The 121,896-nt window shown below is 33.6% G+C and overlaps 1 protein-coding gene across 5 annotated transcripts; it reads left to right on the top strand.

Moving 5' to 3' along the window:
- Positions 1-4,760: 4,760 nt before the first annotated feature.
- On the top strand, positions 4,761-117,948 carry LOC143253017 (serine/threonine-protein kinase tricornered-like). Of its 5 annotated transcripts, none has more exons than XM_076506056.1 (14): positions 4,761-4,919; positions 16,576-16,969; positions 18,850-19,064; positions 92,588-92,733; positions 98,132-98,183; positions 98,584-98,790; positions 99,906-100,029; positions 101,461-101,615; positions 108,275-108,377; positions 110,194-110,255; positions 110,861-110,978; positions 113,078-113,300; positions 116,017-116,105; positions 116,512-117,948. In XM_076506056.1, exons 1-14 carry the CDS (start codon positions 4,866-4,868, stop codon positions 116,634-116,636), a joined length of 2,067 nt encoding a protein of 688 aa, XP_076362171.1. In that variant the 5' UTR covers positions 4,761-4,865; the 3' UTR covers positions 116,637-117,948. The 5 variants fall into 5 exon arrangements, with proteins under 5 accessions (XP_076362171.1, XP_076362173.1, XP_076362175.1 ...); XM_076506058.1 differs by having other exon boundaries at positions 4,763-4,919; positions 16,761-16,969; XM_076506060.1 differs by lacking the exons at positions 4,761-4,919; positions 16,576-16,969; positions 18,850-19,064 and adding an exon at positions 64,461-64,613.
- Positions 117,949-121,896: the final 3,948 nt, after the last annotated feature.

Raw genomic sequence — 121,896 nt, 5'->3', positions numbered from 1 at the left:
GTGTAAATATTTTGATGATTTAAGCGTATATTAGAGAGAGAGGAATATCTTAAAGGTAAAAAGTATTAAACATATACAGGCTTATATGCAGAATCGTTGAAAATGGGGTTCTAATTTGTTAGGTGAAAAGCTAATACATATTATGCGAAGCACAATTATCATGCTTTGCACGCTACTGGAGCCTGGTGGGGGCATGTCCCTCCAAGAAATTTGTAAAAAGTAGGTGGTATGAGATGAAATCTGGAAGCAATTTTATGTCAAATACGGTTTAAACAATTGCTTGGTTGTTCACTTAAAACCATGAACATCCAATGAAAATTCAACATTCTGTTGCAATACTTCAGAGGGAGCTAGACATAAGTTAGCATAAATATGTTTGTTTTATTATACTAAGGTACTGTGTAATATAAATACAGAGGAGCTATTAATTATTAAGTTTCATTACTAATTTAAACAACTCTGCATATTTGTTTTTTCAATCATTGGCTGCCACATGCGTACATGTATGTGCTGCTGAAATAACATATTAGAATGTTCCATTACTTTTTCATAAATAACTCACATACAGTTTCAATGTTGATAGCAATGTCATAATAATTATGTGTCAAAACTAGAGCTCTCAAGCTTTCTGCTGTTTCTGTACACCTTAGATGTCTGAAACGCATGATTGAAATGCTTTCAGTAACATAAAGCTATTTGGTACACTGAAACACGTTTTTAAACAGACAGTCAGTGTTTAGACCTTGTTTTGTAGAAGTTATCTGTTTTCCATTCATAAATTTTCTTCATCATAAATATCATGATTCGGCAAATTCTCCTTGTGAAAACCTTTCGCTTGTCTGATATCAGAGATAGAAACTTTTATGCGAGTTTTGATGGGATAAGTTTCTGAATTGATGCCGCTTGCTTTACATGTACATCAAATCTGGATAAAAGTTAATTAATAATGTGATCAAGAGAAGGAGCAGTTATTGTTTACTTATAGTAATCCTCTACAGAACTATATTCTGTATTTACACGTTGTGCTTGTAGTTGACTAACTCGTGACATTAATATTAGGTTTGTTTTTTATAGTGCTGTTGTGCTTGAAGATACAATGTCAATAATTATCTACATTCACTCTTAGTAAAGTCAGTTCTTTACACAATTGTTCTATTAGGGAAACACCAGAAACAGTGTCTTGGCTTGGACCTTGTAAACATACGGAAGCTTCTTTGGAATAGTAAATGGAACATTATAAAGCTATTGAGCAAAAATGTATTACAAGTTCTACTATTTTTAGAGAAGCTATAGCATTTTTATAATCTTCAGCAGTCTAATGGACACTAAACATTTTAAAATTATCATCTCCATACATAATAACTTCACACACACGCGAAGTAATAACGGATTACATAAACGGACCCTTTTCCTATCTTCAGCATTCTCAACCCAGTTTGTAATGCACATATTGAGTAGTGGAAGAGGTGATTTAGCTGCTCCGTGCTGGATGGACATTCGATATATCACCTTTAATAGTTTCCTATGTTTAGGTGAGGATTTAATCCATATAGGTTTTCTTTTAATTTGGTCGATATAATTTCATATTGATGGAACTGAACACGAATTTATAATAGCAAGATCCAATGAGAGACCAATGCAATGAATGTACAAGACCTTGATTTGCATATCTCGAATTTGTTTTTGAACACCATATCTTTCACCAGTCACGGTGGATGTTCCATCATATCCTTAACAACGTAATTTAATTATATATAATTATACATCAGTCAATATATTTGTAATTCGACATATAATATCTGTTGAACTAACACTGTGTAGCTAAACAAAGCTAATACATTCTTTCATAATTTCACAGTTGTCATTTACAAATCGGAGACATGTTGATAAATATTCCACATTATAAGAAAGTACTTCATCATCAAAAACAGACTAGAATTCAGTGTGTTATACTTCATCAATAATACTTACTGGTATTATGTTTTATTCTATGACATTAATGGTGTCCTTTTGGGAGTTGAGAAATAAATATATAGCGGTTTTTCCTTTGGAATACAAACAACCTTTCAGTATTTCATCATTTTCAGCACAATGAAAAGACCAGAAAATTGTAAGGATTTTTGATATCGTCGTGAACGTTAAGTCTTGTTTCTCTAGAAATAAAATGGCACAAACAGTTTGATAAAAAATCCGTTTATTCTTAGTTATGCATGATAAAAAGGCACTGTTGGTAATAATATTAATTCTCTTGAATGTAGGATTAAAGCTTTCAAAGCCAGAGCATCAGTAGCTTGCATTGAATTACGACGATAAACAAGCTTAGAATGGTTGCTTAAATAATCACTAATGTTTATCCACTTGTTAAGTGGTTTGTTGACAAACACTACTTCATTACATTGACTATGAACTGGAAGAAGAGTAGCAAAAAGACCACAAAGCTAATAATAACCATGGGTATTTGGTGGTGCCACAAGCTTAGGAACGATACTCAGAGTTTGATAGGTTCTCCAAGTGATTTTGTTGATCTCAATAAATTGCCAATGTCAATGCATGGCTTAGTTATTACAAAAGTAACATGACAAATCTGTGATGAATTCATGATTGTTGTAGTGCAATGCTACAACGATGGCTCAGGAAAAAAGGGAGTGGCCAGTCTTGGGGCAATTTGAAGCTCAAGTTAACCAGTTGAAATACTACCAGAGTCATCACCACAAGAATATAGCTCAATAGTGTCAGCTTCGCAAGTTTCACATTCTCGACACCACAGAAAGACTGGGATGGTGACTGGGTTGTTTAATTAGTAATGTTTGAGAAAAATATTTTATTAACTTTTATAGAGGCGACCAGTATATAGCTTTAACACAGCATTGTATTTTATATAATACATAAAGTTTATTGTAACGATTGTTGTTGTGCTCATCTATAAATAGACAAATTATAATACCATTTATTAAACACAATTTTTTTTATATTATTGGGTAGTCTGCAAATGAATTCCTCACTGCTACTATGACAAAACTGATTTTAATTTTTCATGTGACAGTACTAGATGTCTGTTGTCTGATCATTAGTTTGGTTTGTGTTTTTGTTTAATATTATTCAGTTGTTTTTTTCTCATGTAACTGTGTTTATATATTCAGATTTATGTCCGGCATGGCCAGGGGGTTAAGGTGCTCGATTCATAATTTGAGAGTCGCGGGTTCGAATCTCCGTCACACCAAACGCTCGCCATTTCAGCCGTGGGGGTGTATAATGTGACGGTCAATCCCTCTATTCGTTGGTAAAAGAGAAGCCCAAGAGTTGGCGGTGGGTGGTGATGACTAGCTGTCTTCCCTCTAGTCTTACACTACTAAGTTAGGGACGAGTAGCAAAGATACTCACGTTACTCGAGCCTTCTCTATTTTCGTCGTTGCCTTAAATATACATTATTACATCATAGCATCTAGTAGCTTGTAGAAAATTTTAGGCCTCAGTTGGGCGATATATATATATATATATTTATAGGCGAACAAGTGACTGAAAGACTAGTCATAAATTGATACGATATCACAAGTGAAGTTAAACTGTTTAACAGAGATGAGAAGAATAAATTGTTTCGTCAAAGGATGTTATAAAGTAACGGAACCAGCCTATGTGGATACAACTGTGGTAACTGAACCAGCCTGTGTGGATACAATTGTGGTAACTCACGAGGCAACATAGTTTAATTTAATACCTTGTACATTGTGCAGTAAGAAACAGAGTAGAGAGAAATATGTCGTCTTGTCAACCGAGTTTTAAAGTAACTGGATTAGTCCGTGTGGATTTTCGACAAGAAATTTTTTGTTTGTATTTTTTAGTTTTAAGCAAAGCTACACGAGGGCTATCTGCACTAGCCGTCCCTAATTTAGCAGTGTAAGACTAGAGGGAAGGTAGTTAGTCATCACCACCCACTGCCAACTCTTTCGCTACTCTTCTGCCAACGAATAGTGGGATTGACCGTCACATTAAATTGCCCCCACGGCTGAAAGAGCGAGCAGTGTGACGGGATTCGAACCCGCGACTCTCGGATGACCAGTCGAGTGCTTTAATCACCTGGCCATGCTGGGCCAATCATGAGGAAGGAGGTGGTTATAATGTAACATGAAACTTATTATTAGTTGGTAAAGAGTAGCCCATGGGTTGTCGATGGGTAATGTTGGCTAGTTGCCTTCTCTCTAGTCTATCACTTCAAAATTATAGACGGTCATTACTGGCTTTGAGAAAAATTCAATTAAAGAAAGAGACAAAAATATCCTGCCTATTTTTTAACGATATTGTGGTTAAATGATTTAATAAAACTGAAACATTATACAAGTTTTGTTTGTCGACCTCGAAAAATCGACTCACTTCTATCGTTCCTACTAAGGCTAGATCGTCTCATATTGAAGACTCTTGTAAATTTTATCAAGCTGTCCAGTCATGCATCGCACAATGACTAAGGTATTAGAAAAGTGCTATGTTGTTACGTAATGGATAACGTCCCAGTTAATCAACTTGAAAAAACGAATAACAATTTTGAGAATACCAAACAAAAAGAATAATATTTAACCAATCTTTATTATTATTACGAAATTTAGATAATATGTCGAAACAGTTTTTATCTTTTTTAAATGTCTTTAATAACGTGTAAACGTCGACTTTCCAATCATAGTGTGGCTGTGACTTCTAGCAATATTTTGATTGGTTGAATGCTAGGTTGTTCTCCTCCTTGGAATGTTGCCAAGACCTGCATTTGAGATACGTACCTGTTTTCTCAGCCTCAACACTGGAATCGTTTGTATTCCAGTCGCAGTTGGCAAGTGATGTAAGAGTTGTTAATTGGTTGGAAAACTTATTAAACTAAAATGAAGGAAGAATTAGTTGAAGTTACCGAGTATTGGACAAGTCCCAAGGCTGTGGTAAGTTAGGTCATTTTAATAAATTAAATAAAAATTTTATTTTCAGGACCCAAAGTCTAGGTAATTTAAATGTTTATAATAACTTGAATATATACAATATCGTTTTGGCGCTAATGGCATACTTTAATTAGCTTTTATTTATAAGGCAACTCAATCTGAAGTCAGCGTCTAGCTTTAACTTCATATACTACAGCCTAGCACTTACATATTGGGTATGTGATCCATACACTGATAATGTAGCTCATTTTAACATTACGTTTTAATATCAAATTTTGAGTTTACCTTAAGAGGTCTGCACATCAGCGCTGTGATGCTAGCAGTTTCTAAACCAACTGTAGTGACAATACACAGTTGATGCTCTTGTTTATAAATACGCTTAATGAACGAATTTCTGGGATAACGCGGATAAAGTAGCCAGAAGAGTAACAACTGGTCTTTAGAGTATACTTACTGACGTGATACAGTGGATACGTCACAAAGAATGAGACTAGACATAGATCCACATACAAAACAGTATTCACTCACTAACTGCACAAGTAACAATACATAGTAAACGATACGTTACAAACATTACGATATAATATAATAACATGGGGCCAGGGATCATATGTGTGTGTATGTCTGAAAAAGGCTGAAGAAGACTTTAATACAGAAATAGGAGTTCTAGTTAGTGTGTGTAGTTATTTGTAAGATAAAATAAATAAGACGAGAAATAAGAGTTCTTGTAAGCGCATGTGGCCCCTTCTACGATAAGCTAAGTAAGTCGAGAAATAGGAGTTCTTGTAAGTGCATGTAGCTTTTTGTAAAATAAACTAAGAAGAGAAACAGGAGTTCTTGTAAGTGCATGTCGCCCCTTGTAAGATAAACTAAGTAAGAAGAAAGAAAATGAAATACTAACTGAAAATGTACCAGCTAAGTTCAATACCATGTTACATTAAAGAACTATAATAGCATTAAATAAAAGGTACTCCCCTTACGATTAGCTTAGATTCTTAACTTCACGTAACAGTAAAATTAAAATGATGATGAACAACTGAGAAAACAGAAAAAAGAAATTAAGGGGAATTTAAAACTATGTGAAACTGGTTGGTTGGCCAATGAGAAACTACGTTGAAGGTCAATTATTTTCGCAGCTAGTACGTGATTTTTCAACATCAGTTATGTTATTTCTGCAAGAGAATTAGGTAAGTAGATTTTGTCTGCTCAAGGAAAAACCAGTCGTACTTGACGTGAGACTGGTAAACGAAAAAAAGAAGAAAACTATTTAACAGCATACACAGCCAGTTCTTCGTGGGTTATATTTGTTGCAGTATGAATAAATAGAACTTTGTTTTTGTAAAGGGCCGGGTATAACCATCTAGTGATCCTGTTCTTACACTCTAAATTATAACTCAAAAGTGAAAAGGGGGATTATATAACTTTACTTATGAAGGTAAACATTATAATGGATTCTTATATCTACAAGATATGATCATGATCTTAAGACTGTTTTCAAACTAGATATGTGAATTTTATCTAGTTGGGCCATCTTGAAATATCAGGCTGTTGCACATGAAATGTTGGATTTTTAAAGGAAAATGTAAAACAAGTTCAACTTTTTGGTGTTTAATTTATTTAAATAAAATAAGCTCCTTTAGACTCAACACACTCTGCCAACGAGTTGTAAGTTTATAAATGCCATGTTTGAAGAAATAACATCATTTCGAATGCACTTTCAATTTACCTTTGGTTTACAAACGTTTTTCTTTCTTTAAGAAAGTCCAAATGTATTAAAAAAATGATAATCTGTAGGGGGAAGATCTGGTGAATATGGTGGATGAGATAAGGTGTCGTATTGAAGTTCGTTTAGTTGTTGGATAGTAACGCATGAGACATGAGGTCGAGCATTGTCACGAAGAAGTATGGGTCCACTGTGACTGACTATTGCTGGATGTTTTCATGATAACTTGTAATGCATAATTTTAAGTTCACAACAATATAGTGATAGTTTCTCTTAGGTTGAAGAATGAATAATGAATCACTTCTACTGACAACCACCAAACACTAGCCTTAAGCTTCTTAAGGTGAAGAGCTGGCTTTGATGCTTCTTCATAGTCAAGCCACTGTCTGGATCGTAAATAATTTACTTTTCATCACAGCTAACAATTCTACAGAGAAAAGGGTCGTTTTTTGTTATTTTTGTTTGCAAGTAAAGAGTGAGGAACAAATTTCAACTCGTCTTGTTTGATGGTTTTCTGTCATTTCGTGAAGTACCCATTTATCCGTTGTTTTTTTTACCTTACCAATTGCTTTATGATGTTGAAATACTGTTGAATAATGAACATTAAGTTATTCGGCAAGTCCTCTCACAGTTTGATGGGTATCTGATTCAACAAAGACTTCAGTTCTTCTCATTAATAGATGTCTGAGGGTGGTCCCGAGGTTCATTTTCAAGGCTTGTGTTACCAGAACGAAATCTCCTAAACAAACGCTGTGCTGTGTGCTCATTAGCTATGCCATCACCAAATGCATGCTTGATATTACGAGCTACTGTCGTCGCATTGTGACCAAGCTTGAACTCCTACATGAAAACGACTCAAATATCAATTTTATCCATGGTGAAAAAAATCAATGTAAATATGATTTAGTTTCTGAAATAAAAAAATAAAGTTAGCTTGAAATGAATCAGACAATATACTATATTATTCTGACAAATTTACGATAATGCTTCTCTTTTAGCCACTAAAAATCGAATTTCAATTTGCATATGAAAATTCGACATTTCATATTCAGCAATCAGTCTGTTATAATAGTTTCTTAATCAAACAGTGTTCTCTTTTCCTTTCTTTTTTGTCATATAATTAATTTATAAATTATTTTCCGATTTGTTTGTTTGTTTTGAATTTCGCGCAAAGCTACTCGAGGACTATCTGTGCTAGCCGTCCCTGATTTAGCAGTGTAAGACCAGAGGGAAGGCAGCTAGTCATCATCACCCACCGCCAACTCTTGGGCTAACGAATAGTGGGATTGACCGTAACATTATAACGCCCCCACAGCTGAAAGGACGAGCGTGTTTGGTGAGACCAGGATTCGATTTTGCGATTTGCGTTTACCTTAAATTGAATGTAATATGTGTTATCCGTGAAGGATATGGTAGAGAGGTGCTATAAGAATTTCGGAAACGTGAAAAAAAAAAAAAAAAGACTTCACTTAAACAATTGTAAGATGTTTCAATTTCGCGGCCCGGCATGGCCTAGCGCGTAGGGCGTGCGACTCGTAATCCGAGGGTCGCGGGTTCGCGCCCGCGTCGCGCTAAACATGCTCGCCCTCCCAGTCGTGGGGGCGTATAATGTGACGGTCAATCCCACTATTCGTTGGTAAAAGAGTAGCCCAAGAGTTGGCGGTGGGTGGTGATGACTAGCTGCCTTCCCTCTAGTCTTACACTGCTAAATTAGGGACGGCTAGCACAGATAGCCCTCGAGTAGCTTTGTGCGAAATTCCCAAAACAAACAAACAAACAATTCAATTTCGCGCAAAGCTACAAGAGGATTATTTGTGCAAGCCGTCTCTAATTTAGCAATGAAAGACTAGAAGGAAGGCAGCCAGTTATCACTACCCACCGCCAACTTTTGGGCAACTCTTTTACCAACGAATAGTGAGATTGACCATCACATTATAGAATCCCCACTGCTGAAAGGGCAAGCACATTTGGTGGGACGAGGATTCAAAGCCTCAGAGTGCGAGTCAAACGCCCTATTCACCTAGTCGTGTCTAGCCTATATGAATTAATATCAACATTCTGAAATTTAAGACTGCCTACCTCAAGTTATAATAGTTAAATCAATATAGAGAAACTAAAAAAAAAAAAGGTTTTGGAAGCTGAAATTAAATATACAAAAATGAATGTTCGAAAATTAATTAATTGTGCAGAGATGGGGATTTTTTCTTCTTCATTAATGAACTTATAAGAACTAAGAACAATAAACTGTTGAAAACAACAACAACACAAAATAAGAAAGTCTTAAATATATGTGAGTTCTTCCATCACTCTGTCATTTTCATAGCGACAGAGTCTGGGCCTAATGAGGAAGGAAAAATTAAACTGCAACAAATAGTTTATACCAGTCAGAGCTTTGCGCCCCTGTTCCATTTGATAGCTCATATCAGTCAGAGCTTTGCGTCCCTGTTACATTTGATAGCTCATATCAGTCAGAGCTTTGCGTCCCTGTTACATTTGATGTCTAAAAAAGTAAGAATCGAAAACCATGATCGATATCATTCTGAAATTCCGAAAATTCCTCCTTCTTTGATCTTGAGCTCCGAATTTTATAACACCTAGCGACACCTCTGTCACCAGTACATTTCGTTCACTAACAGCGAGCAAAGTTTTGAAAGTGTAAATGGAATCACCCCCGAATTCATAAATAAGTACAGAATTGTATTTGTTTCGTCTACACAGTTTGTTTTACATTACAGTTAAAAGTAGTTATCATAAAGTTCATGAATTAAGTTTGACTTGTTGAGAAATAACAGTGAGATAAAACATTAAAAAATATCCACAAATGTTTGAAAAGTGCTTGATCACACATGTAAAATATATTTATGAAACAAAACTTCATGTGCACTGTATATTCTTTCATTGAAATAAAGTACTAATCATGATTTTACTTCATAAAATCCGAGTTGCATAATCTGTGAATATTTCAACTGTCTCAACCACAAATACTCCTTTGTGGTATTCTTGAATTCACTAATTTCCTGCCCACCCAGTGGCAGAGCGGTGCATTTGCTGATTTACAACGCCAGAATCTGAGTTTCGATACCAGTGGTGGTTATAGCACAGATACAGATAGCCCATTGTGTAGCTTTGTGCTTAATTATAAAGCAACAACACTGGCTTCCATGAAGATTTACCAAAAAAGTTTTGAGAGTATTTTTATAACATCAAGTAATTTTGAAACAAAGAAAGAGACTGGAAATCATCTGTCATCCAGTTGTATTTATCAGCAACTCACAGAACTTAAAGGAAAGTATATTTTGACACCTTTACTTAAGTTTGTTTCAGATCAAACAATTATCTGCAATAACGAAAGAAATGCTTTTCTCAGTCATCTTGTTCTAGACTGTGAAACATGGTAATATATAGGAAAATCAACATGGATTAGGATTCAGGCATCACTCATGTGACTAACTTTTACTCTCACTACAAAACGCCGGATGTTGTATCCCTGAAGTATCGCATGACTTGCCAATGGAAAATATCAATGCCACTTTCTACAGTATAATATGTGTTACAGCAATCTTTCCCATGAGAAAATATATGTGATACAGTAATTGAATGACATACTTCCTAGAGTAACTAGTATAAGAGGAATTCTGTGATTCTGAAGATTGACTTTTTATATTAAGAACACAAATCCAATGGATAAACAAATTTTGAAAATGCATATATTGTCTTAGGGAGCTGAAAAAATATGGTATACTTACACATTACTCTTTTACCACAGTAATGATAAACAATTGATCCATTATATATTATTATCTGGTGTTATGTAATTTCTTCAACAACTCTTTTTGTTTCTCGAAGTGAGAATTCACTAGTTTATGAATATTCCACACTGTAACCAAACTGTATATATTCTTTAAGTACATTAACAAAAACACAGAACATATAGTACTTCTTAATGCAGTATAAGCTAAGCACCACAATATTTACTAAACATATAACATCTCAATATTTCAAACCAAGTTTGTTATTAGCCTAAAAAACCACAACATTTTTATATCATATACAAATTGGTTTGAATATGTAACGAACTCATGCCAATGCTCATGTATATGTATCCATCATCACAAAACTTACCTGAAATACATGAAATCGGAGTTCAGCAGTTAGTTTCATTACTACATTTCATACTAGCATCACTCTCACTTTCCACGTACGTCAAATATGTGTAAAAAGTTAAACCTAATTCAAGTCAAACAATTATACTGAAATAAGAGTAATAATGGAAAGAAATAGACAAAAAACGGTCTATACTGTTATAAAGGTTCATCCATACCACATTTCTTATTGTTAGGTGCGAAGCACACGTATTTCAACAACATCAACATAGTAAATGTACATGAGATTATAATTAAATCATTCTCACTATCATAATATAATAATCAGCCTGAATCACTATGCTTACATAACTAGTATCGTGATCTTGAAATTGTGAGAAAAATTGCTATAGCAGATAAACACAAGCAGTATCAAAGAAAAAATCGTGCAAAATAATACGTTTCACTTGATTTGTACAGTCTATGTTAATTTATTGTGCTATGTTATAATATGTGTTATAACACATTGCTACGTTTCAGAAAGACTGGTATGAACCAACCACGCTATCATGTGCAATCTTGCTTTGCAGTTAAATACAAAGTTGCAATGACTTATGTGTAAGATCTCGAGTTTGTTCAGAAAGTTTAACTAGCAAGTATCCAGAAATATTTATGACAAAATTTAACCTAAGTGCGCAGAAAGTAAAGATTGCAAAGCGCTTTTCAGTAATTTGAGTTAACAGAATTTACACTCATGATTAATAGTTAATTTTAACTATTAATTTACATAAGAGTTTACCTAACAACCTCGATTATCCTAGCTGTGTGTCTAGCAAATTTCGCAATTGCACAAATTCTCCACAGAAATTCAACTCAACTAAATAAATTGGGCAATTACTGTAAGACTTTGCTCCAATGTTTCACTACGCAATAATAGCTCGTAAATTAAAGGCCTTACCAATTTTTTATTCGTCAACCTTTAGTAAAACCATGTATATTAACTGTAATATAATTAACTAACTATTACTTAATGTACAATATATACATCATATCATGAAACATCACTTGGTAGTGTGGAAAGTACGAGTTATAACTTCGTTTCAGTGGTCAGGTCACTAACTAACCTGTTGTCCAAGCTCAGTGGTCTAGCCATAAAAATGTTCTTTACCTGCTGCAAGCACATATCACAACTATACCCAGTCACCAAGTTCAAACTTCCATTCTATAACTGTTTTGTTGTAACATCCCCTTCGAGGTATGGACGCATTACATATTTGCTGTTGAATTTCTAAACTATTTGTTCGTTGTCAGCTGCTGTTTAAAAGTGTACTGAAAGATAAGTGTGTCTTCTTCATAGATGAGGTACCCTTCCATTGCAGCACCTTAAGAGTAAAATAAGTGGCAGATACTTTAAACATTTCAGTGCTGAACATATATCTGCTGATTCGAGAAAATCTCCGCATTAACTTTGTCTACATGATTGATGTCCAATCTAGCTGGCTGTGTAGTCCCATGAATACATCAGCAAACACAGTGTTTTGATTTAATATTGCTAGAACAGTAAAGATATTACACGCTTTGAAAGTTTCATATTCCTTCTCAAACACGATAAAGTAGGTGAGACACGAGTTATTCAGCGAGTTTATGTAATTTATACATCTGTTATCATACAAATGGCCATTCTAGCTAGACAATGAATAAACAAATAAATAGAAGAACAGTGATACAACACTCGGACTAATGCTTGAACTCAGATCAGTGACAACTACTTGCGTTTGCTATGTAGCAATTGTTAATGTACTTTCTGCTCACGTATAGCTTGTTGCCATTCATAAGAAGGAAGTTTAAAATAACTTGTCAGTGCGTTAGATTTTCATTAAAAACATGACACATGGTAAGACTGTATAGTCTTAAAAGATTCAAACTCATGATCGTGTATTGTTATTGGAACAAACCATAACATTCAGAACAAGGTCTCACTGTGACATATGGGGGATACCTTGTGCTCTCACCCAAGTTAATGGCGAGATCCAATTCAGGACCTGCTATATTGGGCTAGTTGAGAAAGCTACATCAACGATACTTCCGTCTGATGACCCTATCTGGTGAAAGAACATGGACATTCGTGCAACCATTGACTAATTAAGCTACAGTTAAAGTGGTAGTTTTTCACTTTTTACACTACTAGCACATTTCGAAATCCAACTATAGTTACTTTGTGGCATAGCTATGACAACTGTGAAAAAAACATTTCTGCCATGTCAGGAAACCATACGTTATATCATAACGTATTTTAATGTCTGCTTCATAGAGGTTATGGTTAACGAGTTTTCTGTGTCTTAGAGGGAATTACACATCCTTTAAATTATCTTTGTGTTGTCACTACTGCTGGTTTCTTCTTTTGCTTTAGCACACATTTTGACACAAACACTTGAAATGTCAATATCACTAAAACTTCATCTGTGAGTGACGAGATCAGAAGCTTTTGCTGCTGCAGGGATTTGTGATCTGTGGGAGATATGTTTGAGAATGTCCACACGTGCTTTCACCTTAAACAATTTACTAAGCAGCGAAGTTTCAGGGGATCCTTGCCTCGAAGCTGTAAACTCTATCTTCTGGATTACTCTGTTCTCCAGAGATTTGATTTTTCAGCGCAATTCATTGGTAACTGCGAGGTAGTGATTGGACTACTCCTTATCAATTTTTTCTAAGATTGTGAGCAAATGGCCATTTCGGCTTAGTGTCAGACATTGTACCAATTGAGATGTTATTTCGTCCATTCATTCCAAACAAAACTTGCTTAAATGCTCATAAAAAGGAATACATACATATGGTTATTTTAAAACAAGCTTTTAGGAGACAATATTGTTGAATGTAGCTTAAATGTATGCAAGATTAACACAGGGATTAACAATCTTTCAACAGGAATGTCATGATTACTTGCAAAAGTGCATGAACAATATTTTAATATACCCGAAAAGATATGGTATATACTAATTAAGAAAGGGTAAAATTAGTAGTTATTTCAGATATGACAATAAAACATTAACAAAATGGAGAATCTTTACTTTACTCAAGATTAAACTTGTTCTTATAATTAATCATTTAAAAGAAGGCGAATAAAAATATGATTATTTCAAGAGAATATACTAGAGGAATATCTCTCATTAAAGGGAAACTAAATTTAGTATGATTCTATTTACTATGGATTTTATGATGAACACAAAATTGTTGTTTAGAACAAACTAGTTTTATTTATAACTTTGAACAGCTGTGTAGGAACGTCTTAATAACAAGAGGAGTAAGTTTCGACGTCTCCGAAGTTATGAGATATAATCTATACATGGAGGGTATTGTTAGTGAATAAGTACTGAAAGTATACAACGTTATATTTTGTGTTTTTTTTAATTTTGAGAAATGTAAGTATAGAATCTCTTAAAGAAACTTTCATTGTTGTTTAGGTCTAGTTAGGAGTTGTACTTGATGGTGACCACTGCTACTTCTCTCTCCCTCCAGATAAATCATAACATGGAAATATGCCATTTGTATAAAAACCCAGTTTGTAAAACCATACGGCTCATACACCAACAATAAATTTGGAAATTAACTGGTTTCCATGTGTATGAATGCAACATGATAACTCTTTATTTTCCAAACAGTTAACACAAGGTCTTAAGTATGATTGCGAAGTATTGTGCATGATGCAACGATTACGCTGTGGAACAGTTTTAAAATGAAAAAAAAAATAAATTATTTGTCATGATGGGATTTAGTTTAGTCTTAAGGTTAATCCATTTAGGTTATTCCATTTTGTGAAATGTTTTTTTATACTGAAATCTGATTTCTAAAATATTCATCCATTCTCTTCTAAAACATCTTCAATGTGGCAGCTTCTATCATACCTGAAAATAAACTATTTTCTAAACAGACCACCTTATTAGACAAGTAACATTTGAGCAAAGTTGAATTTTCTATATTTTAAAGTTTTGCCCTCTAAATTTTATTACCCGCAGTTTGCTGGATTGGTAAGATATGAATTCGAGCTTAAAAATGTAAAAGGTTAATTTATAGATCTAATATATTGATATATAATAACCAGTATAATATCTGAAGTTTTGATAATTACTAGTGATCATGAAAATATCCTTTTGTGCAGTAAGCACAGGGTATATAATGAAATGGTATTTTATTTACCAAGAAAATATGAATGATTGGGTTCCCTCTGAGATCTATATTGAAACCTGCGTTTTGTATGAGAAAGTTAACTGTTTTGACAAACAAAACATATCATTATAACTATCCAATCTTTCATCTATATTGAGCTTTATTTTATTTTCAGCTTTATGACTGGACATATTGATAAGAGTAGATAGTGCCATGATAGATACAGTAATACATCATCTGTACACTCTAGTTCTCGGGTCTTTCACTACTACACTTTTATTTTTCAGTTAGCTTTTTAACCTTACATAGCACAATGTCCATAACAACGTTGAACATGTAAGGTGGTAGAATAGTTTCAGTATTCACTAAAACTCGGTCCAATATTTTACTCTCCATTTAGTGCTATGGTAAAGACTTCTGATAAATCATAAATTCTAACTTAACTGATATTCCACAATTTATTACAATGAACCATGGCCTTGTTTAATACTAAGTCGCATGTTTGTTTGAAGTCAACAGAGTAGACATTTATAGATCCTTTATCAACTAATATTTATTTTCTATCATTTGACTAATTGTGAATTTTTTGTTACAGTATAAACCTCTACTCTATGTTTTTTGGCTTACTCTCTTAAATGTAAAGATATTATTTTAATAATCATGCCTCTTAGTCACATTGTTATTTTTTCGCTAAAGAGTTCTTATTTTTCTGTCCATATTCTTTCACTCATATTAACTTCGATTTTCTTCTAACACTTTCCTTAATATCTTCTTACTGTTATTTCTTGTTTCTGTTTCATATGCAATATTGAATTCTATTATATCCTGTATATTCTCCTCAGGTGTTCTAAATCCCATTTTAACTACTTTAACGCTTCCTATAATCATACTATCATATATCAGAGCCTCACATCTGTTCTTAACGGCAATTAAGAGGTTTGTCTGAATATTCTTTAAGAGTTCTTAGACTCTCTGGGCTCAAGAGTGTCATAACGTATAGTTATTTCTTTCTAAGTTATGTCAGCAGATCTTGACCCTCACTTCTGTCGTGACCGACAAAATTCAGTGTCAGTTGTCACTACTATGCCATATCTATCAACTGTTTTTTCCTATATTCCACATTCTATTCTATTATTTGCATAAAAGTATTTGATAGGAAAAAAGCATTCAAGAACTGTGCCCATCCACCACTAACAGATTTAGAAAACTGGAAACAAATAATTTAACACGAGTAATAACAAATTAATGTATTAGAAGCCCGGATAAAAAGTTGTTAATTATTTAGCTAAGTTTTAAGTGCTATAGAATAATAAACCTAAAACTTCAAGTATCTCTTCTAATTCAACTTTATTGGATGAGGTGTCATCTAGTAATATCTGTTAATAAATATTTAATTCAGGTATAATGTTGCCTCAAACTTCTCCAAAACAAATACTGCATGCAATTTTAATATAATTTTTATTCACTTACATACTTTGTCATGAAGGTGGCCAATTATGGATTATTACACTAATTGTAGATTAGAAAAACTTGAACAGTTATGTACAATAAAACTGATGAAAATTAAAGACAAATTTATTTTGAGGTATGAAATTTATTTAACTGTTTAATGTCAAAACATAAATTTTATGTTAGAAATTTAAATTAAAAAGTGTGAGAAACCAATTAAAAAGATTTTTTTTCCTTCCAGCTAAAATGTGTAGGTCCAAAACTGGTTCCTTTTTTCAAGACAGCAGCCATCTTTTTTGTTTTAGCCATTCCATATGACAATCCTTCCTGGTTTGCCTGCCTCATCAAGTGCCTTCCTATTTTGTCCCTCTGCATTTTTGTTCTATTGCATGGGATGAGCCTAACAGAGAAACATTCTTATTCCAGAAGGATTCTGGCTGGATTGATTTTCTCTTGCATTGGAGATGCTCTACTAACCTGGCCTTCCTATTTCATTTGGGGTATGACTTTCTTTGCGCTTGCTCATATTATGTACATTTGGGGATTCGGTATGAGGCCTTTCAACCCATTAGCTGGTTTCACTTGTATTGTCATGGCCATGATTGCATACTACGCCCTCTTTCCTGGACTTTATGGTAGGTACTTTAATGTTTTTATCAATTCATAAATACCTTTATGATTTATAACCGTTAGATTCAATCTTGTTATTTACTTTTCTCTTACGTAAGTATATCTCAATCTTCATATATACATTTTTGGAAATAAAGGGTAACAAAAGTTAGTTTTATGTGTTATTTCAAGGAGAGAATGTTTAAAAATATTGCTTGTATATTGCAGGGTATTTTTGCGTGTAAAGTTTTAAAACATATTTACAAATAGTTTTGTAAGGATGTATAATTTTCTGTAAATGTAACTTGATAATTACAAAAAAATATTTGTTGTTTCTTTTAAGGTAATGTTTAATGGTATACTTTTGGGGTAGTTTTTGCATTCCTATACACATAGAAAATATCAGTTCACAAGTTTTACCTATTTATAAATTTTTGACAATTTATGTGTATAGTTGTATGATATTTGAGAAATCTATTAATCGATTTTATAGGAAATTCATTGAGTAAATCATCATAAAAATTAAGTGTGATTTAACTTGTTTCTAGAAGAATAAAAACGTAATAAGCCTTGCCCTGGGATGCAATATATAAAATAAAACTAATTTACGAAATGCAAGAAAAATTGAAAAATAAGTGAAATAAGTTAAAATTAAAAACAACGAACTGGTTGTCTATTTCCAGTCAAAATAAAGCTCAATGTAAACTAAACTGGATTTTATTAGACTGAAGTAAGTTAAAGTAAATGTTAAAATACTGACTACAGAATAAACTTATTTAGAACTTAGATGTTTACTGAAAATAAAATGAATTAAGAAAAATATATAACATGGTCAGCAATATGCAAAGTGAAGGTCCTAGCACAATAAAAAAAGATCTACCCTGTTAAAATAATCTCTGACAAAAAGAATTGAAAAATACTCTCGAATTTAATGCCCGCCCTATATCTAGTTCCTAGTAAATTAGTTATTGCATTTTATAATTACAGTTATACATACAAATCTTGTAATAGTTTAATAATGCAATCTTGTTGATGACGTATACAATTTTATCAAGGGATAACAAATACCAAAATCGATTAATTCCTACTGTAGAGGGTAACATGTACCATATAACTTATAAAGAATATTATTGTCTATATAAAATATAAATAAAATAAGATATTGTTGTTTGATATATTTTTAATAATTTAATTTAGATATTTGTCCTCGAAGGTGATGGGACAGTCGTCTTAACTCTGCACCTTTTTTTTTTTTCTCAAAGTCGCTATCAGGATAGTTAAACACCCAAATATTTAAAGTTATGAAAATTATCCGCTGACCACATAACAGAAAACTGAACTAAGAAAGTGCCCAAATTTAGAATGTAAACTCGTTGTCTTTGTCCATTGAACAGTGTCACTTTGTGACCTCTGTATCCCAACGACATTGATAGCTGACACTTTCAGCCAATTATGCCATAATCGACCAACCGAGGATATTTTGGTGCTAGACCGTTCAACTTGGATTCAATATACAATACTGAAACATTCCTATGGACAGATGAGACGTCATCTGCAAGTAAACAAGAGCAATAAGGTAAAGTTAGCAATCGTCTGGACCAGTGTTGCTACCATGAATGTATGGAAATCAAATAACTAAAATTTTTGAAGATTTCTCTACCACTATAGAAGGTAGAATAAAAAGGTACTCTCACACATCACAACTTTATACCGTACCGCTATCAGTTACTTCCCATATGTGTCTTTCGATGTACTTCTGAGTCACCTGTTATGTACAAATATATATGTACATATTTATGCATTCTTGAATGTTTAAATATAGACATGCAAGGTCCTGTATATTTTTATTGAAAATTATTTTAATTGTGCATTGTTATTATTATTAAGTAATTTGTTTCATATTTAGGAGCTTTCACGTGTTTGGTGCCATTTTACATAATGATAATGACAATCATGGTTTGGAGAGCTATAGCCAGAGTTCAGTTCTTCGAAGATTTGTGGACTTGGACCAAGCTTTGTTCCTGTGCAGGAGGAATCCTTTTTGCTGTCTCTGATTTTCTCGTTGGAATGAAAATTTTCTATCTCCCAGCGACTCAGCCTCTCCAACAGACAAATATAATGGTAACATACTATGCTGCACAACTTGGTATTGCTCTATCTGTAGTTGACAGCACAACGATTGCTACACTTACTACAGCAAACAGCATCTCTTCCACTTCCAAATCTTGTACAACTATTAAGAGCAACAAACCTGGCAATTATCAGAAAGCTACGGATAAACCTAAGAATACCAAACTTGCTGATAATGCACCACAATTAATTCTTTCGAAAGTTGACTGAGTTAAGTTTTCTTTTGTTACTTAATGTTGCAAAGAGGTTCGTATAAGTAATATTCAGGTTTTATAATATTTTTTACAGTGTATACAGATACATGCGTATATACATAGTTTTCTAAAGAGCCAGGTCTTATGATACGGTAAAAAATTGTCATCTGCACTGATGTTACTTCATAGTCAGTTAACTTCAAGATCTTACACTCAAAGTAACTGTAACTCAGCAACTTTCAACAAATTAATAATAACTCACGATTATGTGGCAAATTTTAATCTATTAAAATATTTACATTCCATAAAATTACCAAAACAGAATTAAATACATAACCATATGTGGAGTAATATAAAACATGGTAATGCTCCAATACCCTAGAAACTAGAAGAGGTGTCTGAGGATTTATAAATCTAAAAATTATTTCAATACACATGGTTGGCAGAAAATAGGTGTAAATCGTGTAAATTTATGTTTGTAAGAATAAAGAAAATTATCATAGTAGTTTTAACCTAAGGTAGAAATAAATATATTTGTGTCACCAGGAAAGTAACTGTTGGAATATTAAGGTGGGAACTGAGCAGTTATGTAAGTATCATAAATTAATGAAACCATAAATTAAGTACCAATACAAAAAATATTAATTTGAAAGCAGCTTTCGTAAATGCAATTAGGACAGGCATAAATATTTAATCACTTGTAAATTGTATAAACGAAAACAAAGAAACTTGTACTTTTATAATAACTTGTTTTTGAATCACACTAGAAATTTAATTAAACTCTGTATTTTCCTCAACTTTCAGTGTTGTGACTGAGCAAGAAGAAGCACTACATAAAACAAGGAAGGTACATGCACACTACAATCACACTTAATAATACAAATGTTTGATAATCAAAATGCACCTGCCAAATATACATGTACTAGGTTTGTTTTTTTTTTGGTTGGCAAAATGAAAGTGCTATTTCGTTCATATTTTTATACGTGTACGCAAATACAAATGACTAAACTTACAAAATAATTTTAATATTTAAATTATATAAAATGTGAATTACGTAAGATCTTTCCGAGTTAAAACAATGTACCATAACATACCAGTATGCTTCAGGTAAATATTACGTGTTTGAATTATTTTAATGTTTCTGCAAATTCTAGGAAATCCCTCATTTTATAGATGTTTATATTTAAACTATTTGCCATAATAGAACTGTATAACACTAGCAGAAGCTTAACTGATGAGTAAACCTTAAGAAAAGTAAAAAACTAAACCAGTTTATGTGTTTATAGCACTTGGTAGATCTTACTGAATGTTCTGGAATGTTTCATTATCAGTTATTTTATGAATGATGATAATCTTTTGAATAACTGTATTAAGATTTTTGTCCTTTTTCTGAATACATTAGTTTATTCACAACAATGCTAACCCAAGAAAAAACTTGATTTTGTTCGTTTTTGAATTTCGCGCAAAGCTATGCGTGGGCTATCTGCGCTAGCCGTCCCTAATTGGCAGTGTTAAGACTACATGGAAGGCAGGTTTTCATCTCTTAGGCTACTCTTTTACCAACGAAAAGTGGGATTGACCGTCACATTATGACGCCCCACAGCTGAAAGGGCAAGCATGTTTGGTGTGACGAGTCGAGCGCCCTCACCACCTGGTCATGCTGCGCCGAACAAAACTGAAACAACCAGGAAACTTTTAATTCCTATACAGTAATCAAAAGGATAAGAAATGAGATGGTTGTTACTCTATGTGATTATTCAGGCCCGGCATGGCCAAGCGCGTTAGGCGTGCGACTCGTAATCTGAATGTCGCGGGTTCGCATCCCCGTCGCGCCAAACATGCTCGCCGTGGGGGCGTTATAATGTGACGGTCAATCCCACTATTCGTTGGTAAAAGAGTAGCCCAAGAGTTGGCGGTGGGTGGTGATGACTAGCTGCCTTCCCTCTAGCCTTACACTGCTAAATTAGGGACGGCTAGCACAGATAGCCCTCGAGTCGCTTTGTGCGAAATTCAAAACCAAACAAACATGTGATTATTCAACGTGAGATAATTTTTTACAATAAAGTATAATATTTTACCATATAATAATAACATTTCGATTGTTCGTGTATCTTATCTTCTACAACATTTATATTGGTCATCGAAATTTTCCTCATAATTCTCAAAACATCTCATCACAATTATTTATATAATGAAATCTAATATTACTAAAATAATAGAGATCCTCTTCCTTGTTTTGTTGAGTTTCTCCGGTAAAGTAATATAGTGGCACCGACAACTAATGAGCTAATTTTTACCAACGCAAAGTGGGTTTAACTATCATTTTATAATGTCTCTGCCGCTGAAAGAGTAAGCATGTTCGGTGACGGAATTCGAATTCGCAACCCGCAGATTACGAGTCGACCACCACAGTCTTTGCTGATTTCTTATGCCATAGTACAGCGTATCCCAAACTTTCTCGGTTCACGGCACCCTCAGTGTCTCAGCAATTTTTTCATGGAGCACCTAAGAAAAAAGAAAAACGTAACAGTTCCATTTATTAAGTTTTTAGGTCCAAACAACTTAATACTTAATAAATATTTATGTTCTAACTACTTAGTAGCCGTTTGAAAGAATAATACATGTAAATTGAAAGGAAAAACAATATTTTTGTTTCATTTTTAAATAACTACAATTACTAATGGGATGTGTGCGCCTGTAGGGCACTGCACAGCTTAAACCTTGGAATCAGACTGGACAACACCACCCTCATTTTCTGTTTCACATTGATTTTCGCGCGGTACTAACTTGCTTTTTATCAAAACAACCGCCGAAAACCCAGCTTTACAGAGATATGACGTCACAAATGGACTTAGGATTAGCTGAGCTTTAGCACTTAAGAGATATGACGTCACAAATGGAATTAGGATTAGCTGAGTTTTAGCACTTAAGAGCGGATATCCATCTTTTACTGATATCCAGAACTCAATTAGTTCCATGCTGCTAAATTTTGTTTTTAAAGTCTTGTTACAAGACAACTCAATACAATTTTCTTCTTCTGCAGAGGTTAATTCTGATGGGACCTTAGCCTTGAATTGGCCTTGGATCCATGAAAACTTTTCCATATCTTCTGTAAAGTAAAGTGCATCAAGAGCTTTGCTTCATATGAGTGCCTGCAATCTTCCATAACAGCCGGACATAGAGCGGCCACCATTGGTACAAACACCAACGCACTGAGTTCAGTCTAAGTTTTTTTCACACATAAAACTGTCAAGGATCGCAGACAAGTCTTGAGCCTTTGTACCTGCAGTGATACTTTTACAAAATAGAAGGTCTTTAACCGTGTGTATCCAATCAAATGAACATCCTTGTTTCTATCCGTCGCTTCATCTAGCTGTAACCCGAATTCCTTCCCTTTCATTTTTTTTAATTAGCTGATCGTTGAGGTATTTGTACATGTGTTGGATTCTACGACTGATAATATTCTCGGGTAAAGACACCTTTGAAAGCAGTCTTCACCATATCCACTGCAACCGGTAAATTCAGTTCTTTTGCGATGGTGTGAGACTTTTTACATTTCACAACTCTATATGCGACCTTGTAGAAGGCTATTAAAGCATTGCTTGGTATTGATGCTTGTTTCAAAAATGTACCTTTTTGTTCTTTCAATTCTTTAACTTTCTGGTAAAATAATCATGTGATTTACTAGCCATGCTGAAACGATTAGTTTCTAAATGACGTTTTGGTTTAGTTAGAAGCATGAACTCTGGAGCCAAAACTTTTAGACATAATACACATTGTAGACACTCTTCACAAATGACATCTACCAAATTAAAACCAGAATCTAGTAACTATCATCATATTTCCAATATTTCCGTTTATTCACAGCTTTTCTGCCAGTCTGTAGTTCGCCATCTTTTTCTTCACTCCCACACTTCTTATTAATGTTCAAAAGTCTTTCCATTTTTATGCACAAGGGCTAAAAATCAACAAAATAATTCACTGAACTTTGGTAGACCTTGCACACGCTTGATCACAACACCCTGCAGTTATTTCGATTACTGACGGACCCAGAAAGTCGACAGGCATTTATATACAAAATCTAAGAAACGAGAAATTTCGAGAAGTTACTGGCGTAGCCGAAAGTACAAGTGAAACAAAAACATATATCAAACATTCGAGAACGTCATCTAAAGGAATGTAGCGCGATCTAAATGTTAACACTGTGAACAATCTTGAGCTAGTAGTTCGTGCGGTGTCCGATAGAGGTCGATACTATTGTGCTTCCCTTGAAAATTTGAAATATCCCGCGGTGCCCCTCTGAGATCGTCGCAGCGCCTTGGCGCACACTTTGGGAACCACTACCACAGTATATTGAGACTGAGAGGTTATATAAATGTTGCTTTCTCTATGTAAATTGAAAAATGTGTTATATTTTGAACATACATTAGGTTAGCTACTGTACACCTTTTAACACTAGCTTTGATTGTTTGTTTGTTTGTTTTGGAATTTCGCACAAAACTACTCGAGGGCTATCTGTCCTAGCCGTCCTTACTTTAGCAGTGCAAGACTAGAGGGAAGGCAGCTAGTCATCACCACCCACCGCCAACTCTTGGGCTACTCTTATTACCAACGAATAGTGGGATTGACCGTCACATCATAACGCTTCCACGGCTGAAAGGGCGAGCATGTTTGGCGCGACGGGGATGCGAATCCGCGACCCTCAGATTACAAGTCGCACGCCTTAACACGCTTGGCCATGTCGGGCCCTACTAGCTTTGAATCATATTTAAACGTTGTTTTTTTTCTGTTGTTTTTAATGTAACAGTTTTGAAAGCCAAAGGCCTGGAAAGTAAAAAACCAACAGGTCTAATAACAGTCACTCTATGTCTGTCGAAAAGTTCTGCTAGAGAACGTAATAAGGTACGTAAAACGGTCCCCAGGTGGCAAGTCAATGTCGACCCTACTATGATCAGGTTGTTGGTACATCGTTGATTTGTTTGTTTATTTGTTTAGAATTAAGCACAAAACTATACAATAGGCTATCTGTGTTATGTCCACCACGGGTATCGAAACTCGGTTCCTAGCGATGTGAGTCTGCATACATACCGCTCTGCCCCTGTGTGGCCCAATGTTGCGGAAGTAACGTCGCTCGATGAAATTACAGGTATAATTAAAACAATAATAATAACAATAAAAAGAATAAAATACATTTTATTCACACAACTATTTTCATCTACAGATCTACACCCCTTTACGTGTATTTTCTTATCTAATTTAATTAATATTAGATACGTAGATATACGTAAAATTGTAACTCAATGAATGTAGAGTTTTATGAAAAACTTTATTTTTTCTGTTTTGACTGTTATGATTATTGGCCTGGCATGGCCAAGCGCGTAAGGCGTGCGACTCGTAATCTGAGGGTCGCGAGTTCGCGCCCGAGTCGCGCTAAACATGCTCGCCCTCCCAGCCGTGGGGGTGTATAATGTGACAGTCAATCCCACTATTCGTTGGTATAAGAGTAGCCCAAGAGTTGGCGGTGGGTGGTGATGACTAGCTGCCTTCCCTCTAGTCTTACACTGCTAAATTAGGGACGGCTAGCACAGATAGCCCTCGAGTAGCTTTGTGCGAAATTCCAAAACAAACAAACAAACTGCTATGATTATTATATAAAAATTTCATCTGTCAAAAGACGTGCATGTGCCAGCTTTTAAATTAATGAATTTTTTTTCTACAAATTAATAATGTACGTGTAGGTTTTGTTATGATAAATTAACACGTGGGATTAATAAGTCGCAGCTCGTCTTTAGTTGTAGATAGTGAATGGATTTAATTATAAGAACTTAAGAGTGAAAGTAAAAAAAAATGTCAACCACACTATGTTTGTTATATCCAATGACGAGGAAGCTTTCTTTCACTGCCAGAATTTATCAACCCAGCTGAGATACAACAGTTTAAGATAATGATGACTTGACAGCTAATATTCAGAGAGAGAACGTGAAAGCCTTCTGATTTTGGAGCTGTCGATCGATAGCATAGAGTACTACTAAGGTCCGGGGCCGTGGGTACATTTTTAACGATACGGTCAAATCACATTATTTAATCTTACAAGAACAGCATGGCCAAGTGGTCAGGGCGCTCGACTCGCACTCTGAGGATCGCAAGTTCAAATTCCCATTTCACCAAACATGTTCACCCTTTCCGTCGTGGGAGGGGAGAGGACTGTAACGTAACGGTTAATCCAACTATTCGTTGGTAAAAGAGAAACTCAAGAGTTGGCGCTGGGTGGTAATGACTAACTGTCTTCCCTATAGTATTCCACTACTAAATTAGGGACGGATAGCACAGTTAGCTCTAGTGTGGACTTGCGCGAAGTTCAAAAACACAAAATCCAGCTGATGAGAGAACGCCTTATCACACCAGTAGTAGATTATGCAGCTCCAGCATGGATAACTGTAAACAATAAAATAATTAAAACCAAACTACAAACAATCCAAAGCACACTCCTCACAACTGCATACAGAGTTCCAAGAACTATATCAACTCAATCCACTCACAAATATTCAAACATACCAACCGTACCAGATAGACTTCTACATAGTACAATAATGTACTTCGATAAGAATTGGATGAAAAACGAATTACTATGTGAACTAGATAGGTACCTCATACATGATGAAGCTAGTCCTAAATTTCTCTCCCCAGTTAATCTATATTTTAGACATAAAAATAAATAAATACATTAAAAATAATAATAACAATAATAATAAAAAAGTGCCACCAACAAACTTGATATTCTGCTGATAGAGTGAAATAATAACTATATATGTGCCACAATACGAGGCCTGGCATGGCCTAGCGCGTAAGGCGTGCGACTCGTAATCCGAGGGTCGCGGGTTCGCGCCCGCGTCGCGCCAAACATGCTCGCCCTCCCAGCCGTGGGGGCGTTATAATGTGACAGTCAATCCCACTTTTCGTTGGTAAAAGAGTAACCCAAGAGTTGGCGGTGGGTGGTGATGACTAGCTGCCTTCCCTTTAGTCTTACACTGCTAAATTAGGGACGGCTAGCACAGATAGCCCTCGAGTAGCTTTGTACGAAGTTCCAAAAAAAACCAAAGCCACAATACATGGACATTGCCTGAAAAGGATCAAAATAATATTCAGTTACACAATTACAAATTTCAATCCCGCAAGACCATAAGTACGGGGAGGAGGAAGGAGTCATAGAGAACCTGACCCTGCAAGGTATGGACATTTCTTACCCAAACACCGAGAGAGAGAGAGAACATCTTAAGTAGTTTTGTGCGAAATTCACTACAGACACAACTAAACGCTGGGTAATATTGTATTTAGATTTCATCAAATGATAGCAGCATTTAAATGTTTGCTTATGAAACTATATAATTAACAGTTGGTATATAGTTGTTTAACCAACGTGGAACCAATGATAACAAAGTACACTGGTACATTAAATACCTGCTATCTGTAAAGTAACAACATGTGAGGTCTAGTGTGATTTTTGTCGCTGTTATTACGACTGTTACTTTTAATTATTTGGAGTATGATTTGTTAAACAGTACTTTACCATTAATATCTCTTTGTACGAGAAACTTAGACGTTATTTTTGTGCAGTTTTTATTTACATGGAATTTTCAGTTTCAATATACACGTATATTCTGAATTTTGAAAGGCAATACAAAAAACTGTTTGCATTATTTGTATATGATATCTTTTCTTATTGCTTATATTTGTTAAAGACAAGTGCTAAAACTGTCTCTATTTTATTCAAACTACTTTAACAATTATCATGACACAAAAACTGCCATATGTCGGTGTAGTGTGATCTACTGATCGGTAGTTTGTGTGACATTAATCATCACAGAACGTGATATGTTAAAAAGAAAATATATTTTTGAAGATAAAATTTCATTTTATAGGTTGTAACTTATCAGATCATCTTAGGCCGTATTATAATTGAATCATACGCCAAAGAATAAAATGGAAATGTAAGAATTTTGATGTGGAAAATAAATCTCTTAGTATATTAAAGCAGAGAAGTAATTTTAGTAAAACAACGAAGGAAAGAGAGTGGATAATCGCGTCTTTATTTTAATTGTTTTCATACTTTAATTCAAATATTTTTCTAGCCTAGTACGGCTACGTTTCTAACTGTGGAAAGTAATATCCAAAACCTGTAATCTGTTAAATGGACGCTTAGTTAGGTTCAGAATAATCAGGTTTTGTGCCAACTTGTCTTCCAAGTAAACTTATTTACCTGTAAATAGGAGTGGATGTGTTTTACAGTGTTATTGCTATAGGTTCGAAAAGAAAAGGGAACATAGCTTTAATAACTGATCGTAGAATAACATGTAATGCTTTATTGTGTTTGCCGAAAATATTTATATATGGATTGATTAGGTGAAATGGACGAATAATTTGTTTGTTTTTTATTTCAGTGTAACTGAATGGTTGGTTCATTTCAAGGATTGTGTATTATTAGAAGCTAACCTTTTTGCAAGTTATAGAATTTTTTATTTGATTAACTATTTGATAATTTGATTAAAAGTTGGAGTAACTTGTGTAATATTTATTCAATCGAGTGATTAAACATTAAAACGTTTCTGTTCAATTTTTCATCCATCATAAACTGAGGTGTTCTCCAACAAACTGCAGTAATAAATTTTGATGTTTGTAACGTTAAACTCTATGGCTTCGTTAGATATATAAACAGGGTTACTCATTCAACTTTATCTTTTCAAAAACACCATCACCAAATATGCTCGCCATTTCATCCGTTTTGGTGTTACAATGTGTGGTCCATCCCACTGTATTTTTACAAAGAATAACTCTAACTCTAGTCTATCACTGCTAGATTTAGGATGACAAGTGCAGATATCTTTTGTGTAACTTTGCGTGAAATTAAAACCAAATCAATCCAATCTTTTCGAATATTTATTTTCTAAAGGTATAAAAATGTTACTTATCTAAAACACTTATTTTAAAATATAATTTGAATTCTTAGTGAATTATTAAAATATATGTCTTGTGCTTAGTCAACAGATAATTTTAAAGAAAGAAACTTGGATATAATTAGCTGGAAATATAGCTAAGTGAAGATACGTTGTCAAAAATTATATTAAACCGGTTTTCTAATCAAGCTGGATTTAAGCTAGCAGTTAATATGCTCAGACTGTGAATACAAGGATTCATGTTTCGCAAACATCATTGCTGTAAAAACGTACCCCACAGTATGGTAGAGGAGTTTTGAAACACAGGTCTTATCACATCGTTGATTTGAAGCCGGTCACAGGATTATTTGGGGAAAAATGTCTCTCTTACACTAACTAAAACACAAAATAGAATGAGATATTCTTGAAAGTAGTGAAATGACGAAAACAAACGATTTATCTTTAAACCGTAACTATGGCCAAAGTAACTTTAACAAAATCTGGCAAAGTTTATTCATCTAACTTTCCCTCCATAACTGACCTGCAATGACATTCCCTTAGGTAATATCTCTGTCATAGTTATTGTCGTCACATTATAAAACTCTATTGTTACATCTTGTTATCCACAGTCCCTAAAAACATTTTTGTTTTCTGTGTAAACTTATTTGTTTCAATTTGCATCATATCTAAAAAGGGTAGATCAATGCTCTGTCGAAGCAACTAGTACAAATTGTTGTATCATATTTAAAGGTATCCAGTATCCTTGACCGTAGTACTCCGGCTTGTGACTGTGGTATTTTCGGATACATCGGCTTCCGTTAGAGTAATTGAATTTATTTCGTAGAATAACAAAATGTTCAATAGAAAGTTTTATGCAAAATTGAAGTGTGTTCCATGATTTTGACTTATTTACGCGTAAAGAAGAATATTAGACACAAGTTTTAGTCTCAGACATAAAAATAAATAGAAATAAATGTATTCATGTTGGGTGGCGTCTTTACTGGAACATGTTTGGCCTACTATAAATTAGTTGAAAAATTGTTTTAGACTAAAAAAACATTGTATAACACAAGGTACTATAATGATATTATTATCAGGTCACATGCGCTACCCACATGACAGTTGGTCATTTCCATTGCAAAACAATAGAGGCTGTATCACTGAGGTATCACCTGACTTGCTAGCGGAAAATATTACTGCTAACTTCTACACAGTAGGTTTATCCTACAGATATCTGTCCTATCAAACGTGAATGGTACAGGACAATGCGTTTATTTAAAAAAAAGTTTTGCAACTTTTATGGCTGACGCTATATTTTATGACCACATAAATCTGTGAGTGCGAAAATTTTGGAGAAGAAAGTGGTTACATAATGAGTAGAAAATACAAAGTATGCCTGCATACTTACACAGATTGTGAGACTGACTCTTCTCTTTTTTTTTGAATCCAGATGAAATATTGTCAGTGAACTATGAGTCTTTAATCCGAAACGTTTTACGTGTTCTGCTGAAATTATTTTCACGACTTCCTAATAACTATCCCTATACCTTATAAAATTTCAATTTTCTTAATTTAGTGGCTTAGATTAGTTTTCAGTCAAATAGATATAACTGTTATCGAAAGATGTCATTGTTTAATAGGTAAATCGGGATTTTCGTCCAGATGCTGACAGCATTCACTTGCGTTAAGGAGTGACACTGCAGAGAGAGGAGCCAATAGTTACCAACACATTGCAGACAACACGCGCATAAATATGTTGCCACAACATATTTGTACATGCCGATTAGTGAGCAGTATGACGTCCTTTATATGACACAAATAATTGTTTTTATACAACTTCAGAGGTACAATATGTCCTGCCCGCTCTTTGTTCCTACACTACTGATAATGACTTACAAATGCAGATGACACCTAAAACGTTGCATCTTCCAAAAGAGTTACATTATAGGTTTTTCTAATTCAAAGATCTGTTATTCCGCAACTATGAAAGCATGTATGTCAGTAGTTGTGCTTCTATTAAATCGATATCTGAACTGTTGAATCATGTCAGTAAATCAATGTAAGGTTTAGTTTTTACAAGAGTCAAACGGACCATAGTGTTATTAAACACTGGGTAAATCACCCATATATTTTAGATGTCCTTTTTACTAGCAGTGGCCAGATGATTAAAGCACTCGACTCGTTTCTAATAAAACCTACTGATATTATACTGCATAAAGCAATTGTAAAATTATGTAAACTCGGACATGAATTTTACATAAATTTAAAGAAAACAAGTACGACTACTCCCTTACGCAAATTAATTGCAAAATATGGTCATTTTACAATATTTTCAGCATGGCGGCCGGTGTAGGCTCGCTGGACCCGCTGATTTCCTTTAATAGTCATTTTTCAGAATGCCCATTGTACAGATAGCCCATTGTAGAGCTTTGTGCTTAATTCAAAACAACAACAGAAAGTGTTTACTTTTAATTTTGTGGATGTATCAGCAATATTACTAATACCTCAAAATATTTTACTTAATCTTTCTCCGGGTAGAGGGAGCTAATGTCTTTTATAATATTTTATTGCAGCCGTAGTTACATCTGTTATTTAGAAATTAGTTAAATTGGTAAACAGTTGATAATAGGCCGATTTTATTTCATTTTCACAAAGCCTTTGTTAGCTATTCACGAATTACATGCATTGAAAGTTAGTGGAAATTAAAATCCTATAGTTAGTTATGGAGTGAAATCGTAGCATTTAAATTAGATCGGTAAGTAAATTTTATTTAATTTTAAATATTTTCTACATTATACTTGTAATATTATCATGGCTTATTGGTCCGATTACTCAATGTACTGTCTTACTAGTGACAGTACGAGCTTTGTAAATTGAATATTAGAATAAGTAGAGTATGTTTTAAAATTATAACAGTAAGCGTACAGCAACAGAATAAGTTGAGCAGCAAACTAACAGTAACAGTTATTGCCTTTACTTAAAAATTAGTAAAGAAACTGAGAAAACACAGTGCTAGCAGTAATAACAGTGGTTCTATTTTTTGATGTTGAAAACATCAATCACATTTCAAGTAATTGAAACAAAAATTTTGCTCTTTCAAGTTTCAGTAGTTAGTGAACTTTATAGTATAAATATAATTTATGGTTTCTAATTTATTTCTATTGCTGTTAAACCATGATTTACCTACTTTATACTTACAATAACTTTGATTTACCTTTCAGTAGTTTCATGGGTTCTGTGTATCATATTTTGCACAGTATTATCACATTATCTGTAAAATAATATTTTTATTAAAGTAGACTTAGTAGAATAGTATGTGTGTAACTTGTAATGACTACAGTGCTAGTAATAGAGAAACTATGTAATTTATAACTTTGGTATGGTTAGAATGTGCAAAATAAACTTTATTTAAGGGTATAATAAATTATAGAATATTTAAAAATAGACGTGCAGTTTTCTGGGACTTCCATTTTTTTTGCCCAGCATGGCCAAGCGTGTCAAGGCGTGTGACTTGTAATCTGAGAGTTGTGGGTTTGCAACCCAGTCGTGCCAAACCTGCTCGCCCTTTCAGCCGTGTGGGCGTTATAATGTTACGGTCAATCCCACTATTCGTTGGTAAAAGAGTTGGCAGTGGGTGGTGATGACTAGATGCCTTCCCTCTAGTCTTACACTGCTAAATTAGGGATGGCTAGTGCAGATAGCCCTCGAGTAGCTTTGTGCGAATTTCAAAAGAAACAAACAAATCCATTTTCTTCTGTTTAAAAACAGATCATACAAGCAACCTTCCAAGTATTTGGAACATTGTCATAGTCCACTGAGTTAAAAAAAATTCACCTATCATTATTCAGTGCCTTAAAAAGGAATAATTATTTTATCAGGGTTAGCTCCCATTCTTCTCCAACACAGCTTTGGTATTATAGCTGATACATTAGTGGGATTTGTCAATTGATTAATTGTCTAGCTCATTATTCACTTGCATTCAGCTAATTTATTATTTTTACATGAGACATAGACAGTTGGAATAACTAGAAATGCTAATTTTGAGTTTATTTGTTTTTGTGTTGTAAGAATAATTAAAGTGAACAACCCTTGAATTAATAAAAAAAACTAATGTGCAAAATCATAACAGCGATGTAGTTATTACTTAGATATTTTGTATAATTGAAAGTACTAGTTTTGATTAGTTGGTTATTTTAAAGATCTTAGTTGATTTAATTATAAGTTTGATTATTTTATGTGACACTAAACAATTTAATCAGTTCTTATAGGTAGTTTAATTAATCACCTAGCTATACCAGATATCATTTGAATAGTCCTCCTCTAAAATTTTCAAATGATTTGATGTATAGTTTGGTAGTTATAGGTATCTAGTAATTGAATAATTCATGCCCCATTATTCAGTTATCAGTGTTCTTCAAGCTATAGTATAGTAAAAGCAAGAAAAATCTAAAACGGGAAGGTGGCAGGTGTTACCAGCTAGTTGCTTTTCTTCTGGTTATCAGTTAAACATAACTGACTCATTAGATATAGCTTCAGTAATTTAGTCATAACACAAACAGGGTGAACAAGTTTCATGGCAATATTCTGACTATTTGGATAGTTCAAAGAATGAAAAATAGTGGTGATGAGAAATCCAAAGTTTGATTACTTTCACAACAATTAATTTGATGATAATTTCCAACAACTGGTTGGTGGAATAATAAATGCAATAGTAATCACAAACATAAGTTTTGAGTAATTAATTATTTTTTGACAGTTAGTATAATTATAATTTAGATTAATTGATTTTCAAATAAATTCTTTTGTTAAGTAATGGTATCCTCAATAGAACAAAAAACACCCAAAACCTTAATATTAGGAAATTTAAGGAACTTTAAAATCTTTCTTTCATCTTTGCAATTATGTAAATCAAAAAGCAAAGGTCTAAATGTCAAGTCTTAAAGTACCCTATATTTGACATTAATAACAACCCTCTGTTTTGTTCCATCCAGTCATGTTTTGTAGAATGAGTCAAATTATCTTTATCTATAAAGATCATTTTTAGACAATGCTAAGTATCTATTACACAATGTAACAATATTTTTTTTTAGTTGTTCCCAGGCAGAAAGTGTTATTTCCCAATTGCTTATACCTAAAGTAAATGGAAAAGACATATTTTTCTCTTCAAACTTTGCTTTTGTGATCTAGGAGCATATAATGAAAACATGATGGTAGACTATATTTGGGGCCTGATACGTGAAAGTGATTTACATTACAGTTGCAAATATCAAAAAATTACTCACTTTAAAATGTTTTTGTATAACTAGTATAAATAATGTAAATCTTGATTCATATGTTTTATTCAGACATTATGTAAATGAAAATTTGCCTATTTTTACACAGAAAATAGGTTAATTTCTAAATTTCATTATCTAGGTAACAAAAGCAAAGTTTGAAGGGAATAATGGACATTTTCTATACTTTTACAATATAAGCAATTAAGAAATAACATACTACCCAGGAACAAAATTTGTGTTACATAGTGTTATCAAATGTTTTATGAAAATACAGATAAACAAAATGTACCCTTACTCTCATCTAGATAAGTACTCACATTTTAAGATAATGTAAAAAGATTAAGACAAGATTCTCCTAGCAAAAGCATGTTGACTATTTAAAAATATTTTAAAGTTTATTAAAGGAATTTGAAAAGAATCTTCTATTAGACTTTTCAAAAAGTTTTTTCCCCCTGCTAATATAAGATTGTGTTTTTTTTTTTCCTTCCACATCTGCTATTACATGTTGCAGAGACATAAAGTTCCTGTTACAAAACAAAGTGAGATTTGGTCAATGTAAGGCTGTATTTATTCAGAGTCTAAGTCCTGCCATCAGTCAACTTCTTTCTGGGTCACCCTAATCTAAGACTAATAAATCTGTTATTAGCTGGACAGTTTTATCACCTACTTTGAACATAGCCAAATATAAAATGCGATTTACCCCAAATTATATTCATTTAGAATAGCCAATCAGATGTTATGAAACTTGTTTTTTTTTTTTTTTTGCAAGATGAAAGAAGTCTTATTTTTATAATTTAGAAGAAGTACAGAATAAGTTTATTTTATAATTAATTAATTTTTCATATGGGTAGAAAACTTTGACATTTAGCAAAACTTGTACAACAAGTGACCATTTGATCCTTTAAGGTAGCTCCTGGACATCCATCTTTTGAAAAAACTTAAAACTTAAACCTACCCTATATTTTAAAGAGACTTTTCAATTCCTTTCATTTCTTCTAAAGTTCTGGTTTTCAATACTGCTAGTGACAGTTCATTCAATAAGTTAACCATCCTACTTGAAAAATAAAACTTTCTTGACTGAAACATAGTCTGTTCTTTAAAAATCTTAAGCTGTTATCCTGTTGTTTTCAGACTATAGTACAAAGAAATGAGTTATTTATCCTTTAAATCCTTTGATAATCTTGTAAACTTCAATAACATCATTTTTACCCTTTTTTTTCATTAAAGAAAGAGTTCTTAACCAATTTTCATAATCATTTTAATAGCCTTCCTGTGAACCCTTTCCATAAAGTCAATATTCTTTCAAAGATAAGAAGATAAAACTTGTACACATTATTTCAAGTGATACCTGACTTGTGATTTGTATATAAATAGTTACATCTTGTGACTTGTGATTAATATGTTTATAACAAGACCTTAACATTTTATTAGTTTTACTAATACCAACAGAGCACGCTTCAATGGCATATGTTATTTATTCAGTTGCTAGAAAGAAGAGGGAAACACAATTGACAAACAAGATGATCACATTAATTTTGAGTTTATTAAGAAAATGTTTAGAAGTGTAAAGTATGACAAAGCTTCTGGACCAAATAACATTTTACCAAAGGTTTTGAAAGAGGTTGAGGACTGGATATGCGAGTCACTTCCAAGTATTTTTTGAAAGTCCTTGACTAGTGTACAGGTGCCAGAGAATTGAAATGTGGCTAATGCTACTCTTTTTAAGGGAGGTAAGAAAAATTATCCAGGCAAACTGAGTTTATTACTCTTACATTAGTAGTGGGAAAAGAATTGATTATTTACAAAGTTATTTACCAAATTTTAAAATTTTGTTGGATACTCAACATGATTTTATAATGAGAAAATCTTGCATGTAATAATCTTTTGATATCATTTAAATCTTTCACCATGGGCTCAGTATAATATATATGAGTTTGTCTACACATTTGTACATGTTGAGTATTAGCACTATATAAGTTTTGATACAGCATTTGTATCTTTACAAAATTTGGTAGACTTTTAGTACAGATCACAAGTATTTTGTATACAAAAAGTAAGATTTTTTAATGAAATATGTTTGTTAAAGACTTGTTTGTGAAAATAGTCTGCTTTATTACTAGTCTGAGTACAAAGTGATTTCATGTTATGATTAAAAAACTATTCTTCATTCCAAAAATCTAAAGTATTTTCATAATCTCTAAAATCTCCTAAATACATTTCAAATGTTTATTTTCAGTAAGACTATATTTTGTTGTTTTCTATACTATAACTACGTGGGGTCTGTCACTTAACCAAACTCATAACTGTAATAATAAAAATTAGGAAATAGATACAAATTATATTGTTTTTTGTGCTAGAATGACTACATATTATGACATGATAATACATATGTTTAGTCTAAGTAGCTTAAGTCTCATAACATTATACATTTATTTTTTTATTGTATTGACATTCTAGTCATGCCTAACTAACACTGTGTAACTTACATTGATGTGGTGCATGTGCACTTAGGTCATATATCCAGTAATATAAAACTGACCTTCAGTCCCTGTTTTGGCTGTGTTTTAGTGGACTGGTATTTTGTAATATAGTTACATTTCAATTATTATACATTGTATGTATATAGATTATTAATATTTAGAAATCGATTATTAAATTTATTGTCCTATATTTTAAGAAAAATAAATTAAGAAGTAAATGAAACAATTATCTCTTGTTACACTCTTTAACCTCTGTTACTGGACATGGGTTGCTAAGCATTTCAAAATTTTGCTCATAGAGGTTATCAAACAATTTTTTTTTTAGGTTTTATACATACAATTGAATTACCAAAATAATATAAATAACTACACTGATACCATACATTTCCACTATAACTTATTGAGCTTAGTAATTAAGATGTATTTAGATTTTAAAAAATATGAAACTTTGAGCAGACTAAAGATACATCCTACCTCCTTTAAAACTTGGATTGAAAGAACATGGTAGAATTTTCACAGATTAAAGTGACTGAGAAAACCACTCTGGGGGCATTCTAAGCTGTTGATTAGTTATTCACATGTGATATACTGTAGTAAGAGTATATAAGAGGCTGTTTCAAAAAACTGAAAGAGTTGAACAGGGCCACTGTGTTTGATTCAGTACGTAAATCATATCAGCAAAATAAGATGTGAGGCCCTTATTTTATATTCTAGCTTGCCTGAGAGATCTGCATGCCACTAGCCTTGAGTTAATTCATTCTTAAATTAACATGTTTTAATGTGAACTGCACTATTCATAATAATATCATTATGTGATAACCTTTTACATAGGTGCAGTAACTCCCCTTAAGTGCTCACACTCATTAATTTCATTCCTATCCTTAGCATTCTGTATAACAAACATGATTTAAACATTTTATTCAGTTGCATGAAACTTGCAGTAATTTCTAAAAACTTCATATTAATTCCAATTTTAGTGGTTTCTTTTATTTTTAAATTTCCTCTACTTACTAATTTTAACTTCTGGTAGGGCCCTACAAAACTTGAAATTGATTGTGAGTCAGGATGGAGGATTGATTTGATTCATTACTGGGGCTCCAATTCAGTAATTTTTAATCTATATCACCTTGTATAAATTTTAATCTGTATATATACTGGAACCAATCTCAGCATTCTAACACTTTTGTACCATTCTTCTACAAGATATTTAAGTGCATTATATCTTTTGTTTTTAGAAAAAATTTTCTTTGCCTTTTGTTCTCAAAACAGATTTATATTAATTACCAATTGAGTGTAAAAGCATTCTAGATAAATAATTTTCTATTTGAGTTAAAATTTATTTCAGCATTTATACCCTACAGTCTGTATATATGCACAGCCAATTTTATTTGAGATTCAGTTCGATTCAAATATTGTGATTCTCTAGGCCCTGTTCTCAAACGATGTTAGTTTCTACTCTGTCCTGTAATGGTGTTGGTATTCTTAACTTGGAACCCAAGCTGTAGGTTCTTTTATGCATGCTGGGCCTCCTTGTTCTCTTTGTATGGCTGACTTTCCAATTTTAACTTAATCAGGTTGATAATTATTTGATATGCTACTTCTCCCATTATGTTTATTATAGGCTCAGCTATATGTATAAATGAATATCCTCAATCTTCTTCTCTTATCTTCCTTGACAGGATTTTACAGGTATGTTCTTTTCTTTTTTTCCCCATTGTTTTTCCTTTTTCACCTGATTTTTGGATCTGTGAAAACATGTTTGTTAATCAGCTGCACACTCATGCTATAATCTCTTTTCCTTCTAGTCTACTTGACTGTTTTATCCCAACTTATGACAATTCTTTATCTATTCCAATTTTTGTTTTGCTTTTCCTTGTCAAGGGGGTGGATCACTGAACTTCTTTTCACTTTTATCTTTCTTATCACCCTTGTATATTACCTTTCTTCACTTTAACTCCTGACAGAGGCACATTGTGGTGTACCACAGGAATATTTTCTGGAGTGATTTGTTCTTGTGTTTTCACTAAACTAACCCATAATTGTTTCTATTCTATACCTCCTTACTTGGTTCTTCTGCCATAGGAATGTGTTGTTCTCATACTAAGTGTATGTTTTCCTCACATTGTTCTCTATAATCTTCTTTGTTCAGACGTCTTTGATGGTGTTTCTGATCCACTGAATATTCAGACTGTTGAGGTCTGGCATCAGTTCTCATTGCATATGTTTTTTCATCCTTAATATTCTGTTCTTGTTTTTAGGCCTGCAAAGTTTGCAGCTCAACTTCTCATTTCATCTTCTTGGCCTTCTATTTCCCACCCTCCCACTATCCAATATCTGGGTTGTTGCTTTTTCAATTTTATCCATCAGACAAGTTATTTAGGTTCCAACCTATGGCCTGTCTCTCCACTTCTCTCTCTTTTTCCTTTCTGTTTTCTTTCTTCCTCTTTCCATTCCTATTTGTTTCAAATATATCAAAGATGTGGCCTCAGATTTCTTGACTGAGAGTGCTGTTGAGTGAGTAATACTCCTTGATTTTTCCTCTAAACAATGCTAAAAGTTTCAACAGTGCACCACTTCATTTTTTTGCCACTACAGCAACCTGTGCTGATCATATTAACACCATTTGTCATACTGCAACACCTTTACTAGATCCCTCTATTATTGCAGCACCACATTCACTTTCTCAATTGGCATTCTTGTGAAAAAATGTGTATTTTAATTCCCATTTGATCACAATATTTTGACAGTGCTTGATTACAGATTTATATCAGTTTTAAATTCATGTTTCAACTCTGTGTTTGGTTGCCATTGCTTCTATTCATTTGTGTTAGAAATTTTTCTCTTTTTGAAATCTGTTTTGTTTGTATGAATTCAAGATTTAATGTGGCAGATAAACAGAATACTATTCTCCAGGTCTCAGGATTGATAATGTCTGTTGAGGAAAGTACAGGCTTTAGTTTACAGGAGATTGTCTTACATTCAGCCAACAATTTTTTACTTTCATGTTATGATTTTTGTGAAGAGGGATATAACTACTGTGTGAAAATTGTCTTTTTATGGCACTTTCTACATTTTACCTCACCTCATTATAATATGTTGGGTGTGGTATTATTCTTTTTCTAGGAGATCGGTGGTAAGTTTTTCAGTGTATATTTTTTGCTCCCTGTGAGAAATACCCATGTTCATTACCTTCAAGTGAACTTGTGTGGATAGATCTAATTTTCACACACAGCTGTTTAGGTCATATGTGTCTTCTCTGGTCAATTTTGGGTAAGTTAGATTTTTATACTTTTACCATCTAGATTAATTTAATCTAAACTTGCATTTGGAATTTGACTGTTCCTTTGTTTTTGCTATTGTTATTTTATTTGCAAATTCCTTTTTTTCACTACTAGCAACATCTAAATTGAGATTATATTTGAGTTACACTTTGTTTTTGTTAACTGGATATGTTTTTATTCTCATTTTGTTTAGGGTCAGTCTTATTTTTGTGTCCTTTGTTTTATAGATTCTGTGAGTGGACTTGTATATATCATGTTTAAGGAATGTTTATCTTCTAATTTCCTTCACTACTTTTATACTTTAGGTGTTATGCAACTGTTTTTTTCTGTTTAAGGTATTGTTATTTTTATGTACTTTAGAGACTTTACACGTTTCTACATTTTGTTAGTTTGTTAGTAATGAGTACTTTCAGTATGTTTAGTTTGCCTTTTTGGCTACATTTGCACAACAGTCCCTTGGGTTATCTGTGTTTTGTCTGTGTGTTTCTGCCTTCTGTTTTGCTTCCCTTCTATCTACTTCCCAGATCTCCTTCCCTCTTCCTCAAGATTATACCTTGTCCAGTCATTTTGCTGAGTCTGTGCAAGACCTGTTATACAAAATTATTGAATGGATAGTGCTCACTTAACTGGAATTTTACTCCCATCTGTATGTTGTCTTCAAAGATATGGAAGATTGGAACTCTTTCTCAGCTGTTTTCATATCTGGAGATATTTTACTTCACTCTGGTTCTGTATCATTTCTTCCCATCTACCATCATGCTGATGTCTAGTTCCCAGCTGGTCTAGTTTAGGATTGGTACTGAACTAGTCAAAAAAGCCACTTGGTCCAGAGAATGAATGTTACTTCCCATTCTGCTCCACTGGGCTTAAGGTGTAGATTATAGATGTCCTATTTTTACTGCAAACCAAATGACAAATTCCAGGTACTACCTGGTTTTGGACTAGAGCTTATTTACCATATTTGGTCACACCCATCATAACCACACTATAGAAATAGCAATTCTGTGAGCCTGGTGCAGATTCTGGACTATGCTTGTATTTTCCACCTGTCTAACAACACATCTTTTCTTCATAGGTGACTGAGTGTACCCTGGTACAGGTAAGGTGCAGTCTGCATGGATGTGTCCACATACTATTCCATAACATATGGGGTTGCTCTTTGTGGATTTCCTTTGGGCAAATTTCCCAAAAAGTCTCATCTAGGTAAATTTTGCACAGGTCCCTCCACCACATCAACATAGGATTATGAGTGGAGGTTACATATCATTTTGGAAGTTAACATTTTTGAACATTGAAAGTGTATTCATGGCAGATACTCTCTTCTGGTTTATTTCTTCTTTTCTGATCTCAAAATAGTCAGTATAGAGGACATGTTGCCCCCCTACTGGTAAAGTGTGGTCACATGCTCATTTACATGCAACAGTGTAAAATGTGATTTTTAGGTGAGAGTATAAGGTTAGTGGGGAGCAAAATAGTTTACATATAGAGGGCAGCACTGAATTAGTAAAGCTATATCTAAATGGAGGTGTGTCATTGCCCCTAATTAATACTCCAGGGGGCACTAATTAGAAACTAATTGGGTCATGTTATAATACCTCTATTATAAACAAATATATGTATAATAAGTGGTAGCAAACATAGCCTATTTATTTCTAATTTTGCTATAAATATCAGAGCTCACTATCACAGTAAATATATTAATCTTTGTTTATACATGTCAAAATCCTGTGAAGCAGTCCTATCATGTACTGGGTGACCTCCTTTGATTGACAATGCCAAATTGTCTTTGATATTCACTGCTAAAGCAAAATAAGGCAAGAAAACTGTGGCCTACATAACATTTACCAATATTGATTGTCAATCTCTGCAACTGCAAGGGGTAGCAAGAGAAAGGGCATTAATTAGTTGCAATACAGTATATCAGAAATACATTTTTAGTGCTGGAAAATATTAACTTCTGATCATTACTGTTTCTGATTATTGCAATTACCAAAGTGATTGCCATTATGATTTATATGATTAGTATTATAGATTAATTCAAGGCTATTCAATTTAATGGATTAGTGTTATGACTTGTGGAATAATTATGTAATGAAAATTACTGTTTCTGATGATTAATATTTTAACTGTACAATGCTCATGTATGATTGATTATCAGATTTCACTAATCATCCTGTTTTATTCATGAATAAATTTAACTTTATTTACATTTATCATATTTCCCATTAGTGTTTTCTCAGGATTTGGAATATTTTTCACACCTTTATTGAAAACTGAAGAAAAAAGAAAAATTCAAACATCCAATAATTGTATATTATAACCCTTTCTTCAGCATCCATCAAAGGTTAAATTTCCATTATGTTTATCTTTAATGTATTTAAAAAAAAATTTTACAGTTAGTTTAATATCTTCAATTAACCTTTTTTTAAAATTCACATTTTGAATTTTTAACCTATTCTCTTGATTTTTATCCTTCAAGCTTCTTATCTGAATTGTTAACTTAAACTTTTTAGCTTTGTAACATATATCTGACAGACATCTTTGTTTAATTCATTAGTGAAATTACTAGGAATAAATTTGTCTTATCCCCTCATAATTAGTATTTTTCAGATTTAGAAACAAAATGGTATTATCCTTTATTTCGATATGAAATGTCACCTCAAGCCTAATTATACAACAATCTTTCACTTCAACTCTCTTGGCCATATCCGTATTGGAAGTTAGTAATAAATCCACAATTGCATCCTCATTAGTATATTTCCAAATCATTTGATGAAGAAAATGGTCTTGAGCAGTTTTTGAGAAAGTGTCGCCTTCATACTTGACTCAATAGTCTCTCAGTCAATATGCCTAAGACTAAAATTTCCCTCTATGATTAAAACCTGTATTCTAAGTCTCATTCTAAGGCTATGTTAGTACCACATGTCACTTTCTCACTTGTGATTAGTGTCAGAAATCACTGTTTATTTAGTACATTACTGCTAAGCACAGTAATGTATTTATGAACAATATGTGGAGTCTCAGTTGCAAGCAGGTGCTACCTTAACAACAGTTATCATTGTCAAAAAAAAACTCAATTTTTGTAAAAAAAATTATTATGTACACAGTTCTGAAAACAACACAATGTCCAGTCTTAATATTACAATTAAATAATTTCCTGTACAGGATTAAAATAGGTAAAAACCAAATCAGACTGGAAAACAATTTCATACGATCTACACGTTTTGACATATATCAGTGCATCATCCTCAGGACTGTAATGTCTTTCAACAAATAACCTTTATTTATACAACTATCAGATGACCAGTTTGCTTATTAAAGGATTTTGCACCATCTTCTAACAATACTTCAATCAGGTCCATTATCATCATTTAATAATTCAAATATATGTTTTTTTACATTTAAATATCTCAATAGATTTCCATATAAACATACTAGTTAAATTTACAGGCTGTGCTCAAGTAAAAGTTTTTTTCTATTGAACTGTGTTTTGTTTTCTGATATGTTCTATTAAAGGTGAAATACTAATATTATTTTTAACTTTTTTTTTGTTCATTTTAAAGTTTTCAGTTTCATTATCTGCATATGTCTAATATTCATAGTCTAAATATAGCCATTAAAATGTTCTTAAAATTGGTGTAAATGTGATAAAACTCTAAATGTATGTTAACTATTGTGACTGAGTATGTTTATGCCTATAATAAAATTAAGACAAATTAGTTGTGTAACTAAGATCTTTTTTATGTTAGCAGTATTCCTAATTCTTAGCATTTTATGAAAAGTATTAGTTTACCTGAATTGTGTAGATAGTAACCTGTTGATTGTGAATAAAAAGACTGAGAAGTTAAAAATAAACTGCCATGACCAAATAATATTTCAAGAATTTTAATGCTGGTTAAAGGTACGTGAGCATCTCTAATTTTTTTGTTGATCAATAGACAGTAGGCAAATGCCTGAGGATTTGAGAGTTGTTAATGCTACTCATATTAGTAAAGATAGTGATAAGAGTTGACCTTGTAATTATAGGTCATTTAGTCTTACTTGTGTAGTAGGGACAATCCTGGACATTTAATAAAAGAAACCAAACATGGATTTAATAGAGGAAAATCTTGACTTAAATTTTTGACTTTGTGCACTTAGACTTTCTTTAGGTGTTTTGTTACTGTAATGATGACTGGCTAAAAACAGAAGTTGCATCAGTGCATTTTGGGATAGAACTACTAGATCATATTGTAGGATAGCTGAGTAAAAGAAATCATTTATATGTTCCATTGTTGTCCTAGCATTACATACATTTACTTAAAATGAACTGCACTTAAAAAAAAGTTAAGGATAACAAAGAACTACTTTGTTATTCAGATCTGTACATCTACATCCACTTCTGATGAAAGAGTGAAAATGTAATAAAACAATTTATTTTATAGCATATCAGCAAAAATGTTACTAGTTTTATTAATAGCAATGAATCAAGAATGGAAGACTTCCTCAATGTCTTAAGTGACATATCTACCATTATGCTAAGATCCTTTTCTTCAAGCATACTATTACCTTGATTCCCATGTGCATTTTAATGTTATTCTAGTTATGATAAGTCTGATAATTACCTCGAACTTACTATGATTAAAGGACACTTTTCATTATTTGTCCACCTTATCATTTAATCAAAGTGATTCTGTTGTACTTAATGCATTTAGAAATACCAAAAAGTTTGATAGCTGCAAACTTCCCTAACTATGCCCATATCAATTCCATTAATAATGTAAATAAGAAAAAGCAAAGACCCAGACCCCAATCCCTCAGTTATATTGCTATTATTGAAGCTCCAGATTGACTAACTGTACTCCATTATATAGTAACGTTTTGCTTTCTCTTATCTAACCATCCTATGGTCCAATTAACCAGTCTTTGCCCATCTCCTACAGATATTTGTTATCTAATCTTTTGTCATTTTTTATCAATTTATTTTTTAAATATCTAAGTACTTAAAGTCTACACCCCTTCCATCTTACAAGTAATAGTTAACAACTTCAAAATAAGTTAACAGATTCAGTTGACTTTTTTGTGATAGAATGTTTCAATCAGTAATTTTACAAAGCTTCTACCATACTCTATAGAACATTTCCTTCAGAAAGTAAGAATGTCTTTTCATTTCAAAAGTAACTCTTATTGCTTTTTCTAAAAGTAGGAGTAACATAGACAATTCTCTAGACCACTGTCATCTGCTTAAAAAAGGAAATATTGTAGCTCATATACATGTGATCTTTGATCTCTTTACAACACGGAGAAAAATAGTCTTGTTTAGATGATTTATCTAAGGTTATTCTTTTGGTATTTTTATTTATATGTACCACTAAGAGATTACTATCCACATGATTCAGATCAATACAATATATACCATAGAATGATGAGGTCACAAATATTGCTGACATGATCTTTTGTAGAAACGGAAGAGAAAAGTGTTTAAAAGCTGAACCATATTTCTGTCTTTAAAAGAGAAACCTTGCTATAAGCATCCTTTAAGGACTCAGTTCTGATTTTAATATTCAGTTTACTTTCAATGTATGTTTTAAAAAAATATCCCCTTTTTTTGTTTTTTCAATATAAGCATTATAGCCAACCAATACACTCATAAAGCAGCACTGACAGTACTCAAGCAAGTTAAAATAGGATTTGCTAAATTATTTGTTTTCCTCATTTGTTTTTCAGAAAACAGATTTAAAAGTTTAAGATTTGTCTTGATAGGAAGACAGAAAATGTTTATTTTAGATTAGTTGTTACACTAACTTAATAGTTATGTACATTTGTAGTATTTATTTGTTCATTACTGATACTCTCTTGAGTGAGAGTGAACAAGAGTGTACAATAATAAGCCATCAACACTATCATCTGCTACATTTAGAGCTAACAAGGCCTTTCAATCAATATCAATACTCTTCAAACTGACTGGGATATGACAGACATAGTAGTGGTGAAAACATTATTTATATCAGCAAATTGCTTGACAGACTGTTGTGGGATTAAGAGGTTCACATTTTTATCAACTTTTTTTATGTGACTGCAATTCAGAGTTAGAGTAAAAATTTGTAACAGTATTATTTGTTTATTTATCTAAACACCATTTACTATTAATTTTTTTCTTGAATTAATCTGCTCATTATCCAGAACAACTGGTGAACCAGCAAGGTAGTCTTCTAGGTTCACGATTGTGTTAAACAACCACAGTGTCTAGGGAGAAAACTATATTAGTAATTATTGATGAAAACTCTGTGCAAAAGTAAAGTATATAATAATATGCAAACCATATATCAGCTATATATCTACTGCTTATGAGGCTTCTTTCACAACAGCAGAACTTTAGGCTTGTTGGGATATGACAGACATAATAGTGGTTTATTTATATTAGTAAATTGCTTTGACAACAACTGTTATGGTTCAAAATAGATTAAGTATGTATAGTATATTAGTTATAATTGTTATTACCAAATTAGATTAATTGATATAGTTGATTATCTGTGTGCCAAATAGTGTTATGTAAAATGATTGATTAACCAAAATTATTATTAAATCAATGTAAAAAAAATGTTTTATATTACTTTTTCATTGTTGTTCTTTAATTATTTCAACTGTTGTTACATATTATTTATTTCAGATGTGTGCAATTATGTTATGTATTATTATTTCAAATAACCATAATTTTAAGTTCAGCTTAGTAGTTAATTAAATGCTACTGTGTCAAATTTGTTATTTACTAACAAGATTAATGCACACAATTCCCTTTTTTAACCTAAATATATTTTAATATACAAACATAAAAATAATACAATTTATAATAACAGTTATTGCTAATAGTTATTACAAACCATGATTTATATTCAAGTTTTACAAACTTACAGACAATACTGAGTCTTGTATCCAGTCTAGAACTGAATATTTTATCAATGATCTAAATCCATGCCGAGCAGATTAATTCTCAGTGGATACTGTTATGCTTTGCCTAAGCTAACACTGTCTTTTTCTTGACTGGCCTCGCACTGGATACAAGCTGACTCCTTCCAGCAGAGATATTAATGTCAGAAGTAATTCACTAAAATGTTTAACAGCTTGTAATGTTTCAAATCTATAATGTTTCTGGTCCAATTCTGTAGTTTTCAGATTAATAGATGTTAATCACAATTATAGCTTCCTAGGCCTATAATGTACTGACTGTAGCTGTTAAATAATATTCTTCCTCACTATATTTTAGCTGGCACATTGTTCTCCCAAAATTTGGTCAAAATCCAGATTCTGGATCACTTTAAAGCATATTTTATAGTGGAGAGATAGGGCATTTTTGTGGTTTGGGGTTAATAACTCTTATAAAGTGTGATCACACTTGTACCAAATTTCATGGGTACATTAGGGTTGAGACTCCTCATCTCACTACAAAAAATGATCTGGATCTGAAAAAGATATTGAGTATTCAAATATGAAATTTGGCATTATCCAATATACACATGTGCAATCTTGAAAAGGAGTAGAGGGAAAGGGTATGCAATTTTTCTAATTGCTCTTGTTCATCTGTGGTTTCAATTAATTTAAGATTGTTCAACTTAATTGACTAATGTTGTTACTTACAAAAACAATAACTGATCAAAATTAGTTTCCAGCTATTACTGTTTTTGGTTATTTCAACTATCCAAGATCCATGAGAATGATCAATTACCAAATTTTACTACTGGCCAACTTTAATTTCTAGTATAGTTAGAATATCCCATGGTTGGGTTTTGAGGTATTTTTTATAACAGATTTTTAGTTGTTGTGTTGAGGCCATTTCACCTTGCAGTTATCTTGTGTGTAATAAGTAATTATGTTGGTCATGCAGACCTTTTACTTGCTTAATTTGTGTTTGTTCCAGCTGTTGGCATTAATTGTGAATTTTGTAATTTTTACTGTATTATATATTTATATACCTGGCAGTGAAACTTGACTAGGTAGGCTGTTACTGTACAAAAATGAACTCTTATACTCGTGTAGCATTAACTTAAATACCTTTGTTACTGTGTGTGTAACTGAGGGTTTATAAATTAAAGGGATATGTATTTCTGTTTATTTGTTTGAGGTTTAGTGGTATACATTGTAAATGTTTGTGTGTGTGCTAGAGTTCTGCAATTCAAAAGTTTTATAAACTTGTGTGGTTTCTCGAAAAATTTACCTGAAGTGTTTTTGTAGCAACAGAGTAAGTGATGTGAGAAAAAACAAACAAAAAAACTTGTCCAGCTGGAGAAATACAGTAAAAACTCTTGCTCCAAACACTGGGTAACATGGATTCTACACTCTTATTCATGGTATCATCTAATTTTTTTTTACTATGTCAGTTGAGGATAACAAATTTATATACATCTAAATTGTCAATTAGCAGACCCAGTGGTTATACAATTATCAAATTCCATCAGTTACCCAAATATAACCATCAGTACGGTTCAGTTTTGTACTATTTTTGCAACAAACTTTTTAGTCTCAAATTATAAGTTTTAATTTTCTCAGCTACAGAATGTAAAAATAAACCAGTAGGTAGTGTTTCTGAGTCTTTGCTAAATGTTCAAGATAACATTTAGATGATGTTCTTTTAAGGAGGTTTGTAAAAATGAAGTGTATATGTGTTGTAATTGAAATATCTGAAAATTATTTTCTCAAAACAATAGACCTTGTTTATAATATATGTATATGGTAAGAAATGTTATTTGGAAAAGAAGCAACAGATCACATAAAACTACTATATTTCTTAGTATAGGAAAGCTAACTTTCAAAAACTGTAGGATTCATAAAATAATAAGACTGAAAGTTAAGTAAACTGTGGAATTAAAAAAACCTTAAAACATAAAATTATATTGTTTATTAATTTTGGCTTGCATCACCCGGTGTTGGCCAGCTTAATTAACATATTTTTTTGTATGGTAACTGAAAACGGTTGATTGTGTGCATGGACTGTTTTGTGCTAGGATTTTTCTCTGAGAAGTGGGATAAAAAAATTGAAATATAGTTCATTCTCACTTTTTGATAGAATTTTAGTTTTGGATATAATGACAGAAGTACTAAATCTGTAATTACCTTCCACAGTTCAGGTTAAGCAGTTAGCATCTAATGAGGTTACCAGGAATGTAATAACAAAAGAAAGAAGGGAAACCTGTAACATTAGCCTTTACACAATTTTTTCTTCCTTTGTGGATATTCTCAGTTGCTATCTGTAAAAAAGAAACATTCTTATTCTAAGGTCATTTATTTGAGAAACCTACTGCTAGATGGACAAACACATGAATTGAAGTAGCTGTATGAAAATTACTCATTCAATCAATGTATTCCTTTGCCAGAAAGTTGTGATGATTTTTTCTTGTCTAACCATAATTTTATTTTTCTATAATTTACAATAATATGGTGGAAAGTGTTAACATGAACACTAAAGGCAATATTATCTGCATATTACTGTGTTTACAATAATGTGGTGGAAAGTGTTAATATGAACACTAAAGGCTCTTTTAAGCATGTTAAAAGGAAACATAATTTTAAAATGGAAGTTGGACATATTAAAAATTGAGATGGCAAGTTTTGGTTGATGATTATGGAATGGCTGATCATCTAAATGCTTTTCTTTGTTAGTTTTTACTCAGTAATATGTTAGGAGAATTCCACCTGTAGATCTTCAAGTGGAAGATATCTACAGGGTGTTCGGGAAGTCACTGTGCACTTATATATTTATTAACAGACAAAACTGCACAGTGACTTTCTGAACACCCTGTAGTATCTATAAATAAAATTAGAAATAAGCTATTCCTAGTAAGATATAACATTAGAAAACTAAAGGGGAAAAGATACTTGGGTAATAAAGGAAACTTGTGTGTAAATATTTGGACTTTTAACCTGAATTTTTAATTAATTCCTTTATAATGGCAAGGGTTAATAAGAATAAAGATTAGCTAGTGTTACAGTAATGTTTAAGAGAAGATAGACAGTGTCCAAATAATTATTAGGCAGTCTTATTTTCAGTTGTTGAAAAATCAAGATATTTTACCATATTATATAAACAAGTTTGATATTATCACAGATAGTCAGCATAGAAAAATCATGTCTTAGAAATTTTGCTCTCCCTTAAAATGTTACTTTTTTTTCTAGATGTGAATAATGCAAAAGTTTGCAGAATGATGGGAAGTTAAAGATTGTTATTAATGGGGTAAATTCACAGTGGACTGATGTTAAGGCAGTGTACATCATAGTACTGTACTAGATCTTTTATTTTTTACCATTCTCATTAATAACATTGATAGTGGTTAAATTTGTAGGCGAGATTAAATTAGTGGATATTTCAAGTTGTACAGAAGATGTAATTTTGAAGAGATTTGGGCTGTTTTGTGAGCTTGGCTAAAATCTGGTAGATGCTTTTTAGTCTTGAGAAAAATAACATTATATGCATTTCATTAGCACAATTGTGATTGTTTGTCAAGCCTTATTAGGAAATTCTAGGTAAAGCTTATGAGGAAAATGATCTAGGCAAATCTATAAAATTTCTAAAGCCTTCTAGACATTCTAAGAAAAGATATTAATAAAGGCACATAGAATTTTTGGTCTTATGCAAAGAAATAATTGGTACAGATTAAATTTATTTAGCACTGATAAGACCTGAATTGAAATAGTGTTCAGTTTTGGTCATCTCGTTTAAGAATGAATGCTTAGTTTTTGGAGAGAGTTCACAGAGGAGTTCTTAGGATTATTATAGGTTTGAAGGACTTATTATATAGTAATAGTTTGAAATGACTTGACATCTTACTATATAGGAGAAGAGTTATGGGAGACATTATTGAGATAATTAATGGCTTGAAGTTCCTAAATCCAAATGACATTTTAATAAACAGTATAAGGCCAAGCATGGCCAGGTGGGTAAAGGTGTTTGACTCCTAATCTGAGGGTTATGGGTTCAAATTTCTGTCACACCAAACATGCTTGCCCTTTCAGCCATGGGGACATTACAATGTGACAGTCAATCCCACTATTCATTAGTAAACGAGTAGCCCAAGAGTTGGTGGTGAGTGGTGATGACTAACTGTCTTTACTCTAGTCTTACACTACTAAATTAGGGATGGCTAGCACAGATAGCCCTTCTGTAGCTTTGCATTATGTTTGTAAACAAACATAAACAATATTTAAGCAGTAAGTTTAGAAGGCATTAAGTTTAAAATGTTGAAAACTCAAATAGGACTTACGTTAAGGCAGTGCCACATCTGTAATAGAGTGGTTTCCCTGTAGGACAGTATGCCTTCAGGTGTGGTAGAAGTTGGAACACTGAAGGATTTTTAAGAAACGTTTGGATGAGTATTCTAAAAATCAGTGTGGTTGATATAGAATAAAAGTTTCATGTAGTCTGTGGTAAGTTAGTAGGAAAAAATGGAAATACTATTATAGCATTTTAGAAATTGAACTTTTTTGTAAAATACAATTTGCTTGAGTTACAAAAACAAACAATGAAATATAAGTCAAGATCATAACTAAAATCTGGAAGTTGCAATAAAAGACTTTGCTCAAAAAAATAGCTGTTTACAATAGATAACTAATTCACTATGTATACTTGCAACTTGACCCCTTTCAAAAATGTTTGGGCTATTGTTGATACTTTTAATGCGCGATTTTTAGCATTATCATTGTTATATAAATTTTATTATCGAGAAATTAAATTACTGGATACGAGATGGCGCAGTACAATTATATAATAATGCTCGAGCTATTTTATTTTCCTATCCTGAAAACAAAAACACAACTTTCTATTGTGTTTTTATATTTACTTTTTAATACATCTAATGTATTTATTATATAATTTTCTTCTGACGCACATTTCATAAGAGCTTTAGTTTTTGTTGGATCTACAGTTAAGATACATACTTTATAAAATACAACGTGACACCTCTCAAAATGTTAGTTTGTTTAAACTACAAGTAGAATCTAAACCTAACTAGCCTTTTAAAAGACCGACAACACCTTCACATGCATACTGACTTGAAGATGAAAGGCGGAAGACTTTCTAAACGTCGTTCTCTACACTTGTCTCCACAACAGGCAGTTGCCGTCCATTCTACAAATAATTATTGATGTTTAATAAAGCTTAGTAATAAATAATGGTAAAATGCAGCTAGACATTTTGTGGCATTACTATGTTTTAATTACACGCAGGTTTATGTATGTAAAGATTATTAACTTTTTAGCGATGTCTCTGTCGCAAAATCACCAATTTTCGTCTTTTAAATTGCAATTTCTTAAATCTGAAACGCGGAAGCATCTTTTTGAAATAGTGTATACAAGCTGTGTGTGGCACATTTATATTTCTTATAGTGATTATAAACTGCACAATTGGCACTACAGTATTTTATATTTTTGTTGTCAAGTTGTTTGAAAATGTTTATCCGTTAATATTTAAGTAATATTAAACAAATTTTCTTTTGTTACACTTTGTTTTTATATGTTTGGTTTTTAGCAATGGATTTATAGAAAGCAGTAACTAATGTAAAGTCATGAGATATTTTAAAGCGTTCTATAATCTTTTGACTTTAATGGATGTAGTACGTATCTCAATATCTGTGTGTAACCAAAACTCCCGAATCTGTTATTGAATGACAACACAGATATAAAATCATAAAAAATTCACACTTTGGATATTCAAAATTCAGGGAATTAGAAAAATAACTGGTATGTGCAACAACGATTTTTTTATAATTGAACACAATTTTAAATAAAAGTACTCTCTTTACGACAGGAAAACAGCCTTCACTAGTACCGTATACGATGGTTTGATTACATTTTTATTGATTGTAATTTTGAACTGTACTACTGAGAAACTAGAGCTATTAAACATATTTCAATAAACGATAGCACTTTAAATATATAAAAACATTAAAGTTTATATTATGAAAATTTTAAACTTTGTACATTGAATCATTTGATGCAATTGCGTTATGCATGATTAGAGAAAACAATCCGATGCACTACTTTCCAGAAATATTTTTTAGAAAATGTTAAGTTTTTATTTTTTTCTCAATGAGGTAACAATACTGCGATTAGTAGGTACGAGCACAAAAAGCTGCCCATAGGGCGGCGTTTCTGTTGATAATTAATAGCCTGTTGTGATATGTGTCCATTAATTCTGAGATCTTGGTATTAAACATTGACAAGTGTAAGTGTAATCCAAATTTATAAGTCTGCTTCATTTAGTTACAAATTGTTGTAACATGTTCTTTCATTGGCGAGTTATTTTATGTATCTGGTGAAAATAATTTAGTGTAAGCTATAATGAATGACTATTTCGTTTTTTAACGATTTTAATACCTACACTACTTGTACTGCTCTAAAGTTGCTGTAGGCCTATGTTACAAATAACAATGCCTTGCGTAAAATTAATGGTAATAGGTCAAAATAACCACAACAGCTAGCACACTGACTGATGCACTATCTTGAAATATCACTCGTCTCTTAACCATCTCGTATATACTTTTAAATATGTTTTTGTTATTTCGTTAGAGTTTCTAGATGTTTTAGGCCTGCTTTAACATCCGAAACTTGTTTTCATTACATCATCCAAAATCTGCAGCTAACTAAAGAACGAGTTACAATATTAAAAGTATATGCTTAGGCAATATATTCCTGCAAAGATTCAGAGGTAGGGTGATCGTATGTCGTGGTTTGGTTGAGGAAGCCCCAGTTTTTGGAATGTATTTTTTCTGTAATTCAAGAAATCATTTTGGTAGACGCCTAAATGTTTCGGTTTTTGTTACATATAATTTATTTCGGACGAGTTTCCAATTTGTGTTGCCTATTACATTTTCAAATAACTGGAGGTTTTAATTTTAATTTAGATGTTAATTAAATGTTAATATGTATCAAATATGGTATTCATCAACAAGAGTGATACAAACAATTTTCTTTTTGAACATGAGTATATTTTAATATACAGAAAACATACAGTTTATAAGAACGGCTATTACTAATACTTATTACAAATAATAATTTGTATACAACAATTTTACAAACTTACAATCCCCCGCTTGTACAGCGATAATTCTACAGATTTACAACACTAAAATCAGGGGGTTCGATTCGCCTAGGTGGACACAGCAGATAGCCCGTTGTAGCTTTGCTATAAGTAAACACACACACAAACTTACAGACAATACTGAGTCTTATATCCGGTCTAGAACTGAATATTTTATCGACGATCTAAATCTACATCGAGCAAATTAATTCTGAGTTGATACTGTTATGTCTTGCTTAAGCTAACAGTCTTTTTCTTGACTGGCCTCACACTGGATACGAGCTGACTCCTTCCAGCAGATATTAATGTCTGAAGTAATTCACTGAAGTTTAACAGTTTGTAATATTTGAAATCTATAAACATTCTTGGTCAAATTCTATAGTTTTTACATAATAAGCGTTAATCACAATTATAGCAATTATAGCACACTGACTGTAGCTGACCAATGGTAACAATAATAATTTTGTCTCTTGGCGCGTCGGTTTTTATATACCAATCACGCGAGATTAGAATATTCACCAAAATTCTATTGGCGACAATACTGTCAATCAATGGTATTACATACAGGGTGTCCCAAAAAAACGTATACACTTTGAATGATTATAGATACAATGTTTATTAAGATATATGTAGGTTTTATAATCTAGTTTAGAAGACAAGTGTAGAATCTTTTGAGTTAGCGCAGGTGTTCGAACTGATCCCCTCGGTGTGGATTCCTGTACGTGGTGAGGGGACCTCCCAGGGAAGGTTCTGTTCTATCTGGTTACCTTCTCTGGGATCTAAACATCCACCCACGTGTTTGCCGTGCGTGGCGACCCGTGAAGGGGAGGAGAGGATCCTGGTGGTTGAGGGGTCCAACCCTAACACACCACTTTGGCCTCGAATTCCTGTAGACGGGCGGCCTTTGGGTGGCCCCCTTGGGTCAATCGGCTGGTCCACTTGGGCTAGAGTCAACCAAGTACCAGTGTTGGAAGTTCTCAACGGGTGTTGTGGAAATTGTGCCTGATGCTGGTGTTTGGGTATAGTGCTCACGAAACCCTGGCGTTGCTGCATTGTCCTTGCGTGACTTTGTAGTGCGTCCCCTTGTAGGGCTCCATGGTGGGTGGGGTCAGTGGGTACCGAAATTTTTTCTTTTTCCTATTGATCCTCTAAAAAAATTTAAATAAAATTGTAAAAAAAAACAGCCAATGGGTAAGCGACCACGTCTTGAATACTCAGAACAGCAATCTTCAACATCAGTAACACACGTACCTCATTTTCTTGTATTACATTCTCTTTCGGAAAAACCTTTAGGGCAAATGTCCCCTTTTTTTATTCAAAAGGGACTAGAGGGACTTGCTGGCTCTCCAAAATCAGTAAAGAAACTTCGATCTGGTGACATATTGGTTGAAACATCCACATCCCAACACAGTGAACTCCTCTTGAATTCAAAGGCAATTGGGGATATACCTATTGAGGTTACACCCCATGCTACCTTGAATTCTTCACGAGGAGTTATTGTTGAAAGGGATTTGAAGAACGTTCCCGAGTCAGAGATTCTCGCTGGTCTCTCCACTCAAGGAGTTTCTGCAGTGAGGCGCATCTCCACTCGCAAAGATGGAATTAGACTGCCAACAAATACCCTCGTTTTAACATTTACTTCACCACGTGCACCTGCCACCATCAAGGCAGGTTATCTCATTTGCAGGGTTCGGCCATACATACCAAACCCTCTTCGATGTTTCCAGTGTCAGAGATTCAGCCACTCAAAGACATCCTGTCGTGGTTCCCTGACATGTGCTCGTTGTGGGGGCAAGGACCACGATGCCTATGACTGTGACATGAACCCACATTGCGTAAACTGCAATGGTTCTCACCCCTCTTACTTTCATTCTTGCCCAAAATGGTTGGAGGAAAAAGAGGTGCAGCGTTTGAAAACGACACATAACATTAGTTATCCTGAGGCTCGGAAATTGCTGTCCACAACTCCATCTTGGACATATGCTGCTGCACTTCATTCCACAACTACAGTGGGAGTGCAGACAGATCTCTCTGTGGCTCCAAGAGAATCGTTTTCAAAACAAATGAAAAACCTTTTGACCTCCGTGGTTAAAAAGGTTGATGAATCGACTTCCACACCTATCTCTGTTCCTCCCATACCTTCCAACAAACCTCAAGATCCACATCCTTCAGTTTCAAATACAGGCATTTCTTCTGATACATCTTTTTCTCCCACCACAAGAGACAAAACAATTATTCGTTCGCGTCCTCAGTCACTGGATTTCCCTTCCAATAACAAAAACCTGCCTACCCGACACAGAGCAGGATCCATGGAGGTTGATAGACCTCCTCCGACTAAAGACAGTAAAGAAAAAAGACGTGGTCGTAAACCGAAGGGTTCTCCAGCCACTTCACCTACCCGTTCTTAAAAATGGCCACCTTGATACAATGGAACTGTCGAGGTTTACGTTCTAATCTGGATGATATCAAAACGCTGATTGCTTCCTACCATCCTGTTTGTCTTTCTTTACAAGAAACATTTCTCAAAACTGCTGATACTGTCTCCATTCGGGAGTTTTCTCTGTACAGAAATGACAGGTTGTGTGATGGTCGAGTACATGGAGGGGTGGCACTGTTGGTCGATCAACACGTGCCCACCCTGTCTTTGTCACTCAACACACCCTTGGAGGCTGTAGCCATCCGTGTTTCCTTGGGTCATACCATCACTGTTTGTTCTCTGTACCTGTCCCCTGGAAAGACATATGATCAATCAGATCTTGATGCACTCATTGAACAATTGCCATCTCCATTTCTAATCCTAGGGGATTTTAATGGATATCATCCCCTCTGGGGAAGTGCTATTATTGATGGGAGGGGTCACTTTGTAAAGCGTATGCTCTCTGATCACAAGCTTTCTCTTTTCAATACTGGTTCTTCCACTTATTTTCATGCACCTAGTCAGTCCTTTACCGCTATTGATCTCTCAGTTTGCTCCCCTTCATTATTCTCCCATTTTTCATGGAGGGTTGACAGTAATCCACCAGGCAGTGATCATTTTCCTATACTTTTGAGAGAGAATGGCCATGGTCGATGCCACCCTACCTGCGTGCCCCGGTGGAAGCTGGATCAGACAGACTGGTCCACTTTCACTGCTCTCGCAGAACTTGATCCTGCCATCGTGAATCAGCCATCAATAGACGACTGTGTGGCAGCGGTAACTGGATGTATTATATAAGCAGCTGCTCAGTGTATTTCTAAAACCTCGACACGTTTTCCACGATATCCTTGTCTGTGGTGGAATCCTGCTTGCCACTTAGCACAGAAGGCTCAAAAACGGACCTGGGATACTTTTCATAGATATCCCACACTTTCAAACCACGTCGCATTTCAACGGGCCCGTGCACATGCCGGGTGGGTAAGATGTCAAAGCCAGAAGGAATCTTGGATTAAGTTCACAACCAGCATATCTTCTACCACCAGTTCCAAGGTCATGTGGGACAGGAATCAAAAGGTCAGTGGGCACTACAATTCTGCCCCCTTCTCGATCTTACTCTCTGATGGCCAGGAGGTGGCTGATGGCCTAGAGCATCGCTGATACTCTAGATGAAAGCTTTTGCCAGGTATCTAGCATTTTTGCTTGTTCCTCCACCTTCTTGGCCATCAAGACTCGGGCAGAGCGTTCACCTCTTTCATTTTGAACTGACTGTCTCTTTGACTATAATTGTCCCTTTACACTGGTGGAACTAAAAATGGCCCTTCATCGGTCTGGCAGCACATCGGTTGGACCTGATGATGTATACTATGACATGCTGCACCATCTATCTCCTGCTTCTCTTGATGTCCTTCTGATTGTTTTCAACCGGATCTGGCAGGAGAATGTTTTTCCTGATGCCTGGCGCCAGGCTATTATTTTACCCTTCTCTAAGCCAGGGAAAGATCCCAAGATTCCTTCAAACTACTGTCCAATTGCTTTGACGAGCTGTCTCTGTAAGACATTAGAAAGGATGGTTAATGCTCGTCTTGTTTGGTTCCTTGAATCAAACAACCTCCTCTCGCCCACCCAGTGTGGGTTCCGTCGACAGCACTCCACCACATACCACCTAATTCGTCTTGAAACATCTGTCAGAGAAGCCTTTCTCAACTGCCAATATCTTGTATCAATATTCTTTGACATAGAGAAGGCTTACGACACAACATGGAGGTATGGCGTTTTGCGAGACCTCCATACATATGGGTTACGTGGCCATCTATCCATGTTTATTAAAAAATTTTTTAATGGACAGGAGATTCCAAGTTCGTGTGGGTTCGACACTTTCCCGTTCTTTTGTACAGGAACTTGGAGTCCCTCAAGGCTGTGTATTGAGTGTTACACTCTTCAGTATAAAGATAAATGCCATCACTGAACAACTCCCTCTCACTGTTGCGAATGGGCTGTACGTCGACAACTTTCACATCTCATGTCAGTCATCAAACATGAGATATATTGAGCGGCAACTACAAACCGCCCTCAATTGTGTATGGAAGTGGACTCTGGCGAACGGCTTTAATTTCTCTCTCTCCAAAACTGTATGCATGCACTTTTGCCGTCGACGGGGTATTCACCCTGATCCTGAACTTCATATCGGTGAAGTTTTGCTGCCAGTGGTCCCGGAGACCAAGTTCTTGGGGCTTATCTTTGATCGTAAACTGACCTTTATACCACACTTAAAGCAGCTTCGGGTCAAATGCACAAGAGCACTGAACATCCTCCGTGTTCTCTCTTCTACCAGTTGGGGGGCAGATCGCTGTTCAGTGTTAAAAGTATATCGTGCTCTTATTAGATCGAAACTCGATTATGGATCAATGGTCTATGGCTCTGCCAGACCCTCGGCCTTAAAGATGCTGAACCCCGTTCGTCACCAAGGACTTCGACTCTGCACTGGGGCTTTCCGTACCTCTCCAGTTAAAAGTATATACATTGAATCTCATGAACCTTCTCTACACCTTCGCCGTTTGCAACTATCTTTACAATATACTTCGAAACTTCATTCCTTACCAAAGCATCCCATCTGGAAATGTGTTTTCCTTCCTCGGTGGGCAGTACTTTTTCAGAACAGACGATCTGTCATTGCTCCGTTTGGCCTTCGCATCCGGGAGCAATTGGATGAATTGGGTCTGTCCTTGGGATAACATTGCAGATTCCACAGGTCGGCCCATCCCACCATGGCTTATTACAGCCCCCAAATGTGACCTTTCTTTCAGTCACCTAAAAAAGGCAGATACTCCAGATTGGAAGTACCGTCTTTTATTCAATGAATATCTTTCAAACAATCATTCAGTTCCCATTTATACAGATGGTTCCAAATCAGGTATTTCAGTGGGCTCTGCTATGGTTTGCTATGGGTCAGTAGTTGCGCGCAGAATCCCTTCTACAGCTTCTGTGTTCACTGCTGAACTGTATGCCATATCTCTTGCCCTGGATCATATTGCAGCTGAGCAGTACTCCAACTGCACTATTTATACTGATTCGCTTAGTTCTATACTTGCTTTGGAATCGCTACACGTTAGCTCACATCCTATTCTCGCTGATATTCGAAACCGACTGGCCCATTTCTCATTAGCAGCTACTTCAATCCAGTTTTTCTGGATACCAGGCCATGTTGGTATTCGCGGGAACGAGCTTGCAGACATGGCAGCTAAATATGTCTGCTTCAGCACCATCACTCCTATGCCTATTCCGTACATGGACTATGGTGTTGTCTTCAAGGCTCGGCTCCGTGCCAGCTGGCAGTCCACTTGGAATGAGCAACGTGACAACAAACTTTTTCAAATCAAACCCAAAATTGGACTTTGGCCATCTAGCTTCCGTAAATTTCGGAAGGAGGAAGTTGTTCTCACTAGGCTACGCATTGGTCACAGTTTTTAACTCATCATTTTCTTTTATCTGGAACTGATGCACCAATGTGTAGTTTGTGTAACACTCAAATCACTATCAGCCACGTTTTACTTTCTTGCCATCGTTACAATTCTCAACGACGGCAATATTTCAAACATATTTTTTCCCAGGGTCAATCTGTAATATTGGACAGAGTTATTGGTGATGGTGACTCTGTCCACCTTGATAATGTTTTAATTTTTAATCTTTAGGTGTTGTGTATACTCCTCATTTAAGTGTTGCGTATTTATTCATTACACCTTTTAATTGTGGTTCCTTTTTACAGTTTTAATCTCTCTCCTTCAATTTGACATTGGACAATGGCCAGAACATTAAATAACTCGACACCAGGACTGGAAAGACCAACTTCAGGTGACTAACGCTCCTGTTTGAACTACTCGTTAGTCATCCTGGCGAGTTGTTATTATACTTTTGCTGCATATCATTTCACACTTTTCCTACTTTTTAGTACTGGCCATATTGACTCGTAACCCGGAACCAGGACTGGAAAGACCAACTTCAGGTGACTGACGGTGGTTTTTATACTTACCTGTTAGTCTTCCTGGCGGGTTATGATCATTACCATTCTGCTCCAGGCAGTTCTTTACAACTTTGTTAACTGGATGTCAACATTGGTTTTTACGCCATTTTCTGTTTTAATTGCCGTTTTGCTTTTATCTTCAATTACTTTTACAAATTTTACTCCATTTACTTGACTTTTATCTTTTTGCTGGACATTTGGCTACTCATTATTACGATTTTGCGGAGTGTCTTTTAAAACTTTTACATTTTGATAATAGCTGCTATGACACACAACCCGGAACCAGGACTGGAAAGGCCAACTTCAGGTGATTGACGGTGGTTCTTGAACTTACCTGTTAATCTTCCTGGCGGGTTATGATCATTACCTTTTTGCTAGAGTAAATACCTTACAACTTCTTATACTCTGTCTTCTATCTTAACATTGTAGACTAGGTGTCAACATTGGTTTTATACTTTTTTGTTTTACCTTCATTTCCATTTATGTCTATTACTACATTTATTTTTTTATTTTTATTTTTTTTTTACATTTTTACCGAATGTCTGGCGCAGATAGCCTCGCTGCTTTGTGCCATAAAACACTAAATCAATCAATCAATCAATCGAACTGATGACTGTTCTGATCCAGGCACTGCTGATAACGTGGACAGGTAGAATTACAAACTTCACGAATCATTTCATTTGGTATTTGGGTGCATTCTCTTTCAATTGCTGCTCTCAGCTCATTGATTGCTGCAGGTTTTGTGCTATAAACTTAATCTTTCACGTATCCCCATAAAAACAAAAGTCTGGAGATGTGAGATCTGGTGAACGTGGGGGAAATTCAGTGCTACCTCTTCGCCCAATCCATCTGTTTGGCAAAGTTCGTTAAGATAGCCCCTCACATTACGATGGTAGTGGGGAGGTGCTCCCTCATAAAACTCCTCATCTCCAAATTGTTCTCAAATGCGTGACACGACAGATTCTTGCAGCAAGTTCAGATAAACGAGACCAGTGACTGTTTTTGGAAAAGAATAGCCCAGTTACACCCAACGCTGATAATCCACACCACACTGTAACCCCTGGTAAGCTTAAATGGTGTTCAACCGTAACATGCGGGTTCTGAGGTGCCCAGTAGGTGCAATTGTGGCGATTAACTGAGCCATTTAACTTAAATGTGGCCTCTTCACTCCAGATAATTTTGTTTGGAAACTGTGCATCTTCTGCAGATTTTGCCAGATACCACTCACAAAATTCAACTCTCTAGTCAGGATCATCTTCATTGAGGGCGTGGACTAATGCCGGAATAAAAACTTCCAATGAACGCTCTTCAACATGCGATGGACGCTCGATTTTGGGATTCCTGTTTCACAGGCTGTTTGCCGAACAGATTTTCTTGGAGATCAGTGGAGACTTTTGACAGCTCTGCTTCTCGTGTGGGACTGGTGGACGACCGTCGTCTTCTAGAACGCCCTTTATGGACGTTTTGAACAGTTCCATTTGTTTTAAACTTATTTCTGATGCGAGTAATGGTGAGTTGCGTTGGTGGATGTGTTTGAAACTCCTTTCTAAACCGTCTTTACATTTCAGCTACGTTCTCACACTTCCAGTAACACTTTAAGATAAATTTCCTTTTCTCAAAGCTTAGTCTTGCTTTTGCCATTACTTCAAATCAGTTGCACCTGTAAAAAAAAAAAAAAAAGTTTGAGTGAGTTATAATAATTCAAAGTGTGTATACATTTTTTGGGAGACCCTGTATATACTCAGTACATTGTTGATTCTGACTTAAGAATCTTTTACAAATTTTAAGAACAGACGGGACTTGCTCAATACACAGGCAAGAATATGTCACATGCAAAACAGAAAACAATACAGAAACAAACGTAGGTGCTAAAACAAATGTACGGTAAATCTGTTGCACTAGTAATCTGTAACCTTGCACGCACGCACGCTACTAACTTACATTTCACGCTTTGGGCGTAAGAGAACGGTAATCGACAAATATAATTTTTCTGTAATACTTGTTGCTCATTCGTATTTAGTGCTTTGAGTTTCTGATAACAGTAAATCGACAGATGTATTTTTTAATCGGATAGAGAAACTTTCACACTGTTATAAATGTGTTGATATAGCCTTTGCTTGTTTTTCTGAATTGGTCATAAGGCAGGTTGCAGCAGGCAATATGGTGCCTTATGTCTAAAGTTGCTTTTAAGACACTGAACGATATGATGCTACTATTGAATCCATTATTAAGAAACTAATTTTGCACCCACCAAAGAAAGTGTGTGTGGGGAGTTGAATGCAATTATGCAATTGCTGTTCACAACCAATGTTCGATCTTCAAGTCTGGAAGAATTAACTTGATGTTACTCAAAGGTAAATGTAAATGACAATTGGTCAGAATTTTAAACCAATACTGTAGCCAACAAAAGGTAGCTTGAAAATCTCGTTTACCAGACATTTTTATAACAGCATTAATGTGAGTAAAAAATATATGCACTTGGTGATATTTACTATTTCCATAATTGATTGTAACTTTTCCTTAAAATAGACGAGGGTCTCAGTTTCAAAAGTTGATAATTTTGCCATCCTGAACGCCAAAAGCTATCTGTACCAGCTATCCCTATTTTTACAATGAAAGACTAGAGAAAGTCAGCCAATCAACACACTCGTCGACAACTGTAAGGCTATTGTTACGGAATAATAGAATTTGACCATCATGCTTGTAACGCATCATATCCTAAGTTGCAATTTTGTAGCAAGAGGACGCGAACTACGAATTCTCGGATTCATAATATCTTCATCCAGTTATATTGTCAACGTGTAAGAATAATCATTGTGCATAATGTCATGTTACAAACGATAGCCAGTGTGTGATTATACCTCGTGAACTCGGAAAATTATAATTTGCGATATAATTTTCTGAAAAATAAATATTTTACGACAGGTAATCTACAACGTGGGTAAGTTTATCAGACTTTATAGTATTTGTTTTTTGTTCAACAACTGATACAACGTTTTTATACACGTTTTCTTAACGTTTGTTAAGAAAGTCAAAAGATCATTGAACATAAGTTAGGTCTTTGAGCATAAAGTTCAAATTAATTGGCACATAATAACTTTCAATTAAAAATCAAATGTGTTACAACAAAATGCAGATTCATAGTTAAAACGAAACAATCTTGACTAAACGATCAGGTCAGAGATCCCGAGCTATGATATAGCTATTCCATTATGTATATAGAACTGTTGACCGTAGAAGGCGACCAGTTACAAGCGACTATCTTCTACATGACTCATGCAACCGAATAGCAGGACCATTATTATGGGAAACTGAAAACTTGATTCACATAACGAGAAAAAAATATTTTGCTTTATAGTTACGTGAAAAGAAAATTTAATTTTGGTATAACATGGACGACAAAATTATTCATCAACATTCACTCCAAAGTTTCTTTATACGCATTACATATGAAACGTTAAGATAGCATAAACATGTATTATCATGGTAATTTTAACATTCCTGTAAAGTCTCTATACGATTTTGTATCGGTTAATTCAGTTAAATCAGTTAAATAAAATGAGGGTTTGAAAAATCTTGTTATCGTGCGCTTTAAGAAATTTGATACGAAAGTAAAGAATATATAAATCTTACTGCCTCGTCGCTATGTGTGTAGGGAAAGGACGCTTAACTGTTTAACCCTAAAATATCGGTCGTCATCAATTGACGCTGTTACCTACAACATTTTTGATGTTTAAGGGTTAAGATGTTTTACGAATTTTAGGTTTTTAATTTTGAGTTAGGTGACACTGACTCGAAAATACAATCCAAAACAAAGTCGTTTGGAATGGGGAGAGGGGTTTAAGTGATCATAGTAAAAGATATTACAAATAGTTAATAACATGACATGTATTTTAATAATCGTTTGAGCGTGTGCAGAAATTATGAAAACTTTTGCTACGTGCCAGAGCATGCAATAATATATTTTAAATAACATGCAAGTGTTTGCGCTGTGTGGGGCACGCGCGCCACATATTGGACACCTCTGGTGTAGGATAATTTAGTTTACCTTGTTAGTTAAACGCATAGGCATACCGAGAATGAAAAGTAAAATAATGTTACAGTATTCTGTTGTATTTAATACAAACGAGCATGTACCAATTTTCAAGGTTTCTTGTAGAAATGTTTTGGATTATATCAGTGACTCGAAACTTGTGTTCAAATTAATTCATTTAGTTTTCATAGTGACAGGATTCTCGCTTACTCCTAGTTTTTATTATAGATTATTACCGGGCTTTATATTTTTAAGATCAGTTACATCCTGTATAGATTTATTACTGTTATCGAAACCATAACACAGAGTAATAAATTGTAGCCAACGTTTCGGGTACAGATTTAATTTTATCCGCGTGTTAGCACGTATGCGGACTTGGCGCCCGTTTTAAATTAGTTTGACACGTTTTAGGAAATCATGTATGCACGCGTACACAGAAAATATGTACATAATTGATTTTGTTATATTAGTATTTAACGGTGTTGAGATACAACGTATCGGGCTGTATTTTGTAACTGAAACATTGGAAGTATTATAAACAGAGCTTTGTCGTGTTTCTGCGACAAACTTGTTTATCTGTACAACGTCAATGTATTATTTTATATGATACACGTACGATTGTGTAAAGTACGTCTTGCTACTTAATAGATAAAGGCTCCCTTAGCTACACAATACTGTTTTGAAACTATTTGATAACGGCCCTTTTCTCAACTAATATAGCTAGGTATCTGTAGCGTACAAAAGTTCGTTGGAAAGTTTGCTCACGTCACACCTGTAGCGAGTATAGGGCATACTATAGTTTGTGTCAGTGTTTTTGTGAACTTCGTTTTTCTGCTTTGGAAGTATGTTTAACTGGAAGCCAGGCGTAGTAAGTAAATACTTTATATATACTGGGTGAGTGAAAAGTCCTAATTTTCCCCTGTTCTTAAGTGTAGGCTCGCCGATAGGGGATATGGTGTAGAGCAACTGCCCAACTGTCAAGACAAATGAACCTGGTTATTCCCTGAAGCCCGCAAAGCATCTTTATCGATATCTTCATTTAATCCTAAAAAACGTAATTTTGACGTTTATTTACATATAGACGATTGATACATTAACAATAATTGAAATAATAACTTGAGTAATATTTAGTGTATGTTTGTTACCTTATTAACGTTTTATACTGTATACTTCACAGTATAAATGTAAATGGTTGCTGTTGTGATTTTTCCTTGTTTATCAGGTCGTTGCTGTTCTAATAGGATCTAACTTATTAAAAAATAAGTTGTTGAAAATCTTTAAAAAAAGAGAAAAGGTGCTCGGCGGGTATGTTTGCCTGTGCTAGCTCTCGAGGTTTCTGGTTTAAATTCGAAATATATGTGGCAGCTGTGACGAATCTGTCATTCTGATCTTTCCTCAGCTGTGTTAAATTATATTAAAACTGACTTAAATATCCATTGTTTGAAACACGACGTGTTCTTACACGCGTCATATAGAAACGTGTTTAATTCTAACCTGTAAACAAGCAAAATCAGGCGGATCGTTATTTCTGTTTTGCATTGCTAATGTCTTATGGAAAATGACAAATTGCCATGAAAAAGTTTTTAACCAATGCTCTAAGTATGAAGTTCATCCACCCAAGAAAAGAAGACTTAAGTTTTAAAGCATTATATACCAAAATGCATGTTTATCAACATTGTTTAACAAGCTGTGATTGAACTCTCCCAGTTTTACTAAATGTTTAAGGAGTAGAACTCGTAAACAGGCAACACAATTATTTGAAGATGTGTAATGTAAAATCTACTTTAAATTCTATCAACCATTAGGCTTAACGTTCAGCACACAGTATACTTTAGACTATAGGCATGTTATGGAAACTTTGTCTTGATAACGAAGTTATCCAATGGATGTTAAGTCTAGGTTCCAGCGTTAGGTAACAGGCTGAGTTCTTAGCCCTCATTAAAAACTGGTGACATATTTCCGGAATTTCTTTTTACCTCGAACCAATCAGAAAAGAGTGCCAGATAATGTGACAAAACCATCTCCCTTGTCACAGAATGGCTGCTTTGAGTGCAATTATTATTTCTGGAAATAATTTCTACTTGTATTCTACAAAGCTGCTGAAACATTGGCGTATTTTTAACGTTGTTATTAACTTGTATATGATTGTCTGCGATGGTTAACGTGTTGACATAATAGAGTTTGTGAATAAAAGTGATATACAGTCAGTTCCAATTTTGTTTTTAAAACTTTGCATTCATTTTATTTTTTGAGAGTAATATCATGCATGAACATTTTAGGCCTGGATGTTCCAAGTTACTTATTCGTCTAAAATAAAACCATTCAAATTGCGAGACTTTGAAATCTCCCCACAAGCCTGTCCTTGTTATTATTATTTATTGTATAATATTAGCAGCTCTTCTGGTAGAAGTTATTACGTAATTATGTAGCTATGGATGAATATTCAAAATAAATAAACGATATTTGTAATTAATTTTAATTCAGTGAATGATAAGAAATAAATGTATATTTTCCCCAACATAAAAAGAATACTTCAGAAAAAAAAGTGGTTATAAGTATTGTAACGCTTAATTATTTAACATTTAAAAATAATTAGTCTGTAATGCAATTGAAAACAAAGTGTAAATATTCCCCAACAAATGAAAACTGCTCACCATCATTTTACTTTTCTTCATAATTTATAATAGAGCTCGTTATGACGTGACGGACAGTGAATTGATGAAAAGAGTAGCCCAGAGTATGGCGGTGGGTGGTGTTCACTAGCTGCCTTCTTTTTAGTCCATCACTGCTAAATCAGGGACGGCTAGTGCAGATAACCCTCGTGTCGCTTTGTCAATTCACAAGTTTAAACATTCCAATGATAACCATTTTTTTATTTTTTTATAGTATTACCTTTGGTCAGAAGCTTATTCCTAAAGTACAAGTTAAAATCGAATTGTAAGAACTGAACGCTTGAGAATATTTCCACTTGATGGTTTATCATTGCGAAAAAACGATCGTGAAAAGTAGAACATCTGTATTTAGGTTACCCAATCTTCAGAACTTTCAGACCCCTTTTCTTAAGCTTACCATATAAAAAAAAAAAAAAATAAAACTTTACAATTTTGTAACTCATTATATGTAATCTGATTCCATTACACGTGGAAAAAAAATGCATGTACCCAAATTTTAAGATAGAAGAATACATTTTATTATACAACTTAAGAGGTTGTTGTAGGTTCCTATACGTAATTGATATTGCCTGGTGTTTGAACCTCTGTATAGTAGTTACTAATTAATATATTTCACGTGTCTGTATCATTCACTACAATTTGCATATACAGCTGCAAAAATTATCTCCTATTGATAAGTTATCTTTGTTACGTGTTATGCGTTATTTCGGACGAATATTCTATTTATTACGTTATATACGTTACGTGTTGCTATTTCAAATAACTGGAAATTTGAAATTTAAGCTAAGTAGTTAATTAAATGTTAATATGTATCAAGTTTATGTCATTTGCCAACAAGGCTGATACACAATTTCCTTTTTTAGCACAAATATATTAAACAAAATACAATTTATAATTGTTATTACAAATAATTGTTTATACGCAAGAGTTTACAAACTCATAAACAGTAACGAGTCTTATATCCCGTCTAAAACTGTGTATTTTATCAGTGGTCCAGGTCCACGACGAACAAATTAATTGGGAGTTGATATTGTTGCACTCGCTTAAGTTAACAATGTCTTTCTTGGCTAGCTTCATACCTTTACAAGCTGATTCCTTCCAGCGAGGATATTTAATATCTTCATAGAAACAATAATGTCCAAAGTAATACACTGAAATTGAACATTTTATAATGGTCAAAATCTATAAAGTTCCTGATCAAATTCTGTAGTTTTCCGACTAATAGACGTTAATCACAATCGTAGCCGTCCAATAATAATCTTTTCTTTTCGTGTTACTTTTATACAAATCACGTGGGTTTCTAGAACCTTCACCAAAGTTCGCTTGGCAACAATGATCTAACGCATTTTCGGAAACAACTATTGCTGTTTCTCAATCTTGAGAATTCTCCAAGTATCGAGTACAGGCGGGACTCGCACAATACAGTAAAAATATACGTCACATGCACGAAATAAAACAATACAGAGACAAGCGTAGGCACTAATAAAAATGTACGACAGTAAATCTATTACATCCAGTAATATTTCGCCAAACTACTTTTGTAATAGAGTGCATAGTTTTGTAAGAAACTATTTTTTCTTCCTTGTTCGTGTCAGTATGTATGTAAGGAAGACAGTCAACAGTATGAATAATGTGTCAAACTAAGGTGTATTTACTAAATAATTGTATTATTGATGAAACTTTGTAGAATGGACGGCGATTTTATTATATTTTCAAGGTGCAGATTTTAACCGTTGACTCTGACAGTATATTTGTTGAAGGACATAGTTTTGAAATCGTCAGGCCTGTCTCCATGTTCCTCAAAGTATACTTCTTAATACGAAGTGCCCTTCAACGATATGCTACACCCTTGTGCAAATTAATTGAAACAAATGGTCATTTTACAATATTTTCAGCATGGCGACCGGTGTAGGCTCGCTGGACCCGCTGATTTCCTTTAATAGTCATTTTTTCACACAGACGGCGTCATTAGCTGTTTTGTAGTACGGTCAATTTGTTTTTGGGATATATGACGAAATTTTGAGGAATATTACGTCATTCGAAATTGCGTTAGAAGTTCAAGGAGAACACTCAAAAAACAACTTCTTACCAACTCAATGAAGAAAAAACGGTATCAATGGGGTCTGTAATACAAGAACTGGACGCAAGAACAATTCTTTGTACAGGTTCAAAGAAGTTTGCATGTTCGCAAATCTCCAGGTGAGAAACTTCGAGAATCTCACGTCAATCAGTTCGTAAAACATCCCTTGAAGAAGATGTTTAGGGGCTTTTTCTGCTACTATGGCGTCGGAGGCTTACATATCGTAGAAGGTATAATGCGAGGACCACAGTACATCGAAGTTTTTCAGAGAAGAGTCGTTCCAGAACTGAAAAAGAGATTTCCAGATGGATCTGGCATTTTTCAGCAAGATCTGGCTCCGTGCCACACATCGAAAGTTGTGAAGAATTTTATGACTACAACGCGAATGAAGGTGCTGGACTGGCCTGGAAACTCTTCGGACTTAAATCCTATTGAAAATCTTTGGGCGATTTGTAAAGAAACACTTCGGGGAAAAGACTGTACTACGAAAGATAAGCTAACTGAGGCCATAATTGAGGTGTGGTACTGTGATCAAAAAATTAGTAAAGGTTGCAGTCAACTCATGGACTCGATGCCAAAGCGGATTAATGATCTTCTGAAAAATAAAGCCGGTCATATCATGTATTATTTTGTGAGTAATTTTTGGATTCTCAGAAATAAAACGCAAACAATTGAAAAAATCGTAGTTTTCCGTCTTCTTTCAATTAATGTAGACAAGGGTGTATTAAGAGTTCGTTCATGAAAAGTTCTTTTCAGCACATGATACTGCAAAGTTCACGAGACTGCCCTTAAACACACGTGAACAGACTATGGACAGTTTTATGAAGTGACCTTACCAGCTATTCGGAATTATTTCTTGTTATTAACTTTTATAATTTTATTATCTTATCCATTTACAATGATTTTATAAATCAACACAAGCAAAGCCTGATAGACATAATTAAATGTTTAATTTTTGTACTTCAAATTTTTGTATAGTTCTTCTTGTGTGTTTACAGATAAAAAGTGATCCTTTATCTCTTAATTTATAACACAAAATGGGACACTGAAATTTCTATTGCAAACTAAGTTCTGCCTTAGGTACTTGTTTTAAGACATGTTAGTATAATTGGTTTTAACAAACACTATGTACTCTAAGGAATTTGTAAATCAAAAAGAAGTGGCGAGTGTAGTGAATCAAACTCATTGCACATCTTTACCTTTTAATCTCGTTCAAACTTGTTTCACTTTTTTTTTTTTTTTTTAACCGGGAGAGAAAGGAAGTATTGTTTGAAAGAAATTGATTGTTCATATTTCTGAGAATGATGGTGACTATCAGCCTTTTTTTCTTATTATTTTGAGAAAATCTTCTGTGATGAATTGTTGTGTACTGAATATAACATGCTGTTATTGACGGCTATTTAAAGTATCTATCTATAGAAATGTTGGCTAAGTGTTGAGTTATTACACCAAATAAGGAGATTTCCCTTAATGTGTAAGACACATTTTTGGGTCATAAGTCAAAGTCTCAGGCAATTTCGTATTACCACTGCATCATAGTATTCAGTTGAAGTTGGCACACGAACATTTACATAAGTAAATCTTCATACTTAAATAATTCATTGGTGACAGTGATTTTTCACGAATTATAAAATAATAAGTAATTAACTTGTGCTAATCCTGTAAACTGCTAACATTATTTTCTTGACCGTGTTTGTCTTCTTCGATCTTACAAATCGAATCATTTTTTTCACACCTTTTTCTTTGTAGAAAAAACATGTTTTTATACGGAATGTTTTGTAGAAAATAAAAAGGACCCGAATTTTTATTTGACACTATTTGAACTAGATGGAAGTTGTGATTTATGTAAATATATATCTTACATATGTAATAACAATGCCATTGTAAGAAACATTGAAGGTCAATGGACCAAATGATAAACACAACATATACCGAAGCACATGTGAAATACAATTTCACGTTTATATACAGTAAGCCCGCGTAGACATTTTGAAGTGACCTGCCTGTATGTGCAAGTACCGGAAGTGACTACAGCTTTTTAGTTCGTGTGCCACATCTGTGTATTATTCTCGAACGTGTTTTACTTACCTGTACTGTGATTACCATAACGTCGTGGAAACAGCCGGACAGTTTCCCTTGTTCAACACGTGCTGTAAGCGGTACGGGTTGCACGAGTGTTGTGGGAACATATGCAGTCTTTCTCCTGCCCACTAGGCTGATGTGTTGGTGCTATCGTTATTTATTCCTTTATACAGCATATACAGTTAAATAGATTCTTAAAGTTGATGGTTCGATATGCTATTGGACTGTTGGTTGGATTTTTATCATAGACTTAATTTCTCAGCCTTTCCCTTCAATTCAGCACGTAAAACTAACATGACTAACAGGATGGTAAGTTTCAAGTTAGTTTATTAAATCAAGTTTTTCACCTAATGGTGAGCGCTTGAAAGGTTGGCGGAAAACTGCATGTATTATTGATATTTGAAACAACCTACGTCCATCGATGACCATGTTACTTTCATTACATATATATTTCTGGTTTTCTAAATTTTCAAGTTTCTGTTAATTGTGTAATTGTATTAAATGTTCATTAATGTTGTTAGTCTTTTAGGACTTATTTTAAATTTGTTATGACTGATACTTAGATAATTCTTGCCGTTAATTTTATGAGAATTGTCAACAATCATTATTATGAAAAGCAGCATATTCTTCAATCTTTATGTAGTTTTTGACTGGGTTTTATTCAACCACAAACGAGAATTTACAGCAAAATGAACATACTAGGGAACATCATGAAAAACACGTACATTAATTTCTGTGGACCTAAGTGAAGGCTTTTATAGTATTGACACAGGACTTGATGCCTTTAGTAGTGGCAATATAAACTGAAATTAGACACTTAGTTTGTAACACAACAACTTGTTGAACGTGCTTGAGATAATTTGTAGTTTCTACAGAGATAAAATTAAATAATTGCTAACAGTCACAACGTGATATTACCTAATAAAACGGAATGAAATAGTTTTTAAAATATTTTGTATGTTGTTGTTTTTTTGTTCAACGTAACTTAATGATTAGATGTGCTATGACATGCCAACCTGTGTGAGCTACACCATCAGTCATTACAGATTTAACATTGTTGCCTGGCAACTTAATGTGTGCACTGTATACATTAAAAATATTTTATTACAAGGAAGCGAAAAAAGAACTGTAAACTCCAGATAATTATAAAACAATGTTTATTTGAACCAACGTTTAGCCTCGCGGTTTTATCGGGGTTAGCACATCCAACTGAAGAAGCCATAAAGGCGAAGCGTTGGTTCTAATAAAAATATTTTTAATCATCTGGAATTTTTTATAGGTGTTTTTCTATAAATTTGTAATAAATACGTGTAAATCCCTCCACTGTGCAGTAGAAATTTTGAAATGCAACAGAAAACAATAAGCAATTTGTGTAAATGCGCGTATTTACTGTGAAGAGAGAAAATATATCAGGAAAAGGTTTTCATATGTTGATTAACAAACACGAAATTTACGTTTTGTACTTGAAGTGTTTGCCCTATATGTTACATTGAAAACATTGTATCAATGAAAACATGATAAAGATTCGTCTTACATATGTAATGTTTTGTTGTCTTAAGCTTCTCGTTTCATAAACCAGTACTTTAAAATCCTGAGTGGCACACGTGTAAAATAGGAAAAAAGCTCTTAGTTTAAAAGATACTTTACACCTCTGACCTGATCAACCAGCAGGTCAGTGGTGTTACAATTATTAGGAAATATCTGACTGGATGTGGTTTGTTTTGCTCTTGTAGGTGTGTTGATTTAGCTAATTTAGTAAAAGCATTTTTGGTAGCTTTGCAACGCCTGCACTAGTCCCTGAAAAAAAGAAGATATATCGTAAAGGATTAACTTTTTGAATGGAACGGGAGAGTGGGGAATCAATATAACATAAACACATTCCGAAAATGTATCGTATAAGTAAAAGCAAGAAGCTGCACTATTTACAAAGGCTTGTTTTATTTCACGTGAGTTGACATCTAACGTCTGGTTTTGCACTTGCCTCTCGAGTGTGTTAGAATAGGGTCTGTGTGTTTGCGTGCGTACCTCGAAACTTAGTTGATTGATGTACACGAAAAATTAAGGATTGGAAGTCAGTATGGGTCTGTGCGCTCCAAATTTGGACCATATCCGGATTCTGGACCACTTTGAAACATCGGATTCGAACTACATTTCATGGGCAAATTAAGGTTGAGACTCGTCACATTAAAAAACTTATCCGGATCATGAATTATTCTAGAGCTTAGTTTTTTTCGAAGGTGAAAGTTTTCGTTATCAAATATAAGCACATCAGTCTTTAAAAGGAACGGGGGAGGGGGGAAGCTATACAACCTTTGATTGATCTTTGAAAACGTATTTACAATAATCATATTCATATCTGTTTGCAAACAATACTTCCCTGCTTGTGTAGCTAGCTAACGTATTGCAAGGTGTGCGTTTCGTTGCTGAAACGAATAGGACCTGCAAATATAGGTTTTCGCTTTGCGGTGTAAAGTTTCTAAAAGCAACTGTATTTCATATATAACAATTCATTCATTCATTGGTAGTCTAGTCTTAACAGATTTGGCAGACTTTCGTATTATTGCGTAAAGGTAGCTGCAGTTTTAGTTCACTGAAATTTGAAGTCTTTAATAGTTTTACACTTATTTTCATATCCGTCACCCGAACATCCTACTAATTTTTCTAAATCCCGCTTATTTCTTCTCTTTGAAAATAATGTATCACATCAGTTTATTTCATAGTACTTTAATATAATATTAATTGTATAACTCTATTTTTATAGTTTTCGTAGTTTTTGGTCTGTCATCACTACATTATACACAGGAGTTTTTTTATTTTCATCTAGTTGGAGTATCCTTCCCTTGGACGAGTGAAATAAAAACTCATTTATAACAAAGGATAGGAAATTGTGCTACTATTTTTTTCTTAAAATAATAAACATTAAAAGTGCAATAAAATACATAAAGGTAGCAATAATGAAAAGAAAGATGCATTATTTTCGATAATTCTATCAGTATGAAATTATTTGGGGGTCTGACCCCCTCATGATATTAATATTATTCTGTATTGCTGTGTTAAGTTGGTGATGATTGACCAAGAAATGTGGAAACAAATGAGGAACAGATGGCTGAAAGATGCGAATAAAGACACAAACTTTGATTTATAAATTAGATGCGAGATAAAATGTTTCTCATCAAATGTGTGATAGTATTGTGTAAGTTACACAGTAATTGGTAAAATTCGTTATATGTGAGATAAATCCTACAGAGGTCAGCTTAACTGTCACTGCTACAGGCACATCTATTTGGGAGCCATTGGAAAATGAAATACAGTTTTGAAAAGGTTGATGTTTAAGTAAAACTGCAGAGAAAAGTTCAGTCTTTCACAGCTTCAGGAATGTATATTGGACACTTAATTAATTTAGGTTGATATTAAGTAACTGTTTGAGAAATAATAAAATTTGAAATTTTATAACGAAATTGTGGCGTATTCATTTGCAAATTTTTGAAGTAAATGCACGAATGGTTATTGAACTTAATACTTTTTACAACTTGTGAACGTATAATCAACTGTGAAATATTTCAAGCAATTATTTAAAAAAAACAACTCATGTTGATACCACAAGCAACAAGCGAGATATAAGTAATTATAGAACACACTAGGTGCTCTTATGTATCAAAATATAAACCTGATACAGTGGCACATCGGTTCTCGAGCGACTCCCCTTCTCGAACAATTCGGTTTTCGAACATATTGTTTGAGAAAAAAATGTCTCGGTTGTCGAACATAAACTCGGTTCCCGAACCAAGCTGTCGTAGCCCGAACCCCCGAAATAACCCGACTGATGACCCGAACGACCCTTTGACCATTTTCGGCCCATGCCAAGCTTGTCCAAAACATTTTACCGGCACCTGTCGCACAGTCCACACCCGCGATAAAATCTGCTGTGAACGTTCTCGTTTGTTTTTTTTTCTAAATATTCTGATTAAATAAGCCACCATGGGGTCAAAGAAGGATAATGAAAGCAGCAAACCAAAAACAAAAGTTGTTAGAGCCACAATAGAGGTGAAAAAAGATCTCATAGCGAAGTATGAGAGTGGTGTTCGGGTGTCTGACCTTGCTACACAGTTTGGTATGGCGAAGTCGACAGTATGCAACACACTGAAAAATAGAGGTCATCAAAGGAGCTGATGTTGCAAAAGGAGTGACAGTACTTACAAAACAAAGATCACAAACAATGGAAGAGGTAGAAAAACTGTTGTTGATTTGGGTAAACGAAAAACAGTTAGCTGGTGATAGCATTTCTGAGACCATCATTTGTGAGAAAGCAAAGCAGTTGCGTGCTGACCTCCTGAAAAACACCCCTGGAACACGAGTGCTGATACAAGTGATGCCTTTAAGGGGGTGGTTTGAAAAATTTAAGAATAGAAGTGGCATACATAGTGTGAGAAATGGGGGAGGTTGCCAGTTCTAACAAAGACGCTGCTGATAAATTTGTTAGGAAATTTAAGGACTATGTAGGAGCTGAGGGTTTTATTCCCCAACAAGTGTTCAACTGTGATGAGACAGGCCTCTTCTGGAAGAAAATGCCAAAGAGGACCTATATCACCAAGAGGAGAAGTCACTGCTAGGACACAAGCCAATGAAGGACAGGCTAACTCTATTGTTATGTAGTAATGCATGTGGGGACTTAAACCTTTTGCTTGTGTACCATTCTGAGAACCCGAGGGTTTTTAAGAAAAATAATGTCCTGAAAAGTAAACTAAATGTCATGTGGAGGGCTAATAGTAAAGCATGAGTAACCAGGCAATTATTTATGGAGTGGGTCCATGAAGTGTTTGCCTCAAGTGTAAAGAATTACTTCACGGTGAAACAGTTGCCACTAAAGGCCCTTCTTGTGATGGACAATGCACCTGTTCACCCACCGGGCTTGGAGGACGGGTTGGTGGAGGAGTAGTTTCATTACGGTGAAGCTCTTGCCCCCTGACACAACTCCTCTCATTCAACCCATGGACCAGCAGGTCATATCGGACTTTAAGAAACTCTACACCAAAGCACTGTTTCAAAGGTGCTTTGAAGTGACCTCTGACACAGAGTTAACCCTCAGAGAGTTCTGTAAAAATCATTTTAATATCTTCCATGGCTTGAGAATCATAGACAAAGCCTGGAGGGAAGTGTCTTTGAGGACTATGAACTCAGACTGGAAGAAATTGTGGCCAGACTCAGTAGCAGATAGGGACTTTGAAGGCTTTGAGGCTGAGCCTGTTGTCGAGGATATTGTCTCACTAGGCAAGTGTATGGGCTTGAATGTGAGTGGTGATGATGTGGAGGAGTTGGTGGAAGACCACAACACTGAGCTCACCGCGGAAGAACTCCAAGACCTTCAGAAGGAGCAGCAACAGAAGGCAACTGAGGAAGTGTCTTCAGATGAGGAGGAGGGAAGGGAGGATGTTCCTAGTTCACTAATCAAGGAAATGTGTGGAAAATGGGGAGAGTTTCAAAGGTTTGTGGAAAACTTTCACCCTGACAAAACTGTAGCAAACTGCAGCATAAACCTTTTCAATGACAATGCAATTTCTTACTTCAGAAACATTTTAAAATGCAGGCAGAAACAAACCTCATTAGACAAGTTTTTAGTAAGAAATAGGTCCAGTGAGTCTCAAGCAGGTTGTAGCGGTGCAAAGAGACAGAAAAGAGAAAGAACCCCAGAAGGAGAGTTACCTGACGTTTTTTATGGAAGGTGACTCCCCTTCCAAACAATAATGACTCTCCTACTCTCCACGTTTTTCACCACCTTTCACTTACGCCATCAGCTCTCCTCAGCACAGGTAAAGTGCATTTATTGTTTTTTTATTGTGCTTATAGTTTTTGTGGTTGACTTTATGTATGTATTATTATACAGGTATAAATAAGCAATATTTTACTTAAAATGCGTAATTTTGGAGGTTTGTAACGGATTAATTTAGTTTACAGTATTTCTTATTGGAAAAATTGATTCGGTTTTCGAACAGCCTTCTGGAACGGATTAAGTTCGAGAACCGAGGTGCCACTGTACTGGTATTAGAGGCGTTTGTCTTTCAACATGGCAGTGAAAGGAAAAAGACAAGATTTTCGTATTACCTTTCAGAAAATGTTGTGTTTGAAGAGTCAGTTGATAAATATAAAAATGCTGTGTAGCATTCTCTTTATTGCAACTTTGTAATAATGTTCTAAACAACGATTTTACATAAATTTTGTAGAAAGTTTGTTGCTATGTTTTATTATTGTTCAATTTGTCAACGTCTATTTAACGAATTAAATAACATTATTATCAGTGGCGGATTTAAGGTTGTGTGGGCCCACGGCTAATCATTTTTGTAGACCCCTACATCTCATGTAATTTTACATAGAATAAAATTATCAATGGGCTACCCCATTAAGACCACGGGCCTTGGGGCTGAGCCTCCTCCCTAAATAAGCCAATTGTTATTATTTGTTCTTTTACATAACCATAACATGTCAGTAATGATTCAGAACTTGTAGCTGTTGAATTAAAATGTCATTATTTCAGTGGCCATGTTAACATTCACTCTATGCATTTATTTTTATTTTGTTTTAATTTTGAGAAGGGCGGGAGAGCCGGTTTCACTGAAATCTATAAGTTGTATAATGAGAACAGGAAGTGTTACCTTCGTATAGAAAAGTAGATCTCCGCTTTCCATTAAAGTCGACGAGACTTATTGATGAAGGAAATTTTACGCTTTGTATTCTCGATGAAATAAAGTTTTGCGAATTTTCGTTCTAAAATCTAATTTTCAAGTTTTGTTTTGTTCGAAAATGCAACTGAAATTGAATTTGAACTTTGTGATTTTAGGTGGTAAAAACAAGCCATTCACTTGACATATACGTGTGTAATATAATATAGCAACTGTTCTGGAACAAATGTCATGATTTATTTCAAGTGCAGTTCATAGAAAATTGTTGTACAGTATTAAGTTTGCTTCAGTGGCGTCATCAGCTATGGCTGTTAGACTGACAGCGCTATTGTCATAAAGTTGTTGTATAACATAATAATAGGGATATTTCAAATAACGGTAGGTTTAATTTATTTTGGGTCACTGTATGTATAATAACTTCATTGGACTGTCAAGTTCCTTGGATATTCAATGGAGTGGCTTTTTTAACAATAGAGTTCAACGTGGCCATGACTACCAGCTACGGTCATGGGACTGTTACGTGCTGAGTACTTGATAATGGAAGTAGCGCACCTTCAAAGTAAAGGTTTAAAAAAAACAACTTAATGGTGGACGTTGGATATTACTCATCCTGAGACGTGGCTGTAAGATACTTCCTCTGTATGTAGTTTTAAGACTTCAGGATTTGGAAACAGTTGATGTTAATAAAATGAAACAGGAGGTGATTTTGTGTTAATCAGGAATTTTATATTCGATTGAAATATTAATAATTATTCACATTCACTTGTTTGTTTGTGTGAATTTCGCACAAATCTACTCGAGGGCTATTTCCACTAACTGTCCATAATATTTAGGTGTTGACTAAAGTCAATACCACCCACCGCCAATTCTTGAGCTACTATTTATCTAATTGTCATCATCATGTCATAACGCTCCAGCCCCCACCCCAAGTGACACAGCGACAAGTCTACGGACTCGCATCGCTGGAAACCGCTGGAGCACAGACAGTCCATTGTGTAGCTTTGTGCTTAATTCCAAACAAATCATATCATAACACCTTTACGGCAGAAAGGGGCGAGCACGTTAGTTGTTGTGGATTTCGAACTCGTGACCCTCAGATTGCGAGTTGAGTGTCCTAACCACCTACTTATTTCAGGCCTATTCAGATTAGACTTACTATCAACAGTGCGTAACCTCTTGACAATAGTTTCTCCATCTAGTGACGATGTTGAATAGTTTGTAATATCATAAGAAAGTGGTTAATGAAGCTTCTTTCTTTTTTTATTCATAGAAAAGTTACTGCATGATGGCTCTTATTTGTATAATGTAATCAACCTTGAAGAGTTTAATTTAAAAATGTGTGAACTGTACGATTTATATAGTAACTTTTGATTTGAGGTTACTTCAAGGTAGTCAAAGCGAGTTCAGTTTTCTTAGTATCGCAATTAATTCTATATGAACTGCATTTCATTATTAAACTACTAATTTTGTGGGAATATAAGCGTTAATTTAATGATAGAAACCAGATCATCCTTTTCTGTCGCTATGAAATAAGTTCGGAAATACGAGTCAGTTGCGTATTGATGTAAATTATAAATATCACGTACAGAAATCCAGCAGGTTTTGTCGGTTTTAGCTTCTCACAGAGTTAATGATAGTAATAATAACACTTCAAAGTCGCAAATGTTGCGAGGTCATTGAAGTCATTTGATCACCAGGCGCTGTTGAACGTGCGTTATAAACTTCTCATTTCAGTTCTTCCACATCTTAAATCGTATTTCGTATCCATGACAAAGATACTAAGGCTATTTGTCATCGCCCCAAATTTTGAACTACTAACAAGAGGAAAAGCAGCCAGACCCTATCAACTATCATCCATGCTAAGGGGTTGGCTATCACTCTTATAATGCATTCTTCAATTGCATCTCGTACAACTCTCCGTAATAGAGGGTGTTGTACACTGCTAATCTGTTCTACTTGGTTCTTTTCTAAAATAACCGTTATTGGTGTTTCATTTGTTAGCAGGTAGCCAGGTAAAAAATAACAAATAAACATGTAATATTTATTATTAGCATTGATATGAAAAATCATAAATGTTGTCATCACTGTGTGGTCTTTAACATATTCTGGGTCTTTGTTTCTAACAATGAAAGCCGTGTTTTACATACTTGGTCACTGTAGACCGAGATGACTATATAATAAGGTAACTATAGTGTTTCTCATTTTTTCATGTCAGGTGCCAGTTGGTGTCATTGTTTTATCAGAATGTGTGGCACCTGGTGGAACCTCTTTATCCCTTTGTTACAGAATATTATACGATAAGATCGAGATATTCAAGCTTGTATTTTCTTTGTGAACGTATGTAATCAGAGTTGTAGTAAAAACGACATTATTGTTTCGGCTCCTTTAAATATAGGACATCATTAAAGAATGCGTAGGTTACTGATGTGTAACAAAAATTAAAAAGGAAAGGGTAGCACTAATGTAACTTATTAACAGACTGAACATTTTGAATTAAAACCTCACGAAACAGTGAAATCATTAACTTCGTATATTAATTTTGCCTACTTTTTCATCGCTATGTAGGATACAATTGGGTCCATTATTACTATACTTTGTGGTGTTAATGTCTTAGTGTCACATATTACTGAGTATACTCACAGAAGGTGTTGCCTTTAGCTTACTTGTGCTACCCTTTAGTTTTGATAGGTGATTTTATCTTGAAATCAAAACGGTTTACTATGTAGAAAAGAATTACATTCAATAGCAAGTATATGCCTGGATTCTCATGTCGTAAGGAATAATGACCTGATAAACCCATAAAATTATAAATCGTATTTATTTTACTTTAAATGTGTTATCGCTAGAAATTCCAGAATTTGGATGATGCCCAGATGTACGAGTTTGGTTATTTTACTGGTATACTAACATCTAGTGTACATTTGATTTAATGTAGTGAGATTGATTTGTTTTCCTATTATTGGTGTACCAATATTCGGTAAAATGTTTGATTCGTGGAGTGAGTTTGATAAGTTTTTATAATATTAGTATATGCGGTGAAGGTTTGGTTCATGGGAATTCCTGGGTACTTTGGAAAAGTCATGCGCCCGTGATATTATTTGGTTAGCTTGGAGGTATAGAAAATTTTCGATTTGATGCGGTATAGACAAATAGCAAACTTATGAGATAAACCAATACTGGCTTACTACGGTACGTGTGAACTTGCTTGGGTGCTTTGGTTTTAATATCCATTATTTAATATGTTACCTTGTGAATTGGTATTTTAATATTAATGTCGTATAAATCGTGACTTTCTTTTGTATTGTGTTGTAGTGGATTCCTTTCAAGATCGCAACAAGAAATACTGTTAAAATCGCCATGGTTTCAAAAACTTTGTTTTCCGTTATGTGCATGTATGAATGAACTGTTTAATAAACCATAGACTAAACAGGAAAACGTTCATAAAGGTCAGAACTAGAGCAGGACAGAGGTCTTTAAGTTCCTCTCTTCTCCAATTCTAACGCTATAAAGCTTATATTTGTTTAGTAGCTCTTAAGGTTTAAAAGCTTTAATTGAGCAAGAAAACGATAGTTGGTGCCTTTATTTTTTATATCATACAGCTTAATCTACAGTTTTTGACCTTGCTTGTTATTCTGTCATCAATATCATCAGGTCATTAACTGTGCAGAGATGCGTGAAAAACGTGAGAATCGCCTCCGGCTATTGAAGTTTAAATCTTTCCACATATGAAGTTTCCTATTGTGAATTTTCAAAAGTTTATTGCTTTGTTCTTACAATGATTTGAGCAGTTTCCGGTGCATTGTTTTTGAACGGAATTGTTTATTGTAACTTATTGTCTGTGGTGTATGCATATTATAGTTAAGGTAAATAATTTTTTGTGAGACTTGTTAGGGTTTTATTACACAGATGTGAGTGACTGAAAGCTTCGACGTTCTTTCGCTTCACTATTTATATTAATGTGTTAACATGTATTTAAAATAAGACAGGCATGCGATGGTTTTATTGTTTTCAAAGTTGTACATGTTCTAAAGTAATCCTTGTACGATGAATCCGAAATGATATCCATTATTCTTCATTACGTACAGATTTTTCACAAAACGTCATATGTACTTTTATTTTAGATGAATGAATAAGTTACATTGAAATCGGGTCACACTTTGTTATGTATAAAATGTTGGCTGTAGGTTTCTCTAGACTAATCACGACGTGCGAATCTTATCGATCGTTATAGAACCCACAATAAACACAGTACTAGTATATAAACTGTTACGAGGCCACGAGACGTATCATTTCTGTATAGTATTTAGTTGTGCGTGCATTTTTCCATTATTTTGTTCTTTTGAATATTATTTATTCATCGCTGTAGCAACAAAAGGGTTTTGTAGATCACCCAAACGTATTCTCTTACGTTATAAATTTGTTATAAATTTGATCTTAGTTTTTTTTTCTTTTCTGTTTATAAAAAAAAAAAAAAACCCAAAAAAAACTTGTGTGATAGAAGAAACAAAAGATTATTTTCGAAATCTACGTAGCTGAGTCATAGAAAATCAGTTATTAAAACCAAAACAACTCTTATGCACTTTAAATTCGCAGACCTATGTTAATATACACATGTATTTATATATCATATGTATCAAACAGTGACGAGTCGATCAAATTTATACCCCTTAAATATCGAGGTTAATTGGACAAACCGAATCACGTGCTCGAGTCTGGAGCAATTTAAATTTTACTGCTCTCATGCTGAAAATACGGTTGCAGCTGAATGGCAATACATGTATTAAAATACATAGTCAACCCGAAACGAAAGTAATTTTTAATGATAGGCCCAGCATGGCCAGGTGGTTAAGGTCCTCGAATCGTAATCCGAGTGTCGTGGGTTTGAGTCCCCGTCGCACCAAACACGCTCGTCCTTTCAGCCATAGGACGTTATAGTGTAACGATCAATCCTACTATTCGTTGGTAAAAGAGTAGTTTAAGAGTTGGCGGTGGGTGGTGATGACTAGCTACTTTTCCTCTAATCATGCACTGCTGAATTATGGACGGCTAGCGCAGATAATTTCACTAAATTTTGCGTGAAATTCAAAAACAAACTTTTAATGTTGCGCATACCTTTGCATCGGAAGAATGGTTCGTGTACTACGGCTCGAAATGATATAAGGGGTTGATCCACACTGTAGTTAATATCATTGTTTTATATGCCTGACATTATGGAATGTATTTGCTATAAATTAATTAATTTACTCGTATATAAACTTTTCAGTATAACCATAGTTATGTGCCATGAATTAGTCCTCTTGTTGCTCATTTTATGATCCCTTTCTTTATGTGGGTTTTAAGATGTAGAGTTTTATTTTGGATTACCCTGCAAAGTGTGATGTAATCATTTTTGTTTATTGTGCTTCTACTCCACCCTCACTCTACCCTACTCTAAAAGGCAATGTTAAATAAAGTATTGCCGATTGTGATCTTCAAACACATATGATAAAATTATGCGTACATGTACCCAACTCTTAAGACATCTAACATTTAGAAACTGGTTGAAATCTGTGCAGAGTGGGTTTTGGTTCATGGCCTCAGCAATCACGATAAAAAGAAGGGCGCTCCTCTAAATCCCATTATCAGTGAGATACGTATGTATATATGTGAGAATGGTTACCATAAAATGGTTTTATAGTTACAGGGCATCGACTTACTGAAGGTACCGTTATCAGAACTATGCGTGATATGTTTACACTGCAGTATAGACGTAGAATCACAGCACTAGAGCCCTCAGCATTTACAGTAGTGTATACTGTTTTATTAACTTCCTGTTTACGTTAAAATACTCTTAAGAAACTTTTTGGTTTGTTTATATCCCGTTTAATAATTATCTCTAAAACAGGTAATGTACAATTGTCACTGTTCACAGAACAAACTGTATATTGGATACAAATTTAAAGCTATTATAAAAGTTAAAATTTTCTTGAATATAAGCCAGAACTTCGAGAAACTTTACAAAAGCTTTCATAAAATTATCGCGATAGACCCCAGATACAGTAGTATCCATATCAATTTATTAGTGTTAGTAGATTTTTTCATTGTATAAAGCACTTGAGAAATATAATTTTCTGTCCAGTTCTTTCGATGAGACGCAAGTAAATTGTCACACGACGTTACACTAATTATCGTAGTGTGAAATGAGTGTTAACGTAGAACCAGGATACGGTGGGACGTTACTTCACTCGATTTTAGGGTTTGGATACAATGTAAACAGTAGTGTAACCCAGTTTTATCACAGAAATAACATGTTCTGCACCATACAACATATGCTTCACTTTCCTGAATCCGACTGAAATATACTGTTCTCTTCAACATAGAATAAGTAGAAATATTTTCTACATACCGAGAACTAATTTCTGTACTTATGTGTTTGTGTACATATAAGCAATGACATGCGAAGGTGGTTAAAAAAAAGAAAAAGGGCTTTTGGAAACATTTCATCCTAAAAATCTACTTTTATTTTATATTCCCTTTTGAGCAAACGATTTCAAGCCAGAAATAAACCTGTCGGTTGATAAACTGTTGGACGTTCTGGGAACTCTGTAACAAAACCTTTAGAAAAGTTACTACAATTGGCATGAAGAAAGAGATCTCGATAGCTACTGGTATAGGAACCATTTATTTAGTATTGTTGGAAGTGGTCAGCATATCAATCATTTCAAAAATGGGTACGTCCACCAAAAAAAAAAAGCAAATGTTTAACTTATTATCAATGACCACAGTAAAAGTTCACCCTAACTCCAAAAAATGTCACAGTGCACTCTAGTGGCAAGTTAATATTTATCATTTACGTAATTGTAATTCTGTATGAACATGTATCCAGTAATCTAGGATTTGACAAAATAGGATATAGTAAACTATGTGTGTGTGTATGGTGCGTTTGTACTGCGTGTCAAGTATTTCACATTTTCGTTCTAAACGATGTCTCATGCGATACATAGACCAACAAATATAGCCGTAATTTAGACTGCTAACCAAAGAGAGGATATCAAATCAGCAGTGCCCGCTGCCTATGTGACAATTCTTAACCGAATAACGGAATTAATTGTTAAAATTATAACGCCCTTACTGTTGAAAGTGCAAAGGGTGTTTAACAGTTTATTGTGTTAAAGCTTGGACCTACGAATCTGCAATTGTTAAGGCTCCTCTTCTTTAAACCCGCTAGTAAGGTAGTTTATAATCCATCAATTTGAAATACAGTTGGGATGTGAAGTCCTTTATAAAAATCCTTGGGCATCATTAAGTTCGATCAACGTGACATACAGCTATACTTTTATGTAGAATAACATTACCATTTAGTACATGACAGTTTGGTTTTATAAACAATGCAAGGACTAAATGACCAATCACTGTTCTCATGGCAAGCAGTGATGTTGAATCTTTATTTACAAATATCCCACTAGAGGAAGTGTTCACGTAGCAGTTATCTAATGTGATCTTTCTGTACTCCTAATGTCGTATGAGTTTAATAACGGAGGATTTGATATAAAACAGGATACAGGAAACTATAATATTTGTAAACCTGTTTTGTACGGTTGTGATGTAATGATATCGACGCAATTCACAGAAGATTGGTATTCGTTTAATGAAGTCACGACTACAAATTTTGTATCTTAGTTTTTTCCATTTTTCCCCTTTTTAATATTAAGATTGTGTATTGGGTTTCTATAGTCCTGTCTTACTGATCGAGTGTGTGTTATATCATACTCTGAAAGTAACAAGAGTGGAGGAAAATATCAGTAGTTAGTGTAGTGTATTTGACAATAGCCCTTTTTTTCTCTCTGGTAATCAAAGGTAAAGTTATACTGGCTTATTTTTACCTTTTGTATCAGTAAAACAGTTTGTTTTCAAGCTGCTGGTAGAACGATGTAAGATTTTATCGTGCATTTTACAAATTTCGAGGCTAATTTCTCTCGTGTTATTATGCCCTTCACAACATACAGTGGAGGAAAGACCGGATATATTTGATGGATATAAGTTAATAAATAATTCGAAGAAGTGTTTGTTACTACTTCTGCTGCTGTTGCTTTGATTTTGTATTTCAGTTTTTAATGAAAAATTGTATTCCTAGAAGTCTAACACAGATGAATGCATTGAAAACAAAATTTAATCAAACTTTTGGTATGATTGGAGACGTTGAGAGAAAAACATTAATATGCAGTGAGACATCAAATCCATAAAGAATGATAGGATTGAGTTCAACCTGTAGATTATAATTACGTTACCATATCTAAATCTCATGAAATTGTTGAATACTGTCATATTTGGTGAAAAGGTTGGAATTAAAGAAGTTTATAACGTGCGATCCGTGGAATTTAAAGGTTTGGTAATCAAGCAGAAATCGAAAGCCAAAGAAAAGATCGAAAGTTGAATGTTCGTTTACTGAATGTTCTTTTGTTAACTTTTCCCTATGTATGATTAAGAATCGAGTTGGATTTTTATAGATAAACTACATACAAGATAAGCTAAAAGTATTTATATTATAGTCTGTTTGTATTTTTGTTCACAGTATATTCTGGATAATTGTGTATATTGATAACCGATAATCGGATAAAGATAAGTTTGAGCAGCAAGACCAGGAAAAGAAACTTCACACAAAATACAAATAAATAGGTTACAATTTACACACACACACACACACACACACACACACACACACACACACACATACATATATATATATACACGACATTCAGATTTGCGTGCCAAGACAACAGTGTTTTTATTTTATGAGTATACTATGCATTGTTGGTCAGAAACACACCAATATATATAAGTATATCGTATATTTGCTTGCCTGTTATGCAATTATTATTGGCCCGTGGTTTGTGTTATGTTCGTTATTTGTTTTGCAGTTTTAAGTTACGAAACTGGTTTCAACTTTGTTTTGAAGAACATAAACAAATAACACCATGATCTCTATCCGCCTTTTTTTTTTTTCCTGCAGTATGTAAAGATATATAGAACTCGGTGGATCTAAAGCGCAAACCACGAGTGTCATAAGATCTAAGATATATTGGTAGTGAGTGCTGCAGTTATCCCTGACCCAAATACGTTTTGTTTAGTTTTTAATCATACATGCTTTAGCCGTATTGTATACTGACATTCTAACGGTTTGTAGAACGTGAAGTTTTATATTATAATTTCAGTTTTGTGTGACGCATGAACACGATTCACGTGAGTCACGCATAGATGTTTATCACATGCAAGGAGGAGGAGCAATAGAAGGCTAAAGTTTCTGAACAGAGGGTGTTTTAAGGATGTAAAGGTGCATGAGAAACCCTGAATAGAGGTGTGGGGCGTTTTGCACTAGATCTAATTACGTAAAGGTAAATTGCAGACATTGTGTGAATTTAAGTTTGTTGGTATTTTAAATGATCAAATATTAGCCAAGATTAAAATGACAGTTACTTTAAATTTGCGCTTGTAATATTATACGAATCGTTATGGTAAAAATTCACAAAATAAATTTCCGAATTCTTTCATGCCTTTAAATACCAATCGTCAGATACATTGTTCCATAGCCCAGCATGGCCAAGTGATTATAATGTTACAGTCAATCCCACTGTTCGTTGGTAAGAGTATCCCAAAAACTGCCTGTCGTGGCGATGACTAGCTGCTTTTCCTCTAGTCTTACACTACTAAATGAGAGCTGTATGTTATGAGAAAGAGACTGGCAATATATTTGTGACTGCATGTGGAGAGTGAAATGAAGTAGAACCAAGAGAGAAGCAGGTTATCTACTGATTGGCTGAGATACTAGTGAGGACCTCCAAATTATTAAGAGTGGGATTAACTGCTAAACCAGCAGTCAGGACAGCATAATGATTGGCAATAAAATGTGTTTTAAGTTATCAGCTGGTGGTTTATGGCAAGATAGCATCAAGGTATTGTGTGACAGTTACATAATGAAAGGATGTATAACAGTTAATTTCTAATACATTGAGGGATATGTCATACTGAGACGTTGGTTAATGTCTTCCAATAATTGCTTGATTTATTTAGCTGAGTTGTAGCAAACTTTCTGCATAACAGATTGTGCAACACCCACCAGATACATAATAAAAAATATATGAAGTTATTATAAAAGTTGGTTCAAGTTGTCAGTGTGGATTGGTATCTGACATTTCATTGGTTAATGTTGTCACTCATTTACTGGAAAACCTTTGTGAGTAAATTTGTGTGCGAGTCAATATGAATTTGTGTTGTGTCATCATAATATACAATATTTATTGATTAAGATCTAATCTGTCGGTCCTTAGAATGTTCCTTCCACGTATAAACAACAGAAATAAATGAAACCCAAATCCAGTTCTGTTCGTTTCGATTGTTAAGTATTATAATTTATCTCGGATGTGTCTTCTATTTATTGTGATACGTATTACGATTTCGATAACCGGAAATCTTAATTTGCATTTAAAAGTTAATTAAATGTTAACGTGTATAAAGTGTGATATTTGCCAACAAGATTGATGCACAAAAGTTTCTTTTTTAATACAAATATATTTTAATATACAAAAAATACAATTTATAATAACTGTTATTACTAATAGTTATTACAAATAATGATTTATGTAAAAGTTTTATAAACTTACAGACAATACTGAGTCTTATCCGGTCTAGATCTGAATATTTTATCGATGATCTTGGCCCACGACGAGCGAGTTAATTCCGAGTTGATATTCCGTGGTTTCACGCCGTCTGCAAGTTGACTTTTTACCGATGAAAATGTTTATTGTCCTTATACAGATACTAACGTTCGTTGAAGCTCAACAGTTTGTAATATTTGGAATTACTTTTTCATTGTTGCTCTTTTCAATTATTTCTACTATTACGCAATATAATTTATTTCAGACGAGTGTCCGATTACGTTATGTGCGTTACATATTACTATGTCAAATAACCGTAATTTTAAGTTTAACAGTTTGTAATATTTGAAATCTATAAACGTTCTTGGTCAAGTTCTTTAGTTTTTCCATTAATAAGCGTTAATCACAATTATAGCTTCTGAGGCCTCTAGTATACTGACTGTAGCTGACCAATAATATTAAATATCTCTCGGCTAGTCGGTTTTATATACCAATCACACGGTGTTTACACAATACATATCCAACAGTATAGGTCACATGCTTAAAAAAAGTCTATACTGAAACAAACGTAGGTATTAAAATAAACGCATAACGGTAAATCTGTTACAAGATTTGTATTGAGACTTTCTGTAAACTTCCTTAAATTTACTGGAGCTGCCACATCCAAAGACCAAACACCATGTTAAGAAACAAAAACTGCCTAAGCTGAAGATGAAAATTTTTTATTCTGCTCACTTTTCCTAGTGTTCTTACTGTTAAATATGAAAATGAAGCATCAGTACTTTCAGCTCCTTTAATAATGTTTAACATCACAGTTAGATCCCCTTAACTCTGTTTTTTAACTATCTTAACTTTTCCTGGTATGACAACTTTTAAAACACGTATATCATATAAGTAACCTCATTTTAACCCTTTCCAACAATTAAATGTTCTTTTTAAGGTAAGGTGATATCAAAGGAAATGAGAGAATATGGTGATATTAATGTCGTCGTAGTTTAACTATCTATATGCAATGTATAATATATTATTTAATATATTCATATATTTTTTTCTAATATTTCTTACGGGTGTTTTCTGTATGCAGAGGATTAGTGTAAGTTTATTTCAAAGGATGACATGGAGATTTGTACAAGTCAGTATGAGTTTAGGGATTTTCTCATTTGTATACGCTTGTTTTGAATTATGATTGATATAGGTAATCTATGGATTTGGGATCCTACTGGTTCGATTTCAGAATTTGGTATTTCATGATTATTGATCCCAACTTTATCTTCTATGGATGTTTTAGTAAATTTCTCTTCAGTTAAAACGTCACTGACAGTAAGAAGTTGCCCAATAAGTAAAAGAGTCGTGCTTAACCCTTAAACAGCCGGAATGTTGCTGGTAGCATCATCTGTTGATGATGGCCGCCGTTTAATGGTTGAGAGAAAGTTTAAGCGAGAAGATTGGACTTGGCGTTGGAGCTCTATAGACTCTTGTATCCACCCGCAACCCTGAACCTTTTCCAAAACTGAGTTAACGAATGTTTCCAAGCAAATGAAAGTCATTTACACAAATACCAGTCACGATTCTGCTTTATTTGTTTTCCTTCGCTAATCAAGTTTGTTTTAATTCCCCGCGTAGCATTTGCTGGATCCGTTTTTGTTTCGTGAACTTTTGTGTTGCGCAACAGTGTACCTGAATACCAAATTTATTTTATTTCTGAAATATACCATCATATCAGTGTACTTGAATAGCACAATCGTATGACTTGAACAGACGTTTTAGTTCCGTATATTTTTTAAACATATACGGGAGTATTAAGTTGACCAGGCTTGATAATAAATCATTTTAAATGGATCTAGTGTGTGCAAACCACGAATCCTTTCCATCTACTGTATTGTTTTTTCTGTGATCTTCATGTTAACCATTTATTACTTTTTACTATGGCCTCACCCATGTAAATTTTCGCAATATAAATACCTTATCCGTCAGAAAACTCTTAAGAAATTGTAGGTCTCAGTTAAAGCTGGAGTTCGATATTTCCGTGTTTCTACAACACGTTGTTTTCATCAATTTCCCTTGCTAGCGATTCTAATAGATCGACACAGAGATGAAGTTCCGGGTTTATCAAGATCTTTTCAGCCCACCTGAACATTGTTTTCGGTATTATGATATTGTTTATGGTTTTTCACACAGGCTAAGCAGTGTGTTTCCGGGATCATGTACATTTTTAGAATTGTATATATACAGTGTGAATAATATTGTACATTTGATATGATATCTAAAATGTAATGGCATGGCCAGGTGGTTAAGTCTTTCGACTCGTTCTGAGGGTCGCGGGTTCGAACCCCCATCACACCAAACATTCTCGCCCTTTCAGCCGTGGAGCTTTAATAATGTACGGTCAATCTCACTATTCGTTGGTAAGAATAGCCCAAAAGTTGGCGGTGGGTGATGCTGACTAGCTGCCTTCCCTCTGGTCTTACACTACTAAATTAGAGACGGCTAGTGCAGATAGCCCTTGTGCAGCTTTGCGCGAAATTAAAAAAAAACCAAACGAACTAAAATATAATATTTATTTAGTGTCAATACATAGCCTCTTAGTGTAATTATTGCCAAACATGAGTAAAATATTTTCGAGATTATGTTGAAGAATGAAAAATTAAATCTTGTAGTTTGTGTTTTATAAATGATGTAACGACCCTTGTTCTGTCGTTTGTAATGAAGGTTGAATCACCTGTGTGGTTGGTTCTGTTTCAGGAAGGGTGAATAACGTGACTGAGTTAATTACGTCATATACGTCACGGCACCGAAACTAGTTTTTGTGGCGCCGTGAGTTCAAGCCAACATAAACAGAAGGTTTTGAAAGTGTCTTCAAATTACCAATGTTTTCTTGATCATTCCGTTTTCATTTCAGTAATATGGCCGGTTGGCGTTAAATCTAAGTATTTACAACCAAAAGTAGTCTGATCTTAAGTGGCGCATGTGTTGTTAGTAGTGAGCGAGTCAGACGGCAATATTATGTATTGTGTTTCCTGCAGCGGATTGTCCGTCTCGCAATGCTTCCATGGAAAATTCAGACGACAGGTTAAATTTGTTTCGAAACCGTACAGTGAGTGATAGCCGGTTTTTTCACTCTGCTAAGCAAATAACTTTTTACTTCTCGCAACTATTCTTCTACGTTCTGAATGTGACTTTAACATTGATCATAAACTGTTGTTGATATTTGTATTACGTTTTGGGACAATTAGATTATTCTGAGGTAGGTAGTATTTCATATTTTAATAAGATAATATGATTTTCGTTAGTCCAACAGAAACGGACAGAATATCGTAGATTAAACTATGTACTAATAGTTGCACAGCTGTGCCGGAAAATAATTTGTGAAACTTGGGTAGAATATATTACCAAGTTATAGTAATAATATTATTAGTGGACCTTTTCGGTTAAAACTTATTTTAAGCTACATATTAATGACAAAAAGATGGAAGTGGTTAGGTACTAAGGAAGTATTTTTCGATTTTTCTTAAATCGAGAATGAAGTTTTTAAAAATGTATCCATGTGTACTTTTATAAATTGCATCTGGTCGTCTTTTGTTGTGTAAATTTCTGTATCGTTTCACCATGATGGAAAAAAAGTACGATTTATACAAGTATCAACTAGCAGTAAATTATGGAATGCATGTTATTTGGTTGGAGTTATTATACAATAAATGATGAACTTGAAACTTCTGATCAAGTATTGTTAGTTTCTTTGAAGGATTTTGTTTCATTTTGTGTAGAGCATTACCAAATAATTAGTGGCTGGGCATGGCCGGGTTGTTAGGGCGCTCGACTCGTAATCTGGGGTTCGCGGGTTTTAATCCCCGTCGCACCAGACATGCTCGCCCTTTCAGCCGTGGGAGCGTTATAATGTTACTTTCAATCCCACTGTTCGTTAGTAAAAGAGTTGGCATTGGGTGGTGATGACTAGCTAGCTGCCTTTCCTCTTGTCTTACATTGCAAAATTAGGGATGGGAAACGCAAATAGCCCTCGTGTAGTTTTGCGCGAAATTTATAAACAAACCAACCAAATAATTAACTGATTGCTACGGACTCTCCCTAGAAGTTTTAAGATTTTGACACTTGGTCTTAAATAAGAAACTCGGAACAGAACTTTGACATGGGCCATGCCAGTCTTTTTATATTTTCCACATTTGTGTAATAGGAGTGGAGTGTGTCAAGCAGTTCATTTAACGTTGTTCTTTTCCTGCATTATTGATTCCAAACTCTGTAGTGTTCTGTTTTATATAATTGTGTTACTTGCACTAACTCCCTTATTGCGCTATTTTAAATTTATCTAATTATCATTTCACCAAGCAGGCTTCCTATATTAACGTTTAAAAGCTTATTACTTGTAAAGTCTTTTGAAATAAATTGTTTTATATTCGTTAAAAATGAGCTTTGAATCATCGACTAAAACAATTCAAAGTCAGTAGCCAACAGGTACGTTATAATAACGAATCAAGTTATCTCCAGAATATTAAAGTGGAGATAATATGTGAATAAGCTGTTTAAGGTCACTGTTTTTTTCCCACCAAGTTTAAGTAACCTACATTAAAATGGGCCGTGCAGATTATATAATTACTGTAGTAAAAAGCCTGTGACGGTTTTTTACTACGTGTAAGTATATACTTATACGAGTACTTGTGTGTAGTAATTAGTGCTATTTCTTCTTGCAGAAAAATTATCGAGCAAAGATGGCGACCACTGACAGTAGACAGGTCAGATTCAGTGGACATACACTGGACAAGGCCAATAAGGCTAAGTTACACCTTGAGAACTATTATTCTAACTTCTTGTCACAACAAATGGAAAGGAGGAACAGGTAAGACAACTTCAGGTTTCTACAAATGTCCACTTTACGTTTTGACCTTGTAACGCAGTGGCGGATAACATGAAGGAAAATGTGCACTTAAATTAATGTTTAAAGTCTGAATGTCAGTAGAAAGAACAATAACAACATAGTCTTGTTATTGTAATGACTAAAAACCTTGGGTGTCTCTTCGTACTCTTTAATTTTCCAGATATGGGCGTAAAAGTACCAGCTGTATTTGTTTGTAAACTTTTGTTCACCTGCCAGCATAAATAATTTGCCTGTTGCTATAGAAGTACATAACCAAAAGTTTGATTGAATGCATTGTGTATGATTGCCTGTATATGTATATAACATTTGTGTTTTCAAACATTTTAAGTTTGTGACAGTAAAAATAATATTTCGCAGTTACGGTGTTTAGTCAGAGATTATTATAGCTGCGTAATGAGAAATTAATAGGTGTAATGTGAAACTGTATGGACACCACTCCTTTGTAACACATTTTTAGCAGGTTTGCGTGTTATGCTCAGGTTCTATCAAATAATAAAAGGTGGATACGTAAAAGTAAACAAAAAAATGTAAACCTTTTTTATTTATTTGGTTCCATACCAGTGACAGTAAAAAGGACTTGTGTGAAATTCAAGCCCCTCCCTTTCTTATTTGGTAATACGAAATACCCTGCTCAAACTTTCAACCCTAACGGACGTGTCACTGTAGTGTTTATAAAATTATTTTTTTACGCATTTCATCAGTTCTTTCTTCTTTTTCACATAATCTACTGTCAGTGTTTAGTTTCTAGTTTCCTAATGTAATTTTGTTTCAGTTAACACTTAATCAGTGTAAGTGACAACATAATTAATTTTTAAAACCGAGAAAAGAGCATAGCTTAGCGATTAAAACTTATTGTTGAATTTGATTCCACACCTTTATTTGTACACCTCTTCTTTTCCCAAGTATCATTCAGCCACTGAAATATGAAGTTTGATATTTCCTGTTAGGTAAAGTGCTGTTTAGTTACTTTGATCAGATCCAACAAACATAATGGTCATCGTACTTTACCCAAACAACTTTTAATTTATAACAGAGGAGCTATTTACTGGTAATTTGTGAACTTTAACATTAATTACACGTATCTAAATTCTGTAGTAGCACGCAGTACTTCGGAACTTCTTGCCGTTGTGAGTAGTAGAAAAGTTGTTCTTATCCTTGATAATTTCGGCCGTTCACCCTCTAACCGTCAAAGGGCGTTACCTATATTTCAGAACAGCACTTATCGTGACATTTTTCTCACTCTTATTCCTTGACCTATGACATATGGTGTAACGTTGCTACATAGTTGTCTCTATTGTTGTTAATCCTTGAAGTTCCTGGATTGCGTACTTTTAATTATTTAGCCACGTCGTTTTCCTAACGATGTGATGACCTTTTCATTGTCATGCTACAAATTACCACGAGAACAGTTTTTTAATGCATTTCATGAGAATAGTTTTCTTTGAAGTATATAATTATAACTATAATGGCAGCTAATTGTAATTGGAGATATTTAAACAAATAGCTCTAATTGGGTAAACATAATACCAATGTTGAAATAAAAAAAAAATTATGTAATTGCGTAACTGTAAGTACTATATATTTATTGTGTCCTGTGGTCTTGCCATCCAGTGGCTCAATAGTAAGCTTGAATTTGAGAGCTTATGCAAAAACAATGTTTAATACCTGTGGTAGGCATATATAAGTTTCTATAACTTTGTACCTAAAAATCTACAGTGTTGAAGTAATGCATAAAGCAGCAAAATTTGAAAATATTAAATAAAAATATTTCACTTGGGGGGGGATATATAGTAATTTTAAGATATATGAAAAAGATATAGAATTGAAATAAAATATATTCTTACATTCACATATTTTTTCTTTTATATTTATTATTTTGTCCCCTCTTTTTTAATACATTAAGTGAAAATTGATATGCTTATAAGTGAAATGTGTAGTAAAATGTTTATAAAGTGTTATTTGTAGATTTCTGACCATGAAACAACTGAAGTAAATGTAAACTTTATTCATGAGCATAATATAGTTTGTTGATATGAACTACACATGGTTTGTATACTTCCAATATGCATGTAATAATAGCTAATATAGTCCTCTGCATATAATGTGATGCCTTGTTTTTGTGACAGTGAAAGTATGATTGAATTTAGTCAGATAAGATGTAAGAATGTTAATTATTTAGTATACATGTAGGTTTGGTTATTACAGATAAACTACTTTCCTAACCAGACAAGATAATCACAAATAACTTGAATATCAAAATGTATCATGGGAGTTAAACTGAGTTCCTCTAGCTCTGACCAAGTTTGAAGGATGAAAGAGATTGAATGCAATTTAAGATAGGTGTGAAATGATCTTTATTAAGTGCAAATGTAGTCAAAATATGATGAGTGCACAAGTCAAACTATGCTTATAATGGATGTTTTTAGAGAGAGCTTTCAAAATTCTGCTATGGTAAGAAAAATTGTCTGTCTGATAAGGCACAGTTATATACCAAATTCTGTAATGCTAATCTTCCCAGTGTACACAAACTACATGTGTCACTGTTGAGCAATTCAGCAAAAATTCAAGAAGGATGTAACCACAAGGTATCATCTGACCTGCCAATGTAAAATATTGCTATCTGTCCATACATAGCATGTTTTACATGTATGACACTGTAACACAAATTTTGTCCCTGGATAGTATCTGCTATTTCTTAATTGCGTATGTTGTGAAAGTACAGGTAATGGTCATTATTCCCTTCAAACTTTGCTTTTGTGACCTGGATAATGAAATTTAGAAATTAACCTATTTTCTATGTAAAAATAGGCAAATTTTCATATACATAGTCTGAATAAAGCAACATATGAATCAAGATTTACATGTATTTACACTAGTTATAAAAAAAATGAACAAAAATGTTTAGAAGTGAGTAATTTTTTGAGATTTGCAACTGTAATGTAGATCACTTTCACGTATCAGCCCTCAAATATAGTCTCCCATCATGTTTTCGTTATAACTCCCAGATCACAAAAGTAAAGTTTGAAGAGAAAAATAGGTCTTTTCCATTTACTTTAGGCATAAGCAATTGGGAAATAATACTTTTTTTGCCCAGGAACAAGAAAAAGTAAAAATTTTGTTACATAGTATTATCTATTGTCAAGATTTCTCACACATTTAGAAACTAATATTTAACAAATTTTGTAAGTTCTTGGTGGACTAAACTAAGAAGTGGTAAATGTTGAAATGATAAGTGGAAATATAATGTCTTCATTTTAAATATTTAACATTTTGACATGAACCCTGTATGTTGATGACAGTGATACAATCATGAAACTTAATACAATTAAACATCATAGTGGATTATATACTGAATGCTAGCATTTTGAACAAAAGGTGAAACACAGTTGTTTATAACAGTTTATAACACTTCTAAAAGTGGTAAAAACAATTCATGTATATATATATTTAACCTAAAATACTTTATAGGAAGTGAAACACATTTTCTAACAACATTTTGGTTTAATTATTGATCTAGACATGAAGGATGATATGATAAAGTAGCTAGCAGATTCAAAATTGATATGCTTATGTATTCATTTTTAAAATTTGACTTGTCTCCCTATAAATTCATGCTCAAGGTAAACAACTGAAGGCAAGCATGTGAACTTAGTGAAGATGTACTAAGTTGTAGATATATACAGCATAATTAAACATATTTAATATTACTCATGGGAATTGTGCTGTTTATAAATATTTTTAAATTATGTCAAGAATTGCCAGTGTTTGTGTTTTATCTGCAACTGTTTAGTATTGAATATTGAGTTATTTTAGCATGTAGTAAAGCACAAAGGTCAATTCCATAATTTGTTTCTCTCAATCCTCAGCCACGATTTTCTTTTTCAGTTTTTTCTTTCATAGCATTGTGGGAAAAAATCTTAGTTGGAGTCAAGAAGAGATATGTATTTATAGCATTATTTATTAGCATGCTAATGCAGTTTTACTTAAAATGTAAAATTTGTGGATAGACTTTAATAAACTTGACATTTTCCTGGACAAGCTTTCCACCTGCTGCCATGATGTTTTTATTCTATTTAGAGAGGTTCTTTCTGTTACATTCATTATTGTCTCTTAGTCTTGTGATCCCCAGGTTATAAGCAAACCAACTAACAGCAACTGTCCATTGTGTATTTATAAAATTAGTAAGGATAATACGTCCTGTTTTTTGCACTGCAGTTGTATTATTAATATCAATTGTTAAACTTTTGATACTAATACATTCCAACTTTGGAAAACTGTTTTCTTCATTATTAAACAAAAGTCTTTTAAAAGACTGCAAGACTTTCAGTGAAAAAATTAGTATCTTCAGGAACTGTATTATTAAATAACAATCAGTATACCTAATAGCTTTAGATACATTCAAGAAATTTCTTTTCTGGACAGTTAATACTGTTATTCCAAGAGGAAAGGAGAAAAACTAGAGAAAGCATGATCATTGAAACAAGTATTAAAAGTATCACAAGTTCATAAAATTGGTGTTTTGTGAGTATTAAATAGTGTGAACCAAAACTACAAAGAAGAAAATTGATGCCACCTTCTTTTACCAAGATTTAATTATTTGAATGCATAACACATCTTTTCTCCAGTTCCACAATTTATTAAAGTTGGACCAAGTCAAGAATTACATTTCTACACAACCTGTATATTAAAAGAATAATTGTGAATGTTACTAATTTTCTTTTATTAATTGAATGTAACCATCTGTTATAAATGTTAGATTAATACAAGCTGTAGACATTTTTTGATTTGTTTCTCTTTATCTTGACTTGAATCTCTTAATAAAAGCCTTCAAACTTGCTAAATGATTTTAATTACAAGTCAATTTTAGCTCCATAAATAGTAATAATAATAATAAAAAATATGTGCAATGTTTTATTTCATTAGAAGAAAAAATTTCACATTTTTTCTCAGTATATATTTGATTTGATTTAATACTTTTTATTAATTTTCAGTACATTTATACTTTGTAGAACAAGGAGTTTTTGTGATTATTTAGTATATCTTAAAAAGTAGTTTGATGGTGACATGTTGAAGTGTTAGTTTTACAACCACATGATTCAAATATCTTTGTATTTGTTTATAGTTGTGGGTGTGGTATAAATGACTTTCAAATTTAAGGTTAGCTGAGACAGAAAGCCTTACTATAACGTTGGGTGAAATTTACCAAGCAAACAATTATATTTATGCAAGCAACAGTTTGTTCTACCTCAAAGTTTTTGTTTGGTATAGGATACTGTACTTTTTTGTGAAATATTTTGATATTCAGACTATTTTGCTTGCAGAAACTATGATCAAGTAAGAATTTGTTTTATTTTTCTAGACAAGAAAAGCTAGAGGAGTCAATGAATGAAGAAGGACTTTCAGAGAAAGAGGTTGGTTGAATATAATGTGCATCACTTAAGTATAATAAACTCTTACTTTCTTTATTCTTTGACATTTATTTTTAATGTTTGACAGTCACAATTAACTGTTATTTCCTTTGTCATCAAGTAAAAAGTTACAGGACTCAGTGAATTTGGCAAGTTTTAGTCTGTTGAGTTTTCTAACTGCTTTTTTTCTGCGTACTTATAGAAGAAATGAAAATATTTTAATTTTCCTGCTAATACGTTGTTAAAATCCAGTTGTATTTATTTTTTTGTGTAAACATTTCAAATTTTTAATTTTGTTTTTATTGGTATTTGGAAAAATAGCTAAATCTGGATTTCTTAAAACAAATATGAAAATAAATAATTTATTCAAAGTAGGTATACTTTTTTGTGTGTATATTTTTAGAAAAATGAAAAGAGAATAAAACATGCTACAAAGGAGTCTGAATTTCTTAGACTGAAGAGATCTCGACTTGGTGTTGAAGATTTTGAGCCATTGAAGGTGATTGGTCGGGGTGCTTTTGGAGAAGTACGTCTTGTACAAAAAAAAGATACTGGCCATGTTTATGCTATGAAAATTCTAAGGAAAGTAGATATGTTAGAGAAAGAACAGGTAAAATTATTAGTTTTTAACCTGTAAATACATAGTTTTAAATTGTTAAAACTACATTAATTTAAAAGTGTAAAACAGTGTTAATTTATGTACTTTCTTTTAACTTACAACCTTCAGATAAATTTTTCATTACAGTGGTAATAAATACTGTTTATGATCTTTATATTACTTGGCTCAAGAATAGCTTGATGATTATTGTTTGGTTGTGGATTTGCGGTTCTGTGATTTATACTCTTTTACTATATTCATTTAAAAAGTATAAATTGTGTTAGTTGTTTTACCTTGTAACTTACAACCTTCAAATACATTTTTCCATTGTAGTAGTACTAAATGTGATTTTTTACATTTATGTTACTAAGGCTGAGTACAGCATAGTAGTTAGTGTGGTGGACTGTGGATCTGAGGTTCCATGGTTTGTGCCCTTTTACTGCCTAAAAAGTCATCTCCACAATTTGAGACTTTGAGTGAGCTTATAAGAATGCAAATCAGATCCATTTATTGAGAAAGATTAGCCCAGGAGCTGGAAATAAATGATGTTTACTAGCTGTTTTCTTGTTAAATCTGTTACTTCAAAATTAGGGTTGGTTAGCAGTGATAGCCATCAAGTAACTTTCTACAAAATTCTGCAAACAGTAACAGCTTTATTACTCATCAACATGTATTTGTTTTACTTATGTAAGAAATGTTTATCTATTGTTTTTTTTTTTATAATACGTGCAATCCTTTGTCATCCTTTGGAATATTTATCTATTCACAAAATGGAAGCTTGCTTTTACATGTTATATAGCAGGTTGTTGTGCTACAGATTCTATTTCTGTTAACATCAGATGCTGAAAAATATATTTGAATTTGCTTAAATTTTAATTGTTGGTTTCTGTGTATAAAAATAAATGCAGCTATCAAATGAATTTTTGTTATAAGCCATTTAAAGATTGTTTTTGCTTTTATGTCAGTGTGTAAAATATTTATTTGTCCAAATTATTATTTATTTTTTTTTCTGAAAATAAAATTTAAAAAATTGTTCAGAAATTTTTTATTTTACTTTAATTGTGGTTGCTAAAATTTTTTTTTGTTTCCCTTGCTTTAACACAGACTTGTTTTGATCTGCTTTATAGGTGGCTCATGTACGAGCAGAGCGTGACATTTTGGTACAAGCAGACTATCAGTGGGTTGTGAAGATGTATTACAGTTTTCAAGATGCTTTTAATCTCTATCTCATAATGGAGTTTTTACCTGGAGGTGAAGTGTTTTGAAACAGTGACTTCTTTTGAGAAACCTGATTTGTTGGCACTGTGAACATTTTGTTTAAGACCATTTAATGTTCTATTTACATTTACTTGCAGAGTATTTTTAAGAATTTTAATAATATAAAACTTTAGAATGTAGAGCAGTTTTTGTTGTTTTTTTATCTAAACATTTCATAATGTAACAGCTCCCCAAATAGAGAAGTCACTATGTTTGTTCACTCAAAAAAAGAAATTGAACAAAAATATTTATGGGACTGATAAACTACACCCCATTTGTAATTAACTAATAAAATTGTTTTAAAGCTGCAGTGCTTAAAACTTGCATCGTCTTTCATGGAATAAGCTCACTTAATTTTATGTAACACTATAAGTTGTAATCTGAAAGGTCATATTTCATGTACTGTCTTCAGTAAGTTATACATTTAACATTGGGTAGCTCTATTTATTCAGTATGTCATAGAGAAACATTGTTTATTTGTGAACTTTTTTTGCTATTTTTAACTGTGTTAATATTTCAAAAAGTTAAGTAAAAAAACAAAGTTGATACAAACAGATCACAAATATTTTATACTCTTAAGTTTCAAGTTTAGATTGAACTAAATTATTTTACAGTATGTGCCCCATTTTACACTTAGACCACTCAAAGAGTTGAATTACATTTTAAATATAGTTTATCAGAAATCAAATATTATATTTGGGAATATCAAATGTTATTTAACCTAAAGTTGTCTTATTCTTACATTTAAAACTAAAAACATAACCAGCACTGACTAATCTCATATAATGAATACAAATAAAGAGAAGAATTAAAATTAGATTATTTCCTTGAAACAGTCACACATATGTTTGTCTTGATAAGAGATGGGATTTTTATCTTTAGTAGATTTTTCAAATGTGGAAGATTTATTTTCTTTAATGTATGAAGCAAAAGCAAAATTGTATTTAACTCTTAAATTCATTATTTATTGCCTTTATTGTACAAAAATTGTTTATTGTTAACTCTGAATATGATCATTTTCTAGTTGAATAAGGTATTTTACTTTGAATCTCATTATATGAGTTGATTTTTATGCTATTTTCGGAATAGCACAGTTATACTTTTAATTTGTCATGCTGAGAAACCAACTTGAAGTAAAAAATGTATCTCAAGACAGCTGATATTGGGTATCAAAACTTTTATTAAAATAAAGTAGAAAACAACATTTCAGTCTTCTTAGGTTAACCTGAAGATTACCTAAGATGGTACTAATTGTAATAAAAGTTTTGATACCCATACAATCTGTCTTGTGATACATAATTATACTTTAAAATAAACATTCAGTTCTACATGTGAGGTTTGTTTTATCTATAATATCAAAGAAAGTCCTCTTACTTGCTAAAGTCATGGTTAATTATTGTTTTGAAATATATGTTGTAATTTCAGGAGATATGATGACCTTATTAATGAAGAAGGACACGTTAACAGAAGAATGTACTCAGTTCTATGTGGCAGAAACAGCATTGGCTATTGATTACATCCATAAACTCGGTTTCATTCACAGAGACATCAAACCAGACAACTTACTGCTGGATGCAAAGGTAGAATTTTTATGCTTGAAAAATTCAGATGGGGAAAAAATTAAAATATTTAAAACCCAGCCTATAAAACAATGAGGCTAAATTTGGGGGTATTGAGTGGGCTAAAGTGTTATAGTTTCCAGTATTCAAGTTAGAACTAAAAACATGTATTCTAAAGAGTGCTTAATCTGCTTACATGAAAGAAATCTATATTTTACTGCCAAAAGAATTCACCTCTCAATAGTGTTTATCCCTGAAGATGCAGAGTTTAGGGTTTTGTCTAAAATGTGTTCCTCGTGCACAAAATAGTAGTGTTGATGTTCAGGAAGGTACTGTACTCACGCACCTTACAGTTGTAATTAGTATGTATTGAACTTTTGTTGGCCATCTCTGTCTATAAAACTTGCAGAAGCTGCAAAAGAAAATAATTGTATATAATTGAGGACCCAGGTGTTGTATTGCCCAATATGTGTGGTCAATACTGTATTTTGCATGGAATTTTGGATGGGGGGATGGGTTTCTATTCTTCCTCATAGTCTTAATACTAGTGCAAGTTTGGCTACATTGATGATAAGTTCAGATTCCAAATTTCACATTCCCCTTGGCATGGATCCATGCACATGGTGAGGGGACCTCTCAGAGAAGGTTCTGTTCTTTCAGTCACTTCCTTTGGGATCTAAACATCCACCCACATGTTTGCCATTGTTACAACCCATAAAGGGGAGGGGAAGATCCTGGTGGTTGAGGGATACAACCCAAACACACAACACCTTGAATTCTTGTAGACAGCCTTGGGGTAGTCCATCCAGAGTCAATCGGTTGGTTCATATGGACTAGGGTCAACCAAGTACTAGCGTTGGATGTTCTTAATGGATGTTGTGGATGTTGTATCTGATGCTGGTGTTTGGGTATAGTGCTCATGAAACCCTGGAATTGCTGCAATGTCCTTGTTTGGAACTGTAGTGTGTCCTCTTATAGGCTTCATGGTAGGTGGAGTCAGTGGGCACTGAAATATTCTTTCTTTCTTATGGATCTCCCTAATCAAATTTTCAGAAAAGTAGCAAAAAATGCAAACCATTGAACAGCAATCTTTGACTACTTCAACACCTGTACCTCATTTTCTAGTACTACACTCTTTATCAGACAAATCTTTAGGGCAAACACCTCTTTTTTTATTCAGAAAAGACTAGAGGGACCTGCTGGCTCTCCTAAATCAGTAAAAAAGCTTCATTCTGGTGACATATTGGTGAAAACATCCACTCCTCTTGCATTTGAAGGCCATTGGGGATATACCTATTGAGGTTACTCCCTATGCTACTTTGAATTTGTCATGAGGAGTTATTGAGAGGGATTTGTAGAACATCCCAAAGTCAAAGATCCTTGCTGGTTTCTCTACCCAAGGAGTTTCTACAGTGAGGTGTATTTCCACTCGCAAAGATAGAATTATGATGCCTACCAATGCCCTAATTTTGATGTTTATATCCACTTGCTACCATTAAGGCAGGTTATCTTAATTGCAAGATGTTTCCAATGTCAGTGTTTTGGTCACTCAAAGAAATCATGTCATGGTTCTTTGATATAAGCTTATTGCTGTAGTAAGAACCATGATGCCTATGAGTGTGAAATAGACACTCATTGCATTAATTATCATGGCTCTCACCCATTCTACTTTCATTCTTGCTCTTAGTGGGTGCAATAAAAAAAGGTTCAGTGTTTGAAAATGATTCAAAATATGTCTTGCCCTTAGTGGGTGGAAGAAAAAGAGATTCAGTGTTTGAAAATGATTTAAAACATTTCTTACTCTGAGGCTCAAAAGTTACTGTCCACCACTCCATCTCAGACATACATTGCTACACTTCATTCTACTTCTGCAGTGGGAGTGCTGATAGACCTATCCATGTCTCCAAAAAGTTGTTTTCAAACCACATGAAAAGTTGTTGACCTCCATGGTTAGAAAATCAGTACCCATCTCTATCCCTACCATTTGTTCCAGTAGACCCCCAGATCCACTTTCTTTTATTCCAAGTATGGTCATTTCCTTGGTTTCACCTTCTCTAGCCACGAGGTGCCAAACAATCATTCGTTCACACTTTCAGTTGTTGGAATCTTCTTTCAATGACAGTCAACCTACAGCAGGATCCATGGATGTCAATAGACCTCCTGCAAATAAAGAAAAAGGTCATGATCGGGAAGAGAAGGGCTCTCCACCCAATTTAACCTACACATAAATAAAAATGACCACTTTGGTGTAGTGGAACTATCAAGGTTTACTTTCTAAACTGCATGACATTAAAGCACTGATTCTTATCATCCTGTATGTTTTTCATTACAGGAAACATTTCTGAAACCTACCAATACAGTCACATTTCAGCAGTATTTTTTGTACAAAAATGACAGGTTGTGTGATGGACAAGTATGTGGAGGGATGGCACTGTTAGTCGATTAACATGTGCCCACCCTGTCTTTGCCACTAGACACACCCTTGGAGGTCACAGCTATCTGTGTTTCCTTGGGTTGTACCATCGCTGTTTGTTTTCTCTACCCATCTCCTGGAGAGACATATGATCAATCAGACCTTGATGCTCTCAGTGAACAGTTGCTGTCTCCCATTTTAATTCTGGGGGACTTTAATGGACATAATCTCCTCTGGAGAGGTGCTGATATTGATGGGAGGGGTCTCTCCATAGAGCATATGCTCTCAGATCACAACCTTTCTGTTCAGTATTGGTTTTTATGCTTTCATACTTTTATATTTTCATGCACCTAGTCAGTTTTTTACCACTATTGTTCTCTCATCTGCTTCCTTTCACTGTTCTCCACTTTTCAGGGAGGGTTGACAGTAACTCTCGAGGCAGTGATCATTTTCCTGTCTTTTTGAGAGAGACTGGCCGTTTTTGATGCCACTCAACCCACGTGCCCTGGTGGAAGCTGGATCAAGCTAACTGCCTCTCTTTCACTGCTCTTGTGGTACATGATCCTGCCATTATCTGTAAACAGTGACTGACTGTATTATCCAGGCAACTGCTCAATGTATTCCTAAAACCTCAACATGTTTTCCACAGTATCCTCATCCATGGTGAAATTCTGCATGCCACATTGCACATAAGACTCAAAAACAGGCCTGGGATACCTTTCATAGGTATCCCACACTCTTGAACTGCAACACTTTTCAGCAGTTTTGTGCACATGCTCAGCAGGTAAGATGTCAAAGCCAGAAGGAATTTTGTATTAAATTCACAACCAGCATCTCTTCCACCACCAGTTCCAAAATTATATGGGACAAGATTTGGAAAGTCAGTTGGCAGTATAATTCTGATCCCATTTTGATCTTGCTTTGCTGATGGTCAGGAAGTAGCTGATCTGGAGCATCACCAATACTCTTGGTGAAAGTTTTTGCCAGGTATTTAGCACTTCTGCTTCATCCTATGCCTTCTTAGCCATTAAGACTCAGACAGAGCAATCAGATCTTTCCTTTTAGGTTGATCATCTTTATAACTATAATCGCCCCTTTACACTGTAGGAACTCAAACTGGCTTTTCATCAGTCAGACCTGATGATACACTTACGAGATGCTGCACCATCTTTCTCCTGTTTCTCTCGCTATTCATCTGATTGCTTTTAACAGGATCTGGCAGGAGAATGTTTTTTCTGATGCATGGCCCCAGGCTATTGTCCTTACTCTCAAAGTCTGGGAAAGACCCCAAAATTCCTTCAAACTACCATCCAATAACTTTGATGAACTGTCTGTTAAACCTTACAGAAGATGTTTAATGCTCCTCTTGTATGGTTTCTCGAATCAAACAACCTCCTCTCACCCACCCAGTGTGGATTCCAATGACAGCACTCCACCAAGGACCACCTGATTCAACTTGAAACTTCGATCAGAGAAGCATTTCTCAAATGACAACAACTTGTACCATTATTCTTTGACCTTGATAAGGCTTATGATTCTGCATGGCAGTTTGGCATTTTGCAAGACCTCCATTTATATGGGTTGCATAGCAATTTTCCCATTTTTATTAAAACTTTTTTTTTAAAACAGGCAATTCCAAGTTTATTTAGGTTTGACACTCCCATTCTTTCTTGCAGGAGCTTGGAGTCTGTCCTTTGGGGCTGTGTTTTGAGTGTCACACTTTTCAGTATAAAAATTAATGCTATGACTGGACAACTCTAACTGTTGCAAACTGGCTCTATTATGATAACTTCCTCATTTCGTGTCAATCATTGAGCATGAGGTTTGTTGAGTGGCAGCTACAGACTGCCCTCAATCGTTGATTGAAGTGGACCACAGCAAATGGTTTAACTTCTTTCTCTCTAAAACTGTTTGTATGCACTTTTGCCACCAATGGGGTGTCAACCCCAATTCTGAACTCTGTGTCAGTGAAGTTGGAATTCCTGTGGTCCCTGAAGCAAAGTTCTAAAGGCTTATCTTTGACTATAAGCTGACCTTTATACCACACATCAAGCAGCTACAAGTCAAACATACAAGGGCACTGAACATTCTCCATGTTCTCTTTTCCACCACTTGGGGATCAGATCGATGTTCTATGGTAAAGATATATTGTGCTCTTATTCAACCAAAACTGGGCTAGAGTCTCTGGTCTGTGAGTGCCAGGACCTAGGCCTTGAAGATGCTGGACCCCATTCATCATCAGGAACTTGAGCTTTGCACCAGGGTTTTTGGCACTTCCCCAGTCCAGAGCTTGTACACAGTCTTGTAAACCTCCTTTACCCTTTCCACATTTGCAATTGTCTTTACTGTATGCCTCAACTTTGATCCTTACCATAGCATCCCACCTGGTGTTTTGTGTTACTTCCTCAGTGAACCATGCTTTCTTTGGAATAGATGATCTGCCATTGTTTTTTTTTTGGCCTTTGTATCCAAGCGTAGTTGGATGAATTGGGTCTGTCCTTGGATAACATTGCTGTATCCATTGGTCAGCCCATCCCACCATGGCTTATTAACATGTGACTTTTCTTTAATTTATCTGAGAAAAGCAGATATTCCTGATTGGAAGTACCATCTTTTATTTGTTGAACATCTTTCGAACCATCCCTCCACTCCCATTTATATGGATGGTTTGAAATCAGGTACTATGTAGACTCTGTCATGTTTTGTTGTTGTTCGGTGGTTGTGCACAGAATCCCCTCTACAGTTTCTGTGTTCACTGCCAAACTGTATGCCTTTTTTTTGCCCTGGATCACGTTAGTTATTGCTGATATTGAAAACTGACTGGCCCATTTCCCTTTAACATCAGTTTCTGTCCAGTTCTTTTGAATACCAGGTCATATTGGAATTTGTGGAAATGAGCTCACTAACACTGCAGCCAAGTCTGTCTGCTCTGGTGCTGTCACTGCTGTGCCTGTTCCATGCTTGGACAATAGTCCTGTATTCAAGGCTCAACTCTGTGCCAGTTGGCAGTTAACTTGGAGTGAGTAACATGAAAACAAGCTTTTCCAGAAAAAGTCTTCTATTGAACTTTGGCTGCCTTGTTTCTGTAAGGATCGGAAAGAAGTTGTCCTAATTAGACTACACATAAGTCACATTTTTTAACTCATCATTTTGTTTTATCTGGGACTGATGCACCAAGGTGTGGTCTGTGTGACACTCAGGTCGCAATAGTCCACATTTTACTGTCATGCCATCATTATGATTGTTAATGATGACACCATTTTAGACGTTTTGTCCCAAGGTTTATCCCTGATGCTGGACCAGTGTCATTGGCAATGGTGACACTGTGTCTACCTTACAAATGTTTAGTTTTTGAAGGCCACTGGCCTTTTTAATGGTATTTAAGATTTTAATTCATAAATTAGACTTTGTTTCATTTAACATGATTCATTTTTATGAATTAAAGTAAAATTAATTCCATACAAAATTAGAAAATGTCTATGACTTTAAATAACTCTAAACCAGGACTGGAAAGGCCAAACTTAGGTGACTAATGCTGATATTTGAACTTATCCATTAATCATCGTGGTGAGTTATAATTAAAATTATGCTACAGAGAGTCTTTTAAAACTTGTAGTACTTTATTTTCTCTCTTACTGCTGTAAACTAAGTTTAAAAATTGGGTTTATTACTATTTAAGTTTTTAATTCAAAATTTTGACTTTGTTTTGTTTTAACATAATTCTGTTTTATGAATTTTAATAATTTTACTTTACTTTGAATTTTTTTTACTGGTTGTTTGACACAGATAGTCCAGTTGCTTTGCACAATAAAACACCAACCAAACAACCAAAGTTCACAAGATGCATACACCCCTATTCAAAATTTAAGAGAACAGAGTACCAAGGAATTTTGTTTGGGAATCAACCCACTAAATTTGTCTCCTTTATTCACAAACTGAATATTTAGAGAACTTTTTCTTGGTCAGTTTTGTGACTAGTGTGGTTTAAGAATGATACATAAATTCTTTGTTTGTGATTATAAAAAACTTATAAAATATGTCACACTGATATGAATTTATCATTAGTTTGTTTTCTCAGCTGAAATTAATTTTCTTAGGTATTTTCCAAAATGAAATGTAGTTATATTTTAGGACACATTGAAAATGTTTTGTTTTTTCCAAACTATTAATTACTGTTATTACTTTGCTATTTGTAAAATATTAGTTATATGTTTTGAATGTATTAATGCTGAAATATCAACTGTTAGTTTGTTTTGATTTTAATTAGGGCCATGTCAAACTATCTGACTTTGGGTTGTGTACGGGTCTAAAGAAATCTCACAGAACTGAGTTTTATAGGAACCTCTCTCAAGCCAAACCAGTTAATTTCTGTAAGTTTTATTTTGTCTGTATCTGGCTTCTTCATTCTACTTGCTGCTTAGTAACCTGGTAACTATGCATTATTCATATGACCATTTTTTACAATTACTTTTTACAGTAGAGTTAATAAGTTAACCTGAAAATGTTTTTAATATTCTAATACATAATGGAGTCTGTAGGGGCAATATATAAGGAGTAAATTCCCTATAGGTTATTGTTGGATATGCACAACTGTTTCATTTAAATTTGATAGAAGAGTTATGGCTCAAATAGTTAGAGTAAGTCTTTAATATTTTTAAATGTGTAGGCTTGGCTAGTTTGCTTATGAATCATTTGTGGCAAAGCTCAATAATTGTGAATTAATGTCATATTACTTGAACATTTGGAATTTTTCTCATTATTTTAAGTAAGTACTTTTATATTATAATATTTTAATCTTAGGACTGATTATAATGTATTAGTCTCTGAATGGTTTTACAACTATCAGATAATTATGGTTAATTATCTGACACTGTTTAATTAGGCTCTCTTAGGGTTAAACTCATGTAGAAGGAAATTGTTGACTTATCCTGTCTCCAAACATGTTCAACATGTTTATGACCAGCTCTTAGATTTAATACAGATCTTGTATTATATACAGGAGTTTAGTAATTAAACTCTAGTTCTCTGACAAGCTTTTGTGTAATCATATGTTAGTTAGTGGAAGCAAGTAAGACAAAATTAGTGAGAGATATTAAAATAGATCTGGACTGTGTTTGTAAGTTTAGCTATAAAGAGTGTGTAGTTTGGGACTTTTAAAGTGTAATAACTGCAGATTGTATTGTAATAACAGAGTTAAGAAGAAGAATTAATCTTGTCAGTTGGGTTATGTAGAAATTGAACCAGCCTGTATGGACATTTTTAACCTAAAAGAGAATTATATAAAGCTCTGGATATAACTTTGGTAATCCACATGTATGTGCACTTATCACTGATTGTATTGGAATAATAGAGTAAAGGAGAATAATTTATCTTGTTAAAAGAGTTTTAAAGTAATTGAACCAGTCTATGTGGACTTTGACATAAAAGAGAATTATTTAAGGCTCTGGATATAGCTTTGATAACCTATGTTGGAATTTTTTTGTTCAACATTTGACTTGTTTTGAATATATAATTTCGAAATAAGTATATTTTGTGCTGTCTTTTTTCATGGAATTCTAAGAGGAGTAATGATAATGTAAATACATTTCATAGTTTTGTTTTACTTTTCTCAGTTTTATTTCTTGCATTTTGAAGTTTTTGTAAATCCATCAGAAAAATTTTGGAAAAGCACTGAGAAGATCTTTGATGAAAACACAGATAAAATGTCTATAACATTTTCATAGATATCTTTCTGGCTTGTTCTAATTTTTTGTTTTCAAATGAAGATTGTTCTTAACATTAAAAAAAAGAATAATATAAAAATGTATTTGTAGAAGTATTAAAGTATAGTTAGACAAGAATTAAATTATTTGCTGAATCTTGGGACTGGTTATAATATATTTTTTAGTCTTGGAAAAACAAAAGTGGAATTAAAATCTTTGTAGTTTCTAAGGAAATCTCTACAATAGGTTTACAATAATCAAATAATTGATTAATTATCTGACACTGTTTCGTCTCTGTTAGGGTTAAAGAAGGAAGATAAACCTAAATTTAAGTGCATAACGTCTTCCTGTTCTAATCTAAGCATAAAACCTGTAGATCTCTCTCTTTACATCCAGTGAATCTCTACTTTAATTATTCATGATATCCTGTGGAGAAATTACCACTTTTCTGTGTCTCATATTCTATTGTGTTCAAATTCATTAGCCTCAAATCCAATGAATTCTAGAAGAAAAGCAGAAAGTTGGAAAAGAAATCGAAGACAGTTAGTGAGTATGAGTTTTTGGTTCTGATTTTATCATCTTTAAACACTTAGAGGTGAAAAAAAACAACAAAACTGCACAATATAACATCTGGAGCTGGATTTCATGTTACCATAAATTAGCAAATTGAAAGTGTACTTCAATAAAAAAAAAAAAAAAAAAAAAGTGTGTGTGTGTATGTATATATATATATAATATAAAATAGATAAATAAATAAAGATGGCTCTAATTTTAAAATGATGTATCACTGTCCTTTAAAGAGGCTTGTCCAGCTCAACAAGTACAACTTTAAATTGAAATCTTATTATGAACATGATTTCAGTTAATGTTGTGGCTACCATATTACTCATTTTTTCCAGTAATAACAGTTTATTATGGCATAAACCTTTCAGTACAAAACAGTGATTTTTTAAGCTTCATTCTACTAGTAATATTGTTAGGTTATTTTTAACTTTATTATTTCAGTTGATTGTTTTAAGACATAAGTACTTGTTGAAAAATTGTGTTTTTCTGATTTTTGTGTAGTTCTTTCAGTTCCATTATGATGTGGTATTGTTATTTTGTGTTATAATATAACTCTAAAATTTACAGTTTTTATTTGTGTGTTTTAGGCCTATTCCACTGTAGGAACACCTGACTACATTGCACCTGAAGTGTTCACTAGAGCAGGGTATAATAGTTCTTGTGATTGGTGGTCATTAGGTGTAATCATGTATGAAATGTTAATAGGTAGGTTTAAGTAAACATAACATTATAGTGTCAAGATGTAAATTACACTGTGATGACTTATCTTGTCTCCAAACATTCAAAATTTCCATAAGATTTTAGATTTAGTACAGATCTTGTATTATATAGAAGAGTTTTATAATTAAGTTCTAGTTCTTTCATAAGCTTTTGTATAATCATATGCAACCATGCCCATGTACTAATGCCTTTTAAGTCACTATATTATAGTGATTGTTCTATGTATAAACTTGTTAATTAATATTTCATGGTGTACTACTGAAAGTAAAAATATATATGCTTTGGATTATTGTATCAGGTCATCCCTTAAGTAATGTTTGATTTTTAGGTTTGGAAAAAGAGAAAGGATTTCAAATGCTTTTAATGTTGTTTAATCAATAATGTATATTCCATTATTATTAATTATTTCCTGCCAATGATTCACAAGCTTCTGAATGCCACTTCTATAAAATTCTGAAGGTTTGGAAGAAAAGAATGTTTTGACATCTTTATGTATCCCAAGCTCTTTTCCATCAAGATAGTTTTGGCAACTTCAGAATACATGATAATCAAATGGGGCAAGGTCTGAAGAATAAGGAGGATGTGGAAGTTTTTCCCTGTCTAGCTTTTCAGTCTTTGCAGATGTGATTCTTGCTGTATGAGGTTGTGCATTATCATGGTGTAACATAACACCTTTGCAATTGATCAAAGTAGGCCCTTTTTTTTTTTTTCATTGCAACATTCAAGCACTCTTAACTCTACATTGTTAACAGTATAAATCTGATATAATTGTTACATTGAGTGGCAGCAACTCAAAATGGATCACACCAACAATATCCCACCAAATGCTTAACAATACTTTCCTTGGGTGGAGGTCCATTTTGGGCTGTGCTTTAGCCAGTTTACCTGCACTAAGCCATTGTTTGCAACACTTAGCATTTTTATAATATATCCATTTTTTTTTCATCTTCAGTGACTTACCTGTCCAAAAAAGGTGAGTTACAGTCACAAGAGTGCAAAGAAGTGCAAATGTCCACTCTTGCTCTAAGGTTGGCTTCTGTCAAATCATGGGGGACACATTTTCCAAGTTTTGACACATTTCCAAGCTGTTGCAGATGACAGTGAACTGTTGAATGGGTTGAATAAAGTTTCTGTGCTCGTTCTTCAACTGTTACAGCACAATCTTCATCAAGTACAGCTAGCAGCAAGTCATCATTAAACTCAACAGGACGACCTGAACGTGACACATCACTTAAGCTGTAGTCACCGGATCTGAACTTCTAAAACCACCTTCAACATTTTCTTTCATTGAGAGACTTCGCACCATAAACACCTTGAATGATTCATGTAGTTTCTGCTGCACTATTGCATTTTTAAACTCATAAAACATTATATGCCTAAAGTGCTCCTCAGACACATCCATCTTCATAAGGGTTTATTTGATTAATGATCTGAAAAAGTGGAGTTTGTTTAGTTTCTTTTATTTGTCTGAACATTTTTGTACACATCCTACTACATATTGTAGTCATTAAAGCCTTCTACAAAGACAGAAATGATGATGCAGTTTGTGTTAAATTTTTGGACATTACTTATGGGATGTCCAGTGCAATCTTATAGTTTGCACTGTTCAGTAGCTGTGTTGCTATCTTCATCACGTGATTTAATCTGTGATAAAGTTAATTAATTTTGTTATGATTTTATAAAGAATTACCTCTTGTCTTACATTATTCACACAAAGTAGGCTGATTGTTTATTATGCCACATTATCTTGGTTTAACTTGAATAAACTAGAAACTTTAGTCTCTAAGTATGACATTCCTTCCTTCATAATAGTAACTGTAGTAACTAAGCAGAAGTAGAATCTATCACTGCTGTGTATAGGAAAAACAAAACTAAACATTGTTATAATGTTTTGTGTATGTAGTTCACTGTAATGAGCTTTCAATTAAAGTTTACAATAAATCTAAATATTTGACAAACTGTTACTTTTTTTTCACACATCTTAAGACTTTTCTTACAGAAATGAAGTATGTAAAATTTAAGGTTGCTGATTAATCATACTATGTAGCTATACTGAATTTAATAGTAATTTTTTTCTACTATAGGTTATCCACCATTTTGTTCAGATACCCCCCAAGAAACTTACAGGAAGGTTATAAACTGGAGAGAGACATTGATGTTTCCCCCAGAAGTACCCATCTCTAATGAATCTAAATATCTGATTCAAGGGTTTTGTTGTGAAGTAGAAAGGAGAATGGGAAGTAAAGGAGAGTTGGAGGAAATTAAAGGACATCTGTTCTTTAAAGGAGTAGATTGGGAACATATTAGGTAATCATACTTTAGTGATATAAACATTTAAAATAGATATAGAAGATGCATTGTTGGACTAACACACAGTAATTTTGAAATATAACTCCTGGCATAGAAAATTCTGAAATATCTTTACTAATAACAAACACCACACTATGAATAAGTGAGAACTACAATTTTATGCTGTTGTCAGCTACAACTTCTACCAAGAGTACTTGTCAAGAAATAAAGTTCTGTTTTTTTTAAATCTATTTTTACGAAATTTTTACATTTTTTTGTTTCTTGGGAAGACAGTGTTATTTCCCAATTGCTTATGCCTAAAGTAAATGGAAAGGACCTATTTTTCTCTTCAGACTTTGCTTTTGTGACCTGGGTAATGAAATTTTCAAATTTACCCATTTTCTAGAACATTCCAGGGAGATTCAGTGCTGAGTAGCTGACAGAGAATTTTTTTCAAACTTACAAGAATTTTCAATAATGTTGTAGAACTTATGAGAATTTTCAAGAATCGTTTAGAATTTTCTAGAACTTTCCATAGTGATATATATACAGGGGCTCATTACTCACCACTTCAGTTTAGTTCTAGCTGCCTAAGTGAACATATAGACCTATCTGATTTTATCAGAGATGACATCAAGAAGCTGCAAGCATTCTCCAGATGCATTCTGTTATGTATGTGGCCAATTTATCAAGACAAGAGCAAAAAAGTACTCTGACAGCATCTGTTAAAGTGTGTGAAGCTTATAAAGCATATTTCAGTATGCTCTTTGTGGATCAAGACAAACCCTGGGCACCTCATTTTACCTGCTAGCACTGCAAAAAAAAAACTCTAGAAGGTAAGATGGACAATTTTTGCTTGCTTGAATACTAAGATTTTATATTGTACAGCAGAGACACAGCAGCGCACTACAACAGGAAGCACTGGCCACAATGGACCGAGTTCTCTGTGGGGAGGCAAAATGTCAATTGTGAGCCGCTAGTGAACCTCCAGAAGGTGATGTTCCCACCATTGCACATAAAATTGGGTCCTATGAAACAATTTGCCACAGCTCTTGATAAGGAGTCCGCAGCCTCCAAGTACCTCTCAGACTTCTTTTCTAAGCTGGTGTCTTTGTTGGACCACAAAGAAAGAAGATCCTGGAGTGCACAGATTTCCCCAAGAGGCTCAGTAGGAAGGAAAAAGCAGCTTTGTTGCAGTGGTTTGGGGCTTCTTGGGCAATCACAAGGCTGAAAATTATGTGGAACTGGTTGAGGCTCTGGTGAAGAACTATGACAAAATGAGCTGCAGGATGTCCCTAAAAGTCCATATCCTTGATGCTCATCTTGATAAATTCAAGGAGAACATGGAAGCATACTCAGAGGAGCAAGGTGAGTGCTACCACCAAGATATACTGGACTTTGAACGCTGTAACGAAGGAGCATATAATGAAAACATAATAGGAGACTATATTTGGGGGTTAATACATGGAAGTGATTTACATTAGTAACAAATCTCAAAAACTACTCACTTCTAAACATTTTTATTCATTTTTGTATAACGTTATTATAAATACATGTAAATATTGATTCATATGTTTTATTTAAACCTTATGTAAATGAAAATGTGCAAATTTACCCATTTTTACATAGAAAATAGGTTAATTTCTAAATATCATTATCCAGGTCACAAAAGCAAAGTTTGAAGAATATAATGGACATTTTCTGTCCTTTTACAACATAAGCAACTAAGAAATAACACAAACTGTCCAGGAACAAAATTTGTGTTACATAGTGTTATTTGTTTTAATGCATTTAATATATATAGTAAGTTTTGCATCTATTTTACGTTCATTAAGTTACGATATTTTTACATTTATTTTTGATTAATTTCTTTGTCCATTCAAACAATTGTTTATGTTGATGTGGCTTAATGTGAATGAAGCCTAATAGAGCAAAACAGAACAATGTGGTTGTATGTTAAGTAATTTAAATAAAGCATACATCACTGTGTTCTACAAAAAATAAATTATGAATTATTTTCCTACCATATTTTAACATGACAATTTGAAAATAAACCATGTGTTTTGAAACTTTGAAGAAAAATATATTTGTAGCATAAGTTTACAAACATTTTCTTTTACCAGCATATTGCCAAACAGAGCTCTCATGTCTTTTGTTCTGATCACTGTGCAGACCCCCACTGAACTTAAAATACATTTGGTGGTCACAGTTGAAAATAATGAGAAAAGAGTTCATGACAGATTTAATTCACTTCCTCAACCTGGTCTAAGCAAATACATCACATCATGACATCCTATATCTAGGAACAGTAGTTGGCTAAAATTCAATAAAATCACTTTTATTCATGTTTAAAGGCACAAATTAACACTGTTTTGTTCAAAATCATTATTAATTTGTACATGTGAGGGTTAAAAGTACATTTTGCTCAGAAAACAATTCAGAAAATTTGCAAAATTAATGATTTCCTTGAATGCTGAAATCAACCAAAAATCTAAATATTTGATTTTATTTTAGGTATAGAACTAAATAATCATTTTTATAGAATAAATTTGAATTCTAAAGTATTTTATTTTCTTACTATGTGCAACAATAACTACAAGTAATTTAATTCAGTGATGCAATTTTGTCTTCAAGATGATTGCACAATCAGAGTTGATATAGTGAAAGTGTTAGAAGTTTGTTTTAGGTTTGATTAGAAATTTCACAACATGCTACATTGTTTATTTGTCTCCAGAGAACGTCCATCAGCTATTCCCATTGAAATCAAAAGTATTGATGACACGTCTAATTTTGATGATTTCCCTGATGTTGACCTACGAATCCGTGAGTAGTATATTATGTACTTTCTTACTGTGTGGATATTAAGCAGGCATTAATTTTCATCAGAGCTTTGTGTAAATTTCTTTAATCTTTAGAAATAGGTGACACAGTTTTGTTTTAACTGTTAGGATAAAATGACCTGTATTTCAGAGATTTTTTTATAAATTTTCAGATCAAAGTTGTATACATTAGTGTATTATAATTTTTTTGTTAAGCATTGCTTTAGATTTGACTGGTTTTTGTAACTTTATGCTTATTTAAGTTGTAAGTATATGAATAACATTACTATGTTAATTGTGGTTTTGTGTCTGAACATGGTTTGATGACAGAAAACTACTTGCTGGATAATTTTACTATAGTCTATCAGGTCTTTACTTTGTTCTTATTACTTGCTCATTTCCCCAAGCAGCAGCTGCACCAAGTTCTTTGGAAGAATCACAGAAGCAGGAAGATAAAGATTGGGTCTTTGTTAACTACAGCTTTAGAAGATTTGAAGGTCTTACACAACGTTACAGAAATATAAAGAAAAGCTAATGAATTGTATTATAGATATATAAAACAAACTCAGGACCACATTCATTAGTCATTTGAAGTTGAAGATCAGCTGAAATAAAGTTTCATCTTTCATGAACACCTTTTTATATACTTATTGTGAATGGTGGTATATGCTAAATTAAAGTTGATGTTCTTTCAGATAAACATTACTTTGTCTTATTTCAAGATTCTGAAGCTTTTGTCAGAGCTTGAAAAATGCCCTTCTTTATGGAGAAGCCAATAAGAACTATGGTAAATTTTAAAAGTGTTTTTTGTAGTACTTTAGTGAGTCTGTAAATGTATAATAAATATTAGGCCTAATTATCACTGCCTGATTTTTATGATTAAGTGTACTTTAAATGTATTGTGATCAATTACCAAGTTTAGCCAGGCATCTCAAAATAACAAATCTGTTATTAAGATCCCTGTTCTGTTTCTTTTTCATGGACATATATGGTAATAATAATAGTTAGCATAGTCATGTAATTGATCAAATATTTTAGTCAGTTTTTAAGCTCATCTGTAGTATTGGTCATACTAAAACACTCATTTGTATAAGTGAGTAAATTTTTAAGAAGTTCATCTGTGTAATTAATAAAATATGTATCAACATAATTCTTTCTACCTACAAACTCTTGTTGTATGGTTATTCAGATGCTATCTGTATGATCCAGTATTTCTACTTGTTATAATATTTGCATTTCTGATCATGACTGTTATAGATTAAATGATAATACTGATTAATGAATCATAACCAATGAAAATCACATAAATGGTTAATGAATCATAATTTATGAAAATCACATGAATGGTTAATGCATGGATGGTCAATTATAATAATCAGATTGAAGATACATTTAATTATCTTCCACTTGTTGAGTCACTGGATTACTCCTTTCTTTTTACTATTCTGTTTTGGTTTGTTAATTAAATTATAACAGTGGTGACAATATAATTGTTGAAAACTGAATATGATGTGTTAGTTTCTGTATTGTAAAATTTACAGTATTTGATATTGAATAAAACTTGCTGTTAAATTCTGTATTATGTAAACGTTTTAAACTATCATTTTTAAGATAGTGTTTTGCTCTAAATTTAAACATAATTAACTGCTGTTGTTAGGTAGATTTTCAAGTGTTCAAGGATCAGAAACATGAACTTTCAAGATTTAAAAAACATAATTTGAAAATGTCTCTTCTGTACCAAAAGAAAAATCAGTTGTTAGCTTTATGTATTTCTCTTGTATGTAGGATTATTCATAAATAAAGACTTGGAACACATCAGTAATAAAATAAATATAGTTTTAAAACTGGCGAGACATTGAAGAGATGATAATTCATCAGTCAATTTGTGTTAAAAATACTTAATATGGAAATTTGTATACCATTAGTAAAATTTTATGTGTTAGAAAAGAGTTATCAATAATGATAGGAAATACACTTCTTGACATGCTGCCAAATCCAATGAGAAAAAAATTGAAAACAAAGATAATTTTATTTTTAGTGTTTAATTAACTATGGGACTCTTCATGTCTAGTCATATAGGTTGGTTAGGAGTTATTTTGTTTCGAAACTCTACTTTTTAAAACAAGTAAATGATAAACTCAGTAGGAGACTTGTTTACCTACAAATTTTCGAATATACTGTTCACAAACATTTACTTTTCAGATCCATTAAAAGTTTTCACACATTTCTGACTTTTGTAATGCCAAGCTGCCCATACTTCATAGGTACCTTTTACAATTTCTTTCTCACATCAAATGTTCTTAAGAGCTTTAATACTTTACTACACTGGGATTTTGGAATTTTCTTTAGAAATGCTATTGTATCATATTTTGTGTAAACATAACTAAGGGATTGTTTTAAGGAAGTTATTAACAATAATGTGTAATTCTAAACTTCAGTATGTCTTCTAATGCAAAACAGATTGAAAAATAAAATTCTATTCAAGCCTTTTTTCCTCATCTATTACAACATATTGGTGGTTGATATTTTTGGGATAGTCTTGTGGATTTTTTCATGTAAGTTTGATAAGAAAATTTAGTTTTCCTATCCCTGAGTGGAAAAAAGCTTCTTGTCATCAGTATTTAGGCACAAGGCAGTGAAGCAGGCAAGAATTTTATTCTATTTTAGGTAGACGGTATTTGAATATTTAATTTCCGATTATGTGCAATACAAGAGAATGTTGTACAAAAGGAGGAATGTGCAAGAGAATTTTAAACATTTATTGAAAACTGATTCTTAAAAGGAACATGATTTCTATACCAAACTGCTAAAAAAGTGTTTTTATTATATTAAGAAACCCATTTTTTATTCATTAAGATGATGAACTGTTGATATTTTATAGTATATCTTTCTCTTTAATGTTGGCAGATGGGAGAGAAGTATTAAGTAAATTTCTTGATACACATTTGCTAAGATATTGAGGAAAGTTTCTTATTCATGTATTAAATCCTGGCATGAACTTTGAATAATTAAAAGAATTATAGTAAGATGTCCATACCTACAATTTTAATTTTCTTTGCATTATGCTACTTAGTTTCAAATTTATAGATCATTCAGCTAGTAGAATAACTTTGGTAACAAAAATGTTCTTTTTCCATAGTTTCTATAAGAAATGGAAAATGTTTGATCAATACCAAGTTGATGTGACTTAAAAGCCATATGATTTAATGATATTAATTAATTATATACATCGCTGTGTTACAAGTAATGAAGTGGATCGCCTATTGACACTTTTTTTTTTGTAAATAACGTCAAAACTCTCATTTGCACACCATGTTAGTGCATCAGAAACAGTAAAGTTTTTATGCTGTCAGATGTGCTGTACTTGCCACTGATATGAACTGTGTAAGTCATTCACATTGCAACGAAATAGCACAAGTATTCAGTGTATGTTAATCAAACAAATTATTGAACTGTGGAAGAAAAAGTTTTCATAAAGGTGGTTGTTAGAAACGCACAGTAATATCAGCTTCGTTGCTAGAGCAGGCTTGGCAGACCTTATGGGAGTGATAGTGATACACCCTGTCCCTCTTCATTTATTACTTCAGTATTTTTCTGTTATTATATTCTTTTAAAATGAACGTTAAATAACATCTAATAGCCCAACTATTAAATATGCAATAGCAACCTGATTAATGAATGACAGGCCATATTAGGTGACAGACAATACCTAGGTATCAAATAAAAAATGCAGTAGCACTAATCAAATGTTGATTTATAGAAATTAATTTTCTGTATGAACAACGCGTTTTTGTTGTTTTTGTGTGTGTGTGTGTGTGTGTGTGTTTGCACATTTCGCTTTGTAAGCACTACTGCAGTAACATAAGTAAAATATTTAAATGTCTAAAGTGGGCACGTAACCTGTTGGTAACGTTATGTAAGTTTTAGTTATTGCTTGAGCTGAGTAACTACATGTAACTTAGGGAGTCGCAGGTCCCTTAACGAGTAAAATTGGAATGAATTATGTTGATGTCTAGATACATTCCAAGAATAGTAAGTACTCTGGACACACAGCAACGTTTAAACATAGTATACGTTTTAATGTGTGAAGTTCTGTATTGTTCATGTTAATCGTGCAAAGATGAGTGAAGTTATGAGCTAATGTTAGGATATTACTGTAGCTATAATATAAACAAATTTGTTGTTGTTCAGTGCCTGTGTTACTCTAGGATAATTTGATTAAAATAGTTGTATAATATATGTATTATAGTGATATACTTTGTGTGTAGTGCAGAAATAAAAGACAAAAAATATTTTGACTTGTGTTTTTGGATCCACTTACTGCAAGTTCTAAAATCTGTCAGTCATTAGAGCATGAAAATATGTTTACTCTTAGAAGTAAACAAATACCTTATTTATTACCAGAAATCTAATAAAATATATTTAAAAATTATTTAAGATGTAAATATTACTGTGGGAATATAACATTATAATTCTAACGAGAGAGAGAGAGAAGACGCTGCTAAACAAACTATCATTTGCACTTGTTAGGATTTTAGGATGCATCTTTAGTGGATAAACAGAAGTGTTGAATCTAACGTTTTAATACCATATTTGTTTGATGATTACAAAGAATATTAACTTATTACATGTATTTTGTAAAGGAAACCAAACTTGCATGGTCTGAACGATCAGTATCATAGCGCGAATGGGGAAGTGGTTAGCATGTGGGACTGCGTGTCGGCGGGTCCAGTGTTCGAGACGTTATCTCTTAACAATTATAGCTGTGAACGAGTTTTAAAAACAGCTAAATTTCATTATGGAGTTTAAGACTCTTTTGCTGAGTGACGACATTCTTTTTAGGTAGTTGTTCAAAATTAAAACCGGTTATACATAAATCCATGCTCCCAGTAGTACAGTGAGATGTCTTTGGACTTGCACCGCTAAAAACCGGGTTTCGATACTCGTGGTGGGCAGAGCCCCATTGTGTGACTTTGTGCTTAACTACAAACAATTCATCCTAAGACACAAATCCCGGTCACTTCATCACGGACGATCAATAAAGATTGAAATGTTTTAGTGTATTAAAATAAGTGAATGAATAATTCAAAAATCTCGTGCTCAAAATATATCAAAGTATTTACAGTGCTTCATAGATGGCGGTACTATAACGTTCGGAAAGATATGCGAGATGTGAAATAAAATTTTAAAGAAAAGATATATTATCACTTCAATCTTTTTTTTTAATATAATTTCCATGTTGTTATTTTCGAAATTTCTGTTTTCATGTAAAACATGCTAAGGAAACAAACTTATTTTACTTATTCACTATTTGAATTAAAGTATAGAGTAATAATGTAAAGCCATCCATGTTAAAATCTTGAGGAATATTATTGACATTGCACTTCGCACATCAACCTCTCCAGTATTCTAGAAATCATTGATATAAAATATAAAACTTTCCTAAGACAGCTAGTCAACACCTCCTTCCGCCAGTTCCCGAGTTATTCTTTACCAACAAACATTAAAATGTCCACAATGAGAGAACGAGTATGTTCTGAAATAGACCTGCATAATGCGAATCAGCAACCTAATCAACAGACTTATTAAAATTAGAAAACATATATACGAGATAAAATAGAAGTGAGCTATATGAATTAATGAATACTTGACTTAACGAGTCGTATGTGTGTAAGAAATCAGCTAAAATTATAGTTTGTAAAGAGTAATTACGAAACAGAATTTCAGTTTCCTTTTCAAACAATTTTTAAAAACAAACAGATTATGTTGTAGACACTTACTTTGCATACATAGCC

The sequence above is a fragment of the Tachypleus tridentatus genome, chromosome 6 (genome assembly GCF_004210375.1).
Source record: "Tachypleus tridentatus isolate NWPU-2018 chromosome 6, ASM421037v1, whole genome shotgun sequence".
Lineage (NCBI taxonomy): Eukaryota > Metazoa > Arthropoda > Merostomata > Xiphosura > Limulidae > Tachypleus > Tachypleus tridentatus.
The sequence above is the reverse complement of the archived record's forward strand: the minus strand, read 5'-3'. Positions and strand labels throughout refer to the sequence as shown.

Excerpts from the sequence above, each read along its gene's own strand:
- LOC143253017 (XM_076506056.1), top strand. The coding sequence starts at position 4,866 with ATGAAGGAAGAATTAGTTGAAGTTACCGAGTATTGGACAAGTCCCAAG. Across the intron at positions 16,970-18,849 it reads CCTCTTTCCTGGACTTTATG|GAGCTTTCACGTGTTTGGTG; the intron begins GTAGGTACTTTA and ends TTTCATATTTAG. Across the intron at positions 92,734-98,131 it reads CAAATGGAAAGGAGGAACAG|ACAAGAAAAGCTAGAGGAGT; the intron begins GTAAGACAACTT and ends TTATTTTTCTAG.